The 144,179-nt window shown below is 30.7% G+C and overlaps 1 protein-coding gene across 3 annotated transcripts; it reads right to left on the reverse strand.

Moving 5' to 3' along the window:
- Nucleotides 1-27,427: 27,427 nt before the first annotated feature.
- Nucleotides 27,428-93,983, reverse strand: LOC143257339 (fibroblast growth factor receptor-like 1). Of its 3 annotated transcripts, none has more exons than XM_076515859.1 (8): nucleotides 93,826-93,983; nucleotides 86,109-86,222; nucleotides 67,400-67,684; nucleotides 36,347-36,418; nucleotides 35,560-35,847; nucleotides 33,730-33,848; nucleotides 32,738-33,026; nucleotides 27,428-30,265 (listed from the first exon to the last, which is right to left on the reverse strand). In XM_076515859.1, exons 2-8 carry the CDS (start codon nucleotides 86,185-86,187, stop codon nucleotides 29,961-29,963), a joined length of 1,437 nt encoding a protein of 478 aa, XP_076371974.1. In that variant the 5' UTR covers nucleotides 86,188-86,222; nucleotides 93,826-93,983; the 3' UTR covers nucleotides 27,428-29,960. The 3 variants fall into 3 exon arrangements, with proteins under 3 accessions (XP_076371974.1, XP_076371975.1, XP_076371973.1); XM_076515860.1 differs by lacking the exon at nucleotides 93,826-93,983 and adding an exon at nucleotides 90,038-90,856; XM_076515858.1 differs by lacking the exon at nucleotides 93,826-93,983 and adding an exon at nucleotides 89,843-90,854.
- Nucleotides 93,984-144,179: the final 50,196 nt, after the last annotated feature.

Genomic DNA, 144,179 nt, shown 5'->3' on the forward strand with positions numbered 1-144,179 from the left:
TTTTGTATTAGTTAATATTCCAGTTTTTATTGTAGGTTTTGTTCCCACTGTATCAACAGTGTATATTTTGTATTAGTTAATATTCCAGTTTTTTTTGTAGGTTTTGTTCCCACTGTATCAACAGTGTATATTTTGTATTAGTTAATATTCCAGTTTTTATTGTAGGTTTTGTTCCCACTGTATCAACAGTGTATATTTTGTATTAGTTAATATTCCAGTTTTTATTGTAGGTTTTGTTCCCACTGTATCAACAGTGTATATTTTGTATTAGTTAATATTCCAGTTTTTATTGTAGGTTTTGTTCCCACTGTATCAACAGTGTATATTTTGTATTAGTTAATATTCCAGTTTTTTATTGTAGGTTTTGTTCCCACTGTATCAACAGTGTATATTTTGTATTAGTTAATATTCCAGTTTTTTATTGTAGGTTTTGTTCCCACTGTATCAACAGTGTATATTTTGTATTAGTTAATATTCCAGTTTTTTTTTGTTGTAGGTTTTGTTCCCACTGTATCAACAACAGTGTATATTTTGTATTAGTTAATATTCCAGTTTTTTTTGTATTTAGTTTTTGTTCCCACTGTATCAACAGTGTATATTTTGTATTAGTTAATATTCCAGTTTTTTATTGTAGGTTTTGTTCCCACTGTATCAACAGTGTATATTTTGTATTAGTTAATATTCCAGTTTTTATTGTAGGTTTTGTTCCCACTGTATCAACAGTGTATATTTTGTATTAGTTAATATTCCAGTTTTTTATTGTAGGTTTTGTTCCCACTGTATCAACAGTGTATATTTTGTATTAGTTAATATTCCAGTTTTTTATTGTAGGTTTTGTTCCCACTGTATCAACAGTGTATATTTTGTATTAGTTAATATTCCAGTTTTTTATTGTAGGTTTTGTTCCCACTGTATCAACAGTGTATATTTTGTATTAGTTAATATTCCAGTTTTTTATTGTAGGTTTTGTTCCCACTGTATCAACAGTGTATATTTTGTATTAGTTAATATTCCAGTTTTTTATTGTAGGTTTTGTTCCCACTGTATCAACAGTGTATATTTTGTATTAGTTAATATTCCAGTTTTTTGTTTTTTGTAGGTTTTGTTCCCACTGTATCAACAGTGTATATTTTGTATTAGTTAATATTCCAGTTTTTTATTGTAGGTTTTGTTCCCACTGTATCAACAGTGTATATTTTGTATTAGTTAATATTCCAGTTTTTATTGTAGGTTTTGTTCCCACTGTATCAACAGTGTATATTTTGTATTAGTTAATATTCCAGTTTTTTATTGTAGGTTTTGTTCCCACTGTATCAACAGTGTATATTTTGTATTAGTTAATATTCCAGTTTTTTATTGTAGGTTTTGTTCCCACTGTATCAACAGTGTATATTTTGTATTAGTTAATATTCCAGTTTTTTATTGTAGGTTTTGTTCCCACTGTATCAACAGTGTATATTTTGTATTAGTTAATATTCCAGTTTTTTATTGTAGGTTTTGTTCCCACTGTATCAACAGTGTATATTTTGTATTAGTTAATATTCCAGTTTTTATTGTAGGTTTTGTTCCCACTGTATCAACAGTGTATATTTTGTATTAGTTAATATTCCAGTTTTTATTGTAGGTTTTGTTCCCACTGTATCAACAGTGTATATTTTGTATTAGTTAATATTCCAGTTTTTATTGTAGGTTTTGTTCCCACTGTATCAACAGTGTATATTTTGTATTAGTTAATATTCCAGTTTTTATTGTAGGTTTTGTTCCCACTGTATCAACAGTGTATATTTTGTATTAGTTAATATTCCAGTTTTTATTGTAGGTTTTGTTCCCACTGTATCAACAGTGTATATTTTGTATTAGTTAATATTCCAGTTTTTATTGTAGGTTTTGTTCCCACTGTATCAACAGTGTATATTTTGTATTAGTTAATATTCCAGTTTTTATTGTAGGTTTTGTTCCCACTGTATCAACAGTGTATATTTTGTATTAGTTAATATTCCAGTTTTTATTGTAGGTTTTGTTCCCACTGTATCAACAGTGTATATTTTGTATTAGTTAATATTCCAGTTTTTTATTGTAGGTTTTGTTCCCACTGTATCAACAGTGTATATTTTGTATTAGTTTTTTATTGTAGGTTTTGTTCCCACTGTATCAACAGTGTATATTTTGTATTAGTTAATATTCCAGTTTTTTATTGTAGGTTTTGTTCCCACTGTATCAACAGTGTATATTTTGTATTAGTTAATATTCCAGTTTTTATTGTAGGTTTTGTTCCCACTGTATCAACAGTGTATATTTTGTATTAGTTAATATTCCAGTTTTTATTGTAGGTTTTGTTCCCACTGTATCAACAGTGTATATTTTGTATTAGTTAATATTCCAGTTTTTATTGTAGGTTTTGTTCCCACTGTATCAACAGTGTATATTTTGTATTAGTTAATATTCCAGTTTTTATTGTAGGTTTTGTTCCCACTGTATCAACAGTGTATATTTTGTATTAGTTAATATTCCAGTTTTTTATTGTAGGTTTTGTTCCCACTGTATCAACAGTGTATATTTTGTATTAGTTAATATTCCAGTTTTTTATTGTAGGTTTTGTTCCCACTGTATCAACAGTGTATATTTTGTATTAGTTAATATTCCAGTTTTTTATTGTAGGTTTTGTTCCCACTGTATCAACAGTGTATATTTTGTATTAGTTAATATTCCAGTTTTTTATTGTAGGTTTTGTTCCCACTGTATCAACAGTGTATATTTTGTATTAGTTAATATTCCAGTTTTTATTGTAGGTTTTGTTCCCACTGTATCAACAGTGTATATTTTGTATTAGTTAATATTCCAGTTTTTATTGTAGGTTTTGTTCCCACTGTATCAACAGTGTATATTTTGTATTAGTTAATATTCCAGTTTTTTATTGTAGGTTTTGTTCCCACTGTATCAACAGTGTATATTTTGTATTAGTTAATATTCCAGTTTTTATTGTAGGTTTTGTTCCCACTGTATCAACAGTGTATATTTTGTATTAGTTAATATTCCAGTTTTTTTTGTATTGTAGGTTTTGTTCCCACTGTATCAACAGTGTATATTTTGTATTAGTTAATATTCCAGTTTTTTATTGTAGGTTTTGTTCCCACTGTATCAACAGTGTATATTTTGTATTAGTTAATATTCCAGTTTTTTATTGTAGGTTTTGTTCCCACTGTATCAACAGTGTATATTTTGTATTAGTTAATATTCCAGTTTTTTATTGTAGGTTTTGTTCCCACTGTATCAACAGTGTATATTTTGTATTAGTTAATATTCCAGTTTTTATTGTAGGTTTTGTTCCCACTGTATCAACAGTGTATATTTTGTATTAGTTAATATTCCAGTTTTTATTGTAGGTTTTGTTCCCACTGTATCAACAGTGTATATTTTGTATTAGTTAATATTCCAGTTTTTTATTGTAGGTTTTGTTCCCACTGTATCAACAGTGTATATTTTGTATTAGTTAATATTCCAGTTTTTATCAACAGTGTATTTTGTATTAGTTAATATTCCAGTTTTTATTGTTTTGTTCCCACTGTATCAACAGTGTATATTTTGTATTAGTTAATATTCCAGTTTTTATTGTAGGTTTTGTTCCCACTGTATCAACAGTGTATATTTTGTATTAGTTAATATTCCAGTTTTTATTGTAGGTTTTGTTCCCACTGTATCAACAGTGTATATTTTGTATTAGTTAATATTCCAGTTTTTATTGTAGGTTTTGTTCCCACTGTATCAACAGTGTATATTTTGTATTAGTTAATATTCCAGTTTTTTATTGTAGGTTTTGTTCCCACTGTATCAACAGTGTATATTTTGTATTAGTTAATATTCCAGTTTTTATTGTAGGTTTTGTTCCCACTGTATCAACAGTGTATATTTTGTATTAGTTAATATTCCAGTTTTTTATTGTAGGTTTTGTTCCCACTGTATCAACAGTGTATATTTTGTATTAGTTAATATTCCAGTTTTTATTGTAGGTTTTGTTCCCACTGTATCAACAGTGTATATTTTGTATTAGTTAATATTCCAGTTTTTTATTGTAGGTTTTGTTCCCACTGTATCAACAGTGTATATTTTGTATTAGTTAATATTCCAGTTTTTTATTGTAGGTTTTGTTCCCACTGTATCAACAGTGTATATTTTGTATTAGTTAATATTCCAGTTTTTTATTGTAGGTTTTGTTCCCACTGTATCAACAGTGTATATTTTGTATTAGTTAATATTCCAGTTTTTTATTGTAGGTTTTGTTCCCACTGTATCAACAGTGTATATTTTGTATTAGTTAATATTCCAGTTTTTTATTGTAGGTTTTGTTCCCACTGTATCAACAGTGTATATTTTGTATTAGTTAATATTCCAGTTTTTTATTGTAGGTTTTGTTCCCACTGTATCAACAGTGTATATTTTGTATTAGTTAATATTCCAGTTTTTTATTGTAGGTTTTGTTCCCACTGTATCAACAGTGTATATTTTGTATTAGTTAATATTCCAGTTTTTTTGTATTGTAGGTTTTGTTCCCACTGTATCAACAGTGTATATTTTGTATTAGTTAATATTCCAGTTTTTATTGTAGGTTTTGTTCCCACTGTATCAACAGTGTATATTTTGTATTAGTTAATATTCCAGTTTTTATTGTAGGTTTTGTTCCCACTGTATCAACAGTGTATATTTTGTATTAGTTAATATTCCAGTTTTTTATTGTAGGTTTTGTTCCCACTGTATCAACAGTGTATATTTTGTATTAGTTAATATTCCAGTTTTTATTGTAGGTTTTGTTCCCACTGTATCAACAGTGTATATTTTGTATTAGTTAATATTCCAGTTTTTATTGTAGGTTTTGTTCCCACTGTATCAACAGTGTATATTTTGTATTAGTTAATATTCCAGTTTTTTTATTGTAGGTTTTGTTCCCACTGTATCAACAGTGTATATTTTGTATTAGTTAATATTCCAGTTTTTATTGTAGGTTTTGTTCCCACTGTATCAACAGTGTATATTTTGTATTAGTTAATATTCCAGTTTTTATTGTAGGTTTTGTTCCCACTGTATCAACAGTGTATATTTTGTATTAGTTAATATTCCAGTTTTTATTGTAGGTTTTGTTCCCACTGTATCAACAGTGTATATTTTGTATTAGTTAATATTCCAGTTTTTTATTGTAGGTTTTGTTCCCACTGTATCAACAGTGTATATTTTGTATTAGTTAATATTCCAGTTTTTTATTGTAGGTTTTGTTCCCACTGTATCAACAGTGTATATTTTGTATTAGTTAATATTCCAGTTTTTATTGTAGGTTTTGTTCCCACTGTATCAAGAGTGTATATTTTGTATTAGTTAATATTCCAGTTTTTATTGTACGTTTTGTTACCACCGTATCAACAGTGTGTATTTTGTATTAGTTAATATTCAAGTTTTTTTGTAGGTTTTGTTCCCACTGTATTAACAGTGTATATTTTGTATTAGTTAATATTCCAGTTTTTATTGTAGGTTTTGTTCCCACTGTATCAACAGTGTATATTTTGTATTAGTTAATATTCCAGTTTTTTATTGTAGGTTTTGTTCCCACTGTATCAACAGTGTATATTTTGTATTAGTTAATATTCCAGTTTTTTATTGTAGGTTTTGTTCCCACTGTATCAACAGTGTATATTTTGTATTAGTTAATATTCCAGTTTTTTTGTATTGTAGGTTTTGTTCCCACTGTATCAACAGTGTATATTTTGTATTAGTTAATATTCCAGTTTTTTATTGTAGGTTTTGTTCCCACTGTATCAACAGTGTATATTTTGTATTAGTTAATATTCCAGTTTTTATTGTAGGTTTTGTTCCCACTGTATCAACAGTGTATATTTTGTATTAGTTAATATTCCAGTTTTTATTGTAGGTTTTGTTCCCACTGTATCAACAGTGTATATTTTGTATTAGTTAATATTCCAGTTTTTATTGTAGGTTTTGTTCCCACTGTATCAACAGTGTATATTTTGTATTAGTTAATATTCCAGTTTTTTTTATTGTAGGTTTTGTTCCCACTGTATCAACAGTGTATATTTTGTATTAGTTAATATTCCAGTTTTTATTGTAGGTTTTGTTCCCACTGTATCAACAGTGTATATTTTGTATTAGTTAATATTCCAGTTTTTATTGTAGGTTTTGTTCCCACTGTATCAACAGTGTATATTTTGTATTAGTTAATATTCCAGTTTTTATTGTAGGTTTTGTTCCCACTGTATCAACAGTGTATATTTTGTATTAGTTAATATTCCAGTTTTTTTGTATTGTAGGTTTTGTTCCCACTGTATCAACAGTGTATATTTTGTATTAGTTAATATTCCAGTTTTTATTGTAGGTTTTGTTCCCACTGTATCAACAGTGTATATTTTGTATTAGTTAATATTCCAGTTTTTTTGTATTGTAGGTTTTGTTCCCACTGTATCAACAGTGTATATTTTGTATTAGTTAATATTCCAGTTTTTTTGTATTGTAGGTTTTGTTCCCACTGTATCAACAGTGTATATTTTGTATTAGTTAATATTCCAGTTTTTTATTGTAGGTTTTGTTCCCACTGTATCAACAGTGTATATTTTGTATTAGTTAATATTCCAGTTTTTATTGTAGGTTTTGTTCCCACTGTATCAACAGTGTATATTTTGTATTAGTTAATATTCCAGTTTTTATTGTAGGTTTTGTTCCCACTGTATCAACAGTGTATATTTTGTATTAGTTAATATTCCAGTTTTTATTGTAGGTTTTGTTCCCACTGTATCAACAGTGTATATTTTGTATTAGTTAATATTCCAGTTTTTATTGTAGGTTTTGTTCCCACTGTATCAACAGTGTATATTTTGTATTAGTTAATATTCCAGTTTTTATTGTAGGTTTTGTTCCCACTGTATCAACAGTGTATATTTTGTATTAGTTAATATTCCAGTTTTATATTTTGTATTAGTTAATATTCCAGTTTTGTTTTTGTTCCCTGTATCAACAGTGTATATTTTGTATTAGTTAATATTCCAGTTTTTTATTGTAGGTTTTGTTCCCACTGTATCAACAGTGTATATTTTGTATTAGTTAATATTCCAGTTTTTATTGTAGGTTTTGTTCCCACTGTATCAACAGTGTATATTTTGTATTAGTTAATATTCCAGTTTTTATTGTAGGTTTTGTTCCCACTGTATCAACAGTGTATATTTTGTATTAGTTAATATTCCAGTTTTTATTGTAGGTTTTGTTCCCACTGTATCAACAGTGTATATTTTGTATTAGTTAATATTCCAGTTTTTTTGTATTTTGTAGTATCAACAGTTTTTTTGTATTAGTTAATATTCCAGTTTTTTATTGTAGGTTTTGTTCTGTATCAACAGTGTATATTTTGTATTAGTTAATATTCCAGTTTTTTATTGTAGGTTTTGTTCCCACTGTATCAACAGTGTATATTTTGTATTAGTTAATATTCCAGTTTTTTATTGTAGGTTTTGTTCCCACTGTATCAACAGTGTATATTTTGTATTAGTTAATATTCCAGTTTTTTATTGTAGGTTTTGTTCCCACTGTATCAACAGTGTATATTTTGTATTAGTTAATATTCCAGTTTTTATTGTAGGTTTTGTTCCCACTGTATCAACAGTGTATATTTTGTATTAGTTAATATTCCAGTTTTTTATTGTAGGTTTTGTTCCCACTGTATCAACAGTGTATATTTTGTATTAGTTAATATTCCAGTTTTTTATTGTAGGTTTTGTTCCCACTGTATCAACAGTGTATATTTTGTATTAGTTAATATTCCAGTTTTTTTTGTTCCCATTGTAGGTTTTGTTCCCACTGTATCAACAGTGTATATTTTGTATTAGTTAATATTCCAGTTTTTATTGTAGGTTTTGTTCCCACTGTATCAACAGTGTATATTTTGTATTAGTTAATATTCCAGTTTTTATTGTAGGTTTTGTTCCCACTGTATCAACAGTGTATATTTTGTATTAGTTAATATTCCAGTTTTTATTGTAGGTTTTGTTCCCACTGTATCAACAGTGTATATTTTGTATTAGTTAATATTCCAGTTTTTATTGTAGGTTTTGTTCCCACTCCACTGTATTTTGTTCCCACATCACAGTGTATATTTTGTATTAGTTAATATTCCAGTTTTTTTTATTGTAGGTTTTGTTCCCACTGTATCAACAGTGTATATTTTGTATTAGTTAATATTCCAGTTTTTATTGTAGGTTTTGTTCCCACTGTATCAACAGTGTATATTTTGTATTAGTTAATATTCCAGTTTTTTATTGTAGGTTTTGTTCCCACTGTATCAACAGTGTATATTTTGTATTAGTTAATATTCCAGTTTTTTATTGTAGGTTTTGTTCCCACTGTATCAACAGTGTATATTTTGTATTAGTTAATATTCCAGTTTTTTATTGTAGGTTTTGTTCCCACTGTATCAACAGTGTATATTTTGTATTAGTTAATATTCCAGTTTTTATTGTAGGTTTTGTTCCCACTGTATCAACAGTGTATATTTTGTATTAGTTAATATTCCAGTTTTTATTGTAGGTTTTGTTCCCACTGTATCAACAGTGTATATTTTGTATTAGTTAATATTCCAGTTTTTTATTGTATTTTGTAGGTTTTGTTCCCACTGTATCAACAGTGTATATTTTGTATTAGTTAATATTCCAGTTTTTTATTGTAGGTTTTGTTCCCACTGTATCAACAGTGTATATTTTGTATTAGTTAATATTCCAGTTTTTATTGTAGGTTTTGTTCCCACTGTATCAACAGTGTATATTTTGTATTAGTTAATATTCCAGTTTTTATTGTAGGTTTTGTTCCCACTGTATCAACAGTGTATATTTTGTATTAGTTAATATTCCAGTTTTTTTTTGTATTGTAGGTTTTGTTCCCACTGTATCAACAGTGTATATTTTGTATTAGTTAATATTCCAGTTTTTTATTGTAGGTTTTGTTCCCACTGTATCAACAGTGTATATTTTGTATTAGTTAATATTCCAGTTTTTATTGTAGGTTTTGTTCCCACTGTATCAACAGTGTATATTTTGTATTAGTTAATATTCCAGTTTTTATTGTAGGTTTTGTTCCCACTGTATCAACAGTGTATATTTTGTATTAGTTAATATTCCAGTTTTTATTGTAGGTTTTGTTCCCACTGTATCAACAGTGTATATTTTGTATTAGTTAATATTCCAGTTTTTTATTGTAGGTTTTGTTCCCACTGTATCAACAGTGTATATTTTGTATTAGTTAATATTCCAGTTTTTTTGTATTTTGTACTGGTTTTGTTCCCACTGTATCAACAGTGTATATTTTGTATTAGTTAATATTCCAGTTTTTTATTGTAGGTTTTGTTCCCACTGTATCAACAGTGTATATTTTGTATTAGTTAATATTCCAGTTTTTTATTGTAGGTTTTGTTCCCACTGTATCAACAGTGTATATTTTGTATTAGTTAATATTCCAGTTTTTATTGTAGGTTTTGTTCCCACTGTATCAACAGTGTATATTTTGTATTAGTTAATATTCCAGTTTTTATTGTAGGTTTTGTTCCCACTGTATCAACAGTGTATATTTTGTATTAGTTAATATTCCAGTTTTTTATTGTAGGTTTTGTTCCCACTGTATCAACAGTGTATATTTTGTATTAGTTAATATTCCAGTTTTTATTGTAGGTTTTGTTCCCACTGTATCAACAGTTATATTTTGTATTAGTTAATATTCCAGTTTTTATTGTAGGTTTTGTTCCAGTTTTTATTGTAGGTTTTGTTCCCACTGTATCAACAGTGTATATTTTGTATTAGTTAATATTCCAGTTTTTATTGTAGGTTTTGTTCCCACTGTATCAACAGTGTATATTTTGTATTAGTTAATATTCCAGTTTTTATTGTAGGTTTTGTTCCCACTGTATCAACAGTGTATATTTTGTATTAGTTAATATTCCAGTTTTTATTGTAGGTTTTGTTCCCACTGTATCAACAGTGTATATTTTGTATTAGTTAATATTCCAGTTTTTTATTGTAGGTTTTGTTCCCACTGTATCAACAGTGTATATTTTGTATTAGTTAATATTCCAGTTTTTATTGTAGGTTTTGTTCCCACTGTATCAACAGTGTATATTTTGTATTAGTTAATATTCCAGTTTTTTATTGTAGGTTTTGTTCCCACTGTATCAACAGTGTATATTTTGTATTAGTTAATATTCCAGTTTTTTATTGTAGGTTTTGTTCCCACTGTATCAACAGTGTATATTTTGTATTAGTTAATATTCCAGTTTTTTTGTAGGTTTTGTTCCCACTGTATCAACAGTGTATATTTTGTATTAGTTTTGTTCCCACTGTATCAACAGTGTATATTTTGTATTAGTTAATATTCCAGTTTTTATTGTAGGTTTTGTTCCCACTGTATCAACAGTGTATATTTTGTATTAGTTAATATTCCAGTTTTTTATTGTAGGTTTTGTTCCCACTGTATCAACAGTGTATATTTTGTATTAGTTAATATTCCAGTTTTTTATTGTAGGTTTTGTTCCCACTGTATCAACAGTGTATATTTTGTATTAGTTAATATTCCAGTTTTTATTGTAGGTTTTGTTCCCACTGTATCAACAGTGTATATTTTGTATTAGTTAATATTCCAGTTTTTATTGTAGGTTTTGTTCCCACTGTATCAACAGTGTATATTTTGTATTAGTTAATATTCCAGTTTTTATTGTAGGTTTTGTTCCCACTGTATCAACAGTGTATATTTTGTATTAGTTAATATTCCAGTTTTTATTGTAGGTTTTGTTCCCACTGTATCAACAGTGTATATTTTGTATTAGTTAATATTCCAGTTTTTTATTGTAGGTTTTGTTCCCACTGTATCAACAGTGTATATTTTGTATTAGTTAATATTCCAGTTTTTTATTGTAGGTTTTGTTCCCACTGTATCAACAGTGTATATTTTGTATTAGTTAATATTCCAGTTTTTTATTGTAGGTTTTGTTCCCACTGTATCAACAGTGTATATTTTGTATTAGTTAATATTCCAGTTTTTTATTGTAGGTTTTGTTCCCACTGTATCAACAGTGTATATTTTGTATTAGTTAATATTCCAGTTTTTATTGTAGGTTTTGTTCCCACTGTATCAACAGTGTATATTTTGTATTAGTTAATATTCCAGTTTTTTATTGTAGGTTTTGTTCCCACTGTATCAACAGTGTATATTTTGTATTAGTTAATATTCCAGTTTTTTATTGTATTGTAGTTTTTTGTTCCCACTGTATCAACAGTGTATATTTTGTATTAGTTAATATTCCAGTTTTTTATTGTAGGTTTTGTTCCCACTGTATCAACAGTGTATATTTTGTATTAGTTAATATTCCAGTTTTTATTGTAGGTTTTGTTCCCACTGTATCAACAGTGTATATTTTGTATTAGTTAATATTCCAGTTTTTTATTGTAGGTTTTGTTCCCACTGTATCAACAGTGTATATTTTGTATTAGTTAATATTCCAGTTTTTTATTGTAGGTTTTGTTCCCACTGTATCAACAGTGTATATTTTGTATTAGTTAATATTCCAGTTTTTTATTGTAGGTATAGTAGTTTTGTTCCCACTGTATCAACAGTGTATATTTTGTATTAGTTAATATTCCAGTTTTTTATTGTAGGTTTTGTTCCCACTGTATCAACAGTGTATATTTTGTATTAGTTAATATTCCAGTTTTTATTGTAGGTTTTGTTCCCACTGTATCAACAGTGTATATTTTGTATTAGTTAATATTCCAGTTTTTATTGTAGGTTTTGTTCCCACTGTATCAACAGTGTATATTTTGTATTAGTTAATATTCCAGTTTTTATTGTAGGTTTTGTTCCCACTGTATCAACAGTGTATATTTTGTATTAGTTAATATTCCAGTTTTTATTGTAGGTTTTGTTCCCACTGTATCAACAGTGTATATTTTGTATTAGTTAATATTCCAGTTTTTATTGTAGGTTTTGTTCCCACTGTATCAACAGTGTATATTTTGTATTAGTTAATATTCCAGTTTTTTTTTGTAGGTTTTGTTCCCACTGTATCAACAGTGTATATTTTGTATTAGTTAATATTCCAGTTTTTATTGTAGGTTTTGTTCCCACTGTATCAACAGTGTATATTTTGTATTAGTTAATATTCCAGTTTTTTTGTATTAGTTATTGTAGGTTTTGTTCCCACTGTATCAACAGTGTATATTTTGTATTAGTTAATATTCCAGTTTTTTATTGTAGGTTTTGTTCCCACTGTATCAACAGTGTATATTTTGTATTAGTTAATATTCCAGTTTTTTATTGTAGGTTTTGTTCCCACTGTATCAACAGTGTATATTTTGTATTAGTTAATATTCCAGTTTTTTATTGTAGGTTTTGTTCCCACTGTATCAACAGTGTATATTTTGTATTAGTTAATATTCCAGTTTTTATTGTAGGTTTTGTTCCCACTGTATCAACAGTGTATATTTTGTATTAGTTAATATTCCAGTTTTTTATTGTAGGTTTTGTTCCCACTGTATCAACAGTGTATATTTTGTATTAGTTAATATTCCAGTTTTTTATTGTAGGTTTTGTTCCCACTGTATCAACAGTGTATATTTTGTATTAGTTAATATTCCAGTTTTTTATTGTAGGTTTTGTTCCCACTGTATCAACAGTGTATATTTTGTATTAGTTAATATTCCAGTTTTTATTGTAGGTTTTGTTCCCACTGTATCAACAGTGTATATTTTGTATTAGTTAATATTCCAGTTTTTATTGTAGGTTTTGTTCCCACTGTATCAACAGTGTATATTTTGTATTAGTTAATATTCCAGTTTTTATTGTAGGTTTTGTTCCCACTGTATCAACAGTGTATATTTTGTATTAGTTAATATTCCAGTTTTTATTGTAGGTTTTGTTCCCACTGTATCAACAGTGTATATTTTGTATTAGTTAATATTCCAGTTTTTTATTGTAGGTTTTGTTCCCACTGTATCAACAGTGTATATTTTGTATTAGTTAATATTCCAGTTTTTTATTAGGTTTTGTTCCCACTGTATCAACAGTGTATATTTTGTATTAGTTAATATTCCAGTTTTTTATTGTAGGTTTTGTTCCCACTGTATCAACAGTGTATATTTTGTATTAGTTAATATTCCAGTTTTTTATTGTAGGTTTTGTTCCCACTGTATCAACAGTGTATATTTTGTATTAGTTAATATTCCAGTTTTTATTGTAGGTTTTGTTCCCACTGTATCAACAGTGTATATTTTGTATTAGTTAATATTCCAGTTTTTTATTGTAGGTTTTGTTCCCACTGTATCAACAGTGTATATTTTGTATTAGTTAATATTCCAGTTTTTTATTGTAGGTTTTGTTCCCACTGTATCAACAGTGTATATTTTAATATTCCAGTATTAGTTAATATTCCAGTTTTTTTTGTATTGTAGGTTTTGTTCCCACTGTATCAACAGTGTATATTTTGTATTAGTTAATATTCCAGTTTTTTATTGTAGGTTTTGTTCCCACTGTATCAACAGTGTATATTTTGTATTAGTTAATATTCCAGTTTTTATTGTAGGTTTTGTTCCCACTGTATCAACAGTGTATATTTTGTATTAGTTAATATTCCAGTTTTTATTGTAGGTTTTGTTCCCACTGTATCAACAGTGTATATTTTGTATTAGTTAATATTCCAGTTTTTATTGTAGGTTTTGTTCCCACTGTATCAACAGTGTATATTTTGTATTAGTTAATATTCCAGTTTTTATTGTAGGTTTTGTTCCCACTGTATCAACAGTGTATATTTTGTATTAGTTAATATTCCAGTTTTTATTGTAGGTTTTGTTCCCACTGTATCAACAGTGTATATTTTGTATTAGTTAATATTCCAGTTTTTTATTGTAGGTTTTGTTCCCACTGTATCAACAGTGTATATTTTGTATTAGTTAATATTCCAGTTTTTTATTGTAGGTTTTGTTCCCACTGTATCAACAGTGTATATTTTGTATTAGTTAATATTCCAGTTTTTTATTGTAGGTTTTGTTCCCACTGTATCAACAGTGTATATTTTGTATTAGTTAATATTCCAGTTTTTTATTGTAGGTTTTGTTCCCACTGTATCAACAGTGTATATTTTGTATTAGTTAATATTCCAGTTTTTTATTGTAGGTTTTGTTCCCACTGTATCAACAGTGTATATTTTGTATTAGTTAATATTCCAGTTTTTTATTGTAGGTTTTGTTCCCACTGTATCAACAGTGTATATTTTGTATTAGTTAATATTCCAGTTTTTATTGTAGGTTTTGTTCCCACTGTATCAACAGTGTATATTTTGTATTAGTTAATATTCCAGTTTTTATTGTAGGTTTTGTTCCCACTGTATCAACAGTGTATATTTTGTATTAGTTAATATTCCAGTTTTTTATTGTAGGTTTTGTTCCCACTGTATCAACAGTGTATATTTTGTATTAGTTAATATTCCAGTTTTTTATTGTAGGTTTTGTTCCCACTGTATCAACAGTGTATATTTTGTATTAGTTAATATTCCAGTTTTTTATTGTAGGTTTTGTTCCCACTGTATCAACAGTGTATATTTTGTATTAGTTAATATTCCAGTTTTTATTGTAGGTTTTGTTCCCACTGTATCAACAGTGTATATTTTGTATTAGTTAATATTCCAGTTTTTTATTGTAGGTTTTGTTCCCACTGTATCAACAGTGTATATTTTGTATTAGTTAATATTCCAGTTTTTATTGTAGGTTTTGTTCCCACTGTATCAACAGTGTATATTTTGTATTAGTTAATATTCCAGTTTTTATTGTAGGTTTTGTTCCCACTGTATCAACAGTGTATATTTTGTATTAGTTAATATTCCAGTTTTTATTGTAGGTTTTGTTCCCACTGTATCAACAGTGTATATTTTGTATTAGTTAATATTCCAGTTTTTTATTGTAGGTTTTGTTCCCACTGTATCAACAGTGTATATTTTGTATTAGTTAATATTCCAGTTTTTTATTGTAGGTTTTGTTCCCACTGTATCAACAGTGTATATTTTGTATTAGTTAATATTCCAGTTTTTTATTGTAGGTTTTGTTCCCACTGTATCAACAGTGTATATTTTGTATTAGTTAATATTCCAGTTTTTTTGTAGGTTTTGTTCCCACTGTATCAACAGTGTATATTTTGTATTAGTTAATATTCCAGTTTTTTATTGTAGGTTTTGTTCCCACTGTATCAACAGTGTATATTTTGTATTAGTTAATATTCCAGTTTTTTTGTATTGTAGGTTTTGTTCCCACTGTATCAACAGTGTATATTTTGTATTAGTTAATATTCCAGTTTTTATTTTGTAGGTTTTGTTTTTATTGTAGGTTTTGTTCCCACTGTATCAACAGTGTATATTTTGTATTAGTTAATATTCCAGTTTTTATTGTAGGTTTTGTTCCCACTGTATCAACAGTGTATATTTTGTATTAGTTAATATTCCAGTTTTTATTGTAGGTTTTGTTCCCACTGTATCAACAGTGTATATTTTGTATTAGTTAATATTCCAGTTTTTATTGTAGGTTTTGTTCCACTGTATCAACAGTGTATATTTTGTATTAGTTAATATTCCAGTTTTTTTGTATTGTAGGTTTTGTTCCCACTGTATCAACAGTGTATATTTTGTATTAGTTAATATTCCAGTTTTTTATTGTAGGTTTTGTTCCCACTGTATCAACAGTGTATATTTTGTATTAGTTAATATTCCAGTTTTTATTGTAGGTTTTGTTCCCACTGTATCAACAGTGTATATTTTGTATTAGTTAATATTCCAGTTTTTATTGTAGGTTTTGTTCCCACTGTATCAACAGTGTATATTTTGTATTAGTTAATATTCCAGTTTTTATTGTAGGTTTTGTTCCCACTGTATCAACAGTGTATATTTTGTATTAGTTAATATTCCAGTTTTTTTGTATTGTAGGTTTTGTTCCCACTGTATCAACAGTGTATATTTTGTATTAGTTAATATTCCAGTTTTTATTGTAGGTTTTGTTCCCACTGTATCAACAGTGTATATTTTGTATTAGTTAATATTCCAGTTTTTATTGTAGGTTTTGTTCCCACTGTATCAACAGTGTATATTTTGTATTAGTTAATATTCCAGTTTTTATTGTAGGTTTTGTTCCCACTGTATCAACAGTGTATATTTTGTATTAGTTAATATTCCAGTTTTTTATTGTAGGTTTTGTTCCCACTGTATCAACAGTGTATATTTTGTATTAGTTAATATTCCAGTTTTTATTGTAGGTTTTGTTCCCACTGTATCAACAGTGTATATTTTGTATTAGTTAATATTCCAGTTTTTTATTGTAGGTTTTGTTCCCACTGTATCAACAGTGTATATTTTGTATTAGTTAATATTCCAGTTTTTTATTGTAGGTTTTGTTCCCACTGTATCAACAGTGTATATTTTGTATTAGTTAATATTCCAGTTTTTATTGTAGGTTTTGTTCCCACTGTATCAACAGTGTATATTTTGTATTAGTTAATATTCCAGTTTTTATTGTAGGTTTTGTTCCCACTGTATCAACAGTGTATATTTTGTATTAGTTAATATTCCAGTTTTTTATTGTAGGTTTTGTTCCCACTGTATCAACAGTGTATATTTTGTATTAGTTAATATTCCAGTTTTTTATTGTAGGTTTTGTTCCCACTGTATCAACAGTGTATATTTTGTATTAGTTAATATTCCAGTTTTTTATTGTAGGTTTTGTTCCCACTGTATCAACAGTGTATATTTTGTATTAGTTAATATTCCAGTTTTTTATTGTAGGTTTTGTTCCCACTGTATCAACAGTGTATATTTTGTATTAGTTAATATTCCAGTTTTTATTGTAGGTTTTGTTCCCACTGTATCAACAGTGTATATTTTGTATTAGTTAATATTCCAGTTTTTATTGTAGGTTTTGTTCCCACTGTATCAACAGTGTATATTTTGTATTAGTTAATATTCCAGTTTTTATTGTAGGTTTTGTTCCCACTGTATCAACAGTGTATATTTTGTATTAGTTAATATTCCAGTTTTTTATTGTAGGTTTTGTTCCCACTGTATCAACAGTGTATATTTTGTATTAGTTAATATTCCAGTTTTTTTTGTAGGTTTTGTTCCCACTGTATCAACAGTGTTATTTTGTATTAGTTAATATTCCAGTTTTTTATTGTAGGTTTTGTTCCCACTGTATCAACAGTGTATATTTTGTATTAGTTAATATTCCAGTTTTTTATTGTAGGTTTTGTTCCCACTGTATCAACAGTGTATATTTTGTATTAGTTAATATTCCAGTTTTTATTGTAGGTTTTGTTCCCACTGTATCAACAGTGTATATTTTGTATTAGTTAATATTCCAGTTTTTATTGTAGGTTTTGTTCCCACTGTATCAACAGTGTATATTTTGTATTAGTTAATATTCCAGTTTTTTATTGTAGGTTTTGTTCCCACTGTATCAACAGTGTATATTTTGTATTAGTTAATATTCCAGTTTTTATTGTAGGTTTTGTTCCCACTGTATCAACAGTGTATATTTTGTATTAGTTAATATTCCAGTTTTTTTTTGTAGGTTTTGTTCCCACTGTATCAACAGTGTATATTTTGTATTAGTTAATATTCCAGTTTTTTTTTTATTGTAGGTTTTGTTCCCACTGTATCAACAGTGTATATTTTGTATTAGTTAATATTCCAGTTTTTTATTGTAGGTTTTGTTCCCACTGTATCAACAGTGTATATTTTGTATTAGTTAATATTCCAGTTTTTTTGTAGGTTTTTGTAGGTTTTGTTCCCACTGTATCAACAGTGTATATTTTGTATTAGTTAATATTCCAGTTTTTATTGTAGGTTTTGTTCCCACTGTATCAACAGTGTATATTTTGTATTAGTTAATATTCCAGTTTTTATTGTAGGTTTTGTTCCCACTGTATCAACAGTGTATATTTTGTATTAGTTAATATTCCAGTTTTTTATTGTAGGTTTTGTTCCCACTGTATCAACAGTGTATATTTTGTATTAGTTAATATTCCAGTTTTTTATTGTAGGTTTTGTTCCCACTGTATCAACAGTGTATATTTTGTATTAGTTAATATTCCAGTTTTTTATTGTAGGTTTTGTTCCCACTGTATCAACAGTGTATATTTTGTATTAGTTAATATTCCAGTTTTTTATTGTAGGTTTTGTTCCCACTGTATCAACAGTGTATATTTTGTATTAGTTAATATTCCAGTTTTTTATTGTAGGTTTTGTTCCCACTGTATCAACAGTGTATATTTTGTATTAGTTAATATTCCAGTTTTTATTGTAGGTTTTGTTCCCACTGTATCAACAGTGTATATTTTGTATTAGTTAATATTCCAGTTTTTTATTGTAGGTTTTGTTCCCACTGTATCAACAGTGTATATTTTGTATTAGTTAATATTCCAGTTTTTTATTGTAGGTTTTGTTCCCACTGTATCAACAGTGTATATTTTGTATTAGTTAATATTCCAGTTTTTTATTGTAGGTTTTGTTCCCACTGTATCAACAGTGTATATTTTGTATTAGTTAATATTCCAGTTTTTTATTGTAGGTTTTGTTCCCACTGTATCAACAGTGTATATTTTGTATTAGTTAATATTCCAGTTTTTTTTTGTAGGTTTTGTTCCCACTGTATCAACAGTGTATATTTTATTAGTTAATATTCCAGTGTATCAACAGTGTATATTTTGTATTAGTTAATATTCCAGTTTTTATTGTAGGTTTTGTTCCCACTGTATCAACAGTGTATATTTTGTATTAGTTAATATTCCAGTTTTTATTGTAGGTTTTGTTCCCACTGTATCAACAGTGTATATTTTGTATTAGTTAATATTCCAGTTTTTATTGTAGGTTTTGTTCCCACTGTATCAACAGTGTATATTTTGTATTAGTTAATATTCCAGTTTTTTATTGTAGGTTTTGTTCCCACTGTATCAACAGTGTATATTTTGTATTAGTTAATATTCCAGTTTTTTATTGTAGGTTTTGTTCCCACTGTATCAACAGTGTATATTTTGTATTAGTTAATATTCCAGTTTTTTATTGTAGGTTTTGTTCCCACTGTATCAACAGTGTATATTTTGTATTAGTTAATATTCCAGTTTTTTATTGTAGGTTTTGTTCCCACTGTATCAACAGTGTATATTTTGTATTAGTTAATATTCCAGTTTTTATTGTAGGTTTTGTTCCCACTGTATCAACAGTGTATATTTTGTATTAGTTAATATTCCAGTTTTTTATTGTAGGTTTTGTTCCCACTGTATCAACAGTGTATATTTTGTATTAGTTAATATTCCAGTTTTTTATTGTAGGTTTTGTTCCCACTGTATCAACAGTGTATATTTTGTATTAGTTAATATTCCAGTTTTTTATTGTAGGTTTTGTTCCCACTGTATCAACAGTGTATATTTTGTATTAGTTAATATTCCAGTTTTTATTGTAGGTTTTGTTCCCACTGTATCAACAGTGTATATTTTGTATTAGTTAATATTCCAGTTTTTTTTGTATTGTAGGTTTTGTTCCCACTGTATCAACAGTGTATATTTTGTATTAGTTAATATTCCAGTTTTTATTGTAGGTTTTGTTCCCACTGTATCAACAGTGTATATTTTGTATTAGTTAATATTCCAGTTTTTATTGTAGGTTTTGTTCCCACTGTATCAACAGTGTATATTTTGTATTAGTTAATATTCCAGTTTTTTATTGTAGGTTTTGTTCCCACTGTATCAACAGTGTATATTTTGTATTAGTTAATATTCCAGTTTTTATTGTAGGTTTTGTTCCCACTGTATCAACAGTGTATATTTTGTATTAGTTAATATTCCAGTTTTTTATTGTAGGTTTTGTTCCCACTGTATCAACAGTGTATATTTTGTATTAGTTAATATTCCAGTTTTTATTGTAGGTTTTGTTCCCACTGTATCAACAGTGTATATTTTGTATTAGTTAATATTCCAGTTTTTTATTGTAGGTTTTGTTCCCACTGTATCAACAGTGTATATTTTGTATTAGTTAATATTCCAGTTTTTTTTGTATTGTAGGTTTTGTTCCCACTGTATCAACAGTGTATATTTTGTATTAGTTAATATTCCAGTTTTTTATTGTAGGTTTTGTTCCCACTGTATCAACAGTGTATATTTTGTATTAGTTAATATTCCAGTTTTTTATTGTAGGTTTTGTTCCCTGTATCAACAGTGTATATTTTGTAACAGTGTATTGTAGGTTTTGTTCCCATTATCAACAGTGTATATTTTGTATTAGTTAATATTCCAGTTTTTATTGTAGGTTTTGTTCCCACTGTATCAACAGTGTATATTTTGTATTAGTTAATATTCCAGTTTTTTATTGTAGGTTTTGTTCCCACTGTATCAACAGTGTATATTTTGTATTAGTTAATATTCCAGTTTTTTATTGTAGGTTTTGTTCCCACTGTATCAACAGTGTATATTTTGTATTAGTTAATATTCCAGTTTTTATTGTAGGTTTTGTTCCCACTGTATCAACAGTGTATATTTTGTATTAGTTAATATTCCAGTTTTTATTGTAGGTTTTGTTCCCACTGTATCAACAGTGTATATTTTGTATTAGTTAATATTCCAGTTTTTATTGTAGGTTTTGTTCCCACTGTATCAACAGTGTATATTTTGTATTAGTTAATATTCCAGTTTTTTTGTATTGTAGGTTTTGTTCCCACTGTATCAACAGTGTATATTTTGTATTAGTTAATATTCCAGTTTTTTTGTAGGTTTTGTTTTTGTTCCACATCAACAGTGTATATTTTGTATTAGTTAATATTCCAGTTTTTTTGTATTGTAGGTTTTGTTCCACTGTATCAACAGTGTATATTTTGTATTAGTTAATATTCCAGTTTTTTATTGTAGGTTTTGTTCCCACTGTATCAACAGTGTATATTTTGTATTAGTTAATATTCCAGTTTTTTATTGTAGGTTTTGTTCCCACTGTATCAACAGTGTATATTTTGTATTAGTTAATATTCCAGTTTTTTATTGTAGGTTTTGTTCCCACTGTATCAACAGTGTATATTTTGTATTAGTTAATATTCCAGTTTTTTTTGTAGGTTTTGTTCCCACTGTATCAACAGTGTATATTTTGTATTAGTTAATATTCCAGTTTTTATTGTAGGTTTTGTTCCCACTGTATCAACAGTGTATATTTTGTATTAGTTAATATTCCAGTTTTTATTGTAGGTTTTGTTCCCACTGTATCAACAGTGTATATTTTGTATTAGTTGTATTAGTTTTTATTGTATTTTGTTCCCACTGTATCAACAGTGTATATTTTGTATTAGTTAATATTCCAGTTTTTTTATTGTAGGTTTTGTTCCCACTGTATCAACAGTGTATATTTTGTATTAGTTAATATTCCAGTTTTTATTGTAGGTTTTGTTCCCACTGTATCAACAGTGTATATTTTGTATTAGTTAATATTCCAGTTTTTTATTGTAGGTTTTGTTCCCACTGTATCAACAGTGTATATTTTGTATTAGTTAATATTCCAGTTTTTTATTGTAGGTTTTGTTCCCACTGTATCAACAGTGTATATTTTGTATTAGTTAATATTCCAGTTTTTTTGTATTGTAGGTTTTGTTCCCACTGTATCAACAGTGTATATTTTGTATTAGTTAATATTCCAGTTTTTTTTGTAGGTTTTGTTCCCAGTATCAACAGTTTTTTTGTATTAGTTAATATTCCAGTTTTTTTGTATTGTAGGTTTTGTTCCCACTGTATCAACAGTGTATATTTTGTATTAGTTAATATTCCAGTTTTTTATTGTAGGTTTTGTTCCCACTGTATCAACAGTGTATATTTTGTATTAGTTAATATTCCAGTTTTTATTGTAGGTTTTGTTCCCACTGTATCAACAGTGTATATTTTGTATTAGTTAATATTCCAGTTTTTATTGTAGGTTTTGTTCCCACTGTATCAACAGTGTATATTTTGTATTAGTTAATATTCCAGTTTTTTATTGTAGGTTTTGTTCCCACTGTATCAACAGTGTATATTTTGTATTAGTTAATATTCCAGTTTTTTATTGTAGGTTTTGTTCCCACTGTATCAACAGTGTATTTTTTGTATTAGTTAATATTCCAGTTTTTTATTGTAGGTTTTGTTCCCACTGTATCAACAGTGTATATTTTGTATTAGTTAATATTCCAGTTTTTTATTGTAGGTTTTGTTCCCACTGTATCAACAGTGTATATTTTGTATTAGTTAATATTCCAGTTTTTTATTGTAGGTTTTGTTCCCACTGTATCAACAGTGTATATTTTGTATTAGTTAATATTCCAGTTTTTATTGTAGGTTTTGTTCCCACTGTATCAACAGTGTATATTTTGTATTAGTTAATATTCCAGTTTTTTTGTATTGTAGGTTTTGTTCCCACTGTATCAACAGTGTATATTTTGTATTAGTTAATATTCCAGTTTTTTATTGTAGGTTTTGTTCCCACTGTATCAACAGTGTATATTTTGTATTAGTTAATATTCCAGTTTTTTATTGTAGGTTTTGTTCCCACTGTATCAACAGTGTATATTTTGTATTAGTTAATATTCCAGTTTTTTATTGTAGGTTTTGTTCCCACTGTATCAACAGTGTATATTTTGTATTAGTTAATATTCCAGTTTTTTTGTATTGTAGGTTTTGTTCCCACTGTATCAACAGTGTATTTTTAATATTCCAGTATTAGTTAATATTCCAGTTTTTTATTGTAGGTTTTGTTCCCACTGTATCAACAGTGTATATTTTGTATTAGTTAATATTCCAGTTTTTTTATTGTAGGTTTTGTTCCCACTGTATCAACAGTGTATATTTTGTATTAGTTAATATTCCAGTTTTTATTGTAGGTTTTGTTCCCACTGTATCAACAGTGTATATTTTGTATTAGTTAATATTCCAGTTTTTTATTGTAGGTTTTGTTCCCACTGTATCAACAGTGTATATTTTGTATTAGTTAATATTCCAGTTTTTATTGTAGGTTTTGTTCCCACTGTATCAACAGTGTATATTTTGTATTAGTTAATATTCCAGTTTTTTATTGTAGGTTTTGTTCCCACTGTATCAACAGTGTATATTTTGTATTAGTTAATATTCCAGTTTTTATTGTAGGTTTTGTTCCCACTGTATCAACAGTGTATATTTTGTATTAGTTAATATTCCAGTTTTTATTGTAGGTTTTGTTCCCACTGTATCAACAGTGTATATTTTGTATTAGTTAATATTCCAGTTTTTTTTGTAGGTTTTGTTCCCACTGTATCAACAGTGTATATTTTGTATTAGTTAATATTCCAGTTTTTTATTGTAGGTTTTGTTCCCACTGTATCAACAGTGTATATTTTGTATTAGTTAATATTCCAGTTTTTTATTGTAGGTTTTGTTCCCACTGTATCAACAGTGTATATTTTGTATTAGTTAATATTCCAGTTTTTTATTGTAGGTTTTGTTCCCACTGTATCAACAGTGTATATTTTGTATTAGTTAATATTCCAGTTTTTTTTGTAGGTTTTGTTCCCACTGTATCAACAGTGTATATTTTGTATTAGTTAATATTCCAGTTTTTTATTGTAGGTTTTGTTCCCACTGTATCAACAGTGTATATTTTGTATTAGTTAATATTCCAGTTTTTTATTGTAGGTTTTGTTCCCACTGTATCAACAGTGTATATTTTGTATTAGTTAATATTCCAGTTTTTTTGTATTGTAGGTTTTGTTCCCACTGTATCAACAGTGTATATTTTGTATTAGTTAATATTCCAGTTTTTTATTGTAGGTTTTGTTCCCACTGTATCAACAGTGTATATTTTGTATTAGTTAATATTCCAGTTTTTTATTGTAGGTTTTGTTCCCACTGTATCAACAGTGTATATTTTGTATTAGTTAATATTCCAGTTTTTTATTGTAGGTTTTGTTCCCACTGTATCAACAGTGTATATTTTGTATTAGTTAATATTCCAGTTTTTTTTTGTATTGTAGGTTTTGTTCCCACTGTATCAACAGTGTATATTTTGTATTAGTTAATATTCCAGTTTTTTATTGTAGGTTTTGTTCCCACTGTATCAACAGTGTATATTTTGTATTAGTTAATATTCCAGTTTTTTATTGTAGGTTTTGTTCCCACTGTATCAACAGTGTATATTTTGTATTAGTTAATATTCCAGTTTTTTTTGTATTGTAGGTTTTGTTCCCACTGTATCAACAGTGTATATTTTGTATTAGTTAATATTCCAGTTTTTATTGTAGGTTTTGTTCCCACTGTATCAACAGTGTATATTTTGTATTAGTTAATATTCCAGTTTTTATTGTAGGTTTTGTATCCAGTGTATATTTTGTATTAGTTAATATTCACTGTATCAACAGTGTATATTTTGTATTAGTTAATATTCCAGTTTTTATTGTAGGTTTTGTAGGTTTTGTATTAGTTAATATTCCAGTTTTTTTATTGTAGGTTTTGTTCCCACTGTATCAACAGTGTATATTTTGTATTAGTTAATATTCCAGTTTTTATTGTAGGTTTTGTTCCCACTGTATCAACAGTGTATATTTTGTATTAGTTAATATTCCAGTTTTTTATTGTAGGTTTTGTTCCCACTGTATCAACAGTGTATATTTTGTATTAGTTAATATTCCAGTTTTTTATTGTAGGTTTTGTTCCCACTGTATCAACAGTGTATATTTTGTATTAGTTAATATTCCAGTTTTTTTTTTTTGGTTTTGTTCCCACTGTATCAACAGTGTATATTTTGTATTAGTTAATATTCCAGTTTTTATTGTAGGTTTTGTTCCCACTGTATCAACAGTGTATATTTTGTATTAGTTAATATTCCAGTTTTTTATTGTAGGTTTTGTTCCCACTGTATCAACAGTGTATATTTTGTATTAGTTAATATTCCAGTTTTTATTGTAGGTTTTGTTCCCACTGTATCAACAGTGTATATTTTGTATTAGTTAATATTCAAGTTTTTTTGTATTGTAGGTTTTGTTCCCACTGTATCAACAGTGTATATTTTGTATTAGTTAATATTCCAGTTTTTTATTGTAGGTTTTGTTCCCACTGTATCAACAGTGTATATTTTGTATTAGTTAATATTCCAGTTTTTTATTGTAGGTTTTGTTCCCACTGTATCAACAGTGTATATTTTGTATTAGTTAATATTCCAGTTTTTTATTGTAGGTTTTGTTCCCACTGTATCAACAGTGTATATTTTGTATTAGTTAATATTCCAGTTTTTTATTGTAGGTTTTGTTCCCACTGTATCAACAGTGTATATTTTGTATTAGTTAATATTCCAGTTTTTTATTGTAGGTTTTGTTCCCACTGTATCAACAGTGTATATTTTGTTTTTTTATTGTAGGTTTTGTTCCCACTGTATCAACAGTGTATATTTTGTATTAGTTAATATTCCAGTTTTTTATTGTAGGTTTTGTTCCCACTGTATCAACAGTGTATATTTTGTATTAGTTAATATTCCAGTTTTTATTGTAGGTTTTGTTCCCACTGTATCAACAGTGTATATTTTGTATTAGTTAATATTCCAGTTTTTATTGTAGGTTTTGTTCCCACTGTATCAACAGTGTATATTTTGTATTAGTTAATATTCCAGTTTTTATTGTAGGTTTTGTTCCCACTGTATCAACAGTGTATATTTTGTATTAGTTAATATTCCAGTTTTTATTGTAGGTTTTGTTCCCACTGTATCAACAGTGTATATTTTGTATTAGTTAATATTCCAGTTTTTTTATTGTAGGTTTTGTTCCCACTGTATCAACAGTGTATATTTTGTATTAGTTAATATTCCAGTTTTTTTGTATTGTAGGTTTTGTTCCCACTGTATCAACAGTGTATATTTTGTATTAGTTAATATTCCAGTTTTTATTGTAGGTTTTGTTCCCACTGTATCAACAGTGTATATTTTGTATTAGTTAATATTCCAGTTTTTTATTGTAGGTTTTGTTCCCACTGTATCAACAGTGTATATTTTGTATTAGTTAATATTCCAGTTTTTTATTGTAGGTTTTGTTCCACTGTATCAACAGTGTATATTTTGTATTAGTTAATATTCCAGTTTTTTATTGTAGGTTTTGTTCCCACTGTATCAACAGTGTATATTTTGTATTAGTTAATATTCCAGTTTTTTATTGTTTTTGTTCCCACCAGTTTTTTATTGTAGTTTTGTTCCCACTGTATCAACAGTGTATATTTTGTATTAGTTAATATTCCAGTTTTTTATTGTAGGTTTTGTTCCCACTGTATCAACAGTGTATATTTTGTATTAGTTAATATTCCAGTTTTTATTGTAGGTTTTGTTCCCACTGTATCAACAGTTTTTTTGTATTAGTTAATATTCCACTGTATCAACAGTGTATATTTTGTATTAGTTAATATTCCAGTTTTTATTGTAGGTTTTGTTCCCACTGTATCAACAGTGTATATTTTGTATTAGTTAATATTCCAGTTTTTATTGTAGGTTTTGTTCCCACTGTATCAACAGTGTATATTTTGTATTAGTTAATATTCCAGTTTTTATTGTAGGTTTTGTTCCCACTGTATCAACAGTGTATATTTTGTATTAGTTAATATTCCAGTTTTTATTGTAGGTTTTGTTCCCACTGTATCAACAGTGTATATTTTGTATTAGTTAATATTCCAGTTTTTTATTGTAGGTTTTGTTCCCACTGTATCAACAGTGTATATTTTGTATTAGTTAATATTCCAGTTTTTTATTGTAGGTTTTGTTCCCACTGTATCAACAGTGTATATTTTGTATTAGTTAATATTCCAGTTTTTATTGTAGGTTTTGTTCCCACTGGTTTTTTTGTTTAGTTAATATTCCCCCACTGTATCAACAGTGTATATTTTGTATTAGTTAATATTCCAGTTTTTTATTGTAGGTTTTGTTCCCACTGTATCAACAGTGTATATTTTGTATTAGTTAATATTCCAGTTTTTTATTGTAGGTTTTGTTCCCACTGTATCAACAGTGTATATTTTGTATTAGTTAATATTCCAGTTTTTTATTGTAGGTTTTGTTCCCACTGTATCAACAGTGTATATTTTGTATTAGTTAATATTCCAGTTTTTATTGTAGGTTTTGTTCCCACTGTATCAACAGTGTATATTTTGTATTAGTTAATATTCCAGTTTTTATTGTAGGTTTTGTTCCCACTGTATCAACAGTGTATATTTTGTATTAGTTAATATTCCAGTTTTTATTGTAGGTTTTGTTCCCACTGTATCAACAGTGTATATTTTGTATTAGTTAATATTCCAGTTTTTATTGTAGGTTTTGTTCCCACTGTATCAACAGTGTATATTTTGTATTAGTTAATATTCCAGTTTTTGATCAAATCCTCCCGTTTCAAGAAAGATTCAGTGTTTGAGTAAATATATACTCTAATTACTTGAGTCATTAGACTAAATAATAGGATGGATATTTGGCTTTCTTACGTTAAAACAAACCTCGTTAATTGTGAATTTTAATACAATAAAACCTGTCTAAGGCGGAGTCGCACTGAACCGAGTAAAATTTCCGACTTAGACATAGTAAACATTATATATAATTTTTGAGCGGAACGTTATACTTGCTTGACTCAAGAGAAGTAAGATGTTTGTGAATAAAGTTATTATACTGTTTATATTATATTTATTAGAATAAGAACAAAAATACACATTCAAAATATACATAAATACACAAAATATTAATCAAATTTATTTGAAGAAAGTGTCCAATTTCAACTGTTTCGTTTTTATAAAGGGTTTTCTCATGCAGTTTAAAGAGAACACCAGTTCTACGGCCTTTTCATGAAGTTCATTTTCTCCCTTCATTTTTGCATACAATTTGAAAGTGTTAATATAACTTAACACTTGTGATGAAGTAGGAATTTATATTTCCTCACTATCTTTACTATTTTGTTCATCTTCTGAATCTCTCAAACTGTTATCATCTTGCGATTCTATTATAGATTTTAAATCAATTTCATCAGTTTCTGTTAAAACATTCTTGTCAACGTTCACAGAATCATCTGCATCTATCTTCTCAATCAGAGTTTGGATTTCACTAGAATCGTCAAAACAAACAACTTCTCCACAGTCTCCGCCATTATCAAGAATAAATCCACAGTTTTAAAAACATTTTATTACACATTCATCATTTACACATTTGATTGAATGACTTAAAAATGCAATTTCATCTAACACGTCAATTTTCATAGTCATTTCAGATGCTCTCTTACAGTCGTCCATGTTTGTAACAATATGTTGAAGCATCAGTTTTCGGTATTTCAATTTTATATAATGTATAATTCCATTATCTAGTGGCTGTAAAACTGATGTTGTACATGAAGGTAGAAAGACTAAACGAAAAATTGAAAGTTAAGTTTTTGGTTGACAAGTTGCATTATCTAGAAAAAGTAGAATATTCCTATTTTCTTGTTCCATTCTTTTGTTTAATTTGTTCAAAAATTCCTCGAATATAGCACTTGTCATCCACACTTTATTATTCGCTTTCCATTCCACAGGAAGTTGATTCATCCTTAAATTTTTGAAACAACACGGATTTTCACTTTAGCCTGTCACCCATTGCTTCTTCAGTTTTCATCAGCAAATGCGACCAAAAGTACAGTTAATCGTTCGTTAGAATAGCGACCTCTGGAATAATAACGACTTGGTTTTGTTTGTTTTGAATTTCGCGCGAAGCTAGACGAGGCCTACCTACGCTAACCATCCCTAACTTAATAATGTAAGACTAGCGGGAAGGCACCCCCCGGCTGAAAGGGCGAGCACGTTTGGTGTGACTGGGATACGAACCCGCGATCCTCGGACTACGAGTCGAGTAACTTAACCACCTGGCCATGCCGGGCCAATAGTAACAGCAGAAAAAAAACAGAATATATTTAACCAATACTTACTGTAAGAAAATGTCCAAGAATTTATTAATATTTAAACAAATTAATTAAACAAAAATGTATTAATATTTAAACAAATTAACTAATTAAATAAGAAATTAATATTTAATCAAAAACATTTTTTCCGCTTTACCCAGGTTCTAATGCTACATGTTGATAGACGAGGTAGGTGAAAGACGCAAGTTCCACCATAAAGAGGGCCTTTTATAAGAAAAATCTTAAGATAATGCTGCAAAGTTTTTATATTTCCGGCTTGTACAGGTTTCCGCCCTACGCAGTTTCCGTCTTAGACAGGTTTTACTGTATAATCAAGTAATAAGATTTTGTTCACTTTTTAAGTAAACAAGTTTCAAAACATTTACTTACTAGACGTTGGGTTTAACCTAAGTTAGGCTTATGTTTCTAACGGCCCGTGTTCGTCAGAATAATGTCCGTATTTATCAAACCCAATACCTAGTGAAAATCTTTCCTCTAATCGACAAGCATTTGTGTAATAAAGACAAGTCACATTTAGTACCCATAAGCGTTTAACGGTTCGGCGAATACTTCAAATACCTATACTATATTGTACATAGCTACGTTTAAGTCTTATAAATAACATAAAACGTCTTGTTTTGAATATCTTACATCATGTCTTGCTGACAGTTTCTATACAAACATTTCTATAATTATGTACAAAACATAAAGTAGGCCTACGCAAATTAGGCCTGTATTAACACCAACATACCGAGCTATTAATATAAACATGGGTTAATTAAGCTTGTGCTAATACCTACTTAAAAGTAAGACCAAGCAATTAATACGCAAAAAGGACAAAAACAAAAATCAAATATCCCACGCGTTATTTCAATTTAGTGTTAGCTTTTACTGTATTGTAGATATTAGTTTTGTGCTCAAATGGTTTTAAGTCTTATTTCAGCATTTTAAATGAGTGACTTACACACACAGACACGTAAATATAATAACATTTTATAAATGTACTGGCTGTGAAAAACGAGGTATAGGCCTGGGATTAGCTGGACAATAAATTATTTCTGTTGACCTGGCACTGGATGTAGGCCTACCAACCCGAACCTTTGAAACACTGGTCTGTGAGACTGAACTGCTATTGGTGCAAGGGCTCTTTACGGTGGTGTCCTCTGGTATTTGAGGTGTCCTTTGTTTTCGACAGTTAAACGCCAACACTATCAAAACCACTAATACGACACAAGCCACAATGGTTACAGCAATAATTATTGGAAAAGGTAGTGACAGGAATGGATAACTATGTGGGCCTGAAAACAAAAGTAGTGGAATTGTTAATGAGGTAACTTAAGTGTCAGTAAAACATTTTCACTTCATACAGAAAAATTAAATATAGATAAAATCAAGTTATTGGCTATATAGATTTAGTATTTCTACTTCTGGCCAATTAAAAAAAAAAAAACTTTCTGAACTTCTGTACATGAATATGTAGGTTATATATATTGAGAATTGATACTGTAAGGCAGTTTGTTTTTTTCTTCACTACAGAAAATTTGTAATATTGTTTAGCTGATGTTTAACCGGTTGACTGCCAAGTATTTCAGCTGCTACAATACAACTCTAATGCTTCTTCATTGTGCAGCTTTTTTTCGTGACGCCATTTTGAATCGAAAGTGAAAAAATTTGTAAGTAGGTCAGATGCATGTATGGTGCTGACATCTAGCGTTGAAGTTAGGTATTATTGAGAACGAATTAACACGTCCGTGGCATTGTGTTACCGATCGGCTTGGACGAGTTATCTCGTCTACGGCACTGAACAGGTTAACCTAACGTGATGTTATGGGTGTGGCATTAATATACGAAACCTTCTTCATTGTCCAGGAAACAATTTGAATTATCAGTGATGTCGAGAAACCCACTTGTTGAGAAATTTATATGCAAAAACAGCTCGTTTGGGTTGAGGAAATATTTTACATAGAAGAGCGAACAACGTTTCGACCTTCTTCGGTCATCGTCAGGTTCACAAAGAAAGAGGTAACTGACCGGAAGCTGACCACATGTTTGAAAGGGGTTGTGTAACTGAGTGTCGGAATGTAGAGGGCAGTGTTAGATGTTTGAATATATAATTTTATTTATTTTATAATATTAATATAGGTATAATGGCGTTCCTTTATATTGGTTTATTTTGGGTTTAAGTTGTTGTATAAGTAAGGCTTCTTTAATTTTGCGTTTGTTTATGTTTGTTTTTTTATTTTGTATTTGGGTGTTTTCTATGGTTATGTTGTGCTTATTTGACTTGCAGTGTTCGAAAACGTGTGAAGGTGACTTTTTATGTTCTTTGAATCTGGTTTCCATTTTTCTACTTGTTTCTCCGATATACAATGTGATAACTGCCACGACTTCTATATCAAACATCTAACACCGCCCTCTACATTCCGACACTCAGTTACACAACCCCTTTCAAACATGTGGTCAGCTTCCGGTCAGTTACCTCTTTCTTTATGAACCTGACGATGACCGAAGAAGGTCGAAACGTTGTTCGCTCTTCTATGTAAAATATTTTCTCAACCCAAACGAGCCGTTTTTGCATATATAAATTTGAATTATATATAAAAATCGACTAGAGTTGACTAGTGTTGTTTGAGACTCATACACGACATTAATATTTTTATTGCAAGTTTTGGGGCAACAATGTGGTGAGTCATCAAAACTGTTTGACTGTGGAACACTGCTTGAAAATAGGTATCTAGGCAACAGTGGTAACAATAACTGACATCTGGTATCAAAGATAGTAAACATATAAAATTATTATAAATATAAAATACAAATCGAATGCTTCGATATTATACATACGAGGAAAATAAAATCATAGGTATTGATAGAGAAATACAAAATAAAGGGGTGTTCTCTGTATTTCGAGTTACTTTCAAAATCACATTTTGTACAAAATGTTGGGCTCTAAATCAAAGATATCTATAAAGTTTCGTAAATAATTATGTGAGAAACGATTTTCACCAAGAGGCAATAAGTACATACAATAGTTCTTAAATAATGACGTTAGATCACTTATCAACGTATAGAAATATGGGAAGTATTGTTTTGTCAGACTAACTTATCAGGAATATTGATCACGAAACGTCACTGAAGGGGGGGACAGTCCTGCTCATACTAATTTGACATTTTTCAGGAGACAGTAAACTTAAGATAGTTTTGTTTCTTTGAAGCACAAAGATACACAATGAGCTGTTTGTGCCCACCTCGGGTATGGAAACTCGGTTTCTAGTGTCGTAACTCCGAAGATGTAACGCTGTGCTAATGGACGGACAGACATGTAGTAACAACTTCTGTGTACCGTAAGTAAAACGGTCCCCTTCCTTTACTATTACTTTAATTAACAATAGCGGTTAGGATACCGAATTACTTTTATACCTTTTATTGTTATATTTTCATTACAGAGATATCTAAATAATCGATTTAGGCCTAATCCAACTTAAAGTGAATGTAATAATAAGCTAACACGTATTCTAAAGATGGCTGGTATGTGTATTCAAACTTTAATTCAAATAAAGTACAGAACAATGTTGTGAATGAATATGAATACACATACCAGCCGTTTTTAGAATACATTTTTAATTAAAGTGGGTTTCTCGTCACCAGGAATAAACTAATATATATTTAGAACGTAACTTTGACAGATGTAAACATTATTCTGCAAAGCTCTTCTGTTGTCACGTGTGTTATACGTTGTCAGATGATTGAAAGTTGCTAAATGCTAAACATACCAGGAGACTGGTGTGGATACAAGAACCGGCTGTCCGGTGATACTTGTGGTCTGACCGTAAGATAAGCTGACCGAAAGGTGAATCCCATGGCGTTAGTCCCAAGACAAAAGTATTTCCCACTGTCAGACTCTCGAGCTTCGTGGATTCGGAATTTGGTATAGAACGACGTGTCTGAACGTTTCACTATGACAGACGTATTCAAGAGCCTAAAATATTCTCCTTGGAGTGGGATGACGTCTTCCCGCTCTTTTATGGAGTCAAGTTCGCTACCTTCCAGTAGACGGAGCCACTAACAATTTAAAACAAACGAAAATTAATTAGTCTCAATTCAAGTATTTCAAACTGTAATATGAACAGCTCAGTCGTATTGAAACATTTATGTCTCGTAATTCCAGAATAATACGACATCTGATGAACCCAACTATAGCAGTAGTTTATTATAACGACTGGTATCATCGTCAGAGATAAATTATCAGTAAAGAAGAACTCGTCTTCCAAATTTATCTCCCAAAAATCATCTTTGTTCAATACCAAAACTTATCCAGTTGGGCTGGTCTATGAAAGACAAAAGTTTCTATGAAACGCTATTTATATATACAACTTTAAAAGTAACCCCTTAAACCCCAAAGCAGGTGAAATATTTGAAAATAATTAGGTCTAAGAGTTCACAAAACAAGTTATTCGCAGATTCTATTTTTTATTTTCCTGCTAAAGAATTGACATTAACATGTTGTTTTAACAATTCTTAAGCTAATTAGTTTTCCAGGATTTCGCTGGGTTAAACTCGTAACTGCTAATGAAAACTGACATTAATATTCTGTTACCAATTATTCTTAGAGATTTAAAGCTACGTATAAAGCAAGACTTCATGACAACCTTGTTTTGAAACTGGACCTCACTGATTAATATTTTCACATTAATCATTTCGCTTCATGTATATTTAGTTGTCTTGAACCATAAGCTTTTTCCTTGGAGCTTAATTTATAGCTTACTTTAATATGAGGAGGAACCTTGCTCTCCACGTGACACTGAAACGTCGCCGTTTCACCCCAGTTTACTGTCGTATTCTTCGGATGATCTCCTAAAAGTTTAGGCTTGTTACTGTTCCGGTCTGTGGATAAAAATAAGTTGTTTGTGATTCAAGAACTGTACAAATACACAGGCTTTAATGTCGGTTAAAATATTATTCAAACAACAACTTCAAAACTATCGCAGTTGTTTTACGTAGATGGTATCACATCCTATTTATTAAGTTACTTATTGAGTGACATAACTCTAATAACACAACATCTTGTAAAACATAAACTGGAATTATAATTCATGTCATAATAATATCGATTTATTGTAATATACAGGAATTATAATTCACATAATAATAATATAGATTTACTGTAATCTACAGGAATTATAATTCACATAATAATATAGATTTACTGTAATATACAGAAATTATAATTCACATAATAATATAGATTTACTGTAATCTACAGGAATTATAAAATTCACATAATAATAATATCGATTTACTGTAATCTTCTAACCACTGGCGTAGTGTGCGTAACAATTCCTGCATTTAGGGCCCTTTAACCCTTCTGCAATTTGTCTTCAAGTGTCTGTACACTTCCGAACTGACCATTCTTACTCCAAACCCACTCAAAATTTGGTTCCTAGTTGGATATTAACAATATTACAATTTGTGTTTCGACTCCTATCGGAGGACAGAGCGCAAACAGCTCATTGTACGGGTTTTCCTTAAACAAATAAAACCTTGAAAGATATCTCTAGGTTATTTTATTCAACACAATGTTAATTAAAATGCCAATAGATGTCGCTAAAATGCCTTTGTATATTTTTTAAATAGCCGCTCATAGTTTTGAAGTGATAGATAAAAAGGAAAGCAGCTAGCTAACACCGAAACCCTACTTTTGGGTTATTGTTGTTATTGTTGTCTGACCAGATAATGTGATTTTACCATCATTCTTATATAGCACTCATGACTCTGAAATGCGGACAGATTTTACGGCAGCGTACCGCGAATCATAAATAAACCTTTGAATTAGCAGTCCGAGTACGTTTACGAAGAGTCTGCACATGGCCTAAAGATAAAAATAGACTGTTCGAGTTTCGGGCAGTTTCTTGGCCTTTTATTCTAATACAGTGGAGTTCCACGGTACTCTTTTTAATGAGAAAAAAAAAAGGCTTTGAATCGCACATAAAGGAAATCTCTTTAATTAACACACGCTTATCAGATGTTAAATCTTTACATTAAAGCTTTCCGTTTTAAGTCCAAAGTTGTACCTCATTTTGCATAATATTTATTGTACTGTTTAATCAACAAGTTCATTTACAGCGTGAATCACATTGGATTAGAACCATCTATAGAGGGCACTCTCTATTCGGTTGTTTGTTTCTTTCAACTTCAACACAGAATAGGCATAAGCAGCACATTTTAACACTTGGTGACAAAACTGAGATTCTTTTTTCCACAAAACTCATGCCTCTTAGGAAAAATTTTCTTACAAAACGTTTTCTCTTTTTGTTCCTTTGTTACTAATTAAAATAGAAAAATAAAGCGTAATCAAATACTTTTCTGGAACAAGTTTCGGGCGCCCCCAGTGGCATATCTGCGGACTTACAACGCTAGAATCGAATTTTGGTACACGTGATGGGCAGAGCACAAACATTCCATTGTGTTGTTTTGCGCGTAACTTCAAACAAACAAATTTGCTTCAGAATTCCATACTTCCTAAAATCTGAGGTCGTACAACTGTAGACAACATTTTAAATTCAAATGTTGTGTAATTTTTAAGTTCAATACTTGCCTCCAACCTCCAGTATGAAAGAATTGTGTACCGATCCCAAATCGTTACTTAGAACACATGTATAATTCCCGCTGTCACCACGTCGCAAATTTTTCAGGTGCAAATACCAGCGCCCTCTTCTGGAATCGTCTGATAACGGGTTATCTAATAGTATGTGTCCATCTTTAAGCCAAGAAACTCGCGGATTTCCTGTTCCAACACACTTTAAGTAAACGGAACTACCTGCTTTCCGGTGGATCTTTCCGCCTGGAAAGGTACTGGTTTGAATCAATTTTGGTTTTCCTGGAACTGGAGATATTTTATGTAAAATGTATATTAAAAAAGACAGTAAAACCTGGAGAAATAAATCAAATATAAACTATGAGAACTGAGGAACCAATGTTATACAACAAAACCTTTTTTAAGAGCATTGATTAAACATTTTTACGCAAATATTTTACTTATATTTTTATAATATTTATAAAAAACAAAATAATACAATATTTATGGTGTACAGGGTTGATTACATATACATATAAACTAAATAATATATTTTTAGATATATATCTACTGTACACATATCTCTTGATGTGATTCTTTATTTGTAAGTAATTACAAAGTTTAGCCCTAAAAAGTTCATGGACCCCATTTATTTTTGAAAACTTTCTTTTCTCTCTCAATTACATATTCGTTGCATCTTATGGGCCTATTACTTTGTTGATAACAGAGTTCCTAATGCGACACGAGTCATGTAAAAATTTAAAGAAAAATATCATCCCTTTTGCAATTTTCAAAATAAAAGACTCACCTTCATAATTGGGATAGTGATTACCGATAGATGGCGACTCTACCGAATAATCTTGATCTTCTCTCAGACCATCTGTAATACAATGTATAATGATTAACACTTTTATACAATTTTCTGTTTTTCTGTAAATTTTACACTTTTCTTGACTGTCCATTTCTTTCTCCTCTTGACTACAATTTTACACAAAATTGAGATTAACGTAAATTATTTATTCCCGTTAGAGACAGTTAATAGGGAAGTTTGTGTTTTTCTTATAGCAAAACTATCTCGGGCTATTTGCTGAACCCACCGAGGGGAATCGAACCCATGATTTTAGCTTTGTAAATCAGTAGACTTACCGCTGTTCTAGCGGGGGGCTAATAATATCGCAGTATCGAACATATTGGATTACAATTACCAATCAGCAGAGAACTATAGCTTCTAGTTACATCAGTACCCACTAAATACCACACCAGGGTCATTAGAAAACTGTAGTTTTCAGCGATATACGTTCCCACCAAATACCACACCAGGATCACTCTTAGTCAGCTTTATAAGGTGTGTGTAAACAAATTCTACAGAACGCAGTTTGTAAAAGGTTTGAATGGGTAACGAAAGACGAGAAGAGTCAATTTTTGAATTTTGTAAGGTGAGTAAAAATATCAGTTTATTAAACAGTCACCAGATGGCAGCAGTAAATTATAGTAAGAGCATAATTCGTATTTTACGTCGTAACAAATTTTTGTGTGACAGCTGATAATATCAAATTAAAGATAATTTTATACGGTGTTACAAACAGCAATGGAAACAAGCAGTTGAAAATACCAATCATTGTTAGACTATTTATTACCAAATTAAAGATTTTCATACATCGCTGAAAAAACCAAAAACATTATTGTAACGTACATGTACCGTGTCTTAACAAACCATGATTCAAAATAGTTGAGGTGTGCACGTGTCACGTTTCAACACTTACGAAGATATATTTAGATATAAATAAATAACTCTTACCACCGTGGTTATCATCACGGTGACGAAAAGATTTGCTCTAGAGGTGACCATCCTCTAGTTGTCTTTTTTTTATTTTTCTTATTCTTCGCTGCTTCTCTAAAATAAATAAATCTCTTGTTAGTTTAAGTTGATGTTAGAATTATCTTATCTAAACACAACTTAAACTGCACATATTACAGCTGGAAAAGGAAAGAATAAAAGCATGCGTATCCAACAGATTCGGTACCGTCTAGATTCGGGTTTGCTTACATATTAGGACTGAGCATAGCCTAGTGGTTAACGTGCCGGGTTGCTAAACGCATGGTCCAATATTTGCACCGAGACACAGTCGATCACGATCTGGAATTCCAACTCTGTGGGTAAGACCTCACGGCTTCTTTCAATATTTTATGACAATCTTCCTTTAAAGCAAAATCTCACAGATTCGAAGCCTGTCAAGGTGCTTGAGGCGGCCAGTGCTGCTGATTGGCTGTCTTCTTCCCTGTGATAAGGTGTCCAAAATTAAACAACTTTCTGACCTGCCCCTCTATCCCACTTGTCTTAAAACCTCTTTGTATTGAAAAGAAGTTGTTTAAAAATTATCGGAAGTTACTTTTGCCAACGACATAAGAATTAACCCTCATCAAGTGTCGATTTGACAGAGAAGCGAATTCAAAATCCTACTCGGTTTCCATTCTCAGTTCCAAGATATTCCAACGTAACGATGCTTATATTGAAACTTCATTAGAAACTGTTTTACAGAACCTAAAATAAGACAAACAAGACGACATTTCTTACTTCTTGCCTTCTCATTAAAGTTTTCCAGGAGACGGTTTCTCGTATAGACAACAGATTTTTTAAAAAGTCCAACTCATTATGAATGGCTTAGTAACACAGTAAAGTACATTACTTCCTTAGCTTTAGGGGGGATCGTAAGAGAAATTCGTATGTTTCAACGGATTGGTGCAAACAAGGCTTGAATACAGTTAGTACTAATTAGTCTGTCCGTTACGATAACCGTTCAGTTCGCCGAATGTGATATTACTTCTCTTAACCATAAATCTTAAAGATTAGCCAGATCAAACTGGAATTAGTAATTTTACTTTAGGCAAAGTCTATTTCCTCGAGTTTGTTTGTTTGTTTTGAATATCGCGCAAAGCTACTCGAGGGCTATATGCGCTAGCCGTCCCTAATTTAGCAGTGTAAGACTAGAGGGAAGGCAGCTAGTCATCACCACCCACCGCCAACTCTTGGGCTACTCTTTTACCAACGAATAGTGGGATTGACCATAACATTACAATGCCCCCACGGCTGAAAGGGCGAGCATGTTTGGTGCGACGGGGATTCAAACCCGCGACCCTCGGATTACAAGTCGAAAGCCTTAACACGCTAGGCCATGCCGGGCCACATTTCCTCGAGAAGCTATCGTATTCGATTTCCTTTTTTTCCTTGTTGAAGCCTGGCATGGCCTAGTGGTTAGGGAACTCGCAATCTGCAGGTTCGAATCTCATCGTTATACATACCCATACTTTTAGATGTGGAAGTGTTATAATGTGACGGTCAATCCCATTTTTTGTTAGTTAAGAGTGGTCCAACAGTTGGCAGCGAGCGGTGTTGACTAGCTATCTACTCTTCAGTATATTACTTAAAAATTAGGGGCGGTTGGGAAATATTCAGAAGCTTTATACAAATATCCGAAAAAAACAAACAACTGAAAATTACAAAAACATTCCGTTATACAGACTAACGTACTGGTATTTATACGTTTATTTATTTTATATACAACGGGAGAGACGTCGTAAGTTAAAGTGATTATAAACTGAAATATGTGGTTCAACTGACACGGTGGATAGAACGTAATAATGTGTTGTGTGGCGGTACGTTACAACAATCACAAGTATAGGTGATGACGTCCAGTAACCTGAACAACAAGATACATTTATAGGTCTTATCCAATACTATTATACAAATATAAAGAAATAAATATTCTATCATCCTTAATACTGGTGAACTCGTAAAAGGGGAGAACTTGTTACGAGTCTGCGTACGCGTTTTGCAATATAGCTAACACATTACAATGGTCCTGAATAAAATGTAACTTTAGGTTGACTACTCAGTACAACGACCCTCCAGAGTCAAATGGTTAAAAGCGCGAGACTCTAATCTGAAGGTTGTGGGTTTTTAAGTTAGCGCCACCTGCTGTCACACGGGTAAAACACAACTCATCTTCTACAAAGTGTTGACTAGTTACTCAGGACATTTGTTCTTAGTCTGGGTAGTCCCCATGATGGACAACGGAAAGTCTTCGAATTCACGACACTAATAATAAGGAATTTAATACATTAATCAACTAGAAGTCGTACAGGACCTTCTACAGACATGAAGTGATTGACTTACTGTAGTATGAAGCTACATTAGGTTGTAACAAAAAACTCAACATGACGTTGTGTAAGAACTTCTACAAACATATAATGATTGACTTCCTGCAACATGTAGTAACACAAGGATGTTACAAGAAACTCAACATGAAGTTGTACAGGAACTTCTAGAGACATATAACGATTGACTTCCTGCAGTATGTAGCAACATTATTTTGTCACAAGAAACTCAACTTGAAGTTGTGTAAGAACTTCTACAGACATATAGAAATTGAGTTCATTCAGAATGTAGCAACATAAAATTGTTACAAGAAATTAAACATCAAGTTGCACAGGAACTTATACAGACATATAGTGATTAACTTCCTGCAACATGTAGCAAGAGTAAAGTGTTACAAGAAACTTAACAAGGATTTGTGTAGTAATTTCTACAGACATATAGTGGTTGTTTTTCTGCAGTACGTAGCAACATTAGTTTGTCATAGAAACTCAACATTAAATTGTGTAAAAACCTCTACAGACATATAGTGATTGACTTCATGCAGTATGTAGCAACATAAGATTGTTAACAGAAACTTAACCTGAAATTCTGTAGCAACTTCTACAAACATATAGTGATTGCCTTCCTGCACTATGTAGCAACATAAGGTTGTTACAAGAAACTCAACATGAAGTTGTATAAGAACTTATACAAACTTCTTGATTGACTTCGTGCAGTATGAAGCAACATAAAATTGTTATAAGAAACTGCAGATAAAATTGTTTAAGAACTTCTACAGATATATAATGATTGACTTCATGCAGTATATATAAACATTAGGTTCTAAGAAGAAACTCAACATGAAGTCGTACAGTAACATCTACTGACATAGCGTGATTGGCATCCTGCAATTTGTAGGAACATTAGGTACTAACACGAAACTCAACATCAAGTTGTGTAGGAATATCTACAGACATATAGTGATTGACTTCATGCAGAATGTAGGCAAATAAGGTTGTTAGAAGACACTCAACATGAGGTTGCACAGAAACTTCTACTGACATATAGTGATCGACTTCTAGGAGTTCCTAGCAACAACAGATTGTTACAAGAAACTAAACATGAAGTTGTGCAAGAACTTCTACAGACATATAATGATTGACTGCTTGAAGTATGTAGCAAAATTAGGTTTTTATAAGAAACTCAACATGAAGTTGTGAAAAACTTCTATAGACATATAGTGATTGACTTCATGCAGTATGTAGCAACATAAGGTTGTTACAAGAAACTCAACATGAAGTCGTACAGTAACTTCTACTGACATAGCGTGATTGGCATCCTGCAATTTGTAGGAACATTAGGTGCTAACACGAAACTCAACATCAAGTTGTGTAGGAACTTCTACAGACATATAATGATTAACTTCATGCACTATGTAGCAACATTAGGTTTTCACAAGAAACTCACCAAGAAGTTGTACAGGAAGTTCTGCAGACATATAATGATTCACTTCCTGCAACATGTAGCAAGAGTAAAGTGTTACAAGAAACTTAACAAGGATTTGTGTAGTAATTTCTACAGAGATATAGTGGTTGTTTTTCTGTAGTACGTAGCAGCATTAGTTTGTCATAGAAACTCAACATGAAATTGTGTAAAAATCTCTACAGACATATAGTGATTGACTTCATGCAGTATGAAACAACATAAGGTTGTTACAAAAAACTCAACATGAAGTTCTACACGAATTTATACAGACATATAGTGATTGATTCCTTCTGTTTGTAAGCAACATTAGGTAATTATATGAATCTCAACATGAAGTTGTGTAGGACCTTCTACAGAAATAGAGTAATTGAATTCCTGTAGTATATAGGAATATTAGGTTGTTAGAAGAAACTCAAAATGAAATTGTGTAGGAACTTGAACAGACTTATAGTGATTGACTTCGTGCAGTATGTAGCAAAATGAGATAGTGACAAGAAACTGAACATGAAGTTGTGGAAGAACTTCTACAGATATAGAGTGATTGACGTCATGCAGTATGTAGCAACATAAGGTTGTTACAAGAAACTCAACATGGAGTTGGATAAAAACTTCTACAGACTTATAGTCATTAAGTTCATTCAGTATGTAGCAACATAAAATTGTTACAAGAAACTCAACATGAAGTTGTGTAGGAATTTCTACAGACATATAGTGATTGTCTTTCTGCAGTATGTAGCAACATTAGTTAGTTATACAAACTCAACATGAAATTGTGTAAAACCTCTACAGACATATAGTGATTGACTACCTGCAGTATGAAGCAACATAAGGTTCTTATGAGAAAATGAACATGAAGGTGTGCAAAACTTATAAAGACATATAGAGTTGAATTCGTGTAGTTTGTAGCAACATTAGGTTGTTACAAGAAACTCAACATTAAGTTGTGTAAGAACTTTTACAGACATGTAGTGATTGACTTTATGCAATATGTAGCAAAAAAAGGTTGTTTCAAAAAATTCAACATGAAGTTGTGTAAAAACTTCTTCAGGCATATAGTGATTGACTTCATGCAGGATGTAGAAACATTAGGTTGTAACAAAAAACTGAACATGAAGTTGTGTAGGAACTTCCACAGACATGTAGTGATTGACTTCTTGTAGTATGTGGCAACATTAGGTTGTTACAAGAAACTCAGAATGAAGTTGTGTAAGAACTTCTACAGACATATAGTGATTGACTTTCTGAAGTATGCAGCAACATTACGTTGTTACAAGAAACTTAAGATGTAGTTGTGTAAGAACTTCTACAGACATATAGTGTTGACTTTATGAAGTATGTAGCAACATTAGGTTGTTAGAAGAAACTCAAAACGTAGTTGTATAGGAATTCTACAGATATATAGTGATTGACTTCTTGCAGTATGTCGCAACATAAGGTTGTTACAAGAAACTCAACATGAAGTTGTGTAAGAACTTCAACAGACATATAGTGTTGACTTTATGCAGTATGTAGCAACATTAGGTTGTTACAAGAAACTCAAAACAACGTTGTACAGGAACTTCTGCACTCATATAATGATTGATTTCCTGCAGTTTGTAGCAACATAAGATTGTTATGAGAAACTGAACCTGAAGTTGTACAGAAACTTCTACACGGGTGTAGTGATTGACTTCCTGAAGTTTGAGCAAAATTAGGTTGTTACAAGACACTCAGCAAATAAGTTGTGTAGAAACTTATACAGACATATAGAGTTGACTTTATGCAGTATGTGGCAACATAAGGTTGTTACAAGAAACTCAAGACGAAGTTGTACAGGAACGTCTACACTCATAAAATGATTGACTTCCTGCAGTATCTAGCAATATTAGGTTGTTACAAAAACTCAATGTGAAGTTGTGTAGGAATTTCTGGAGACATAGAGCGATTAACTTCATGCAGAATGTAGCAATATAAGGTTGTGAAAAGAAACTCAACATAAAGTTGTACAGGAACTTCTTCAGAGATATAGTGATTGACTTCCTGTAGTTTGTAGCACCATCAGGTTTTCACAAGAAACTAAACATGAAGTTGTGTAAGAACTTCTACAGTCATATAGTGATTGACTTCATACAGTATGAAGCAACATAATGTTATTCAAGAAACTAAACATGAAGTTGTACAGAAATTTATACACACATACAGGGATTTAATTTCTGCAGTATGTAGGGACATTAGATTGTTACAAGAAGCTCAACATGAAGTTCTATAGGAACTTCAACAAACATGTAGTGATTGACTACCTGCAATATGCAACAACATAATGTTCTTATGAGAAAATGAACATGAAGTTGTGTAAGAAGTTATACAGACACATAGTGTTGATTTCATGCAGTATGTAGCAACATTAGGTTGTTACAAGAAACTCAACATAAAGTTGTACAGGAACTTCTACAGAGGTGTAGTGGTTGACTTCTTGCAGTATGTGGCAACATTAGGTTGTAAGAAGAAACCCAGAATGAAGTTGTGTAAGAACTTCTACAGACATATAGTGTTGACTTTATGCAGTATGTAGTAACATCAGGTTGTTACAAGAAACTCAAGACGAAGTTGTACAGGAACGTCTACACTCATAAAATGATTGACTTCCTGCAGTATGTAGCAATATTAGGTTGTTACAAAACTCAATTTGAAGTTGTGTAGGAATTTCTGGAGACATAGAGCGATTGACTTCATGCAGAATGTAGCAATATAAGGTTGTGAAAAGAAACTCAACATGAAATTGTACAGGAACTTCTACAAACATGTAGTCATTGACATTCCTGTAGTTTGTAATAATATTAGGTTGTTACAACAACCTCAACATGAAGTTGTGTAGGACCTTCGATAGACATATAGTGATTGACTTCGTACAGTAGCAACATAAGGATGTTACAAGATACTCAACATGAAGTTCTGCAGGAACTACTACACACATTGTGTGATTGACTTCCTGGAATATGTAGCAACATTAGGTTCTTACAAGAAACTCAACATGAAGATGTACAGAAACTTCTACAGACATATAGTGTTTGACATTCTTCAGTATGTAGCAACATTAGGTTGTTACAAGAAACTCAACATGAAGTTGTTTACGACCTTCTATAGACATATAATGATTGAATTCCTGTAATATGTAGCAATATTAGGTTGTTAGAAGAAACTCAACAGGAAATTGTGCAGGAACTTCTACAAACATATAGTGATTGACTTCCTGCAATTTGTAGCAACAATAGGATGTTTCAAGAAACTCAGAATGAAGTTGTGTAAAAACTTCTTCACACATATAGTGATCGACTTAAAGCAGTTCCTAGCAAAATTAGTTTGTCACAAGAAACTCAACATAAAGTTGTGCAAGAACTTATACAGACATATAGAGTTGACTTCCTGTAGTTTGTAGCAACATTAGGTTGTTACAAGAAACTCAACATGAAGTTGTGTAAGAACTTCTATAGACATGTAGTGATTGACTTTATGCAATATGTAGTAAAAAAGGTTGTTTCAAAAAATTCAACATGAAGTTGTGTAAGAACTTTTACAGGCATATAGTTATTGACTTCCTGCAGTATGTAGCAACATAAGGTAGTGACAAGAAACTCAATATGAAGTTGTGTAGGAACGTCAACAGACATATATTGATTCACTTCATGCAGTATGTGGAAACATTAGGTATTGACAAAAAACTCAACATGAAGTTGTGTTATAATTTCTACAGACATGTAGTGATTGACTTTATGCAATATGTAGCAAAAAAAGGTTGTTTCAAAAAATTCAACATGAAGTTGTGTAAGAACTTCTACAGGCATATAGTGATTGACTTCATGCAGGATGTAGAAACATTAGGTTGTAAGAAAAAACTGAACATGAAGATGGTAGAAACTTCCATAGACTTGTAGTGATTGACTTCTTGTAGTATGTGGCAACATTAGGTTGTTACAAGAAACTCAGAATGAAGTTGTGTAAGAACTTCTACAGACATATAGTGATTGACTTTCTGAAGTATGCAGCAACATTAGGTTGTTACAAGAAACTCAAGAAGAAGTTGTGTAAGAACTTCTACAGACCTATAGTGTTGACTTTATGAAGTATGTAGCAACATTAGTTTGTTAAAAGAAACTGAATACGAAGTTGTACAGGAATATCTACACTCATATAATGATTGACTTCCTGCAGTAGGTAGCAAAATTAGGTTGTTACAAGAATCTCAACAAATAAGTTGTGTAGAAACTTATACAGACATATAGTGATTAACTTCCTTCAATGTGTAGCAACATCAGGTTGTTACAGGAAACTCAATATGAAGTTGTATAGGAATTCCACACACATATAGTGATTGACTTCCTGCCGTATGTAGCAACATTAGGTTGTTTCAAGAAACTCAGAATGAAGTTGTGTAAAACTTCTACAGACATACAGTGATTAAATTCGTGCAGGGCGTAGCAAAATGAGATAGTAACAAGAAACTCAACTTGTAGTTGTGTAAGAACTTCTACAGATATATAGAGATTGACTTCCTGCAGTATGAAGCAACATAAGTTTGTTATAAGAAACTGAAGATGAAGTTGTGTAGGAACTTCTACAAACATATAGTGATTGACTTTTTCAAGTATGTAGCAAAATTAGTTTGTTTCAAGAAACTAAGAAAGAAGTTGTGTAAAAACTTATAGAGACATATAGTGATTGACTTCATGCAGTATGTAGCAACATAAGGTTCTTACACAAAACGCAACATGAAGTTCTGTAAGAACTTCTACAGACATATTGTGATTAACTTCCTGTAGTATGTAGCAACATTAGGTTGTTACAAGGAAGTCAACATGAAGTTGTATAGGAACATCTACAGACATATAGTGATTGACTTCATGCAGTATGAAGCAAAATTAGGTTGTTAGAAGAAACTTAACATGAAATTGTGTAGAAATTTCTACAAACATATAGTGTTTGACTTTTTCCAGTATAAAGCAACATTAGGTTGTTACAAGAAACTCAAGATGAAGATGTATAGGAACTTCTAATGACATATAGTGATAGGCATCCTGCCATGTGCAGCAACATTAGGTTCTTACACGAAACGCGACATGAAGTTGTGTAGGAACTTCTACAGACATACAGTAATTCACTTCCTTCAATATGTAGCAACATCAGGTTGTTACAAAAAACTCAATATGATGCTCCAGAAGAAGTTCTGCAGACATATAGTGATTGTCTTCCTGCAACATGTAGCAAGATTAGGTTGTTTCAAGAAACTAATGAAGAAGTTGTGTAGTAATTTCTACAGACATATTGTGATTGTCTTTCTGCAGTATGTAGCAACATTAGTTGGTGATACAAACTCAACATGAAATTGTGTAAAACCTCTACAGACATACAGTGATTGACTTCGTGCAGTATGTAGGAAAATAAGATAGTGACAAGAAGCTCAACTTGTAATTGTGTAAGAACTTCTACAGGTATATAATGATTGACTTCCTGCACTATGTAGCAACATTAGGTTTTTACAAGAAACTCAACATGAAGTTGCGTAACAACTTCTACAGACATATAGTGATTGACCTCCTAAAGTATGTAGCAACATTAGGTTGTTACTAGAAACTCAACGTGAAGTTGTACAGGATCATCTAAAGACATATAGTGATTGACTTCATGCAGTATGAAGCAAAATTAGGTTGTTACAAGAAACTCAACATGAAGTTGTGTAGAACCTCCTACAGACATATAGTGATTGAATTCCTGTAGTATGTACCAATATTAGGTTGTTAGAAGAAACTCAACATGAAATTGTGTAGGAACTTCTACAAACATATAGTGATTGACTTTTTCCAGTATATAGCAACATTAGGTAGTTTCAAGAAACTCAGAATAAAGTTGTGTAAAAACTTCTACAGACATACAGTGATTGACTTCGTGCAGTATGTAGCAACATAAGGTTGTCACAAGAAACTCAACATGAAGTTGCGTAAAACCTTCTACAGATATATAGTGATTGAGTTCATTCTGTATGTAGCAACATAAAATTGTTACAAGAAACTCAACATCAAGTTGTGAAAGAACTTATACAGACAAAGAGTGATTGACTTCGTGTTGTATGAAGCAGCATAAAATTGTTATAAGAAACTGAACATGAAATTGTTTAAGAACTTCTATAAACATATAATGATTGACTTCATGCAGTATATATAGATATTAGGTTGAAAGAAGAAACTCAACATGAAGTCGTATAGGAACTTCTAATGACATATAGTGATAGGCATCCTGCCATGTGCAGCAACATTAGGTTCTTACACGAAACGCGACATGAAGTTGTGTAGGAACTTCTACAGACATACAGTTATTCACTTCCTTCAATATGTAGCAACATCAGGTTGTTACAAAAAACTCAATATGATGCTCCAAAAGAAGTTCTGCAGACATATAGTGATTGTCTTCCTGCAACATGTAGCAAGATTAGGTTGTTTCAAGAAACTAATGAAGAAGTTGTGTAGTAATTTCTACAGACATATTGTGATTGTCTTTCTGCAGTATGTAGCAACATTAGTTGGTGATACAAACTCAACATGAAATTGTGTAAAAACCTCTACAGACATACAGTGATTGACTTTCTGCAGTATGTAGTAACATTAGGTAGTGAAAAGAAACTCAACATAAAGTTGTGTAGAAATTTCTACAGACATACAGTGATTGACTTCGTGCAGTATGTAGGAAAATAAGATAGTGACAAGAAACTCAACTTGTAATTGTGTAAGAACTTCTACAGATATATAGTGATTGACTTCCTGCACTATGTAGCAACATTAGGTTTTACAAGAAACTCAACATGAAGTTGTGTAACAAATTCTACAGACATATAGTGATTGACTTCCTAAAGTATGTAGCAACATTAGGTTGTTACTAGAAACTCAACGTGAAGTTGTACAGGAACATCTACAGACATATAGTGATTGACTTCCTTCTATTTGTAGCAACAGTAGGTTGTTACAAGAAACTCAACATGAAGTTGTGTAGGACCTCCTACAGACATATAGTGATTGAATTCCTGTAGTATGTACCAATATTAGGTTGTTAGAAGAAACTCAACATGAAATTGTGTAGGAACTTCTACAAACATATAGTGATTGACTTTTTCCAGTATATAGCAACATTAGGTAGTGTCAAGAAACTCAGAATAAAGTTGTGTAAAAACTTCTACAGACATACAGTGATTGACTTCGTGCAGTATGTAGGAAAATAAGATAGTGACAAGAAACTCAACTTGTAGTTGTGTAAGAACTTCTACAGATATATAGTGATTGACTTCCTGCACTATGTAGCAACATTAGGTTTTTACAAGAAACTCAACATGAAGTTGCGTAACAACTTCTACAGACATATAGTGATTGACTTTCTGTAATATGTTGCAACATTAGGTCGTTACAAGACTCTCAACATGAAGTTGTATAGAAACATCTACTGACATATAGTGATCGATTTCCAGCAGTTCCAAGCAACATTAGGTTGTTACAAGAAACTCAATATGATGTTGTACAAGAAGTTCGGCAGACATATAGTGATTGACTTCCTGCAACGTGTAGCAAGATTAGGTTGTCACAAAAACTAATCAAAAGTTGTGTAGTAATTTCTACAGAGATATTTTGATTGTCTTTCTGCAGTATGTAGGAACATTAGTTTGTTATACAAACTCAACATGAAACTGTGTAAAAACCTCTACAGACATATAGTGATTGACTATCTGCAGTATGAAGCAACATAAGGTTGTGAAAACAAACTGAACATCAAGTTCTGTAAGAACTTCTACAGACATATAGTGATTGACTTCATGCAGTATGTAGAAAGATTAGGGTGTTGGAAGAAACTCAACATGAAGTTGTACAGGAATTTATACACACATATAGTGGTTGAGTTCCTGCAGTATGTAGCAACATAAGGTTCTTATAAAAAAATGAACATGAAGTTGTGTAAGAATGTATACAGACATATAGTGTTGACTTCATGCAGTAAGTAGTAACATTAGGTTGTTACAAGGAACTCAAGATAAAGTTGTACAGTAACTTCTTCAGACACATAGTGATTGACTTCTTGTAGTTTGTAGCAACATAAGGTTTTTACAAGAAACTAAACATAAAGTTGTGAAAAACTTCTACAGTCATATAGTGATTGACTTCCTGCAGTATGTAGCAACATTATGTTGTTACAAGAAATTCAAGATGAAGTTGTCCAGGAACTTCTGCAGTCATATAGTAATTGACATCCTGCAGTATGCAGAAATATTTGTTTGTTACAAAATCTCAACGTGAAGTTGGATAGGAACATCTACATACATATAGTGATTGACTTCCTGCAATTTGAAGCAACATTAGGTTGTTACAACAAACTCAACATGAAGTTGTGTAGGAACTTCTACAGATATATAGTGATTGACTTCCTGCAGTGTGTAGCAACATTATTTTGTTAGAAAAAAGTCACCATGAAGTTGTACAGGAACTTCTACAGACATATAGTGGTTTACTTCCTGCAGTATGTAGCAACATTATGTTGTTACAAAAAATTCAACATGAAGTTATGTTAGAACGTCTAGAGACATATAGTAATCGACTTCATGCAGGTTGTAGCAACATTAGGTTGTTACAAGAATCTCAACATGAAGTTGTGTAATAACTTCTACAGACATATAATGTTGACTTCATGCAGTATGTAGCAACATTAGTTTGATACAACAAACTCAACATGAAGTTGTGTAGGAACTTCTACAGACATATAATGATTGACTTTCTGTAGTATGTAGCAACATAAGGGTGTTTAGAAAAACTCAAAATGAAGTTGTACAGAAAGTTGTAGAGACCTATTGTGATTGATTTCCAGCAGTAAGTAGCAATATTAGGTTTTTACAAGAAACTCAACATGAAGTTGTGTAAGAAAATCTATAGACATATAATGTTAACTTTATGCAGTATGTAGCAACATTAGGTTGTTACAAGAAAATCAACATGAAGTTCTTTAGAAACTTCTAACTTTAGAGACATATAGTGGTTGACTTCCTGCAGTATGCACCAACATTTGGTTGTTACAAGAAAGTAAAATGAAGTTGTACAGGAATTTCTAGAGATATAGTGATTGACTTCCTGCAGTATGTAGCATCATCAGGTTGTTACAAGAAACTCAACATGAAGTTCTTTAGGAACTTCTAACTTTTACAGACATATAGTGGTTGACTTCCTGCAGTATGTAGCAACATTAGGTTGTTACAAGAAATTCAACATCAAGTTGTGTGAGAACGTCTAGAGACATATAGTGATTGACTTCCTGCAGGTTGTAGCAACATTAGGTTGTTACAAGAATCTCAACATGAAGTTGTGTAATTACTTCTACAGACAAATAGTGTGGACTTCATGCAGTATGTAGCAACATTAGGTTGTTACAAGAAACTCAAAATGAAGTTGTACAGGAACTTCTGCAGTCATATAGTGATTGACGTCCTGCAGTATGTAGCATCATCAGGTTGTGATAAGAAACTGACCATCAAGTTTTGTAAGAACTTCTACAGATATATAATGATTGACTTCATGCAGTATGAGGAAACATTAGGTTGTTAGAAGAAACTCAACATGAACTTGTACAGGAATTTATACACACATATAGTGGTTGAATTCCTGCAATATGTAGCAACATAAGGTTCTTATGAAAAATGAACATGAAGTTGTGTAAGAACATATACAGTGTTGACTTCCAGCAGTTCCTAGCAACATTAGGTTTTCACAAGAAACTCAACATAAAGTTGTGTAAGACCTTCTACTGACATTGAGTAATTGAATTTAAGCTGTATGTAGCAATATTAGGTGTTACAAAACTCAACATGAAGTTGTATAGCAACTTCTGCAGACATATAGTGATTGACTTTATGTAGTATGTAGAAACATTACGTTGTTAAAAAAAATTCAACATGAAGTTGTACACGAACTTCTACAGACATATAGTGATTTATTTCCTGAAGTATGTAGAAACATTAGGTTGTTACAAGAAACTCAACATGAAGTTGTGTAAGAACTTCTACAGAGATATAGTGATTGATTTCCTGAAGTATGTAGAAACTTTAGGTTGTTACAAGAAACTCAACATAAAGTTGTATAGGAACATCTACAGACATATAGTGATTGATTATCTGCAGTATGAAGCAACATCAGGTTATGAAAACAAACTGAACATCAAGTTCTGAAAGAACTTCTACATACATATAGTGATTGACTTCATGCAGTATGTAGCAACATTAGGTCTGAAGAATCACTATATGTCTGAAGAAATAACTGTACAACTTTATCTTGTACAGTTACTTCTTCAGACATATAGTGATTGACTTCCTGTAGTTTGTAGCAACATAAGGTTTTACAAGAAACTAAACATAAAGTTGTGAAAAACTTCTACAGTCATATAGTGATTGACTTCCTGCAGTATGTAGCAACATAAGATTGTTATGAGAAACTGAACCTGAAGTTATACAGGAACTTCTACACAGGTGTAGTGATTGACTTCCTGCAGTTTCAGCAAAATAAGGTTGTTACAAGGAACTGAAGATAAAGTTGTACAGTAACTTCTTCAGACATATAGTGATTGACTTCCTGCAGTTTGAGCAACATTAGGTTGTTACAAGAAACTCAACAAATAAGTTTTGTAGAATCTCATACAGACATATAGTGATTGACTTCCTTCAATATGTAGCAACATCAGGTTGATAAAAGAAACTCAACATGAAGTTGTACAGGTACTTCTACAAACATGTAGTGATTGCCTACCTGCAGTATGCAGCAACATAAGGTTCTTATGAGAAAATGAACATGAAGTTGTGTAAGAACTTATACAGACATATAGAGTTGACTTCCAGCAGTTCCTAGCAACATTAGGTTTTCACAAAACACTCAACATAAAGTTGAGTAAGACCTTCTACTGACATTGAGCGATTGAATTCCTGCTGTATGTAGCAATATTAGGTTGTTACAAAAACTCAACATGAAGTTGTGTAGCAAATTCTACAGACATATAGTGATTGTCTTTCTGCAGTATGTAGCAACATTAGTTTATTATACAAACTCAACGTGAAGTGGGTAGGAACTTCTACAGAAATATAGTGATTGACTGCATGCAGTATGAAGCAACATAAGGTTCTTACAAGAAACTCAACATAATGTTGTACAGGAACATCTTCAGACATATAGTGATTGACGTTCTGTAGTATGTAGAAACATTAGGGTGTTTAGAAAAACTCAAAATGAAGTTGTACAGAAAGTTGTAGAGACCTATTGTGATTGATTTCCAGCAGTAGTAGCAATATTAGGTTGTTACAAGAAACTCAAAATGAAGTTGTGTAAGAAATTCTACAGACATATAATGTTGACTTCAAGCAGTTCCTAGCAACATAAGGTTTTCACAAGAAACTCAACATAAAGTTGTGTAAGACCCTCTACTGACATTGAGTGATTGAATTCCTGCTGTATGTAGCAATATTAGGGTGTTACAAAAACTCAACATGAAGTTGTGTAGCAACTTCTACAGACATATAGTGATTCACTTCCTGCAGTATGTAGGATCATGAGGTTGTTACAAGAAACTCAACATAAAGTTGTGCAAGAACTTCTACAGACATATAGTGATTCACTTTATGCAGTATGTAGAAACATTACGTTGTTAGAAAAAAATTCAACATGAAGTTGTACACGAACTTCTACAGTCATATAGTGATTGATTTCCTGAAGTATGTAGAAACATTAGGTTTTTACAAGAAACTCAACATGAATTTATGCAGGAACTACTAAACACATAGTGTGAGTGACTTCATGCAGTATGAAGCAACATAAGGTTGTGATAAGAAACTGAACATCAAGTTTTCTAAGAACTTCTACAGACATATTGTGATTGACTTCCTGTAGTATGTAGCAACATAAGGTTTTGATAAGAAACTGAACATCAAGTTTTCTAAGAACTTCTACAAACATATTGTGATTGACTTCCTGTAGTATGTAGCAACATTAGGGTGTTACAAGAAAGTCAACATGAAGTTGTATAGGAACATCTACAGACATATAGTGATTGACTTGCTGCGGTATGTAGCAACATTAGGTTGTTACAAGAAATTGAACATGAAGTTGTACAGGAACTTCTACAGACATATTGGCTTCCTGCAGTTTGTAGCAACATTATGTTGTAACAAGAAACTCAACATGAAGTTGTGAAAGAACTTCTTCTGACATATGGTGATTAACTTCCTCCAGTATGTACCAAGATGAGGTTGTTACAAGAATGTCAACGTGAAGTTGTATAGGAACTTCTACAGCCATATAGTGATTGACTTCCTGCAGTATGTAGCAACATTATTTTGTTTGAAGAAAGTCAACATGAAGTTGTACAGGAATTTCTAGAGACATATAATGATTGACGTCCTGCAGTATGTAGCATCATTAGGTTTTACAAGAAACTCAACATGAAGTTCTGTAGGAACTTCTACAGACATATAGTGGTTTACTTCCTGCAGTATGTAGCAACATTATGTTGTTACAAGAAATTCAACATGAAGTTATGTTAGAATGTCTAGAGACATATAGTGATCGACTTCCTGCAAGTTGTAGCAACATTAGGTTGTTACAAGAATCTCAACATGAGTTTGTGAAAGAACTTCTACAAACATACAGTGATTGACTTCCTGCAGTGTGTAGAAATATTAGGTTGTTACAAGAATCTCAACATGAAGTTGTGTAATAACTTCTACACACAAATAGTGTGGACTTCATGCAGTATGTATCAACATTAGGTTCTTACAAGAAACTCAAGATGAAGTTGTACAGGAACTTCTGCAGTCATATAGTGATTGACTTCCTGCAGTATGTAGAAATATTAGGTTGTTACGAGAAACTCAACATGAAGTTGTGTAAGAACTTCTTCTGACATATGGTGATTAACTTCCTCCAGTATTTACCAAGATGAGGTTGTTACAAGAATGTCACCGTGAAGTTGTATAGGAACATCTACATACATATAGTGATTGACTTCCTGCAGTTTGTAGCAACATTAGCTTGTTACAACAAACTCAACATGAAGTTGTGTAGGAACTTCTACAGACTTATAGTGATTGACTTCCTGCAGTATGTAGCAACATTATTTTGTTACAAGAAAGTCAACATGAAGTTGTACAGGAATTTCTAGAGATATAGTGATTGACGTCCTGCAGTATGTAGCATCATTAGGTTGTTACAGAAACTCAACATGAAGTTGTGTAATAACTTCTACAGACAAATAGTGTGGACTTCATGGGTATGTAGCAACATTAGGTTGTTACAAGAAACTCAAGATGAAGTTGTACAGGAACTTCTGCAGTCATATAGGAATTGACTTCCTGCAGTATGTAGAAACATTTGTTTGTTAGAAAAAACTCAACATGAGGTTGTACACGAACTTCTACAGACATATAGTGATTGACCTCCTGCAGTGTGTAGAAATATTAGGTTGTTACGAGAAACTCAACATGAAGTTGTGTAAGAACTTCTACAGACATACAGTGATTGACTTCCTGCAGTGTGTAGAACTATTAGGTTTTACAAGAAACTCAACATGAATTTGTGCAGAAACTACTACACACATAGTGTGAGTTACTTCATACAGTATGGAGAAACATTAGGTTGTTGGAAGATACTCAACATCAAGTTGTAGAGGAAGTTCCACAGACATATAATAATTGACTTTCTGCAATTGTAGTAACATTAGATGTTAGACGAAAATCAACTTGAAGTTGTGTAGCAGCATCTAAAGACTTATACTGATTGACTTCCTGAAGTATGTATAAACATTAGGTTGTTACAAGAAACTCAACATGAAGTTGTGAAGAACTTCTACAGACATACAGTGATTGACTTTCTGCAGTATGTAGCAACATCAGGTTGTTACAAGAAACTCAACATCAAGTTGTGTAAGAACTTCTACAGACATATAGTGATTGACTTCATGCAGAATGTAGCAATATAAGATTGTTACCAGAAACTCAACATGAAGTTGTGTGAGAACTTCTGTAAACATATAGTGATTGACTTCATACAGTATGGAGAAACATTAAGTTGTTGGAAGAAACTCAACATAAAGTTTTACAGGAACTTTACAGCCATATATTGGTTGACTTCCTGTAATTTGTAGCAGCTCTAGGTTTTACGAGAAACTCAACATGAAGTAGTGTAATAATTTCTACAGACATATAGTGTGGACTTCATGCAGTATGTAGCAACATTAGGTTGTTACAAAAAACTCAAGATGAAGTTGTACAGATACTTCTGCAGTTATATAGTGATTGACTTTCTGCAATATGTAGAAAGATTAGATTGTTACAAAAAACTCAATATGAGGTTGTGTTAGAACTTCTGCAGACATATCCTGATTGACTTGATGCAGTATGTAGCAACATTAGTTTGTTACAAGAATCTCACCATGAAGTTGTACAGTAACATCTACATACATATAGTGATTTACTTTCTGAAGTGTGCAGCAACATTAGGTTGTTACAAAAATCTAAACATGAAGTTGTACAGAAACTTGTAGAGACATATTGTGATTGACTTCCTGTAGTATGTTGCAACATTAGGTTGTTAAAAGAAAGTCAACATGAAGTTGTACAGTAACATCTACAGACATATAGTGATTGACTTCCTGCAGTATGTAGCAACATTAGTTTGTTAGAAGAATCTCACCGTGAAGTTGTACAGTAACATCTACATACATATAGTGATTTACTTCCTGAAGTGTGTAGCAACATTATGTTGTTACAAGAAACTCAACATGAAGTTGTGTAAGAACTTCTTCTGACATATGGTGATTAACTTCCTCCAGTATTTACCAAGATGAGGTTGTTACAAGAATGTCACCGTGAAGTTGTATAGGAACATCTACATACATATAGTGATTGACTTCCTGCAGTTTCTAGCAACATTAGGTTGTTACAACAAACTCAACATGAAGTTGTGTAGGAACTTCTACAGACTTATAGTGATTGACTTCCTGCAGTATGTAGCAACATTATTTTGTTACAAGAAAGTCAACATGAAGTTGTACAGGAATTTCTAGAGAGATATAGTGATTGACGTCCTGCAGTATGTAACATCATTAGGTTGTTACGAGAAACTCAACATGAAGTTCTGTAGGAACTTCTAACTTTTACAGATATATAGTGGTTGACTTCCTGCAGTATGTACCAACATTAGGTTGTTACAAGAATCTCAACATAAAGTTGTGTAATAACTTCTACAGACATGTAGTGGTTGACTTCCTGCAGTATGTAGCAACATTAGGTTGTTACAAGAAACTCAAGATGAAGTTGTACAGGAACTTCTGCAGTCATATAGGAATTGACTTCCTGCAGTATGTAGAAACATTTGTTTGTTAGAAAAAACTCAACATGAGATTGTGTAAGAATTTTACAGATATATAGTGATTGACTTCCTGTAGTATGTAGCTACATTAGTTTGTTAGAAGAAAATCAACATGAAGTTGTGTAGGAACATCTACAGACATTGTGATTGACTTCCTTCAGTATGTAGCATTATTAGGTTGTTACAAGAAACTCAACATGAAGTTATACAGGAACATCTACATACATATAGTGATTGACTTCGTGCAGTATGTAGCAGCATTAGGTTGTTACAGAAAACTCAACATGAAGTTGTGTAGAAATTTCTACAGACATACAGTGATTGACTTCGTGCAGTATGTAGGAAAATAAGATAGTGACAAGAAACTCAACTTGTAATTGTGTAAGAACTTCTACAGATATATAGTGATTGACTTCCTGCACTATGTAGCAACATTAGGTTTTTACAAGAAACTCAACATGAAGTTGCGTAACAAATTCTACAGACATATAGTGATTGACTTCCTAAAGTATGTAGCAACATTAGGTTGTTACTAGAAACTCAACGTGAAGTTGTACAGGAACATCTACAGACATATAGTGATTGACTTCCTTCTATTTGTAGCAACAGTAGGTTGTTACAAGAAACTCAACATGAAGTTGTGTAGGACCTCCTACAGACATATAGTGATTGAATTCCTGTAGTATGTACCAATATTAGGTTGTTAGAAGAAACTCAACATGAAATTGTGTAGGAACTTCTACAAACATATAGTGATTGACTTTTTCCAGTATATAGCAACATTAGGTAGTGTCAAGAAACTCAGAATAAAGTTGTGTAAAACTTCTACAGACATACAGTGATTGACTTCGTGCAGTATGTAGGAAAATAAGATTGTGACAAGAAACTCAACTTGTAGTTGTGTAAGAACTTCTACAGATATATAGTGATTGACTTCCTGCACTATGTAGCAACATTAGGTTTTTACAAGAAACTCAACATGAAGTTGCGTAACAACTTCTACAGACATATAGTGATTGACTTTCTGTAATATGTTGCAACATTAGGTCGTTACAAGACTCTCAACATGAAGTTGTATAGAAACATCTACTGACATATAGTGATCGATTTCCAGCAGTTCCAAGCAACATTAGGTTGTTACAAGAAACTCAATATGATGTTGTACAAGAAGTTCGGCAGACATATAGTGATTGACTTCCTGCAACGTGTAGCAAGATTAGGTTGTCACAAAAACTAATCAAAAAGTTGTGTAGTAATTTCTACAGAGATATTTTGATTGTCTTTCTGCAGTATGTAGGAACATTAGTTTGTTATACAAACTCAACATGAAACTGTGTAAAAACCTCTACAGACATATAGTGATTGACTATCTGCAGTATGAAGCAACATAAGGTTGTGAAAACAAACTGAACATCAAGTTCTGTAAGAACTTCTACAGACATATAGTGATTGACTTCATGCAGTATGTAGAAAGATTAGGGTGTTGGAAGAAACTCAACATGAAGTTGTACAGGAATTTATACACACATATAGTGGTTGAGTTCCTGCAGTATGTAGCAACATAAGGTTCTTATAAAAAATGAACATGAAGTTGTGTAAGAATGTATACAGACATATAGTGTTGACTTCATGCAGTAAGTAGTAACATTAGGTTGTTACAAGGAACTCAAGATAAAGTTGTACAGTAACTTCTTCAGACACATAGTGATTGACTTCTTGTAGTTTGTAGCAACATAAGGTTTTACAAGAAACTAAACATAAAGTTGTGAAAACTTCTACAGTCATATAGTGATTGACTTCCTGCAGTATGTAGCAACATTATGTTGTTACAAGAAATTCAAGATGAAGTTGTCCAGGAACTTCTGCAGTCATATAGTAATTGACATCCTGCAGTATGTAGAAATATTTGTTTGTTACAAAAATCTCACCGTGAAGTTGGATAGGAACATCTACATACATATAGTGATTGACTTCCTGCAATTTGAAGCAACATTAGGCTGTTACAACAAACTCAACATGAAGTTGTACAGGAACTTCTACAGACATATAGTGGTTTACTTCCTGCAGTATGTAGCAACATTATGTTGTTACAAAAAATTCAACATGAAGTTATGTTAGAACGTCTAGAGACATATAGTAATCGACTTCATGCAGGTTGTAGCAACATTAGGTTGTTACAAGAATCTCAACATGAAGTTGTGTAATAACTTCTACAGACATATAATGTTGACTTCATGCAGTATGTAGCAACATTAGTTTGATACAACAAACTCAACATGAAGTTGTGTAGGAACTTCTACAGACATATAATGATTGACTTTCTGTAGTATGTAGCAACATTAGGGTGTTTAGAAAAACTCAAAATGAAGTTGTACAGAAAGTTGTAGAGACCTATTGTGATTGATTTCCAGCAGTAAGTAGCAATATTAGGTTTTACAAGAAACTCAACATGAAGTTGTGTAAGAAAATCTATAGACATATAATGTTAACTTTATGCAGTATGTAGCAACATTAGGTTGTTACAAGAAAATCAACATGAAGTTCTTTAGAAACTTCTAACTTTTAGAGACATATAGTGGTTGACTTCCTGCAGTATGCACCAACATTAGGTTGTTACAAGAAAGTAAAATGAAGTTGTACAGGAATTTCTAGAGAGATATAGTGATTGACGTCCTGCAGTATGTAGCATCATCAGGTTGTTACAAGAAACTCAACATGAAGTTCTTTAGGAACTTCTAACTTTTACAGACATATAGTGGTTGACTTCCTGCAGTATGTACCAACATTAGGTTGTTACAAGAAATTCAACATCAAGTTGTGTGAGAACGTCTAGAGACATATAGTGATCGACTTCCTGCAGGTTGTAGCAACATTAGGTTGTTACAAGAAACTCAAAATGAAGTTGTACAGGAACTTCTGCAGTCATATAGTGATTGACGTCCTGCAGTATGTAGCATCATCAGGTTGTTACAAAAAACTCAACATAAAGTTGAGCAAGAACTTCTACAGACATATAGTGATTGACGTCATGCAGTATGAAGCAACATAAGGTTGTGATAAGAAACTGACCATCAAGTTTTGTAAGAACTTCTACAGATATATAATGATTGACTTCATGCAGTATGAGGAAACATTAGGTTGTTAGAAGAAACTCAACATGAACTTGTACAGGAATTTATACACACATATAGTGGTTGAATTCCTGCAATATGTAGCAACATAAGGTTCTTATGAAAAAATGAACATGAAGTTGTGTAAGAACATATACAGTGTTGACTTCCAGCAGTTCCTAGCAACATTAGGTTTTCACAAGAAACTCAACATAAAGTTGTGTAAGACCTTCTACTGACATTGAGTAATTGAATTTAAGCTGTATGTAGCAATATTAGGGTGTTACAAAAACTCAACATGAAGTTGTATAGCAACTTCTGCAGACATATAGTGATTGACTTTATGTAGTATGTAGAAACATTACGTTGTTAAAAAAAAATTCAACATGAAGTTGTACACGAACTTCTACAGACATATAGTGATTTATTTCCTGAAGTATGTAGAAACATTAGGTTGTTACGAGAAACTCAACATGAAGTTGTGTAAGAACTTCTACAGAGATATAGTGATTGATTTCCTGAAGTATGTAGAAACTTTAGGTTGTTACAAGAAACTCAACATAAAGTTGTATAGGAACATCTACAGACATATAGTGATTGATTATCTGCAGTATGAAGCAACATCAGGTTATGAAAACAAACTGAACATCAAGTTCTGAAAGAACTTCTACATACATATAGTGATTGACTTCATGCAGTATGTAGCAACATTAGGTCTGAAGAATCACTATATGTCTGAAGAAGTAACTGTACAACTTTATCTTGTACAGTTACTTCTTCAGACATATAGTGATTGACTTCCTGTAGTTTGTAGCAACATAAGGTTTTTACAAGAAACTAAACATAAAGTTGTGAAAAACTTCTACAGTCATATAGTGATTGACTTCCTGCAGTATGTAGCAACATAAGATTGTTATGAGAAACTGAACCTGAAGTTATACAGGAACTTCTACACAGGTGTAGTGATTGACTTCCTGCAGTTTCAGCAAAATAAGGTTGTTACAAGGAACTGAAGATAAAGTTGTACAGTAACTTCTTCAGACATATAGTGATTGACTTCCTGCAGTTTGAGCAACATTAGGTTGTTACAAGAAACTCAACAAATAAGTTTTGTAGAATCTCATACAGACATATAGTGATTGACTTCCTTCAATATGTAGCAACATCAGGTTGATAAAAGAAACTCAACATGAAGTTGTACGGGTACTTCTACAAACATGTAGTGATTGCCTAACTGCAGTACGCAGCAACATAAGGTTCTTATGAGAAAATGAACATGAAGTTGTGTAAGAACTTATACAGACATATAGAGTTGACTTCCAGCAGTTCCTAGCAACATTAGGTTTTCACAAAACACTCAACATAAAGTTGAGTAAGACCTTCTACTGACATTGAGCGATTGAATTCCTGCTGTATGTAGCAATATTAGGTTGTTACAAAAACTCAACATGAAGTTGTGTAGCAAATTCTACAGACATATAGTGATTGTCTTTCTGCAGTATGTAGCAACATTAGTTTATTATACAAACTCAACGTGAAGTGGGTAGGAACTTCTACAGAAATATAGTGATTGACTGCATGCAGTATGAAGCAACATAAGGTTGTTACAAGAAACTCAACATAATGTTGTACAGGAACATCTTCAGACATATAGTGATTGACGTTCTGTAGTATGTAGAAACATTACGGTGTTTAGAAAAACTCAAAAGGAATTTGTACAGAAAGTTGTAGAGACCTATTGTGATTGATTTCCAGCAGTAAGTAGCAATATTAGGTTGTTACAAGAAACTCAAAATGAAGTTGTGTAAGAAATTCTACAGACATATAATGTTGACTTCAAACAGTTCCTAGCAACATTAGGTTTTACAAAACACTCAACATAAAGTTGAGTAAGACCTTCTACTGACATTGAGTGATTGAATTCCTGCTGTATGTAGCAATATTAGGTTGTTACAAAAACTCAACATGAAGTTGTGTAGCAAATTCTACAGACATATAGTGATTGTTTTTCTGCAGTATGTAGCAACATTAGTTTATTATACAAACTCAACGTGAAGTGGAGTAGGAACTTCTACAGAAATATAGTGATTGACTGCATGCAGTATGAAGCAACATAAGGTTGTGATAAGAAACTGAACATCAAGTTTTCTAAGAACTTCTACAAACATATTGTGATTGACTTCCTGTAGTATGTAGCAACATTAGGGTGTTACAAGAAACTCAACATGAAGTTGTATAGGAACATCTACAGACATATAGTGATTGACTTGCTGCGGTATGTAGCAACATTAGGTTGTTACAAGAAATTGAACATGAAGTTGTACAGGAACTTCTACAGACATATAGTAATTGGCTTCCTGCAGTTTGTAGCAACATTATGTTGTAACAAGAAACTCAACATGAAGTTGTGAAAGAACTTCTTCTGACATATGGTGATTAACTTCCTCCAGTATGTACCAAGATGAGGTTGTTACAAGAATGTCACCATGAAGTTGTATAGGAACTTCTACAGACATATAGTGATTGACTTCCTGCAGTATGTAGCAACATTATTTTGTTTGAAGAAAGTCAACATGAAGTTGTACAGGAATTTCTAGAGACATATAATGATTGACGTCCTGCAGTATGTAGCATCATTAGGTTTTACAAGAAACTCAACATGAAGTTCTGTAGGAACTTCTACAGACATATAGTGGTTTACTTCCTGCAGTATGTAGCAACATTATGTTGTTACAAGAAATTCAACATGAAGTTATGTTAGAATGTCTAGAGACATATAGTGATCGACTTCCTGCAAGTTGTAGCAACATTAGGTTGTTACAAGAATCTCAACATGAAGTTGTGAAAGAACTTCTACAAACATACAGTGATTGACTTCTTGCAGTGTGTAGAAATATTAGGTTGTTACAAGAATCTCAACATGAAGTTGTGTAAGAACTTCTACAGACATATAATGTTGACTTCATGCAGTATGTAGCAACATTAGTTTGTTACAAGAATCTCACCGTGAAGTTGTACAGTAACATCTACATACATATAGTGATTGACTTCATGTAGTATGTAGCAACATAAGGTTGTTATGAGAAACTGAACATGAAGTTGTGTAAGAACTTCTTTTGACATATAGTGATTGACTTCCTCCAGTATGTACTAAGATGAGGTTGTTACAAAAATCTCACCATGAAGTTGTATAGGAACATCTACATACATACAGTGATTGACTTCCTGCAGTTTGTAGCAAGATTAAGTTTTCACAAGAAACTCAACATAAAGTTGTGTAATAACTTCTACAGACAAATAGTGTGGACTTCATGCAGTATGTATCAACATTAGGTTCTTACAAGAAACTCAAGATGAAGTTGTACAGGAACTTCTGCAGTCATATAGTCATTGACTTCCTGCAGTATGTAGAAATATTAGGTTGTTACGAGAAACTCAACATGAAGTTGTGTAAGAACTTCTTCTGACATATGGTGATTAACTTCCTCCAGTATTTACCAAGATGAGGTTGTTACAAGAATGTCACCGTGATGTTGTATAGAACATCTACATACATATAGTGATTGACTTCCTGCAGTTTGTAGCAACATTAGCTTGTTACAACAAACTCAACATGAAGTTGTGTAGGAACTTCTACAGACTTATAGTGATTGACTTCCTGCAGTATGTAGCAACATTATTTTGTTACAAGAAAGTCAACATGAAGTTGTACAGGAATTTCTAGAGAGATATAGTGATTGACGTCCTGCAGTATGTAGCATCATTAGGTTGTTACGAGAAACTCAACATGAAGTTGTGTAATAACTTCTACAGACAAATAGTGTGGACTTCATGGAGTATGTAGCAACATTAGGTTGTTACAAGAAACTCAAGATGAAGTTGTACAGGAACTTCTGCAGTCATATAGGAATTGACTTCCTGCAGTATGTAGAAACATTTGTTTGTTAGAAAAAACTCAACAAGAGGTTGTACACGAACTTCTACAGACATATAGTGACTGACCTCCTGCAGTGTGTAGAAATATTAGGTTGTTACGAGAAACTCAACATGAAGTTGTGTAAGAACTTCTACAGACATACAGTGATTGACTTCCTGCAGTGTGTAGAACTATTAGGTTTTTACAAGAAACTCAACATGAATTTGTGCAGAAACTACTACACACATAGTGTGAGTTACTTCATACAGTATGGAGAAACATTAGGTTGTTGGAAGATACTCAACATCAAGTTGTAGAGGAAGTTCCACAGACATATAATAATTGACTTTCTGCAATTGTAGTAACATTAGATGTTAGACGAAAATCAACTTGAAGTTGTGTAGCAGCATCAAAAGACTTATACTGATTGACTTCCTGAAGTATGTAGCAACATTATTTTGTTACAAGAAAGTCAACATGAAGTTGTACAGGAATTTCTAGAGAGATATAGTGATTGACTTCCTGCAGTATGTAGCATCATTAGGTTGTTACGAGAAACTCAACATGAAGTTGTGTAATAACTTCTACAGACAAATAGTGTGGACTTCATGGAGTATGTAGCAACATTAGGTTGTTACAAGAAACTCAAGATGAAGTTGTACAGGAACTTCTGCAGTCATATAGGAATTGACTTCCTGCAGTATGTAGAAACATTTGTTTGTTAGAAAAACTCAACATGAGGTTGTACACGAACTTCTACAGACATATAGTGACTGACCTCCTGCAGTGTGTAGAAATATTAGGTTGTTACAAGAAACTCAACATGAAGTTGTGAAGAACTTCTACAGACATACAGTGATTGACTTTCTGCAGTATGTAGCAACATCAGGTTGTTACAAGAAACTCAACATCAAGTTGTGTAAGAACTTCTACAGACATATAGCGATTGACTTCATGCAGAATGTCGCAATATAAGATTGTTACCAGAAACTCAACATGAAGTTGTGTGAGAACTTCTGTAAACATATAGTGATTGACTTCATACAGTATGGAGAAACATTAAGTTGTTGGAAGAAACTCAACATAAAGTTTTACAGGAACTTTTACAGCCATATATTGGTTGACTTCCTGTAATTTGTAGCAGCTTTAGGTTTTTACGAGAAACTCAACATGAAGTAGTGTAATAATTTCTACAGACATATAGTGTGGACTTCATGCAGTATGTAGCAACATTAGGTTGTTACAAAAAACTCAAGATGAAGTTGTACAGATACTTCTGCAGTTATATAGTGATTGACTTTCTGCAATATGTAGAAAGATTAGATTGTTACAAAAAACTCAATATGAGGTTGTGTTAGAACTTCTGCAGACATATCCTGATTGACTTGATGCAGTATGTAGCAACATTAGTTTGTTACAAGAATCTCACCGTGAAGTTGTACAGTAACATCTACATACATATAGTGATTTACTTTCTGAAGTGTGCAGCAACATTAGGTTGTTACAAAAATCTAAACATGAAGTTGTACAGAAACTTGTAGAGACATATTGTGATTGACTTCCTGTAGTATGTTGCAACATTAGGTTGTTAAAAGAAAGTCAACATGAAGTTGTACAGTAACATCTACAGACATATAGTGATTGACTTCCTGCAGTATGTAGCAACATTAGTTTGTTAGAAGAATCTCAACATGAAGTTGTACAGTAACATCTACATACATATAGTGATTTACTTCCTGAAGTGTGTAGCAACATTATGTAGTTACAAGAAACTCAACAGGAAGTTGTGTAAGAACTTCTTCTGACATATGGTGATTAACTTCCTCCAGTATTTACCAAGATGAGGTTGTTACAAGAATGTCACCATGAAGTTGTATAGGAACATCTACATACATATAGTGATTGACTTCCTGCAGTTTCTAGCAACATTAGGTTGTTACAACAAACTCAACATGAAGTTGTGTAGGAACTTCTACAGACTTATAGTGATTGACTTCCTGCAGTATGTAGCAACATTATTTTGTTACAAGAAAGTCAACATGAAGTTGTACAGGAATTTCTAGAGATATAGTGATTGACGTCCTGCAGTATGTAACACCATTAGGTTGTTACGAGAAACTCAACATGAAGTTCTGTAGGAACTTCTAACTTTTACAGATATATAGTGGTTGACTTCCTGCAGTATGTACCAACATTAGGTTGTTACAAGAATCTCAACATAAAGTTGTGTGATAACTTCTACAGACATATAGTGGTTGACTTCCTGCAGTATGTAGCAACATTAGGTTGTTACAAAAACTCAAGATGAAGTTGTACAGAACTTCTGCAGTCATATAGTGATTGACTTCCTGCAGTATGTAGAAACATTTGTTTGTTAGAAAAAACTCAACATGAGGTTGTGTAAGAACTTCTACAGACATATAGTGATTGACTTCCTGTAGTATGTAGCAACATTAGGTTGTTACAAGAAACTCAACATGAAGTTGTGTTAGAACTTCTACAGACATATAGTGATTAACTTCAGGCAGTGTGTAGCAACATTAGGTTGTTACAAGAAACTCAACATGAAGTTGTACAAAACTTCTACAGACAAATAGTGTGGACTTCCTGGGTATGTAGCAACATTAGGTTGTTACAAGAAACTCAAGATGAAGTTGTACAGGAACTTCTGCAGACATATAGTGATTGACTTCCTGCAGTATGTAGCAACATTAATTTGTTAGAAAAAACTCAACATGAAGTTGTGTAAGAACTTCTACAGACATATAGTGATTGACTTCCTGTAGTATGTAGCAACATTATGTTGTTACAAGAAAGTCAACATGAAGTTGTGTAGAAACATCTACAGACATATTGTGATTGACTTCCTGCACTATGTAGCAACATTAGGTTGTTACAAGAAACTCAACATGAAGTTCTGTAGGAACTTCTACACACATATAGTGGTTGACTTCCTGCAGTATGTAGCAACATTAAGTTGTTACAAAAAACTCAAGATGAAGATGTATAGGAACTTCTGCAGTCATATAGTAATTGACTTCCTGCAGTATTTGAAAACATTTGTTTGTTACAAAAAACTCAACATGAGATTGTGTAAGAATTTTACAGATATATAGTGATTGACTTCCTGTAGTATGTAGCTACATTAGTTTGTTAGAAGAAAATCAACATGAAGTTGTGTAGGAACATCTACAGACATTGTGATTGACTTCCTTCAGTATGTAGCATTATTAGGTTGTTACAAGAAACTCAACATGAAGTTATACAGGAACATCTACATACATATAGTGATTGACTTCGTGCAGTATGTAGCAGCATTAGGTTGTTACAGAAAACTCAACATGAAGTTGTGTAAGAACTTCTACAGACATATAGTGATTGACTTTCTGCAATATGTAGCAACATTAGGTTGTTACAAGAAACTGAACATGAAGTTGTATAAGAACTTCTACAGACATATAGTGTTTGACTTCCTGCAGTATCTAGCAACATAAGGTTGTTGCATGAAACTCAATTTAATAAACAGTGTAAGAAGTTAAACGATTTATTAATGATCACTTATGATATCCGAGTTCTTTGGTTGTACATTTCCGATAATTGAATAAGTGAAATATAAAAAAATTTGAAAATTAAATACCAACGAATTTACGAATTGCTAAATGAAACATAACACATACATTGACAGAAATATGGGGAATAAAAGATGGGGTGAAAGGTGAAAAATAAGCATAGAAAAGCACCAAGGTAGATGAAACACATGCATTATGACAGAGAGATAGAAACGGATATAAAATAACATGAGAATTCTTACCTAGAACTATAAGTGACACGTTCGTTGAAACTTTACCAAAACCATTTACTGCTTCACAGATGTATAGACCTGTGTCCTCTCCAACTGTCCCAGTGATTTTAAGGGTACCACGGTTAGTAACCCGAAAGTGGTTACTACCAAGGGTCGTGAGCTGTTGGCCATCCTTATACCACTCAAAAAACAAGGTGCTGTGGTCATCTTGAACTGGACACGATAATTTGACATTTGAACCAGCTGGAACAATCTGAGGTGGGTTGTTGAGTTTCGGTAGTGGACGAGGCGGGCCTAAACAAAGACAAGTTTTAAAACATTTAAATCATTCACTTTTCACGAAGGTTGGCGGCGTGTGCTTCCTCTTTCTAATTTTTCATAAAACGTTCAAAAATAAGACTTTTCGTGGTTCCTGCCAAGTCCTGTTCACTTCTATCATTTCCTACCATCAATCTATTACGAACTAGAAATACGTTATGGCTCCTACGTTTTGTCAAACAATGTGTCTGTCTGTTTCCGTGCGGGTATCTTCAAAACAAAGGAACCAATGTACAATAGAATTTTAAACAAGATGGAATGACCGTATGGGAAAATCGACAGATAGGCACTTTTCCATTTTGGATTTATAACTCCGTAAAGTGTGATCAGATCTATAACATGTTTCACGGTCACATTACGGATGAGACTTATCACATTACAAAAACTGTTCCGGTTCGTTGCCCACTCTGGAACTGAGAAGAATTTTCTGAGTTTTCGAAGGTGAAATTTCACGTTATCCAATATAAAGTCATACAATCTCGAAAGGTGGTGGAGGTGGAGAAAGGGAGGGTATTTAGAAGAAAGTAACATTGTGTCACTCGCGGGGAAACGAACCTCGGATTTTAGCTTTGTAAGTCCTTAAACTTACCACTGTCCCACGGGAAGTCATAAAGTATATAAATAAGTTAAAGAGTGTTCCTCACGTCTTCGATAAACTGATTCTTTCCTCAGACTACTTGTCATCACTGCCAAACGAGATCATAGCGGTTCAATTGATTCAGCTTATCTTGCTTCGTTCTTTTATAAAACGTTGAAAATATTAACAACAACAACAATAGAATCGTCAACTGTCTCTGTAAATAATAAAGATAGGGTGACGTTACGAACTGATTTCGTGCTCATAAACGTAACCGACAATACCTTCCATAGTGGGGATAAATATCACCCCTTCTTTCAGACACGTTTCCCTTCCCCATCTTCAAGAAAAATACCGCACATTCTATAACGAACAGAAATGCGAAGAACAAATGAAGCGGATTGGAGAACGGTCCGCACGAGTTCCGTCCAAAGATAGGGTGTATGCACGCATGTTATTTGCTATAAAATCTATGAAAGACGCGCAAGGACAAAAAAACAACAACAACTGGTTTAATTAAATATTTTCTGAGAATAGGTGGTTAATAACTGAACGTATTGAACACGTGGAGACGAAATATAAAAGAAAAGAGTGGATTGTACAGCCCGTATTGTACACGTATACTATATTAGTTTTAATATAGTATATATCAGTTTAATGGGTGATTGTCATGGTTAAAAAACACGTCTTAATGAAACGTGAGATATTATTAAACCCAAACCAAACACAACAACATGCATATAACCACTATTAAACCCAAACCAAACACAATATGTATATAACCACTATTAAACCAAAACCAAACACAACATGTATATATCCACTATTAAACCCAAACCAAACACAACAACATGTACTTAACTGGTATTAAACCCAAACCAAACACAACAACATGTAGTTAACTGGTATTAAACCCAAACCAAACACAGCAACATGTATATAACCACTATTAAACCCAAACCAAACACAGCAACATGTATATAACCACAATTAAACCCAAACCAAACACAACATGTATATAACCACTATTAAACCCAAACCAAACAAAACATGTATACAACCACTATTAAACCCAAACCAAACACAACATGTATGTAACCAGTATTAAACCCAAACCAAACACAACATGTAGTTAACCACTATTAAACCCAAACTAAAGACAACATGTAGTTAACCACTATTAAGCCCAAACTAAAGACAACATGTAGTTAACCACTATTAAACCCAAACTAAAGACAACATGTAGTTAACCACTATTAAACCCAAACTAAAGACAACAACATGTAGTTAACCACTATTAAGCCCAAACTAAAGACAACAACATGTAGTTAACCACTATTAAACCCAAACTAAAGACAACAACATGTAGTTAACCACTATTAAACCCAAACTAAAGACAACAACATGTAGTTAACCACTATTAAACCCAAACTAAAGACAACAACATGTAGTTAACCACTATTAAACCCAAACTAAAGACAACAACATGTAGTTAACCACTATTAAACCCAAACTAAAGACAACAACACGTAGTTAACCACTATTAAACCCAAACTAAAGACAACAACACGTAGTTAACCACTATTAAACCCAAACTAAAGACAACAACATGTAGTTAACCACTATTAAACCCAAACTAAAGACAACAACATGTAGTTAACCTGGCTATTTTTTTTTATGGAAGTGAAAAAAGTAATCGGTAAAACGTAAAGACAAAGATGTATAGACAGATGTAAAGACAGACACAGGATAGTAAGAACGAAAGGGTTAGATATCCCGTTGCGAAATCTGTCTCTAATTTCGACCACAGACGGCAGCTTGTGAACCCTTCCTACTACCGTGTTTCTCCGATAATAAGACCTACCCATAAAATAAGACCTAGTGTGATTTTTGGGGATAGTTTTAATATAAGCCATACCCTTAAAATAAGCCCTTGTCAAGAGTGGCAGGAAGAGGAAAGAAATAAAAAAAATAATTTATTAATTAGTTTAATAGTTAGTTAATTAGTTTGTTTAAGTATTAATCAGTTAGTTTAATAGTTTAATAATAGTTTATTTTAAATGGTTAGTTTAATAGTTTTACTTTGTAACTTCATTTTTTTAATATATCAAAATAAGACATCCCCGAAAATAAGCCATAGTGTCATATTTTGGAGTGAAAATTAATATAAGCCCTGTCTTATTTTCGGAGAAACACGGTGTTAGCTTTAACCGTGATTAACAGTTTTGCATGACGGAACCGAATTACAGACACGAGGATTCACAAATTGGGCACACTAGCGATCGGCTCACGTCCGAACTGAACGGTAATATACGAGAAGATCACGCCAGTGATTAATTCTAACCGTTTTTTGTTTTGAACCAGAAACTATTTAATTCAGACACTGATATGTAACTGACATAGTCAGCTTCAATATTTACCTCATCCCAGACTGTAGAATGTTATCAACACATAACCAACCCTAACGTATAAAACGTGTTATCAACATATAACTAACTCTAACGTATAAAAAGTATTAACACATAGCTATGTATTTTTTTTCTAAAAGCAAAACCACATCGGGCTATCTGCTAATCACCTAACTAACCCTAAAGTATAAAAAGTATTATCAACACATATCTTACCCTAACGTATAAAAAGTGTTATCAACACATAACTAAACCTAAAGTATAAAAAGTATTATCAACACATAACTAACCCTAACGTATAAAAAGTGTTATCAACACATAGCTATGATTTTTTTCTTATAGCGAAACCACATCGGGCTATGTGCTAAACATATAACTAACCCTAAAATATAAAAAGTGTTATCAACATATAACTAACCTTTACATATAAATTGTTATCAACACATAACTATCCTTTACGTATAAACTGTTATCAACACATAACCTTAACGCATAAACCATGTTCCAACACATGTCATCCATTCTCGTTAACATTAAAGATCGGGTACTTGTTTTTGTATAAACTAAGCACTAGAGAAAACAGTACATAAACAGACTTTCAAATAGATAAAAACAACATAAAGATAATATAAACAATATGTTAACAGACAAGCAGATGGGTTAACCGTAAAATAAAAATATAAAAATACAGGTAGATAAACAGCAACAAAAAGAGAAGATAAAAGGGTTCATAAACAGACACGTAAATAGATAAACAGCATTAAAACATGAAACAACACAAAAATACAACGAACAAAGATAAACAGTGGAGTCAGTAACGAAGGAAGATAGATTTTCTAAAACGAATTACGAAATTTCGAATTATTTATCGACATGTGCAAGTTTCAAAAACAAAGTATTTCAGAATGAGATAGAACTATTTAGATCACGCAGAGAAGGTTACTTTCTCAACTCGGGTTTATAATCTGCAGGCACAATGAGTGAGAAATTTCTGGTGCAACCACACAAAACAGATATTATTTATGTACCCCAATAAAATTCGAACTTTTCAGCGGGGAGCTGTCGCAGGTCAGAAAACACGCAGAAGCGACACCTGCTGTTCAGATTCTCGACAAGTAGCGTGGTATGGTTAGCATTCGGAGACGGACTGGACTATTAAGAAGGTACAGTGATGTGGGTTGAGCATGATACTCGTATCGCGTCATAAATCATAGCCGGTAGGGGGCGTCAGAGAAGTGGTCCTTCTGACTTGAACAAACATGGATGTACATGTGATCGAGTACAGCAGAGGAACAATGTCAAAGGTCTTGCATTAAATTTCATCTCCCGTATAATAGTCGAGTTCGGTTTATATATAGCACTCAAGTTTTATATTATATAACAAACTTAGTGTACAACTCACATTTACATAGTAATTCTACACCATACATAAACCACGACACCCAGTTCATACATACCACAGTAATTCTACACCATACATAAACCAGAACATCCAGTTTATACATACCACAGTAATTCTACACCATACATAAACCAGAACACCCAGTTCATACATACCACAGTAATTCTACACCATACATGAACCACGACACCCAGTTCATACATACCACAGTAATTCTACACCATACATAAACCAGGACACCCAGTTTATACATACCACAGTAATTCTACACTGTACATAAACCAGAACATCCAGTTTATACATACCACAGTAATTCTACACTATACATAAACCAGAACATCCAGTTTATACATACCACAGTAATTGTACACCACACATAAACCACGACATCCAGTTTATACATACCACAGTAATTCTACACCATACGTAAACCAGGACATCCAGTTTATACATACCACAGTAATTCTACACCATACATAAACCAGAACATCCAGTTTATACATACCACAGTAATTCTACACCACACATAAACCAGGACACCCAGTTTATATATACCACAGTAATTCTACACTGTACATAAACCAGAACATCCAGTTTATACATACCACAGTAATTCTACACCATACATAAACCAGAACATCCAGTTTATACATACCACAGTAATTCTACACCATACATAAACCAGAACATCCAGTTTATACATACCACAATAATTCTTCACCATACATAAACCAGAACATCCAGTTTATACATACCACAGTAATTCTACACCATACATAAACCAGAACATCCAGTTTATACATACCACAGTAATTCTACACCATACATAAACCAGAACATCCAGTTTATACATACCACAGTAATTCTACACCATACATAAACCAGGACATCCAGTTTATACATACCATAGTAATTCTACACCATACATAAACCAGAACATCCAGTTTATACATACCACAGTAATTCTACACCATACATAAACCAGGACATCCAGTTTATACATACCACAGTAATTCTACACCATACATAAACCAGAACATCCAGTTTATACATACCACAGTAATTCTACACCATACATAAACCAGGACATCCAGTTTATACATACCACAGTAATTCTACACCATACATAAACCAGGACATCCAGTTTATACATACCACAGTAATTCTACACCATACATAAACCAGGACATCCAGTTTATACATACCATAGTAATTCTACACTGTACATAAACCAGAACATCCAGTTTATACATACCACAGTAATTCTACACTATACATAAACCAGAACATCCAGTTTATACATACCATAGTAATTGTACACCACACATAAACCACGACATCCAGTTTATACATACCACAGTAATTCTACACCATACGTACACCAGGACATCCAGTTTATACATACCACAGTAATTCTACACCATACATAAACCAGAACATCCAGTTTATACATACCACAGTAATTCTACACCACACATAAACCAGGACACCCAGTTTATACATACCACAGTAATTCTACACCATACATAAACCAGGACATCCAGTTTATACATACTTATTTCTTTATTATTTTAGTTTTAATGGACTTTACTCTCGCTCACAAGAACTTTCGAACCAACATGTTTATCTTGTTATTCCTGCGGTAGGTAAATCGACCAGTCAGCAGGAACAAACGACCTCAGTATTTCCAAGAGTCACTCATTTAAAGTAATAGAACTATTATGTAATAGTTATGCTGCGTCCACTGCCGACCAGGCCTTTCGTCAAACACCAGGGCCATCAATCCAGCTGGGATATAACACAGTACTGATCTAAATGTTATATATAAAAACATTTTGTAAATAAACAATCATGTATGGATGGTTGTGTTATCTGCATTCATGAACAAATGTCACTGTGTGGACCAAATTAAATGTCACGTTACTATATTCGTGGTTCCAGAACAGTTATCTTAGTAGTTCAGTGGTTCCAAAAGACTTATGTTAGTAGTTTAGTGATTAAAGAAGAGTCATGTTAGTAATTTGGTGGTAACAAAAGAAGTATGTCAGTAATTTGGTAGTAACAAAAGAAGTATGTCAGTAATTTGGTAGTAACAAAACAAGTATGTCAGTAATTTGGTAGTAACAAAAGAAGTATGTTAGTAATTTGGTGGTTACAGAAGAATAATATTAGTAATTTGGTGGTTATAAAAGAGGTATGTCAGTAATTTGGTTGTTACAGAAGAGTTATGTTAGTAATTTGGTGGTTGCATAAGAGTCATGTCAGTAATTTAGTGGTTACAGAAGAGTTATGTTAGTAATTTGGTGGTTACAGAAGAGTCATGTCAGTAGTTTGGTGGTTACAGAAGAGTTATGTTGGTAATTGAATAGTTTGGTTTGAATTTCGCGTAAAGATACACGAGGGCTATATGCGCTAGCCGTCCTTAATTTAGCATAAAAAGAGTAGAGGAAAGGCAGTTAGTCACCATCACCCAACGCCAATTCTTGGGCTACTCTTTCACCAATGAACAGTGGAATTGATCGTCACATTATAATGCCCTCATTGAAAGGGCGAGCATGTTTGATGTGACATGGATTCGAACCCACGACTCTCAGATTACGAATCGAGTGCCTTAACCACCTGACCATGATGGTCCAATTGGGTAGTTACAGAAGATTTATGTTGGCAATTTGGTAGTTACAGCATAGTCACGTTAGTAATTTGATGGGCACAGAAGAGTTATATTAGTAGTTTGGTGGTTACGAAAGAGTCGTGTCAGTAATTTGGTGGGTACATAATAGTTATATTAATAATTTGGTAGTCTCAGAAGAGTTATATTCGTAATTTGTTGGATAAAGATGCTAGTAGTTCGGTGGTTACAGATGAGTTATATTAGCTGCTTGGTGGTTACAGAAGAGTCACGTTGATTGTTTTGTGGTTACAGAAGAGAAGTCATGAGGTTCATTGTCTGATTCACTGTATGGTTTAATAAAATATGAAGTATCTGAGGTTGACATTACGACACTGATAGTGGGTTTCGAATCCTGAATAATCTCTGATCATAACTATTTATATATCTCCTGATAAAGTTATTTTTTTTTTATTGGAAGAAAGCCAAACAGTGCATTGTAGATGTTCTGCCCACTACGAATTCCTAAACCTAATTTGTAGCGTTACAAGTTCTCATACTTGTAGGTGAGCCATGGGTATTGGGGGGTGCACAAGACATAAAGAATAAGCGTTTCAGTTGTGCTAAATTATTATTTTGTTCTCTATAATGCCTTGCAAAAGTATTCACCACTACCAGTAATGCAATACTTTGATGAAAAATAATGTAAATAATTTGTTAATGATTGGTTTTATCCAAAACTCAGATGATCAAACTTAACACTTGTGTGTGTAAGAGGCTGAATGTCAGCAAAACCTACAAAGAAAATATACAAACTGAAATATGCTGATGGTACACAAGTCAGTGGAAGCACTTTCGGTTATTATTACTTTTTGGATGGATTGGTCTCCACCATCTTTGTACAATAGGATGGTATGATGTCTGTCCATTCTTCCTGGCAAAATTGGACCAATTCAGACAAGTTGATGGACTGCAATTATCAAGTCTCGCCAAATATTTTCTGTTGGATTCAAGTCAGATCTTTGACTGTACCAGTCCAGAACATTCACTTTCTTTTATTGAAACCACTCCGGTGTTTCCTTGAGCTTTAGGTCGTTGTCCTGCTGAAATGTTAATTTTTGACCCAGTTTTAGGTTCTTGATCGACCCAAGCAGGTTTTCCTCTAGGTTTACCTGTACCATCATAACATGATGCTGCCACCACCATGCTTGACAGATGGGATAGAGTTGATTGGGTGAAGACCTGTGTTGAGCATGCAACAGTTTGAATTTGGACGAAAAAACTCAACTTTTGTCTCGTCTGACTACAAATCATTCTGCCACGTGTCTGCAGTATAATTTGAATGATTTGTTGTAAACTTCATACGAAATTTAATACGATTTGTTCTTTCAGTGATGGTTAGTTTCTTGCCATTCGCCCACATATGCCAGCTTTGTGTAGGTACTCGAATATTGTCGACGTATAAACACTGACTTCCATCTCAAACATGGAATTTTACAAATATTTTACGGTAACTGTTGGCTTCACAGTTGCATCCATCACCAGTTTCCTGCTTGTCCAGCTGCTTAGTTTGAAATGGTGGACTGATCTGTGTGGTAAGAAACAGAAAAACTCGTAAGTTCAAGATATCTTAATATAAAGTGATAAGAACCTTATAACTCGAGGGTTCGAACGGTGGAGGTTATAAGTTTCTATCACTGGATGGTATGAAACACATTCCATTTCTCAATGTTGGACTTCACTCTACGCAAAGTGATAATTAATAAATTTAAAATTTTCTTTTAACCTTCTCTACCACTTTATCATTGGTCTTCATGATTGGTTTGTCGTCTCACTATATGAGTTGTGGTTTGAACAGACGCATTTATTCTGAAATCAATTTAAACCACCTTAATTACACACAGACAGAGAAAATTACACTAATGTTGTGACGTTTCCAACTAATATTTTGCATCTGAACTGATTTAGGCTTGCTGTAGCAAAGGGGTTGAATATATATACAACTGAAAATAATGGCAGCACTTTTTAGATTGTGTAGATTCTACGTATAAAGTCCCATTTGAAAGGTTCATGATTGCAAGCTTAGACAAAAATAGAATGTGGAAACTTTTCAAGGGATGAAAACTCCTGCAAGGCACTATACTACATATAGTTTTGTTTATAGTTACTCACAAAACTACAAACAAGCTACCTGTGCTGTGTCCACTACGAGTACTGAAACCCGGTTGTTATCGTTCTATGTCCACAGATATACCGTTTAGCCACTTCATATAGACCAAAGTCAAGACGTGTTAATGGTATGGTTCAAGCAATTAAAGTAAAAGTTTGAATTTCATGTTTGGTGAAGGCTGGGGTCACAGTGTTACTTTATTGGTTAGTGGTAGCTATGGTCACAATGTGGATTTCATGTTTGGTGAAGGCTGGGGTCACAGTGTTACTTTCTTGGTTAGTGGTAGCTATGGTCACCATGTGGATTTCATGTTTGGTGAAGAGAAAAATGCAGTGTGGACTTCATGGATGGTTAAGGTTGATGGCATCTACATGTCACAAACTGAAAAAAGATTTGGAAAAAAATCTACTTACTTTGTCACCAGAAAATACAATATAAACGAGAAAGGTACAGTTGGTAAATGGAAAAACAAAACAAAAAAAGAGAGATCACGTAGGTCGATAAAGAAGAACGTTCAAGTAAGTTATTGGTTAGTTTCTGCCGCCGGAGAGAAACAAAACAACCTTATGGGTCCTGAAGAGAAATGTTTCCAGATTATCTTGAAACCTGAGCCTCGGAAGAAACATGAGTCACGAAACACAAAAGTTAATTCATCAAAGTCTATTGACTTGCAATCAAAGAAACAGCCCCCTGGTGGTCTCGTCGTGATGCGTGTGACGAGTCGCTCCCGATCCGAAATACCTGTCAAGTCAAGTTGTCGAGAAACTCCATCAAATGTGGACGTCAAGGTAACCTGTCTGCTACCAGAACTCTGTCCATTATTCTGGATAGCTAGAAGGACTATCAACTTTCATCCCTACGTGACTTTTTGTTTCCTACTGCTAGTTAGTTCAGATGTCAAATAAAGACGTCACGTGCTCTCCTGCAAACGTGATTCCCATAGAAACTCTTCTGGAGATAAGACTAGGGCTGCAACATTATTCTCACACGCAGGGACATTCAACAAATTATTACGACTTCTAAAATTGACTGAGAGGCGAGGTGTGAAACTACTTCGATTAGAATTACTTGAAAAGGTAACAAACGAGACTTATAAACCAGATGTCGACTTTATTTGTTTTGCCAGTTGTGTTGAAACCGTTCCAGTTCTTATAAACTGTTGGGCGCTTTGTACTGTAGTGTTTACGATGTAGAGTACCTTTGTAAAAAGTCCACAAAATTACAACAGTATCAGACGATCCCTCTATTTTAACCCGTTTATTTACATTGACCTTATATTCAAAGTGTTCCTAATCAAGATTTTTATTATTTAACAGGTAACCTTACGAATTTACAATGCTAAAAACTGGGGTTCGATTCCCCATGGTGGAATAACAGATAGCACAGTGCTGCTTTATTTAAAAAAACAAACCAAGCTGTTTCGTGTTACCCTATTTATAGCCTATATGTTTTGTGCTTTTTTATTTTCTGTATTTAGTTCTTTGCATCATGGCTTCCAATAAACTTTGTACTTTTACACTTCTGACTATTTCTTTCAATACTTGGAGACTTAAAGAACAAACTTAACATTCGACAATACTATGAGATCTAACGAGAAGAACCTAACAGTCAAATCCAACAACAATACGAAACTTAAACATCGAATTTGACGCATTAATCCGACAATACTACGAAACCTAAACATCGAACTTAACGCACTAATCCGGCAATACTACGAAACCTAAACACCGAACTTAACGCATTAATTCGACAATACTACGAAACCTAAATACCGAACTTAACGCACTAATCCGGCAATACTACGAAACCTAAACATCGAACTTAACGCACTAATCCGGTAATACTACGAAACCTAAACACCGAACACCGAACTTAACGCATTAATTCGAAAATACTACGAAATCTAAATACCGAACTTAACGCATTAATCCGGCAATACTACGAAACCTAAACATCGAACTTAACGCATTAATCCGGCAATACTACGAAACCTAAACACCGAACTTAACGCATTAATTCGACAATACTACAAAACCTAAATACCGAACTTAACGCACTATTCCGGCAATGCTACGAAACCTAAACACCGAACTTAACGCACTAATCCGGCAATACTACGAAACCTAAATAATGAACTTAACGAATTAATCCAGACAGGACTACGTGATTTAATAAAAACAAGCCTTGTAGCGATAAGGACATTGGTTTATATGCAAAAACGGCTCGTTTGGGTTGAGAAAATATTTTACATAGAAGGTCGAAACGTTGTTCGCTCTTCTATGTAAAATATTTTCTCAACCCAAACGAGCCGTTTTTGCATATAAATTTCTCAACAAGTGGGTTTCTCGACATCACTGAGGACATTGGTTTGACGCAGCGCCTGTGGTCGTCATGGGTCAGGTTATATTCTCACAAAGTCTTGACCCTTGTACAACGACTTCGACTTACGACCTTTCTCACGTACAAGTTTTTACTTTCATTTTGAAGGAACATAAATCATACCAGACACTGGTTGTCTGTATATATCTTTTTAGCCAGTTACCCGCACGTGTGGCTTAACTCGCCAGAACAGCATCAATTTCATATGCCAACTCTTAGAATTTGCGGATATATTTTATTCTGTGAACGAGGAAAGAGCCACCAAGTCACGCCTCGTAAGAAACTGTTCTTGCGGGATGAAGAACACGCCTGCCGTCAAAACGGACGCCAATTTCCAGATTGTAACCACATGTGCTTAGGAAGTCGAGAACACGGCTGAAAGAATAGTTACCATTCGTCTTGCCCCACTGACAGCCATTTACCGCCAGCTGTCGCTCAGCTCATTACGAAAGCTTACATTAAGGTGTTAAGCCCCTTTCGGAATCCACCCCGACGATTACACAAGAAAGAAAAAAAAACAAAAAAAAAACGATAGAAATATCCATATCCATGTTCTTAAAAGTGTTAACTGAGTGAGGTTAAACATAATATACACACGTATAAATATAGATACATGTAGCTTATATGTATATACGGACACAATTGTCTAACTAAATTATTTTAAAGCTTCGAAGGGCTTTCTTACTTTAATTTTATCCATTGCCTAGTATCTACCAGATCTGAGATCCGGAACCTGTTTTGGACCTTTACTTATCTAACAGTTGAAACACTGTACTTTTATTCCTTACCTGGCTGCCTTCCAGCCACATCACCAAATCAAACTTCAGTAATATTTAAATTGTTTTCTTCCAAAAATCAAAATCTCCCACACTACCCGCCAACGGAGAATTTCTTCTCTCCGCCCAGTACTTTAAGTATGATAAATCGAAACAGTGAGAGGGGTGAGAGATTCGTTTTTACTAGCTAAAACAGTGATTGTAATAATCCCATTTTTCCATTTCCTCATCCGAGCTTCGAACCCGAGACCTCTCGCACCCTAGGTGAGTGTTCTACTAAACTGAACCCAGTGGTAACTCATCTTCACCTTCTGACAAACAAGCTCCATCCTTGAGGGTGTGGTGTGGGGTAACCACAGTTTCTCGTTTAGTAATTCACCTTCTTAATTTCGGACTGACCCCTGGATTACCACAAAGGGTTAACTGACCAGTTCTTCTTGGCTATTAAAAGTAGGATACGATCCCATATTACATTTGTTTCATATAAAACATCAAGATGTGTATTTATATATACTATCCTCATAAGACTTGTTTAATACAAGAAATAAACTACTAAATAGTTGGTTTTATATCGTGAAATCAACGGTTGGAAAGGCATTCCCTCACGCCCTAACGTGATGAATGGCATAGACTTCCTTAATGATCTTAGGCCTAACATCCATTTCCTGTGAGGCCTTTACAATGTGGACTTAAATTATGTGTCCTGTAACCAGCCAGCATACAGTGTGTCTCTGTGTGTGTATCAGTGAAACTGGCGTTAATGAACTGACGAAGCTGAAATGTACATCTCGTGTGTCTTTCAGCGTGGCTTCTCAAGACGAGAGAGAAAAAACCAAAGTGTCCAGAGTTTACTGTATCAATCTTCAAATAGAGAGCGGTGTGTCACGTGCTTGTCACTTACTAAAACAACATTAGAAACACAGAGACAGTTCTCGTCTATAACCTCGGTTAACGTCAGCTTTTAGAGAGACTATCGGAAAATGAGTCATTTATTCAAAACAGGTCGTTTAAACTCTAGACAACTGTTTCTTTAAATGGGCGATCTAGTATAGGTTTACTAGTCCCGAAAAGATAACCTAATTAAACAGAGTATGTGGTGTAGGTTCGTCTAATCCTGAGTTAATCTAAACCTAGTTAAACAGAACATGTGGTATAGACAGGTACGTCTAGTCCTCATATAACCTAGTTAAACAGAACATGTGGTATAGCTTCGTCTAGTCCTCAAATAACCTAGTTAAACAAAACATGTGGTATATGTTCGTTTAGTCTTCAAACGATAACCTAATTAAACAAAACATGTGGTGTAGGTTCGTCTAGTCTTGAAACGATAAGCTACTTAAACAAAACATGTGGTATAGCTTCGTCTAGTCCTGAAATAACCTAGTTAAACAAAACATGTGGTATATGTTCGTTTAGTCTTCAAATGATAACCTAATTAAACAGAACATGTGGTATAGATTCAAACGATAACTTAATTAAACAGAGCATGTGGTATAGGTTTGTCTAGTCCTCAAACGATAGCTTAGTTAACAAAACATGTGGTAGAGGTTCGTCTAGTCTTGAAACGATGACCTAGTTAAACAAAACGTGTGGTATAGCTTCGTCTAGTCCTGAAATAACCAAGCCTCAAAACAATGCTTCATTTTTCGTCCACTATATTTAGAATCATGTATTTACAAAACCACTGACTCACATAATAGAGCATATTATAAAACCTTCTAGTGTCGAAACAAGTGGCCAAAGGCAAAACCAGGTACACTGTTTTAAAATAACTTAGTACCAGGTGTTACCTGGTAAAAGCACGAAGGACAAAACCAGATACACTGTTTTAAAACACCTTAGTACCAGGAAGTTCCTGGTAAAACTACGAAGGAGAAGGCCAGGAACACTGCTTTAAAACACTTTAGTACCAGGAGGTACCTGGTAAAACTGCGAAGGACAAGACCAGGAACACTGTTTTAAAATACTGACCAGACTAAACGTTATAAGTTAAATGATACGAGTCATTTGTTTCGAAATGCTCGTGCTTGTCTCTTGTAGCTTAGAACTGGTTTTCAAAGCTGCTCTGGTGAAAAAAAGTACTTTAACACGTTAACCCAGTGTGGTATGTAAGGGTACTGTACAAGTGAAGTCGGGTGTCACCATTTTAAAATAGGGAGTTCCTCCTTACTTATCTAAACTTTATTTCCTCTCAAACTAATCTACTGCAAGTTTTAGGACCTACAGAGCTTCCAAATTCGGTTAATTCTGCAAGAACAGGTTTTCAGCAGTTTAATCTAATATAGGAAACGTTATCTTGCTGACATAAAAGCTCTCAACTGAATTCTTTATCCTAGACAACATGCCTTAACAAAAATACCCTTAAAATACATTATCTTAATATCCAATGGTTATTTTTATGATATGACGCAATTTCAAACACACGAAATACATGTGTGATTTAAACGCCACCCACACTTTCAAAGTTTTTCCTTCTATGATGTAAACAATTAAAACATTATTAGTTTTAAAATAGTAAATTACAAGCTACACATTTCTACAGATATTCAATAGTATGAAGGGAGTACAGGAATCGTTTTGTCGAATTTCTACTTCTATGTCAGTTATATACACATTAAGGTTGCATTTTACCTCAAATCTGCTTGACCTCTAACTCAGTGAACTGTATCTTCTCTTGACCACCTATCTTTACCTCATATGTCAACTATATTTTTATGTTGAACTGTGATCTAGTACATTATATTTTACCTGTTGAAGTATTATCTAGTAAACTATATTTTACATATTGAACTACGATCTCGTAAACTATATTTTACATGTTGAACTCTGATCTAGTAAACTATATTTCACATATTGAACTACGATCTAGTAAACTATATTTTACATATTGAACTACGATCTCGTAAACTATATTTTACCTGTTGAGGTATTATCTAGTAAACTATATTTTACATGTTGAACTACGATTTAGTAAACTATATTTTACATGTTGAGCTACGATCTAGTAAACTATATTTTACATGTTGAACTGATCTAGTAAACTATATTTTACATTTTGAACTACGATCTCGTAAACTATATTTTACATATTGAACTGATTTAGTAAACTATATTTTACATATTGAACTGATCTAGTAAACTATATTTTACATATTGAACTACGATCTCGTAAACTATATTTTACATGTTGAGCTACGATCTAGTAAACTATATTTTACATGTTGAACTGATCTAGTAAACTATATTTTACATGTTGAACTACGATCTAGTAAACTATATTTTACATGTTGAACTAATCTAGTAAACTATATTTGATATTTTGAACTCTGATTTAGTAAACTATATTTTACATGTTGAATTGATCTAGTAAACTATATTTTACATTTTGAACTCTGATCTAGTAAACTATATTTTACATGTTGAACTGATCTAGTAAACTATATTTTACATGTTGAACTATGATCTAGTAAACTATATTTTACATTTTGAGCTCTGATCTAGTAAACTATATTTTACATGTTGAACTGATCTAGTAAATTATATTTCACATGTTGAACTATAATCTAGTAAACTATATTTTACATTTTGAACTCTGATTTAGTAAACTATATTTTACATGTTGAACTGATCTAGTAAACTATATTTTACATTTTGAACTACGATCTCGTAAACTATATTTTACATATTAAACTGATCTAGTAAACTATATTTTACATGTTGAACTAATCTAGTAAACTATATTTGATATTTTGAACTCTGATTTAGTAAACTATATTTTACATGTTGAACTGATCTAGTAAACTATATTTTACATTTTGAACTCTGATTTAGTAAACTATATTTTACATGTTGAACTGATCTAGTAAACTATATTTTACATTTTGAACTTTGATCTGGTAAACTGTATTTTGCATATTGAACTGATCTAGTAAACTATATTTTTACATATTGAACTCTGATCTAGTAAACTATATTTTACCTCTTGAACTGTGATCTATTAAACTGTATTTTTACCTTTCACATTTTGAACTCTATCTAGTAAATTGTATTTTTACATCTTGAAGTCTGATCTAATAAAATATATATTTACTCATTGAACTCTGGTTTATTAAATTGTATTTTTACATCTTGAAGTCTGATCTAATAAAATATATATTTACTCATTGAACTCTGGTTTATTAAATTGTATTTTTACATCTTGAATTCTGATCTAATAAAATATATATTTACTCATTGAACTCTGGTTTATTAAATTGTATTTTACACCTCGATCACCTCTCATGATCTTTAACTTGCTAATCTAAACCGTATATCTGAACCACTTATCCTGATCGACAATCTATGATGACCTTCAATGTACTGAAATGCATTCTATCTGTTGACCATCTGTTCTGGAACTGGATTTTGTTGACTATGTATCACAATTATCCTAATATAACAGTTTCCTATACTATTTAGTATCATCCTTTAGAATCTTATAGTATAGTTGGCAATAAAATAAAACTTTCTCATATTGTCCAAAAAAAAATTCTTCGTACTGGCTTACGATTTCATTAAGTAAAAACCCGTAAAACGAGCAACTTGCAGAAAAAGCCATAAAGAACACAATGTATTGTTCACTTTGTTTGTTTTAAAGCCTCGTAAATCAGAGAGGAGTCGAGGTACCACCTAGACTAGAACTTGACTGTGATGTGTCAGCCTTATCTACGAGACTCGCTGAGACTGTCGTAAATCAAACAGCATATCTTCGAGGTCGAGTCAACTTGTTCGACCAGGTGTGCTTGCGAGAGAGAAAAGTTCTATCTTAGTTGAAGACGATACAAAATGGAAAATTGTGAATAACATCAAAAACAACGTAATGTTTTGGTTGAGATTCTAGAATCCGATTGAAAGGTTTTTAATTATTCTACTGCAGAAGTAAAAAAAAAAGAAAAACGAATTAATTACAGACACTGGTGTATTATAATAATTCCTCTTTTTTACACTGCTACTTCATGTACACTTACAAACCCATGACCGTATATTTCTAGTTGATTAGCACTCGCTATCTCCTCGTTTCACTAACGGAGATAGCCCTCATGTAGCTTTGCGCGAAATTCAAAACAAACCAATTCTCTGTTAAAAAAGTGAAAAAAAACAACAAAAATCTATATGAACAAACAGTCAGACAGACAGATAGATAGGTAAGAATCGTGAGCTATCTCAGTTACGTTCACAACCTATTTGTAATGTATGGTGTTGTCTCGCTAACGTCGTGATAAACCTGGTGGGTGAGGTGCTCGACTCGCCATCTGAGGGTTGCGGGTTCGAGTCCCTGTTATCGCAGATACTAACCTTTTCAGGGGTGGAATTTTTATAATGTGACAGCCAGTCTCATTATTTTTAAAGGAGTAACCCAGGAGTTGGCGGTGGGTGGTACTGAGTAGCTGCCTTCCCTCTAATTCATCACTGCTAAATTAAGGATAGCTAGCACAAATAGTTCTCGTGAACGAAGTTGGAAACAAATAAACAAAGCCATCATGATCCGACAGCAAGAAATTCCAATTGACCTGACCCTCCCAGGTCGTCTAATACGACTTAAGTATCTGTCCGGAAACCAACATCATGATCGGAACAAATTTCTTGTAAAGCGCCGCCTTGCTTTCTGATTGTATATACTCAAATAAAGTTCGTAGCTTTTACGTATTGTAAGTTTGTAACTCCTAGAAGAAAGAATTAATTATTTTATTTTCACGAAATAGGTTTGTCTTTATACATATACACTCACAGCTTTGGCCTATTTGCGCCCTCTAGTAATTACAAATCTGGTTTTAATACCCTTGGTGGACATAGCGTCAATAGCATACTGTGTAGTTTTATATTTAATTACATGCAATATAAAAACAATGCATATTTAGATCTATTTGTTTGTTTTTAACCACAAAGCTACAGAACGAATTATCTATGCTGTGCCCAACACGGGTATCTAAACCAGACTTTTAAAGCAATAAGCCTATCAAAGCCAATGGATTTTTTAAACTTAGAAATATATTTTTGTAGGGAACAATGTAGTTAGGTTTAAACTGGTAAACAATACTTACTTTGAGTGAATGCCGAGGAGGTAAGTATTAAAAAACTGGCCAATAGGTGTGAAAGTCTTCCACCGATAGATGGCATCATAATATCCGACCGTCAATGTCTGAACACTTTTGCTTCTGAAACAGAATAAAACGGACTTTGAAAACCAATCTCAATTGGAATAAAAGTAAAATCTATATTAGACTATAAAGTAAAATTGAACAAATTCTGATCAAACAAAACATCTGAACAGAAAAACTAAGCCTAACCAAAAAGTTTGCTTGACAAGTAATCTTATAAATACCAGTAGTGAAGCGACATTATTTAGTTAATAGATTTTAAAGTAAAACTGTTCAACAAAGTAAACACACCATGTAATAACTTAAACTACATATTGTTTGTGTTATTTCCTCTTAATTTATCAATTTCGGATTTTTAATCACAAACAACACTTTACATAAGAAGTCACTGCCCAGTAGGAATTTTGATATATACTGGAACTGACCAGTCAGACTAAAAGTTAGCAGATCAAAGTTTAACTGGACAAAATACAATCTCTCACTAAGTTAACTCCTGGTTAATATTAGCTGACTAAGACCTCACCATTAAGCTACTGTGATAGATAAACAGATAAAGTGTGAACTCATATAAAATTAGTATCATGTTTTCCTAGTACACTGTAAGCTTAACAGCTACCGTCTGGGTTATCAGGTTTCGCATAACACAAGCAGCCTGGCTTCATATAGCTACTTAACACGTATCAATCACTCTTGTCTAAATAAAGGCTATCTTTGTTTCAAGGAAGATAACACGTTATCTCACATCTGTTGGATCCTTGTAATATCTAGAAATCTGAGTTGATTCTTCAGTCCATGTACCTTAAAGGTACTCACAATCCCACGTGTATAATTCACACACACACACACACAAAACATAAAAAGAGTGAAGGACATCTTTCTTTGTTATCGCATACTGGCATAAAAACTATTCCGGAATTATTTACACTTTTCTTATAGACTAGCATAAAGTTTAGATTGTACGCACCATCTAATGTCAACTTATAGACTAGCATAAAGTTTAGATTGTACGCACTATCTAATGTCAACTTATAGACCAACATAAAGTTTAGACTGTACGCACCATCTAACGTCAACTTATAGACTAGCATAAAGTTTAGACTGTACGCACCATCTAACGTCAACTTATAGACTAGCATAAAGTTTACATTGTACGCACCATCTAATGTCAACTTATAGACTAACATAAAGTTTACATTGTACGCACCATCTAATGTCAACTTATAGACTAACATAAAGTTTACATTGTACGCACCATCTAATGTCAACTTATAGACTAGCATAAAGTTTAGATTGCTAGTCTACCATCTAATGTCAACTTATAGACTAACATAAAGTTTAGATTGTACGCACCATCTAATGTCAACTTATAGACTAACATAAAGTTTAGATTGTACGCACCATCTAATGTCAACTTATAGACTAGCATAAAGTTTAGATTGTACGCACCATCTAATGTCAACTTATAGACTAACATAAAGTTTAGACTGTACGCACCATCTAATGTCAACTTATAGACTAACATAAACTTTAGATTGTACGCACCATCTAATGTCAACTTATAGACTAACATAAAGTTTAGATTGTACGCACTATCTAACGTCAACTTATAGACTAACATAAAGTTTAGACTGTACGCACCATCTAATGTCAACTTATAGACTAACATAAAGTTTAGATTGTACGCACCATCTAATGTCAACTTATAGACTAACATAAAGTTTAGATTGTACGTACCATCTAATGTCAACTTATAGATTAGCATAAAGTTTAGACTGTACGCACCATCTGTCAACTCTTCGACTGCTCTTACAGTCACTTTTAAAACTCCGAGCAACGTCTAAACTGTATACACACTGACATGTGTAGTTAGCAACGTCTAAACTACATACACACTGACATGTGTAGTTAGCAACGTCTAAACTGTATACACACTGACATGTGTAGTTAGCAACGTCTAAACTACATATACACTGACATGTGTAGTTAGCAACGTCTAAACTACATACACACTGACATGTGTAGTTAGCAATGTCTAAACTGTATACACACTGACATGTGTAGTTAGCAACGTCTAAACTACATACACACTGACATGTGTAGTTAGCAACGTCTAAACTGTATACACACTGACATGTGTAGTTAGCAACGTCTAAACTACATATACACTGACACGTGTAGTTAACAACGTCTAAACTACATACACACTGACATGTGTAGTTAGCAACGTCTAAACTGTATACACACTGACATGTGTAGTTAGCAACGTCTAAACTGTATACACACTGACATGTGTAGTTAGCAACGTCTAAACTACATACATACTGACATGTGTAGTTAGCAACGTCTAAACTATATCATACACTGACATGAGATATTTAGAACTACATATAAACTACCATAGATAATTAACAAAATATAAAATATTTAGAACTACATATAAACTCCCACACATAATTAACAACCACATATAAGTTATTTAGAACTACATATAAGCTCCCACACATAACTGACAACAAGATGCAAGATATTTAGAACCATATATAAACTATCACAGATAATTAACAACATGTAAGATATTTAGAACCACATATAAACTTCCACACATAATTAACAGCAATATGCAAGCTTTCTGGAACTACATATAAACTACCATAGATAATTAATAACATATAAAATATTTAGAACTACATATAAACTACCATAGATAATTAACAACAACATGCAAGATAATTATAACTGCATATAAACTCCCACACATAATTAACAACCACATATAAGTTATTTAGAACTCCATATAAGCTCCCACACATAACTGACAACAAGATGCAAGCTATTTAGAACCATATGTAAACTATCACAGATAATTAACAACATGTAAGATATTTAGAACCACATATAAACTCCCACACATAATTAACAGCAATATGCAAGCTTTTTGGAACTACATATAAACTACCATAGATAATTAACAACAACATGAAAGATAATTAGAACTACATATAAACTACCATAGATAATTAAAACTACATATGAACTACCACAGATAATTAACAACAACATGCAAGATAATTAGAACTACATATAAACTCCAACACATAATTAACAACAATATGCAAGATAATTAGAAGTACATATAAACTACCATAGATAATTAAAACTACATATGAACTACCACAGATAATTAACAACAACATGCAAGATAATTAGAACTACATATAAACTCCAACACATAATTAACAACAATATGCAAGATAATTAGAACTACATATAAACTACCATAGGTAATTAACAACAATTTGCAAGATAATTAGAACTACATATAAACTACCATAGATAATTAAAACTACATATGAACTACCATAGATAATTAACAACAACATGCAAGATAATTAGAACTACATATAAACTCCCACACATAATTAACAACAATACGCAAGGTATTTAGAACTACATATAAACTGCCAAAGATAATTCACAACAACATGCAAGATAATTATAACTGCATATAAACTCCCACACATAATTAACAACCACATATACATTATTTAGAACTATATATAAACTACCACAGATAATTAAAACTACATATAAACTACAACACATAATTAACTACAACATGTAAGATATTTAAACCCACACATAATTAACAACATATAAATACTATGTTGTCTACAAACCTCATTCCATGATTGATGTTATTAACATTACACGCATCACAGAGACACTATTCGCCAGTCTTCTGAATCACTATTTATTGTTTTTATCTAGTATAACTTCCAGTCAATTCATTCCACTAACAGATACCTACGACCGTCTTAATTTCTTTTTCAAAATCTTAAAGTTTATTTTTCTATCTTTCTGAAGATACCTACACATCGCCTTGTTTTCAAGTCCCGTGATAACGTATTTACTGGCCACACTTAAAAACCACCTGGAAAGAAACGCAGCGCTTGTAAGCGAACGAAGCTGTCTCCTCCGGTGACCACGTGCTTGTGACGACGAGACCTGTCCTCCATGTGAGGGCTGGCAGCCTCTTCTACTGACTGTTGCAGTGTTCGAGAGTACAGGGGCCTGAGTAGAACTGCTCAATCCCTCAGGGGTTGGGGGTACCTCACCGTTTTCCTGGGTCTATGACGCCTCTTCGTTAAATAGATGATTAAGATGTAGGCTTACGTTTTACCGAGAGTACAGATTAGAGCTAAGTGGTTAAGAGCTAGGGCTAGCTACTAGCGTGACGCCAGGGTACGTAGCAGGGCGTGACGCAGCTGATGCTCTTTAATCAGCGGTGACTTGTCTACCTGTGTGCGGCAAGCCATTTTGTTATACTCTCGTTAGTAAGATGTCCATTAGCAACCGAATAGACGTCATCACTCGGTAAAGTAGGCCTAAGCCAGGGTTACTCCAGTTCCAAGTTACCAGTCGGTCAAGGTATTAAAATTGGAGGTTCTCACCCCGCCGCGTATGACGAAAAAATATTAAACTCAACGTCGACTTGAATATCCTCAACTTTAGAAGTTTATGTCGTCTGATTCACGGCAAGAGATAAGAATCATGTCACCTTTCCGGGTGATTACTCAGAGTTGTAATAAACATTTAAATACATTGCCACAATAAAGCAACAACAAACAACTGTTTGGATTTATTTTTCCCTACATAATCCTGACGTTCTCCACGAGGCTGGTTTTCTCCGCGTGGACGACACATAAAAATAACACTAAACATTGTTGTAGGTCCAACTGAAATAAACGATCATGGACAGTTTCTATGAATTACAAACTACACGGTGAGAGAGAAGGAAGTGTAAACAGAAACATAGAAGGAAAATTGTGAAGAGATTAGAACATAGATACAGATCAGACAATCTGACATCAGTACAGATCAACAATAAGTAACTAGTACGTAAAGACACTGACATCAGTATAAATTAGTAAGTAAAAACATCAGTATAAATTAGTAAGTAAAAACATCAGTATAAATTAATAAGTAAAAACATCAGTATAAACTTGTTACTAAAGACACTGAAATCAGTATAAACTAGTTAGTAAAGACACTGACATCAGTATAAATTAGTAAGTAAAAACATCAGTATAAACTAGTTAGTGAAGACACTGACATCAGTATAATCTATTCAAGTCAGACGTTGCTATATTAATCAAGGAAAAGTCTAGAAGCTAAGACAACACTAAATCGATTAGTCTTCGGAATTTGTTTCTGTTTCACTAATGTGACAGTCGAGCTGTATTTGATTAAAGACTTGATTTCCCTCTCCTGCTGCAAGGAAAAACGTCACCTCTGTTTTCATTATATTTGTCATTTGAAAGAAGTTACAAGTGCACTATTAATGACATACGTAAAGACACTGACATCAGTATAAACTAGTTAGTAAAGACACTCACATCAGTATAAACTAGTTAGTAAAGACACTGACATCAGTATAATCTAGTTAGTAAAGACACTGACATCAGTATAAACTAGTTACTAAAGACACTGACATCAGTATAAACTAGTTAGTAAAGACATTGACATCAGTATAAACTAGTTAGTAAAGACATTGACGTCAGTATAAACCGGTTAGTAAAGACACTGACATCAGAATAAACTAGTAAGTAAAGACACTGACAACAGTATAATCTATTTAGTAAAGACACTGACATCAGTATAATCTATTCAAGTCAGACGTTGCTATATTAATCAAGGAAGAGTCTAGAAGCTAAGACAACACTAAATCGATTAGTCTTCGGAATTTGTTTCTGTTTCACTAATGTGACAGTCGAGCTGTATTTGATTAAAGACTTGATTTCCCTCTCCTGCTGCAAGGAAAAACGTCACCTCTGTTTTCATTATATTTGTCATTTGAAAGAAGTGACAAGTGCACTATTAATGACATACGTAAAGACACTGACATCAGTATAAACCGGTTAGTAAAGACACTGACATCAGTATAAACTAGTAAGTAAAGACACTGATATCAGTATAATCTAGTTACTAAAGGCTCACATCAATATAAACTAGTTACTAAAGACACTCACATCAGTATAAACTAGTTAGTAAAGACACTGACATCAGTATAAACTTGTTAGTGAAGACACTGACATCAGTATAAACTAGTTAGTAAAGACACTCACATCAGTATAAACTTGTTAATAAAGACACTGAAATCAGTATAAACTAGTTAGTAAAGACACTGACATCAGTATAAGTTAGTAAGTAAAAACATCAGTATAAACTAGTTAGTAAAGACACTGACATCAGTATAAACCGGTTAGTAAAGACACTGACATCAGTATAAACTAGTAAGTAAAGACACTGATATCAGTATAATCTAGTTACTAAAGACTCACATCAGTATAAACTAGTTACTAAAGACACTCACATCAGTATAAACTAGTTAGTAAAGACACTGACATCAGTATAAACTTGTTAGTGAAGACACTGACATCAGTATAAACTAGTTAGTAAAGACACTCACATCAGTATAAACTTGTTACTAAAGACACTGAAATCAGTATAAACTAGTTAGTAAAGACACTGACATCAGTATAAGTTAGTAAGTAAAACATCAGTATAAACTAGTTAGTGAAGACACTGACATCAGTATAATCTATTCAAGTCAGACGTTGCTATATTAATCAAGGAAAAGTCTAGAAGCTAAGACAACACTAAATCGATTAGTCTTCGGAATTTGTTTCTGTTTCACTAATGTGACAGTCGAGCTGTATTTGATTAAAGACTTGATTTCCCTCTCCTGCTGCAAGGAAAAACGTCACCTCTGTTTTCATTATATTTGTCATTTGAAAGAAGTTACAAGTGCACTATTAATGATATACGTAATGTAGATGGGCTGCCATATTGTTCTGTTAGTGAATGTATCACTGAAAGATTTACTTATTATATGTTACATAAAACAAGCTGATCCTGGTAAATATAAAAGACAGACATCGTATGTACGATGTCTATGTCAGTATGTTTAATAAAAAGTGGCAAATAAAAGTTATGTAACTAAAAGTAATTTATATATGAAGTTCCCTTATCTAGTCTCAGGCCTAAGTTTGTGTATAAGCAAGGCCTTTTTTTGTACGAAGGTTTTATTCGTTATCGGTTCTTGCTAAGATCTTAAGACGTTTTAAATGTACGACTATGTTACACTCATCTAGAAAATGTTTAAGTGCGGTTGGTATTTTCCTGTATTCCAAAGTGGTGTGTTTTATTAGACGAGTTAAAGGTTTTCTTTTAGTGGACCAAACACAGCTTTGCTGACAGAAGATACAAGGAAATTTATAAACTACATTTGATATTTTTATTCCGACAATACGGTTGATGTATCTGTGATATACTAATGTATATATATTTATAGTCGACAATTAGGTTTAACAATAAGTTTCAGCTGTGTTTGAGGATAGAAGCTACAATCAACGTTTCTTAGCTGATTTTTAAAAATATTTACCCACACATGACTACGTAATAACATCAGAATATTTAACAACTACGAATATGGATGGTTTATCAAAAGTTCGCTTAAATAATAAAATCTAATGGTTACGATGTATTCTGTCAATAACTTTAATAAAGAATAAACCGTTTACATATAAGAATTCTTATTGCTGGTAAAAATTCAACAATACGTTACAATCAAATCAAAACTAGAATTACTAGGCCTTACCATTTCGTGCGGGAGTAAGAATCTCTGTTTATGTGAGAATATATTATGGTATTTTCGTATATCTTCCCCTCTTTTACAATATATTTCCTCGCCTCCGATTTGAGCCCTAGACTTCTCGCACTCCTAGAGGGTGCTCAACCACATGGGATAAAGGAGATTCTTCCTTTCTCTTCCCAGAAGGCAATTTTTTAACACTTTATACCACTTGAATACTAATTCTCAGTGTACTTTTTCGCAACAGAAAAACGAGTTGAGCGACACCTATGTAGCAAATATCTGATTTATAAATGATTCCACTAAAATTGATAACAGCTACAAATTATTCGTTGATTACAAATAAAAATAATAATAAATCTAAATAAATAGCTGATGGTAAAATGAAAAAAATACAAGATAACGTTATGTTAGGAATTATTATCATTTTTTAAAATCTGATTTGTGAGTATTCAAGTAAAATTTATGAAAATTATAATTCACTTGTTTAATTTATCCATACCATAATAGTTGTTGCCTACGAAAACTGATGATAAACATAGGGTATAAAGTAGTAATATCTCTGTAATATCTCAGCTGGGTTGATCAGCTCTAGTATCTGGCGAAAGTCCTCATTGGCACTGGATACGACACATGTACTGAAGTAACAAATTATAACATAGTCTCCTTTGCTTTCATCCATGGGGTCTAACAGGTAGGAGTATTATAATATGACGGTTAATCCCATTATTCGTTGGTAAAAGAGTAGCCCAAGAGTTGGCGGTGGGTGGTGATGACTAGTTGCTTTCCCTCTAGTCTTACACTGCTATATTTGGGACGCTAGCACAATAGCCCTCGTCTAGCTTTGCGTGAAATTCATAAACAAACATTCACGCATGAGTTCTTAGAACAGTGTATGCTGATAACATGTTAGGCTTAGACAGCATCTAATGTATAACAAAAAAAGAACAAATTAGACTCAGACAGCATCTAATGTATAAAAAAAAGAACAAATTAGAGTTAGATAGTATCTAATGTATAAAAAAAGAACAAATTAGAGTTAAATAGTATCTAATGTATACTACAAACAAATTAGACTTACTTCAAATACGAATTACATCAAATTATGATTAGTTTTAACATAATATAGAAAATAAGATTAGATTTAATTGTAACACATTTTTTGAGAAAGTAATCGAATTAAACTTTATTTTATATGTTTTATAATTATTTGCTAAAACTGAGATAAAATAAAAAATTTGTATCATCATAAAATAGAAATTCGAAACTGGTTGTTATATTTTAGGAAACCATGAATATTGAAAGGTTGGGTCATCTAAATCAATTTTAAAATGTTCTGATCATTCTAGAATTTGCTCAAAAGAGCCGCTGAAAGTAGTTTGCTGCTAATTGGTCCATTCTAGTCATAATCAACCAATCAGTAAAAGAGCTTAATTAATCTTGAACGAAGCTCTTTAGGTTGCTGCTTATCGCCTCTGTTAACGAGGGTATACAGGATGAAGAAAGTCCATGCTAAGAGTAAGACAGTAGCAGTATACAAAGGTGGCTGACAATAATGAAACTGTTATCTTTATCGTTATGATGAAAATAAATAGTGAAATACGTCATGTCACTGGACTTGGCAACGTGAATAGCAAAATGTATTGTTTCGTTATTATTATTTTCAAATATATTGTTTATGATTTAATTAAACAATATTTAGACGTGTTAAGCGCACAAGTACACGATGGACTGTATGTGCTCTGCCCTCCACGAGTATCGAAACCCAAATGTTAGTGTCATAAGTCGAGTTATTTTTCAGACTCTAATCTCATTCATTGTTGAAAATTTAAAACCTAATTTCCTTCTAAATAAAGCCCAGCATGGCTAGGTGAGTTAAGGCGTTCGACTCCCCATCGCACCAAACATTCTCGCCCTTTCAGCCGTGGGGCGTTATAATGTGACGGTCAATTCGTAGTAGGTAAAAGAGTAGCCAAAGAGTTGGCGGTGGCTGGTGATGACTAGCTGCCTTCCCTCTAGTCTTACACTGTTAAATTAGGGACGGCTAGCGCAGTTAGCCCTTGTGTAACTTTGCGTGAAATTAAAAAAAACAAACAAACCTTCTAAATATTTTGATATTTATATATATATATATAGAGAGATACACACATACATAATGTAATCTAAATGTTTTCCATATAATATAACCTCATGGTTCTATTCAACGTCACTGCGTCCACACGAGTGGAAATCTCTAAAACTAATAAAAACTTTGACTTCGTCACAAACATTACGAAGAAATAAAAGGTCGACGCATGGCATGTCACGAAACGGATTTGTCATTATTTCAAAATGTCTTACCCGTTTGTGACCAAGTGATTCACGCAAATCACAAGTGTAAACAGAAGTGAACTTCAATAGACACAACTGTTCTTTTGAAAATGGAACACCAGAACCAGCTAGCAAATATTACTCGGTCAGTTTCTCACTTGAGGTAAATATTGACCTTTAGCTTGGAATTGTTTGTCTATTTATTCACTTGAAATTAACTTACACGTTTTATCTTATCTCAGCTAATCTTTAAAATGTTTCTTTTTTTTTTCTCAGTACCTAAAAACACTTTCACACATTACAGAGACGTCTAGGTTTTTAAATGTAACCTACGTTTCCCTTGTTTTATCTCCTTTGGGTCATTTACCTTATGTTACAAACTTTATTTGTCTGAATTTATACGCCCCACAGGTCATTTACCTTGCGTTACAGGCGTTATATGTTTTACTTTATCTCCGCTTCGATTTATACATACATATATAATTTTTTTCAGTGCTCTGTTAACCCAATAATATGAAAATTATTAAGTAAACACGTTTTTCTAAACTGTTTCTGCCCTGACTTCCTTTAGCTTCCTTTGTTGGTCAGTTCTTTGCTGGGAGTGTTGAAACAAGTGAAAACGTAATATATTTTGAAAAACCATGTCGATAATTTCCGAGTTAAACGTACATGTCTGTTTTCACGTTAAAATACGCCCCCTACAATCTCGTACCCATTTATACTCTCTTTCCCTAAGACATATGTCTTCCAACGGTCAGTTGCAAACTCTCTCTGTTAACCTAAGGTGACCTAAGAAGGTTGAAACTTTGTTCTGCGTTTTATTTTAATTACAGTTTCACTACCCATACCAGCCGTCTTATGAGTATATAGATACATGAATATGTTATACACAAGTTGTTATTTTTTCTTTCTACGGTGTTATAATATGTGTTAGAGACTCTGAACGCCTTTGAGTTTCGCATAGCATGCGGTCACATATCTTGATCTTGCTTCAAGACGCTTTCGTTTTTTTGCCATTCTCAAACTTATCTATTATCTAATATGCCCACAGAGAATATTGTTAGCATAAGAGCTTGCTAAGAAATACACAAGTACAGGTGGTATTTAAAGGTTTCGACCAAACTTTTAAACCGTAAATATGTCCCTAGATGGCTCAATGGTAAGTCTCACGTCTTACAACGCTAAAATTCGAGTTTTCATACTCGCGTTGGGCATATTCACATAGGCCTTTTGTGCAGCTATATGCTTAATAACAAACAAACAAATCACATGGTAAAACAAAAACTAATATAAACATATACGCAGGCTACACGAAAATGGATACAAACATATAAAAAAGGTTAAACAAAAACTATTAACACGAAACACATAAAAGAAGTTAAGCCTAGTTTTCAACGTTAAATAACGTAGTTTTTCATTTTGTGCTGAAAAGATATAACAAGTTGATTACGTTAGGGTTAATGAGGAATACACATAAATCTGTAAGGTTGGCTACATCCACAGAATGACCTTATTTATATATGTGACGTATGTTTTAAACTGCGTTACCTTGGATGACAAGTCTATTTAAGTAACTTAAATCTTTGTATGTGTATGATTGCTGTAATCTTCCATTATAATAATAGAGTTCATCTTTGGGAAACCACTTATAACATGATTTTTTTTATTTTTTAGAAAACGAAGACAAGTTCGTTCGGCACGACTGAGTGAAAACTAAAGCAACTTGCTGTGAAAAGCATAGGTTTCACATTTGTCAACAGGTAACGCCACTAGAGCTAATAAAATGGTTAAGTCCTACGTTTGTGTCTGCGTGAGTCTAAAGTACATAGGTGCAACATTGGAAACTGGAAACGTTGAAACGTGTCTATTGCACCAATTATTACCGACCGAATACATTTTAATTAAAGAAACGCTAACAGTTGTGTTCGCCACACCAGTTCACAAAGTCACACAGTACTTCATTTTAATTAAAGAAACGCTAACAGTTGTGTTCGCCACACCAGTTCACAAAGTCACACAGTACTTCATTTTAATTAAAGAAACGCTAACAGTTGTGTTCGCCACACCAGTTCACAAAGTCACACAGTACTTCATTTTAATTAAAGAAACGCTAACAGTTGTGTTCGCCACACCAGTTCACAAAGTCATACAGTACTTCATTTTAATTAAAGAAACGCTAACAGTTGTGTTCGCCACACCAGTTCACAAAGTCACACAGTACTTCATTTTAATTAAAGAAACGCTAACAGTTGTGTTCGCCACACCAGTTCACAAAGTCACACAGTACTTCATTTTAATTAAAGAAACGCTAACAGTTGTGTTCGCCACACCAGTTCACAAAGTCACACAGTACTTCATTTTAATTAAAGAAACGCTAACAGTTGTGTTCACCACACCAGTTCACAAAGTCACACAGTACTTCGATTTCTACTCACGACCTTTATGGTTATCTATATAAAACAAACTGTTTCATGAAGCTGAAACGAACCAAGTTTAAATCAAATGGAAATCATCTGAGTTTCTGAGGGACGTTTCGCACAGAGTCTGTGAATTAAAGTCCAGACGTTCATGGGTTGACCTTGTGGTAAAGAGAGCTCTGAATTTAAGAGCTGGCAAACCGGATTCGAACCCGTTCTAATAATCAAAATCTTTTCCGCACTTTAAGCTGAGGGTGCGTTATAAGAGTGACGCCCTCAGTGTCGATTGTGGATGATAAGTTAAAAGTTTTGGACGACAGTAGATAGTCTTAACAGAATTTCTATAAATACAGAATACAAATATAATATTAGGCCAGACCGTGGCCGTGTGTACATTTTTTCCAACATGAAATGAAAGCCGGATATAGCAAAGCAGGAGTGGTCGTGGTCTGTGAGATTGTATTTGTAAACGAGCACGCGAGGTCGTGCTCCTGCGACACGTCCAACGGCTAAAGTGACGTCTGCAGTTTTCATTATAATCTGACATATCTGCCATTGGAATCTAGTGGACGACATCTCGCGCCTTGCCTTGAACCGCTTAATGGTTTTTGATGTCAGTTCTTATCGTGAAATAGATGAACACTGGTGATGGAGGCAAACTGACTGTTCGCACATTACAGTGGTCGCGCCCCTGGGTTCGTATTCATTGCTCAACACTTCTAAAAATAATTTTATCTGCAAACTTAGAACTAGAAAAGAAACTTTAAGATAAAACTCGTGTTTATAATTCACCTTCTATAAATAAAGCTGAAAAATGATTACTTAAAATAAATTAACACAATACATGACTCAAAAAATCATTTATTGTAAAAACCAAATGATTTTCTTTGAAGTGCACGACACAAAAGTTTTGTTGTTATATCTCATCAAAACAAATCATACGAAACATACGACAGAAATATTTTTATTGTGTCACAACAAAACTGTATTTCATAAGACACACGACACAAACATTTTTTAATATATCCCAACAAAACTGTATTCTATAAGACATAGGGCATAAAATGTTTTTGTTATATTTTAACAAAACTGTATTTTATAAGTCCCGTTACTAAAATTTTTTGTGTTAATTCAATAAAACTGTGTTTAATAAGAATAGGAAAAAAACATTTTTATTATATTTCAATAAAACTATATCTTTTAAGACATAGGATACAAACGTTTTTTTGTTATATTTGAACAAAACTGTATTTTATAAGACATACGACACAAACGTTTTGTTGTTATAACTCATCAAAACTGTTTTACTATAAAACACACAACTCAACAAAGTTTATTTACTTTAGTATGAAGCTATACAAAACTGCCCTGTTTTTGCCGTGAGTATCTAACTACAGAATTTTATTTCTATTTGTTTACCTCTGGACCACCAGAAAGAGCTGTGTCAAGAAGGATTGATCTAGATAATACCGAGACGAGCAATATCTGTCAAAATGTGTTTGTGAACATAAGTACTCCTGGACCTTTATCTGGAAAAATAAATCGTTTGTGAGGCTCTTTTCACGCTAAGATACTTCAGTATTAGTGGTATTTTTTCACACTACAATGCTTAATATAGTGTTATTTTTTCACGCAAAATAAATGAATTTTAGTGGTATTTTTCACACTACAATACTTTAATTTTAGTGGTATTTTTCACGCATAACAATTGAATTTTAGTCGTTTTTTCAATCTAGCATATTTTATTATTAATGGTATTTTTCACACTACTTGAACTTTAATTTTAGTGGTATTTTTCTTTCTAGCATACTTTAATTTTAATGGTAATTTTCACGCTAGCACACTTTAATTTTAGTGGTATTTTTTGACGCTAGCACACTTTAATTTTAGTGGTATTTTTCACACTACAATACTTTAATTTTAGCGATATTTTTAACGCTAGCACACTTTAATTTTAATGGTATTTTTTCACCATACAATGCTTTAATTTTAGTGGTATTTTTCACCATATTATACTTTAATTTTAGTGGTATTTGTTCACCCTACAATACTTTAATTTTAGTGGTATTTTTTCACCCTACAATACTTTAGTTTTAGTGGTATTTTTCACGCTAGCACACTTTAATTTTAGTGGTACTTTTCACGCTACAATACTTTAATTTTATAGCTTCATTAAACAAGGAATGAAGGATAATATTTTGGTAAAATTGCACAAACTATGGGAAGATATAATATAATATAATATAATATAATATAATATAATATAATATAATATAATATAATATAATATAATATAATATAATATAATATAATATAATATAATATAATATAATATAACATAATACTAAATTAATAATCCAGGACTTTTTTATGAATGAGAAGTTATATTCTGTTGTAGTTATGTGTTCATTACCTTTTTCAACCCTAAAATTACAGATATTATCAATATCCATCAGTTTTCTCTAAACACATTTATGTAAACTATTTGTACACGGTGGACCAGCTGTAAATTTACCGAGTTACAATACAAAATTACGGGATCGATTCCCCTAGGTAGACAAAATACCCCAATCATAAACCATGTGCATGAAATTCTTTGTGGGGTTTTGGTTTATAATAACCAGTAAATCGTTCTCCAGTGACTCTGTAGTCAGTCTGATAAAAATTGAGTTTAAGTACTCGTGGTGGGCAGACTACAGTAAACCAAATGAGTAGCTTTGTGCTTCTTAAAGAAACAGTTTAAGTCCAATTAAATTAATATCAACATTATAATTAATCTGGTGTCTGCTCCTGGGCTTACATTTGTATTTTAAGTATTAAAATAATAATTTCACGCAATATTCTGATAATTTCGTTTTTTTACACTGAGTGACGCAGAAAAGGCAAAAACGTAGCATTAACCAATATATAGACTTCAGCTTCACTAAATGGTATACAAAGAAGTCAGTAATTTGACAGTTAACTTGTGGGATTTTATCTGAAAAACTACTTTCAAGTACTGTTTGTACGCTATCAGTCAATCAGTCAAAGAGGAGCATAAAACACAGAACATATTTAAAATAAAAACATGAAACACAGAACATAAAATAGAAACATGAGACACAAAACATAAAATAGAAACATGAGACACAGAACATAAAATAGAAACATGAGACACAGAACATATAATACAAGAACATGAAACATGGAATATATATTAAAAAAAGAACATGAACCATAGAATACACATAAGGAAACCATGAACCATAAAACACATACTAAAAGAATATGGGACATGGAATATATATTAAAAGAACATGAAACATAGAACATATATTAAAATAACATCAAACACAAAAGATATTTTAAAAGAACGTGAAATATAGAAAATATGTTAAAAGAACATGACACATGAATATATGTTAAAAGAACATGAAACATAGAATATGTATTAAAATAGCATGAAACTATATTATATATTAAAAGAAAAACGTAAAACACAGACCATATATCAAAAGAAGAACATCAAACATAGAACATATATCTGAAGTTCATAAACCATAGAATATATATTAAAAGAACATGAAACACAGAACGTATATTTAAAGACCATGGAACATCGAAAATAAATTAAAAGAAGGAGGTCAAACATGGAACATATATTAAAAGAGCATGAAACATAAAACATATAGTAGAAGAACATGAAACTAAAATATATATTAAAAGAAAAACATGAAACATAGACATATTAAAATAACATGAAACGCAGAAGAGATTTTAAAAGAACGTGAAACATAGAACATATATTAAAAGAAAACATGAAACATATAACATATATCAAAATAACGTAAACCAAAGAAGATATATTAAAAGAACGAGAAATATGAAAATATATAAAAGAAGCACATGAAACATGGAACATTTATTAAAATAACATGAAACACAGAACATTTATTAAAAGAATGTAAAACATAGAAAATATCTATATTAAAATAATTACATGAATCATAGAACACATAAGAAGAACATGAAACATAGAACATATATTAAAAGAACATGAAACATAGATTATATATTAGAAGAAGAACGTGAAACATAGAACATATATCAAAAAACATAAAAATAGAAAATATATTAAAAGAAGAACGTGAATCATAGAACATGTATTAAAAGAAGAAGATAAAACACAGAATATATATTAAAAGAACATGAAATATAAAACATATATCAGGAGAACATTAGACATGGAACATACATTAAAAGAAGGACACCAAACATAGAAAATATATTAAAAGAATATAAAACGTGGAATACATAATAAAAGAAAATCGTGAAACATAGAACATTTATTAAAATAACATGAAACACAGAAGCGATTTTAATTGAACGTGAAGCATAGAAAGTATATCAAATGAAGAACGTGAAACAGAATATATATTTAAAGAAAAACGTTAGACACATACCATATATTAAATGAAGAACATGAAGCATCAAACATATATTAAAAGTACATGAAACCTAAAACATACGTTAGAAGAACATGAGATATAAAAAAATATATTAAAAGAAAAACGTTAAACATAGAACATATATTAAACAGCATGAAACATAGAACGTATATTAGAAGGTCATGAAACATAGAATATATATTAAAATAACATGAAACATAAAACATATATTAGAAGAACGTTAAACATGGAATATATATTAAAAGAAGAACGCGAAACAGAATATATATTAAAAGAACATGAAATATATATTAAAAGAAGAACGTGATACATAGAACATATATTAAAAGAACATGAACATAAATCATATATTTAGAGAACATGAAACCCAGAACATTAAAAGAAGTGAGACATGTAATATATGTTAAAAGAACGTGAAACATAGAACATATATTACATGAACATAAAACATATATATTAAAAGGAGAACGTGAATCATACAACATATATTAGAAGAGCATATATTAAAAGAACATGAAACCTAGAACATATATTAGAAGATCATGAAACATAGAATATATAAATATTAAAAGAACATAGAACATATATTGGAAGAAGATGAAACATAGAATATACAAATATTAAAAGAACATAAAACATATATTGGGAGAAGATGAAACATAGAAAATATATTAAAAGAAAAACGTGAATCATAGGACATATATTAAAAGAACATAAAACATAGAACATATATGAGAAGAACATGATACATAGAAGATGTATTAAAAGAAATGAGAATATATGTTACAAGGAGAACGTGAACCATACAACATATATTAGAAGAACATGAAATATAGAACATATATTAAAAGAACATGAAACCTGGATCATATATTAGAAGATCATGAAATATTGAATTTATGTTAAAGGAACATGGAACATAGAACATATACATCAAAGAACGTGAAATATTGAATTTATGTTAAAGGAACATGGAACATAGAACATATACATCAAAGAACGTGAAATATGAAATGTATATTAAAAGAAGAACATGAAACGTAAAACATATATTAGAAGAATACGAAATATAAAATATATGTTAAAAGGAGAATATGAAACATGGAACATATGTTAAAAGAACGTGAAACATAGAACATATATCAGAAGAACATGAAACGTAAAACATATATTAAAAGAGTATGAAACATAAAATGTATATTAAAAGAAGAGCATAAAACATGATACATTGAACAGTTCTTATCCTTCACGTTATGTTACATTGGACAATAATACAGTTCTTCTTACGGTTCACGTTGTATCACATTCAAACATAACCCATTTCTTCTTGTGTTTCACATTGTGTTACATTCAACAACATCCCAGTTCTTCTTATGGTTCACGTTGTGTTACATTCAAACATAACCCATTTCTTCTTGTGCTTCACATTGTGTTACATTCAACAATATTCCAGTTCTTCTTATTGTTCACGTTGTGTTACATTCAAACATAACTCATTTCTTTTTTATGCTTCACATTGTGTTACATTCAACAATAAGCCTAGTTCTCTTTATGGACCAGGATATATTTCTTCATAAAAAGAAATACTACTATTTTATGTTCCATTGATTAATAAACTCAGTTTCTCATTGAGATATGTATTATATTATGTTGATCAATGACTATAGTTCTCTTCATGGTCCAGAGTATGCTGTGTCCTTCAGTGAACACAGTTCACCTTGAAGATGAGCTACTGATGTTATTTTAGTTAACACAAGAATTAAAAGATAGGCGTATGCATTTCATCTTTCTCAACATTGTTTCAGAAATAGTATTCTCAAGCTCTTTGTGTTTCGTATCGTAGATCGAGCAAAATAATTTGAAATACGTCGTAAAAAATAAAGACATAATCATCACATTTTATTAAACAACAACAAAACATGACGCCACATTAATTTCTTCTCAGACACGTAATAACCTTCCAAGTGAAATGTATAAGTATACTCTTTAAATCTTGATACATCACACCAAAATAATTTCTTATAATTTCTCATAACATTTTGAGACTGCGGAAAAATGTATTTTAATAAACAACAAACAAGTTCACTCCTTGTGGGTAGGCCTGGCATGGCCTAGCGCGTTAAGGCGTGCGCTTCGTAATCTGAAGGTCGCGGGTTCGCGCCCGAGTCGCGCCAAACATGCTCGCCCTCCCAGCCGTGGGGGCGTTATAATATGACGGTCAATTCCACTATTCGTTGGTAAAAGAGTAGCCCAGGAGTTGGCGGTGGGTGGTGATGACTAGCTGTCTTCCCTCTAGTCTTACACTGCTAAATTAGGGATGGCTAGCACAGATAGCCCTCCTCGAGTAGCTTTGTGCGAAATTCAGAAAACAAACAAACCTTGTGGGTATGTTGGATAATGTAATCTGTCACAAATATGAGCAGTGAATATACATACACACATGGGCTGGGCTAAGTAAAGTAGTCCGTACTTCAGGAGATAAAATTTTGTAATAAACCCCAATCTATTATGTTCGAATCAACACACGGGGAAAGGCTGCTAATAGATAAGTAATAATATGCTACTGTTTGTTCAACCATCAGCTAGTTTAATCATGAACCGAGTGTAGTGAATGATAATAAAAATGGACTAATTACTACTTTCTGATAAATGGTGTGTGTTGATTTGTTTGCAAGAATATAGAGTTTAATCCGCGTTCCGACCTCACGTCTACACAACAGTAGCTTATGTGATCGTGTCGGATCATCTGACGTCACTAAAAGCTGGTGAAAACCGCTCCATTTTACTTATTTTGAAATGCGAGTGCATATGAGAACGTATTTCTACAAATGTAATGAAAGTAAAGAGGTTCCGGGAACAATATCGCAGCCAAGCACACTCTCTGAAGAAACTAGACCTGTCACGCCACCTATTGAATAACACTCGGAACTAACAAAAGTGGCTCACCACACGGCACGTGATGCGACGTTCCAAGGCGAATGTGATATTTCGATAGTTGCGTGCTCGTGTTTCCAGAAATAAGAGAAAGAAACTTCCCTGCATGGATGAGTGTAACGCGATACACGGTTTAGATCACATACACTTAGTTTATCATTTAATAAATTTTAACATACACAGTTAATCATGTTGTGTAATAAGGATCAAAGATTTTTAACATACACAGTTAATCATGTTGTGTAATAAGGATCAAAGATTTTTAACATACACAGTTAATCATGTTGTGTAATAAGGATCAAAGATTTTAACATACACAGTTAATCATGTTGTGTAATAAGGATCAAAGATTTTAACATACACAGTTAATCATGTTGTGTAATAAGGATCAAAGATTTTTAACATACACAGTTAATCATGTTGTGTAATAAGGATCAAAGATTTTAACATACACAGTTAATCATGTTGTGTAATAAGGATCAAAGATTTTTAACATACACAGTTAATCATGTTGTGTAATAAGGATCAAAGATTTTTAACATACACAGTTAATCATGTTGTGTAATAAGGATCAAAGATTTTAACATACACAGTTAATCATGTTGTGTAATAAGGATCAAAGATTTTAACATACACAGTTAATCATGTTGTGTAATAAGGATCAAAGATCATTTAACATACACAGTTAATCATGTTGTGTAATAAGGATCAAAGATTTTTAACATACACAGTTAATCATGTTGTGTAATAAGGATCAAAGATTTTTAACATACACAGTTAATCATGTTGTGTAATAAGTATCAAAGATCTTTAACATACACAGTTAATCATGTTGTGTAATAAGGTTAATCATGTTGTGTAATAAGGATCAAAGATTTTAACATACACAGTTAATCATGTTGTGTAATAAGGATCAAAGATTTTAACATACACAGTTAATCATGTTGTGTAATAAGTTATCAAAGATTTTTAACATACACAGTTAATCATGTTGTGTAATAAGATCAAAGATTTTAACATACACAGTTAATCATGTTGTGTAATAAGGATCAAAGATTTTAACATACACAGTTAATCATGTTGTGTAATAAGGATCAAAGATTTTTAACATACACAGTTAATCATGTTGTGTAATAAGGATCAAAGATTTTTAACATACACAGTTAATCATGTTGTGTAATAAGGATCAAAGATTTTAACATACACAGTTAATCATGTTGTGTAATAAGGATCAAAGATTTTAACATACACAGTTAATCATGTTGTGTAATAAGGATCAAAGATTTTAACATACACAGTTAATCATGTTGTGTAATAAGTTATCAAAGATTTTAACATACACAGTTAATCATGTTGTGTAATAAGGATCAAAGATTTTAACATACACAGTTAATCATGTTGTGTAATAAGTTGTGTATCAAAGATTTTAACATACACAGTTAATCATGTTGTGTAATAAGGATCAAAGATTTTAACATACACAGTTAATCATGTTGTGTAATAAGGATCAAAGATTTTTAACATACACAGTTAATCATGTTGTGTAATAAGGATCAAAGATTTTTAACATACACAGTTAATCATGTTGTGTAATAAGGATCAAATAAGGATCAAAGATTTTTAACATACACAGTTAATCATGTTGTGTAATAAGGATCAAAGATCTTTAACATACACAGTTAATCATGTTGTGTAATAAGTATCAAATGATTTTAACATACACAGTTAATTATGTTGTGTAATAAAAATCAAAGATTTTTAACATACACAGTTAATCATGTTGTGTAATAAGGATCAAAGATTTTTAACATACACAGTTAATCATGTTGTGTAATAAGGATCAAAGATTTTTAACATACACAGTTAATCATGTTGTGTAATAAGGATCAAAGATTTTTAACATACACAGTTAATCATGTTGTGTAATAAGGATCAAAGATTTTTAACATACACAGTTAATCATGTTGTGTAATAAGGATCAAAGATTTTTAACATACACAGTTAATCATGTTGTGTAATAAGGATCAAAGATTTTTAACATACACAGTTAATCATGTTGTGTAATAAGGATCAAAGATTTTAACATACACAGTTAATCATGTTGTGTAATAAGGATCAAAGACAACAGTTAATCATGTTGTGTAATAAGGATCAAAGATTTTTAACATACACAGTTAATCATGTTGTGTAATAAGGATCAAAGATTTTAACATACACAGTTAATCATGTTGTGTAATAAGGATCAAAGATTTTTAACATACACAGTTAATCATGTTGTGTAATAAGGATCAAAGATTTTTAACATACACAGTTAATCATGTTGTGTAATAAGGATCAAAGATTTTTAACATACACAGTTAATCATGTTGTGTAATAAGGATCAAAGATTTTAACATACACAGTTAATCATGTTGTGTAATAAGGATCAAAGATTTTTAACATACACAGTTAATCATGTTGTGTAATAAGGATCAAAGATTTTAACATACACAGTTAATCATGTTGTGTAATAAGTATCAACGATCTTTAACATACACAGTTAATCATGTTGTGTAATAAGTATCAAAGATCTTTAACATACACAGTTAATCATGTTGTGTAATAAGGATCAACACAGTTAATCATGTTGTGTAATAAGTATCAAAGATAACATACACAGTTAATCATGTTGTGTAATAAGTATCAAAGATTTTTAACATACACAGTTAATCATGTTGTGTAATAAGGATCAAAGATTTTTAACATACACAGTTAATCATGTTGTGTAATAAGGATCAAAGATTTTTAACATACACAGTTAATCATGTTGTGTAATAAGGATCAAAGATTTTTAACATACACAGTTAATCATGTTGTGTAATAAGTTAATCAAAAAGATTTTTAACATACACAGTTAATCATGTTGTGTAATAAGGATCAAAGATTTTTAACATACACAGTTAATCATGTTGTGTAATAAGGATCAAAGATTTTTAACATACACAGTTAATCATGTTGTGTAATAAGGATCAAAGATTTTTAACATACACAGTTAATCATGTTGTGTAATAAGGATCAAATATTTTAACATACACAGTTAATTATGTTGTGTAATAAGGATAAAAGATTATTAACATACACAGTTAATCATGTTGTGTAATAAGGATCAAAGATTTTAACATACACAGTTAATCATGTTGTGTAATAAGGATCAAAGATTTTTAACATACACAGTTAATCATGTTGTGTAATAAGGATCAAAGATTTTAACATACACAGTTAATCATGTTGTGTAATAAGGATCAAAGATTTTAACATACACAGTTAATCATGTTGTGTAATAAGGATCAAAGATTTTTAACATACACAGTTAATCATGTTGTGTAATAAGGATCAAAGATTTTAACATACACAGTTAATCATGTTGTGTAATAAGTATCAAAGATCAAACATACACAGTTAATCATGTTGTGTAATAAGGATCAAAGATTTTAACATACACAGTTAATCATGTTGTGTAATAAGTATCAAAGATTTTTTAACATACACAGTTAATCATGTTGTGTAATAAGGATCAAAGATTTTTAACATACACAGTTAATCATGTTGTGTAATAAGGATCAAAGATTTTAACATACACAGTTAATCATGTTGTGTAATAAGGTTATCAAATAATTCAAAGATTTTTAACATACACAGTTAATCATGTTGTGTAATAAGGATCAAAGATTTTTAACATACACAGTTAATCATGTTGTGTAATAAGGATCAAAGATTTTTAACATACACAGTTAATCATGTTGTGTAATAAGGATCAAAGATTTTTAACATACACAGTTAATCATGTTGTGTAATAAGGATCAAAGATTTTTAACATACACAGTTAATCATGTTGTGTAATAAGGATCAAAGATTTTTAACATACACAGTTAATCATGTTGTGTAATAAGGATCAAAGATTTTTAACATACACAGTTAATCATGTTGTGTAATAAGGATCAAAGATTTTTAACATACACAGTTAATCATGTTGTGTAATAAGGATCAAAGATTTTAACATACACAGTTAATCATGTTGTGTAATAAGGATCAAAGATTTTAACATACACAGTTAATCATGTTGTGTAATAAGGATCAAAGATTTTAACATACACAGTTAATCATGTTGTGTAATAAGGATCAAAGATTTTTAACATACACAGTTAATCATGTTGTGTAATAAGTATCAAAGATTTTTAACATACACAGTTAATCATGTTGTGTAATAAGGATCAAAGATTTTTAACATACACAGTTAATCATGTTGTGTAATAAGGATCAAAGATTTTAACATACACAGTTAATCATGTTGTGTAATAAGGATCAAAGATTTTTAACATACACAGTTAATCATGTTGTGTAATAAGGATCAAAGATTTTTAACATACACAGTTAATCATGTTGTGTAATAAGGATCAAAGATTTTAACATACACAGTTAATCATGTTGTGTAATAAGGATCAAAGATTTTAACATACACAGTTAATCATGTTGTGTAATAAGGATCAAAGATTTTAACATACACAGTTAATCATGTTGTGTAATAAGGATCAAAGATTTTTAACATACACAGTTAATCATGTTGTGTAATAAGGATCAAAGATTTTAACATACACAGTTAATCATGTTGTGTAATAAGGATCAAAGATTTTTAACATACACAGTTAATCATGTTGTGTAATAAGGATCAAAGATTTTTAACATACACAGTTAATCATGTTGTGTAATAAGGATCAAAGATTTTTAACATACACAGTTAATCATGTTGTGTAATAAGGATCAAAGATTTTTAACATACACAGTTAATCATGTTGTGTAATAAGGATCAAAGATTTTAACATACACAGTTAATCATGTTGTGTAATAAATATCAATGATTTTAACATACACAGTTAATTATGTTGTGTAATAAGGATCAAAGATTTTTAACATACACAGTTAATCATGTTGTGTAATAAGGATCAAAGATTTTAACATACACAGTTAATCATGTTGTGTAATAAGGATCAAAGATTTTTAACATACACAGTTAATCATGTTGTGTAATAAGGATCAAAGATTTTAACATACACAGTTAATCATGTTGTGTAATAAGGATCAAAGATTTTAACATACACAGTTAATCATGTTGTGTAATAAGGATCAAAGATTTTTAACATACACAGTTAATCATGTTGTGTAATAAGTATCAACGATCTTTAACATACACAGTTAATCATGTTGTGTAATAAGTATCAAAGATTTTTAACATACACAGTTAATCATGTTGTGTAATAAATATCAATGATTTTAACATACACAGTTAATCATGTTGTGTAATAAGTATCAAAGATTTTAACATACACACACAGTTAATCATGTTGTGTAATAAGGATCAAAGATTTTAACATACACAGTTAATCATGTTGTGTAATAAGGATCAAAGATTTTAACATACACAGTTAATCATGTTGTGTAATAAGGATCAAAGATTTTAACATACACAGTTAATCATGTTGTGTAATAAGGATCAAAGATTTTAACATACACAGTTAATCATGTTGTGTAATAAGGATCAAAGATTTTAACATACACAGTTAATCATGTTGTGTAATAAGGATCAAAGATTTTTAACATACACAGTTAATCATGTTGTGTAATAAGGATCAAAGATTTTTAACATACACAGTTAATCATGTTGTGTAATAAGGATCAAAGATTTTTAACATACACAGTTAATCATGTTGTGTAATAAGGATCAAAGATTTTAACATACACAGTTAATCATGTTGTGTAATAAGGATCAAAGATTTTAACATACACAGTTAATCATGTTGTGTAATAAGGATCAAAGATTTTTAACATACACAGTTAATCATGTTGTGTAATAAGGATCAAAGATTTTTAACATACACAGTTAATCATGTTGTGTAATAAGGATCAAAGATTTTTAACATACACAGTTAATCATGTTGTGTAATAAGGATCAAAGATTTTTAACATACACAGTTAATCATGTTGTGTAATAAGGATCAAAGATTTTTAACATACACAGTTAATCATGTTGTGTAATAAGGATCAAAGATTTTTAACATACACAGTTAATCATGTTGTGTAATAAGGATCAAAGATTTTTAACATACACAGTTAATCATGTTGTGTAATAAGTATCAACGATCTTTAACATACACAGTTAATCATGTTGTGTAATAAGTATCAATGATCTTTAACATACACAGTTAATCATGTTGTGTAATAAGGATCAAAGATTTTAACATACACAGTTAATCATGTTGTGTAATAAGGATCAAAGATTTTTAACATACACAGTTAATCATGTTGTGTAATAAGGATCAAAGATTTTAACATACACAGTTAATCATGTTGTGTAATAAGGATCAAAGATTTTTAACATACACAGTTAATCATGTTGTGTAATAAGGATTAAAGATTATTAACATACACAGTTAATCATGTTGTGTAATAAGGATCAAAGATTTTTAACATACACAGTTAATCATGTTGTGTAATAAGTATCAAAGATTTTTAACATACACATGTTAAAGGATCAAAGATTTTTAACATACACAGTTAATCATGTTGTGTAATAAGGATCAAAGATTTTAACATACACAGTTAATCATGTTGTGTAATAAGGATCAAAGATTTTTAACATACACAGTTAATCATGTTGTGTAATAAGGATCAAAGATTGTTAATCATGTTGTGTAATAAGGATCAAAGATTTTTAACATACACAGTTAATCATGTTGTGTAATAAGGATCAAAGATTTTTAACATACACAGTTAATCATGTTGTGTAATAAGGATCAAAGATTTTTAACATACACAGTTAATCATGTTGTGTAATAAGTATCAAAGATTTTAACATACACAGTTAATCATGTTGTGTAATAAGGATCAAAGATTTTAACATACACAGTTAATCATGTTGTGTAATAAGGATCAAAGATTTTAACATACACAGTTAATCATGTTGTGTAATAAGGATCAAAGATTTTTAACATACACAGTTAATCATGTTGTGTAATAAGGATCAAAGATTTTTGTAACATACACAGTTAATCATGTTGTGTAATAAGGATCAAAGATTTTAACATACACAGTTAATCATGTTGTGTAATAAGGATCAAAGATTTTTAACATACACAGTTAATCATGTTGTGTAATAAGGATCAAAGATTTTTAACATACACAGTTAATCATGTTGTGTAATAAGGATCAAAGATTTTTAACATACACAGTTAATCATGTTGTGTAATAAGGATCAAAGATCAACATACACAGTTAATCATGTTGTGTAATAAGGATCAAAGATAACATACACAGTTAATCATGTTGTGTAATAAGGATCAAAGATCATACACAGTTTATGATGTTGTGTAATAAGGATCAAAGATTTTTAACATACACAGTTAATCATGTTGTGTAATAAGGATCAAAGATTTTTAACATACACAGTTAATCATGTTGTGTAATAAGGATCAAAGATTTTAACATACACAGTTAATCATGTTGTGTAATAAGGATCAAAGATTTTAACATACACAGTTAATCATGTTGTGTAATAAGGATCAAAGATTTTAACATACACAGTTAATCATGTTGTGTAATAAGGATCAAAGATTTTTAACATACACAGTTAATCATGTTGTGTAATAAGGATCAAAGATTTTTAACATACACAGTTAATCATGTTGTGTAATAAGGATCAAAGATTTTTAACATACACAGTTAATCATGTTGTGTAATAAGGATCAAAGATTTTAACATACACAGTTAATCATGTTGTGTAATAAGGATCAAAGATTTTTAACATACACAGTTAATCATGTTGTGTAATAAGGATCAAAGATTTTTAACATACACAGTTAATCATGTTGTGTAATAAGGATCAAAGATTTTAACATACACAGTTAATCATGTTGTGTAATAAGGATCAAAGATTTTTAACATACACAGTTAATCATGTTGTGTAATAAGGATCAAAGATTTTTAACATACACAGTTAATCATGTTGTGTAATAAGGATCAAAGATCAATAAGGATCAAAGATTTTAACATACACAGTTAATCATGTTGTGTAATAAGTCAATAACATACACAGTTAATCATGTTGTGTAATAAGGATCAAAGATTTTAACATACACAGTTAATCATGTTGTGTAATAAGGATCAAAGATTTTTAACATACACAGTTAATCATGTTGTGTAATAAGGATCAAAGATTTTAACATACACAGTTAATCATGTTGTGTAATAAGGATCAAAGATTTTTAACATACACAGTTAATCATGTTGTGTAATAAGGATCAAAGATTTTTAACATACACAGTTAATCATGTTGTGTAATAAGGATCAAAGATTTTAACATACACAGTTAATCATGTTGTGTAATAAGGATCAAAGATTTTAACATACACAGTTAATCATGTTGTGTAATAAGGATCAAAGATTTTTAACATACACAGTTAATCATGTTGTGTAATAAGGATCAAATTTTTATTACACAGTTAACATACACAGTTAATCATGTTGTGTAATAAGGATCAAAGATTTTTAACATACACAGTTAATCATGTTGTGTAATAAGTATCAAAGATCTTTAACATACACAGTTAATCATGTTGTGTAATAAGTATCAAAGATCTTTAACATACACAGTTAATCATGTTGTGTAATAAGTATCAAAGATCTTTTAACATACACAGTTAATCATGTTGTGTAATAAGTGTATCAAAGATTTTTAACATACACAGTTAATCATGTTGTGTAATAAGGATCAAAGATTTTTAACATACACAGTTAATCATGTTGTGTAATAAGGATCAAAGATTTTAACATACACAGTTAATCATGTTGTGTAATAAGGATCAAAGATTTTAACATACACAGTTAATCATGTTGTGTAATAAGGATCAAAGATTTTTAACATACACAGTTAATCATGTTGTGTAATAAGGATCAAAGATTTTAACATACACAGTTAATCATGTTGTGTAATAAGGATCAAAGATTTTTAACATACACAGTTAATCATGTTGTGTAATAAGGATCAAAGATTTTAACATACACAGTTAATCATGTTGTGTAATAAGGATCAAAGATTTTAACATACACAGTTAATCATGTTGTGTAATAAGTTATCAAAGATTAATAAGGATCAAAGATAACATACACAGTTAATCATGTTGTGTAATAAGGATCAAAGATTTTTAACATACACAGTTAATCATGTTGTGTAATAAGGATCAAAGATTTTTAACATACACAGTTAATCATGTTGTGTAATAAGGATCAAAGATTTTTAACATACACAGTTAATCATGTTGTGTAATAAGGATCAAAGATTTTAACATACACAGTTAATCATGTTGTGTAATAAGGATCAAAGATTTTAACATACACAGTTAATCATGTTGTGTAATAAGGATCAAAGTTAATCATGTTGTGTAATAAGGATCAACATAACATACACAGTTAATCATGTTGTGTAATAAGGATCAAAGATTTTAACATACACAGTTAATCATGTTGTGTAATAAGTATCAAAGATTTTTAACATACACAGTTAATCATGTTGTGTAATAAGTATCAAAGATCTTTAACATACACAGTTAATCATGTTGTGTAATAAGGAAAAGATAACATACAAATCATGTTGTGTAATAAGTATCAAAGATTTTAACATACACAGTTAATCATGTTGTGTAATAAGGATCAAAGATTTTTAACATACACAGTTAATCATGTTGTGTAATAAGGATCAAAGATTTTAACATACACAGTTAATCATGTTGTGTAATAAGGATCAAAGATTTTAACATACACAGTTAATCATGTTGTGTAATAAGGATCAAAGATTTTAACATACACAGTTAATCATGTTGTGTAATAAGGATCAAAGATTTTTAACATACACAGTTAATCATGTTGTGTAATAAGGATCAAAGATTTTTAACATACACAGTTAATCATGTTGTGTAATAAGGATCAAAGATTTTAACATACACAGTTAATCATGTTGTGTAATAAGGATCAAAGATTTTAACATACACAGTTAATCATGTTGTGTAATAAGGATCAAAGATTTTAACATACACAGTTAATCATGTTGTGTAATAAGGATCAAAGATTTTAACATACACAGTTAATCATGTTGTGTAATAAGGATCAAAGATTTTAACATACACAGTTAATCATGTTGTGTAATAAGGATCAAAGATTTTAACATACACAGTTAATCATGTTGTGTAATAAGGATCAAAGATTTTAACATACACAGTTAATCATGTTGTGTAATAAGGATCAAAGATTTTTAACATACACAGTTAATCATGTTGTGTAATAAGGATCAAAGATTTTTAACATACACAGTTAATCATGTTGTGTAATAAGGATCAAAGATTTTTAACATACACAGTTAATCATGTTGTGTAATAAGGATCAAAGATTTTTAACATACACAGTTAATCATGTTGTGTAATAAGTATCAACGATCTTTAACATACACAGTTAATCATGTTGTGTAATAAGGATCAAAGATTTTAACATACACAGTTAATCATGTTGTGTAATAAGGATCAAAGATTTTTAACATACACAGTTAATCATGTTGTGTAATAAGGATCAAAGATTTTTAACATACACAGTTAATCATGTTGTGTAATAAGGATCAAAGATTTTTAACATACACAGTTAATCATGTTGTGTAATAAGGATCAAAGATTTTAACATACACAGTTAATCATGTTGTGTAATAAGGATCAAAGATTTTTAACATACACAGTTAATCATGTTGTGTAATAAGGATCAAAGATTTTTAACATACACAGTTAATCATGTTGTGTAATAAGGATCAAAGATTTTTAACATACACAGTTAATCATGTTGTGTAATAAGGATCAAAGATTTTTAACATACACAGTTAATCATGTTGTGTAATAAGGATCAAAGATTTTTAACATACACAGTTAATCATGTTGTGTAATAAGGATCAAAGATTTTTAACATACACAGTTAATCATGTTGTGTAATAAGGATCAAAGATTTTTAACATACACAGTTAATCATGTTGTGTAATAAGGATCAAAGATTTTTAACATACACAGTTAATCATGTTGTGTAATAAGGATCAAAGATTTTTAACATACACAGTTAATCATGTTGTGTAATAAGGATCAAAGATTTTTAACATACACAGTTAATCATGTTGTGTAATAAGTATCAAAGATCAAAGATTTAACATACACAGTTAATCATGTTGTGTAATAAGTATCAATGATCTTTAACATACACAGTTAATCATGTTGTGTAATAAGGATCAAAGATTTTTAACATACACAGTTAATCATGTTGTGTAATAAGGATCAAAGATTTTAACATACACAGTTAATCATGTTGTGTAATAAGGATCAAAGATTTTAACATACACAGTTAATCATGTTGTGTAATAAGGATCAAAGATTTTTAACATACACAGTTAATCATGTTGTGTAATAAGGATCAAAGATTTTAACATACACAGTTAATCATGTTGTGTAATAAGGATCAAAGATTTTAACATACACAGTTAATCATGTTGTGTAATAAGGATCAAAGATTTTTAACATACACAGTTAATCATGTTGTGTAATAAGTATCAAAGATCAAAGATTTTAACATACACAGTTAATCATGTTGTGTAATAAGTATCAAAGATTTTAACATACACAGTTAATCATGTTGTGTAATAAGGATCAAAGATTTTTAACATACACAGTTAATCATGTTGTGTAATAAGGATCAAAGATTTTTAACATACACAGTTAATCATGTTGTGTAATAAGGATCAAAGATTTTAACATACACAGTTAATCATGTTGTGTAATAAGGATCAAAGATTTTAACATACACAGTTAATCATGTTGTGTAATAAGGATCAAAGATTTTAACATACACAGTTAATCATGTTGTGTAATAAGGATCAAAGATTTTAACATACACAGTTAATCATGTTGTGTAATAAGGATCAAAGATTTTTAACATACACAGTTAATCATGTTGTGTAATAAGTATCAATGATCTTTAACATACACAGTTAATCATGTTGTGTAATAAGTATCAATGATCTTTAACATACACAGTTAATCATGTTGTGTAATAAGGATCAATGATCTTTAACATACACAGTTAATCATGTTGTGTAATAAGGATCAAAGATTTTTAACATACACAGTTAATCATGTTGTGTAATAAGGATCAAAGATTTTAACATACACAGTTAATCATGTTGTGTAATAAGGATCAAAGATTTTTAACATACACAGTTAATCATGTTGTGTAATAAGGATCAAAGATTTTAACATACACAGTTAATCATGTTGTGTAATAAGGATCAAAGATTTTAACATACACAGTTAATCATGTTGTGTAATAAGGATCAAAGATTTTAACATACACAGTTAATCATGTTGTGTAATAAGGATCAAAGATTTTTAACATACACAGTTAATCATGTTGTGTAATAAGGATCAAAGATTTTTAACATACACAGTTAATCATGTTGTGTAATAAGGATCAAAGATTTTTAACATACACAGTTAATCATGTTGTGTAATAAGGATCAAAGATTTTAACATACACAGTTAATCATGTTGTGTAATAAGGATCAAAGATTTTAACATACACAGTTAATCATGTTGTGTAATAAGGATCAAAGATTTTAACATACACAGTTAATCATGTTGTGTAATAAGGATCAAAGATTTTTAACATACACAGTTAATCATGTTGTGTAATAAGGATCAAAGATTTTTAACATACACAGTTAATCATGTTGTGTAATAAGGATCAAAGATTTTAACATACACAGTTAATCATGTTGTGTAATAAGGATCAAAGATTTTAACATACACAGTTAATCATGTTGTGTAATAAGGATCAAAGATTAATACACAGTTAATCATGTTGTGTAATAAGTATCAAAGATTTTAACATACACAGTTAATCATGTTGTGTAATAAGGATCAAAGATCAAAGATTTAACATACACAGTTAATCATGTTGTGTAATAAGGATCAAAGATTTTAACATACACAGTTAATCATGTTGTGTAATAAGGATCAAAGATTTTTAACATACACAGTTAATCATGTTGTGTAATAAGGATCAAAGATTTTTAACATACACAGTTAATCATGTTGTGTAATAAGGATCAAAGATTTTAACATACACAGTTAATCATGTTGTGTAATAAGGATCAAAGATTTTTAACATACACAGTTAATCATGTTGTGTAATAAGGATCAAAGATTTTTAACATACACAGTTAATCATGTTGTGTAATAAGGATCAAAGATTTTAACATACACAGTTAATCATGTTGTGTAATAAGGATCAAAGATTTTAACATACACAGTTAATCATGTTGTGTAATAAGGATCAAAGATTTTAACATACACAGTTAATCATGTTGTGTAATAAGGATCAAAGATTTTTAACATACACAGTTAATCATGTTGTGTAATAAGGATCAAAGATTTTTAACATACACAGTTAATCATGTTGTGTAATAAGGATCAAAGATTTTAACATACACAGTTAATCATGTTGTGTAATAAGGATCAAAGATTTTTAACATACACAGTTAATCATGTTGTGTAATAAGGATCAAAGATTTTTAACATACACAGTTAATCATGTTGTGTAATAAGGATCAAAGATTTTAACATACACAGTTAATCATGTTGTGTAATAAGGATCAAAGATTTTTAACATACACAGTTAATCATGTTGTGTAATAAGGATCAAAGATTTTAACATACACAGTTAATCATGTTGTGTAATAAGGATCAAAGATTTTAACATACACAGTTAATCATGTTGTGTAATAAGGATCAAAGATTTTAACATACACAGTTAATCATGTTGTGTAATAAGGATCAAAGATTTTAATACACAGTTAATCATGTTGTGTAATAAGGATCAAAGATTTTAACATACACAGTTAATCATGTTGTGTAATAAGTATCAATACACAGATCATTTGTGTAACATACACAGTTAATCATGTTGTGTAATAAGTATCAAAGATTTTAACATACACAGTTAATCATGTTGTGTAATAAGTATCAAAGATTTTTAACATACACAGTTAATCATGTTGTGTAATAAGTATCAAAGATTTTTAACATACACAGTTAATCATGTTGTGTAATAAGGATCAAAGATTTTAACATACACAGTTAATCATGTTGTGTAATAAGGATCAAAGATTTTAACATACACAGTTAATCATGTTGTGTAATAAGGATCAAAGATTTTAACATACACAGTTAATCATGTTGTGTAATAAGGATCAAAGATTTTTAACATACACAGTTAATCATGTTGTGTAATAAGGATCAAAGATTTTAACATACACAGTTAATCATGTTGTGTAATAAGGATCAAAGATTTTTAACATACACAGTTAATCATGTTGTGTAATAAGGATCAAAGATTTTTAACATACACAGTTAATCATGTTGTGTAATAAGGATCAAAGATTTTTAACATACACAGTTAATCATGTTGTGTAATAAGGATCAAAGATTTTAACATACACAGTTAATCATGTTGTGTAATAAGGATCAAAGATTTTTAACATACACAGTTAATCATGTTGTGTAATAAGTATCAAAGATTTTTAACATACACAGTTAATCATGTTGTGTAATAAGGATCAAAGATTTTAACATACACAGTTAATCATGTTGTGTAATAAGGATCAAAGATTTTAACATACACAGTTAATCATGTTGTGTAATAAGGATCAAAGATTTTTAACATACACAGTTAATCATGTTGTGTAATAAGTATCAAAGATTTTTAACATACACAGTTAATCATGTTGTGTAATAAGGATCAAAGATTTTTAACATACACAGTTAATCATGTTGTGTAATAAGGATCAAAGATTTTTAACATACACAGTTAATCATGTTGTGTAATAAGGATCAAAGATTTTAACATACACAGTTAATCATGTTGTGTAATAAGGATCAAAGATTTTAACATACACAGTTAATCATGTTGTGTAATAAGGATCAAAGATTTTTAACATACACAGTTAATCATGTTGTGTAATAAGGATCAAAGATTTTAACATACACAGTTAATAAGGATCAAAGATTTTAACATACACAGTTAATCATGTTGTGTATCAAAAGATTTTAACATACACAGTTAATCATGTTGTGTAATAAGGATCAAAGATTTTAACATACACAGTTAATCATGTTGTGTAATAAGGATCAAAGATTTTTAACATACACAGTTAATCATGTTGTGTAATAAGGATCAAAGATTTTAACATACACAGTTAATCATGTTGTGTAATAAGGATCAAAGATTTTAACATACACAGTTAATCATGTTGTGTAATAAGGATCAAAGATTTTAACATACACAGTTAATCATGTTGTGTAATAAGTATCAATGATCTTTAACATACACAGTTAATCATGTTGTGTAATAAGTATCAACGATCTTTAACATACACAGTTAATCATGTTGTGTAATAAGTATCAAAGATTTTTAACATACACAGTTAATCATGTTGTGTAATAAGTATCAAAGATTTTTAACATACACAGTTAATCATGTTGTGTAATAAGGATCAAAGATTTTTAACATACACAGTTAATCATGTTGTGTAATAAGGATCAAAGATTATTAACATACACAGTTAATCATGTTGTGTAATAAGGATCAAAGATTTTAACATACACAGTTAATCATGTTGTGTAATAAGGATCAAAGATTTTAACATACACAGTTAATCATGTTGTGTAATAAGGATCAAAGATTTTAACATACACAGTTAATCATGTTGTGTAATAAGGATCAAAGATCAACATACACAGTTAATCATGTTGTGTAATAAGGATCAAAGATTTTAACATACACAGTTAATCATGTTGTGTAATAAGGATCAAAGATTTTAACATACACAGTTAATCATGTTGTGTAATAAGGATCAAAGATTTTAACATACACAGTTAATCATGTTGTGTAATAAGGATCAAAGATTATTAACATACACAGTTAATCATGTTGTGTAATAAGGATCAAAGATTTTTAACATACACAGTTAATCATGTTGTGTAATAAGGATCAAAGATTTTAACATACACAGTTAATCATGTTGTGTAATAAGGATCAAAGATTTTAACATACACAGTTAATCATGTTGTGTAATAAGGATCAAAGATTTTTAACATACACAGTTAATCATGTTGTGTAATAAGGATCAAAGATTTTAACATACACAGTTAATCATGTTGTGTAATAAGGATCAAAGATTTTAACATACACAGTTAATCATGTTGTGTAATAAGGATCAAAGATTTTAACATACACAGTTAATCATGTTGTGTAATAAGGATCAAAGATTTTAACATACACAGTTAATCATGTTGTGTAATAAGGATCAAAGATTTTTAACATACACAGTTAATCATGTTGTGTAATAAGGATCAAAGATTTTTAACATACATCATGTTGTGTAATAAGGATCAAAGATTTTAACATACACAGTTAATCATGTTGTGTAATAAGGATCAAAGATTTTAACATACACAGTTAATCATGTTGTGTAATAAGGATCAAAGATTTTTAACATACACAGTTAATCATGTTGTGTAATAAGGATCAAAGATTTTAACATACACAGTTAATCATGTTGTGTAATAAGGATCAAAGATTTTAACATACACAGTTAATCATGTTGTGTAATAAGGATCAAAGATTTTTAACATACACAGTTAATCATGTTGTGTAATAAGGATCAAAGATTTTAACATACACAGTTAATCATGTTGTGTAATAAGGATCAAAGATTTTTAACATACACAGTTAATCATGTTGTGTAATAAGGATCAAAGATTTTAACATACACAGTTAATCATGTTGTGTAATAAGGATCAAAGATTTTAACATACACAGTTAATCATGTTGTGTAATAAGGATCAAAGATTTTAACATACACAGTTAATCATGTTGTGTAATAAGGATCAAAGATTTTAACATACACAGTTAATCATGTTGTGTAATAAGGATCAAAGATTTTAACATACACAGTTAATCATGTTGTGTAATAAGGATCAAAGATTTTTAACATACACAGTTAATCATGTTGTGTAATAAGTATCAAAGATTTTTAACATACACAGTTAATCATGTTGTGTAATAAGTATCAACGATCTTTAACATACACAGTTAATCATGTTGTGTAATAAGTATCAAAGATTTTTAACATACACAGTTAATCATGTTGTGTAATAAGGATCAAAGATTTTTAACATACACAGTTAATCATGTTGTGTAATAAGGATCAAAGATTATTAACATACACAGTTAATCATGTTGTGTAATAAGGATCAAAGATTTTAACATACACAGTTAATCATGTTGTGTAATAAGGATCAAAGATTATTAACATACACAGTTAATCATGTTGTGTAATAAGGATCAAAGATTTTTAACATACACAGTTAATCATGTTGTGTAATAAGGATCAAAGATTTTAACATACACAGTTAATCATGTTGTGTAATAAGTATCAAAGATTTTAACATACACAGTTAATCATGTTGTGTAATAAGGATCAAAATTTTTAACATACACAGTTAATAATGTTATGTAATAAGGATAAAAGATTATTAACATACACAGTTTATCATGTTCACTAATAAGGATCAAAGATTTTTAACATACACAGTTAATCATGTTGTGTAATAAGGATCAAATTTTAACATACACAGATTGTTTAACATACACAGTTAATCATGTTGTGTAATAAGGATCAAAGATTTTTAACATACACAGTTAATCATGTTGTGTAATAAGGATCAAAGATTTTAACATACACAGTTAATCATGTTGTGTAATAAGGATCAAAGATTTTAACATACACAGTTAATCATGTTGTGTAATAAGGATCAAAGATTTTAACATACACAGTTAATCATGTTGTGTAATAAGGATCAAAGATTTTAACATACACAGTTAATCATGTTGTGTAATAAGGATCAAAGATTTTAACATACACAGTTAATCATGTTGTGTAATAAGGATCAAAGATTTTTAACATACACAGTTAATCATGTTGTGTAATAAGGATCAAAGATTTTTAACATACACAGTTAATCATGTTGTGTAATAAGGATCAAAGATTTTTAACATACACAGTTAATCATGTTGTGTAATAAGGATCAAAGATTTTTAACATACACAGTTAATCATGTTGTGTAATAAGGATCAAAGATTTTTAACATACACAGTTAATCATGTTGTGTAATAAGGATCAAAGATTTTAACATACACAGTTAATCATGTTGTGTAATAAGGATCAAAGATTTTTAACATACACAGTTAATCATGTTGTGTAATAAGGATCAAAGATTTTAACATACACAGTTAATCATGTTGTGTAATAAGGATCAAAGATTTTTAACATACACAGTTAATCATGTTGTGTAATAAGGATCAAAGATTTTTAACATACACAGTTAATCATGTTGTGTAATAAGGATCAAAGATTTTAACATACACAGTTAATCATGTTGTGTAATAAGTATCAATGATCTTTAACATACAAGGTTAATCATGTTGTGTAATAAGTATCAATGATAATTAACATACACAGTTAATCATGTTCTGTAATAAATATCAATGATTTTAACATACACAGTTAATCATGTTGTGTAATAAATATCAAAGATTTTAACATACACAGTTAATCATGTTGTGTAATAAGGATCAAAGATTTTTAACATACACAGTTAATCATGTTGTGTAATAAGGATCAAAGATTTTTAACATACACAGTTAATCATGTTGTGTAATAAGGATCAAAGATTTTTAACATACACAGTTAATCATGTTGTGTAATAAGGATCAAAGATTTTAACATACACAGTTAATCATGTTGTGTAATAAGGATCAAAGATTTTAACATACACAGTTAATCATGTTGTGTAATAAGGATCAAAGATTTTAACATACACAGTTAATCATGTTGTGTAATAAGGATCAAAGATTTTTAACATACACAGTTAATCATGTTGTGTAATAAGGATCAAAGATCATTTAACATACACAGTTAATCATGTTGTGTAATAAGGATCAAAGATTTTAACATACACAGTTAATCATGTTGTGTAATAAGGATCAAAGATTTTAACATACACAGTTAATCATGTTGTGTAATAAGGATCAAAGATTTTAACATACACAGTTAATCATGTTGTGTAATAAGGATCAAAGATTTTAACATACACAGTTAATCATGTTGTGTAATAAGGATCAAAGATTTTAACATACACAGTTAATCATGTTGTGTAATAAGGATCAAAGATTTTAACATACACAGTTAATCATGTTGTGTAATAAGGATCAAAGATTTTTAACATACACAGTTAATCATGTTGTGTAATAAGGATCAAAGATTTTTAACATACACAGTTAATCATGTTGTGTAATAAGTATCAACGATCTTTAACATACACAGTTAATCATGTTGTGTAATAAGTATCAATGATCTTTAACATACACAGTTAATCATGTTGTGTAATAAGGATCAAAGATTTTTAACATACACAGTTAATCATGTTGTGTAATAAGGATCAAAGATTTTTAACATACACAGTTAATCATGTTGTGTAATAAGGATCAAAGATTTTAACATACACAGTTAATCATGTTGTGTAATAAGGATCAAAGATTTTTAACATACACAGTTAATCATGTTGTGTAATAAGGATCAAAGATTTTAACATACACAGTTAATCATGTTGTGTAATAAGGATCAAAGATTTTAACATACACAGTTAATCATGTTGTGTAATAAGGATCAAAGATTTTAACATACACAGTTAATCATGTTGTGTAATAAGGATCAAAGATTTTTAACATACACAGTTAATCATGTTGTGTAATAAGGATCAAAGATTTTAACATACACAGTTAATCATGTTGTGTAATAAGGATCAAAGATTTTAACATACACAGTTAATCATGTTGTGTAATAAGGATCAAAGATTTTTAACATACACAGTTAATCATGTTGTGTAATAAGGATCAAAGATTTTTAACATACACAGTTAATCATGTTGTGTAATAAGGATCAAAGATTTTTAACATACACAGTTAATCATGTTGTGTAATAAGGATCAAAGATTTTAACATACACAGTTAATCATGTTGTGTAATAAGGATCAAAGATTTTAACATACACAGTTAATCATGTTGTGTAATAAGGATCAAAGATCATTTGTAACATACACAGTTAATCATGTTGTGTAATAAGTTGTGTAATAAGGATCAAAGATTTTTAACATACACAGTTAATCATGTTGTGTAATAAGGATCAAAGATTTTTAACATACACAGTTAATCATGTTGTGTAATAAGGATCAAAGATTTTAACATACACAGTTAATCATGTTGTGTAATAAGGATCAAAGATTTTAACATACACAGTTAATCATGTTGTGTAATAAGTATCAAAGATCTTTAACATACACAGTTAATCATGTTGTGTAATAAGGATCAAAGATTTTAACATACACAGTTAATCATGTTGTGTAATAAGGATCAAAGATTTTTAACATACACAGTTAATCATGTTGTGTAATAAGGATCAAAGATTTTAACATACACAGTTAATCATGTTGTGTAATAAGGATCAAAGATTTTTAACATACACAGTTAATCATGTTGTGTAATAAGGATCAAAGATTTTAACATACACAGTTAATCATGTTGTGTAATAAGGATCAAAGATTTTGTAACATACACAGTTAATCATGTTGTGTAATAAGGATCAAAGATTTTAACATACACAGTTAATCATGTTGTGTAATAAGGATCAAAGATCAAAGATTTTAACATACACAGTTAATCATGTTGTGTAATAAGGATCAAAGATTTTAACATACACAGTTAATCATGTTGTGTAATAAGGATCAAAGATTTTAACATACACAGTTAATCATGTTGTGTAATAAGGATCAAAGATTTTAACATACACAGTTAATCATGTTGTGTAATAAGGATCAAAGATTTTTAACATACACAGTTAATCATGTTGTGTAATAAGTATCAAAGATTTTTAACATACACAGTTAATCATGTTGTGTAATAAGTATCAACGATCTTTAACATACACAGTTAATCATGTTGTGTAATAAGGATCAAAGATTTTTAACATACACAGTTAATCATGTTGTGTAATAAGGATCAAAGATTTTAACATACACAGTTAATCATGTTGTGTAATAAGGATCAAAGATTTTAACATACACAGTTAATCATGTTGTGTAATAAGGATCAAAGATTTTAACATACACAGTTAATCATGTTGTGTAATAAGGATCAAAGATTTTTAACATACACAGTTAATCATGTTGTGTAATAAGGATCAAAGATTTTTAACATACACAGTTAATCATGTTGTGTAATAAGGATCAAAGATTTTAACATACACAGTTAATCATGTTGTGTAATAAGGATCAAAGATTTTAACATACACAGTTAATCATGTTGTGTAATAAGGATCAAAGATTTTAACATACACAGTTAATCATGTTGTGTAATAAGGATCAAAGATTTTTAACATACACAGTTAATCATGTTGTGTAATAAGGATCAAAGATTTTTAACATACACAGTTAATCATGTTGTGTAATAAGGATCAAAGATTTTTAACATACACAGTTAATCATGTTGTGTAATAAGGATCAAAGATTTTAACATACACAGTTAATCATGTTGTGTAATAAGGATCAAAGATTACACAGTTAACATACACAGTTAATCATGTTGTGTAATAAGGATCAAAGATTTTAACATACACAGTTAATCATGTTGTGTAATAAGTATCAAAGATCTTTAACATACACAGTTAATCATGTTGTGTAATAAGTATCAAAGATCTTTAACATACACAGTTAATCATGTTGTGTAACATAACACAGTTAATCATGTTGTGTAATAAGGATCAAAGATTTTTAACATACACAGTTAATCATGTTGTGTAATAAGGATCAAAGATTTTTAACATACACAGTTAATCATGTTGTGTAATAAGGATCAAAGATTTTTAACATACACAGTTAATCATGTTGTGTAATAAGGATCAAAGATTTTTAACATACACAGTTAATCATGTTGTGTAATAAGGATCAAAGATTTTTAACATACACAGTTAATCATGTTGTGTAATAAGGATCAAAGATTTTAACATACACAGTTAATCATGTTGTGTAATAAGGATCAAAGATTTTTAACATACACAGTTAATCATGTTGTGTAATAAGATTTTTATCAAAGATTTTAACATACACAGTTAATCATGTTGTGTAATAAGGATCAAAGATTTTAAACATACACAGTTAATCATGTTGTGTAATAAGGATCAAAGATTTTAACATACACAGTTAATCATGTTGTGTAATAAGGATCAAAGATTTTAACATACACAGTTAATCATGTTGTGTAATAAGTATCAAAGATTTTAACATACACAGTTAATCATGTTGTGTAATAAGGATCAAAGATTTTAACATACACAGTTAATCATGTTGTGTAATAAGGATCAAAGATTTTAACATACACAGTTAATCATGTTGTGTAATAAGGATCAAAGATTTTAACATACACAGTTAATCATGTTGTGTAATAAGGATCAAAGATTTTAACATACACAGTTAATCATGTTGTGTAATAAGGATCAAAGATTTTTAACATACACAGTTAATCATGATGTGTAATAAGGATCAAAGGATTGTAACATACACAGTTAATCATGTTGTGTAATAAGTATCAAAGATTTTTAACATACACAGTTAATCATGTTGTGTAATAAGGATCAAAGATCTTTAACATACACAGTTAATCATGTTGTGTAATAAGGATCAAAGATTTTTAACATACACAGTTAATCATGTTGTGTAATAAGGATCAAAGATTTTAACATACACAGTTAATCATGTTGTGTAATAAGGATCAAAGATTTTAACATACACAGTTAATCATGTTGTGTAATAAGGATCAAAGATTTTAACATACACAGTTAATCATGTTGTGTAATAAGGATCAAAGATTTTAACATACACAGTTAATCATGTTGTGTAATAAGGATCAAAGATTATTAACATACACAGTTAATCATGTTGTGTAATAAGGATCAAAGATTTTTAACATACACAGTTAATCATGTTGTGTAATAAGGATCAAAGATTTTAACATACACAGTTAATCATGTTGTGTAATAAGGATCAAAGATTTTAACATACACAGTTATCATGTTGTGTAATAAGGATCAAAGATTTTAACATACACAGTTAATCATGTTGTGTAATAAGGATCAAAGATCTTTAACATACACAGTTAATCATGTTGTGTAATAAGTATCAAAGATTTTAACATACACAGTTAATCATGTTGTGTAATAAGTATCAAAAAGATTTTTAACATACACAGTTAATCATGTTGTGTAATAAGGATCAAAGATTTTAACATACACAGTTAATCATGTTGTGTAATAAGGATCAAAGATTTTAACATACACAGTTAATCATGTTGTGTAATAAGGATCAAAGATTTTTAACATACACAGTTAATCATGTTGTGTAATAAGGATCAAAGATTTTAACATACACAGTTAATCATGTTGTGTAATAAGGATCAAAGATTTTTAACATACACAGTTAATCATGTTGTGTAATAAGGATCAAAGATTTTTAACATACACAGTTAATCATGTTGTGTAATAAGGATCAAAGATTTTTAACATACACAGTTAATCATGTTGTGTAATAAGGATCAAAGATTTTAACATACACAGTTAATCATGTTGTGTAATAAGGATCAAAGATTTTTAACATACACAGTTAATCATGTTGTGTAATAAGGATCAAAGATTTTAACATACACAGTTAATCATGTTGTGTAATAAGGATCAAAGATTTTAACATACACAGTTAATCATGTTGTGTAATAAGATCAAAGATTTTAACATACACAGTTAATCATGTTGTGTAATAAGTATCAAAGATTTTTAACATACACAGTTAATCATGTTGTGTAATAAGTATCAACGATCTTTAACATACACAGTTAATCATGTTGTGTAATAAGGATCAAAGATTTTTAACATACACAGTTAATCATGTTGTGTAATAAGGATCAAAGATTTTTAACATACACAGTTAATCATGTTGTGTAATAAGGATCAAAGATTTTTAACATACACAGTTAATCATGTTGTGTAATAAGGATCAAAGATTTTAACATACACAGTTAATCATGTTGTGTAATAAGGATCAAAGATTTTAACATACACAGTTAATCATGTTGTGTAATAAGGATCAAAGATTTTAACATACACAGTTAATCATGTTGTGTAATAAGGATCAAAGATTTTTAACATACACAGTTAATCATGTTGTGTAATAAGGATCAAAGATTATTAACATACACAGTTAATCATGTTGTGTAATAAGTATCAATGATCTTTAACATACACAGTTAATCATGTTGTGTAATAAATATCAATGATTTTAACATACACAGTTAATTATGTTGTGTAATAAGGATCAAAGATTTTAACATACACAGTTAATCATGTTGTGTAATAAGGATCAAAGATTTTTAACATACACAGTTAATCATGTTGTGTAATAAGGATCAAAGATTTTTAACATACACAGTTAATCATGTTGTGTAATAAGGATCAAAGATTTTAACATACACAGTTAATCATGTTGTGTAATAAGGATCAAAGATTTTAACATACACAGTTAATCATGTTGTGTAATAAGGATCAAAGATTTTAACATACACAGTTAATCATGTTGTGTAATAAGGATCAAAGATTTTTAACATACACAGTTAATCATGTTGTGTAATAAGTTCAAAGATCATTAACATACACAGTTAATCATGTTGTGTAATAAGGATCAAAGATTTTAACATACACAGTTAATCATGTTGTGTAATAAGGATCAAAGATTTTAACATACACAGTTAATCATGTTGTTGTGTAATAAGGATCAAAGATTTTAACATACACAGTTAATCATGTTGTGTAATAAGTATCAAAGATCTTTAACATACACAGTTAATCATGTTGTGTAATAAGGATCAAAGATTAAACATACACAGTTAATCATGTTGTGTAATAAGGATCAAAGATTTTTAACATACACAGTTAATCATGTTGTGTAATAAGGATCAAAGATTTTAACATACACAGTTAATCATGTTGTGTAATAAGGATCAAAGATTTTTAACATACACAGTTAATCATGTTGTGTAATAAGGATCAAAGATTTTTAACATACACAGTTAATCATGTTGTGTAATAAGTATCAAAGATTTTAACATACACAGTTAATCATGTTGTGTAATAAGGATCAAAGATCAACATACACAGTTAATCATGTTGTGTAATAAGTATCAACGATCTTTAACATACACAGTTAATCATGTTGTGTAATAAGTATCAAATAAGGATCAAAGATCTTTAACATACACAGTTAATCATGTTGTGTAATAAGGATCAAAGATTTTAACATACACAGTTAATCATGTTGTGTAATAAGGATCAAAGATTTTAACATACACAGTTAATCATGTTGTGTAATAAGGATCAAAGATTATTAACATACACAGTTAATCATGTTGTGTAATAAGGATCAAAGATTTTAAACATACACAGTTAATCATGTTGTGTAATAAGGATCAAAGATTTTAACATACACAGTTAATCATGTTGTGTAATAAGGATCAAAGATTTTAACATACACACACAGTTAATCATGTTGTGTAATAAGGATCAAAGATTTTTAACATACACAGTTAATCATGTTGTGTAATAAGGATCAAAGATTTTTAACATACACAGTTAATCATGTTGTGTAATAAGGATCAAAGATTTTTAACATACACAGTTAATCATGTTGTGTAATAAGGATCAAAGATTTTAACATACACAGTTAATCATGTTGTGTAATAAGGATCAAAGATTTTAACATACACAGTTAATCATGTTGTGTAATAAGGATCAAAGATTTTTAACATACACAGTTAATCATGTTGTGTAATAAGGATCAAAGATTTTAACATACACAGTTAATCATGTTGTGTAATAAGGATCAAAGATTTTTAACATACACAGTTAATCATGTTGTGTAATAAGGATCAAAGATTTTTAACATACACAGTTAATCATGTTGTGTAATAAGGATCAAAGATTTTTAACATACACAGTTAATCATGTTGTGTAATAAGGATCAAAGATTTTAACATACACAGTTAATCATGTTGTGTAATAAGTATCAAAGATTTTTAACATACACAGTTAATCATGTTGTGTAATAAGTATCAAAGATTATTAACATACACAGTTAATCATGTTGTGTAATAAGGATCAAAGATTTTTAACATACACAGTTAATCATGTTGTGTAATAAGGATCAAAGATTTTAACATACACAGTTAATCATGTTGTGTAATAAGGATCAAAGATTTTTAACATACACAGTTAATCATGTTGTGTAATAAGGATCAAAGATTTTAACATACACAGTTAATCATGTTGTGTAATAAGGATCAAAGATTTTAACATACACAGTTAATCATGTTGTGTAATAAGGATCAAAGATTTTTAACATACACAGTTAATCATGTTGTGTAATAAGGATCAAAGATTTTTAACATACACAGTTAATCATGTTGTGTAATAAGGATCAAAGATCATACACAGTTAATCATGTTGTGTAATAAGGATCAAAGATAAACATACACAGTTAATCATGTTGTGTAATAAGGATCAAAGATTTTAACATACACAGTTAATCATGTTGTGTAATAAGGATCAAAGATTTTAACATACACAGTTAATCATGTTGTGTAATAAGTATCAACGATCTTTAACATACACAGTTAATCATGTTGTGTAATAAGTATCAATGATCTTTAACATACACACTTAATCATGTTGTGTAATAAGTATCAATGATCTTTAACATACACAGTTAATCATGTTGTGTAATAAGGATCAAAGATTTTAACATACACAGTTAATCATGTTGTGTAATAAGGATCAAAGATTTTTAACATACACAGTTAATCATGTTGTGTAATAAGGATCAAAGATTATTAACATACACAGTTAATCATGTTGTGTAATAAGGATCAAAGATTTTTAACATACACAGTTAATCATGTTGTGTAATAAGGATCAAAGATTTTAACATACACAGTTAATCATGTTGTGTAATAAGGATCAAAGATTTTTAACATACACAGTTAATCATGTTGTGTAATAAGGATCAAAGATTTTAACATACACAGTTAATCATGTTGTGTAATAAGGATCAAAGATTTTAACATACACAGTTAATCATGTTGTGTAATAAGGATCAAAGATTTTAACATACACAGTTAATCATGTTGTGTAATAAGGATCAAAGATTTTTAACATACACAGTTAATCATGTTGTGTAATAAGTATCAAAGATAACATACACAGTTAATCATGTTGTGTAATAAGGATCAAAGATTTTAACATACACAGTTAATCATGTTGTGTAATAAGGATCAAAGATTTTAACATACACAGTTAATCATGTTGTGTAATAAGGATCAAAGATTAATCATGTTGTGTAATAAGGATCAAAGATTTTTAACATACACAGTTAATCATGTTGTGTAATAAGGATCAAAGATTATTAACATACACAGTTAATCATGTTGTGTAATAAGGATCAAAGATTTTTAACATACACAGTTAATCATGTTGTGTAATAAGGATCAAAGATTTTAACATACACAGTTAATCATGTTGTGTAATAAGGATCAAAGATTTTTAACATACACAGTTAATCATGTTGTGTAATAAGGATCAAAGATTTTTAACATACACAGTTAATCATGTTGTGTAATAAGTATCAATGATCTTTAACATACACAGTTAATCATGTTGTGTAATAAGTATCAATGATCTTTAACATACACAGTTAATCATGTTGTGTAATAAGTATCAAAGATTTTTAACATACACAGTTAATCATGTTGTGTAATAAGGATCAAAGATTTTAACATACACAGTTAATCATGTTGTGTAATAAGGATCAAAGATTTTAACATACACAGTTAATCATGTTGTGTAATAAGGATCAAAGATTTTAACATACACAGTTAATCATGTTGTGTAATAAGGATCAAAGATTTTAACATACACAGTTAATCATGTTGTGTAATAAGGATCAAAGATTTTAACATACACAGTTAATCATGTTGTGTAATAAGGATCAAAGATTTTAACATACACAGTTAATCATGTTGTGTAATAAGGATCAAAGATTTTAACATACACAGTTAATCATGTTGTGTAATAAGGATCAAAGATTTTAACAACATACACAGTTAATCATGTTGTGTAATAAGGATCAAAGATTTTTAACATACACAGTTAATCATGTTGTGTAATAAGGATCAAAGATTTTTAACATACACAGTTAATCATGTTGTGTAATAAGGATCAAAGATTTTAACATACACAGTTAATCATGTTGTGTAATAAGGATCAAAGATTTTTAACATACACAGTTAATCATGTTGTGTAATAAGGATCAAAGATTTTTAACATACACAGTTAATCATGTTGTGTAATAAGGATCAAAGATTTTTAACATACACAGTTAATCATGTTGTGTAATAAGGATCAAAGATTTTAACATACACAGTTAATCATGTTAATAAGGATCAAAGATTTTTAACATGTTAATCATGTTGTGTAATAAGGATCAAAGATTTTAACATACACAGTTAATCATGTTGTGTAATAAGGATCAAAGATTTTAACATACACAGTTAATCATGTTGTGTAATAAGTATCAAAGATCAACATACACAGTTAATCATGTTGTGTAATAAGTATCAAAGATACATACACAGTTAATCATGTTGTGTAATAAGGATCAAAGATTTTTAACATACACAGTTAATCATGTTGTGTAATAAGGATCAAAGATTTTTAACATACACAGTTAATCATGTTGTGTAATAAGTTGTCAAAAGATCAAAGATTTTAACATACACAGTTAATCATGTTGTGTAATAAGGATCAAAGATTTTAACATACACAGTTAATCATGTTGTGTAATAAGGATCAAAGATTTTAACATACACAGTTAATCATGTTGTGTAATAAGGATCAAAGATTTTTAACATACACAGTTAATCATGTTGTGTAATAAGGATCAAAGATTTTAACATACACAGTTAATCATGTTGTGTAATAAGGATCAAAGATTTTAACATACACAGTTAATCATGTTGTGTAATAAGGATCAAAGATTTTAACATACACAGTTAATCATGTTGTGTAATAAGGATCAAAGATTTTTAACATACACAGTTAATCATGTTGTGTAATAAGGATCAAAGATTTTAACATACACAGTTAATCATGTTGTGTAATAAGGATCAAAGATTTTAACATACACAGTTAATCATGTTGTGTAATAAGGATCAAAGATTTTAACATACACAGTTAATCATGTTGTGTAATAAGGATCAAAGATTTTTAACATACACAGTTAATCATGTTGTGTAATAAGGATCAAAGATTTTTAACATACACAGTTAATCATGTTGTGTAATAAGTATCAAAGATTTTTAACATACACAGTTAATCATGTTGTGTAATAAGTATCAACGATCTTTAACATACACAGTTAATCATGTTGTGTAATAAGTTGTCAAAGATTTTAACATACACAGTTAATCATGTTGTGTAATAAGGATCAAAGATTTTTAACATACACAGTTAATCATGTTGTGTAATAAGGATCAAAGATTTTAAATAAGGATACACAGTTAATCATGTTGTGTAATAAGGATCAAAGATTTTTAACATACACAGTTAATCATGTTGTGTAATAAGGATCAAAGATTTTTAACATACACAGTTAATCATGTTGTGTAATAAGGATCAAAGATTTTTAACATACACAGTTAATCATGTTGTGTAATAAGGATCAAAGATTTTTAACATACACAGTTAATCATGTTGTGTAATAAGGATCAAAGATTTTAACATACACAGTTAATCATGTTGTGTAATAAGGATCAAAGATTTTTAACATACACAGTTAATCATGTTGTGTAATAAGTATCAATGATCTTTAACATACACAGTTAATCATGTTGTGTAATAAGTATCAAAGATTTTTAACATACACAGTTAATCATGTTGTGTAATAAGGATCAAAGATTGTTTAACATACACAGTTAATCATGTTGTGTAATAAGATTTTAACATACACAGTTAATCATGTTGTGTAATAAGGATCAAAGATTTTAACATACACAGTTAATCATGTTGTGTAATAAGGATCAAAGATTTTTAACATACACAGTTAATCATGTTGTGTAATAAGGATCAAAGATTTTAACATACACAGTTAATCATGTTGTGTAATAAGTATCAATGATCTTTAACATACACAGTTAATCATGTTGTGTAATAAGTATCAATGATCTTTAACATACACAGTTAATCATGTTGTGTAATAAGGATCAAAGATTTTTAACATACACAGTTAATCATGTTGTGTAATAAGGATCAAAGATTTTTAACATACACAGTTAATCATGTTGTGTAATAAGGATCAAAGATTTTAACATACATACAATCAGTTAATAAGGATCAAAGATGTTAATCATGTTGTGTAATAAGGATCAAAGATTTTAACATACACAGTTAATCATGTTGTGTAATAAGGATCAAAGATTTTTAACATACACAGTTAATCATGTTGTGTAATAAGGATCAAAGATTTTTAACATACACAGTTAATCATGTTGTGTAATAAGGATCAAAGATTTTTAACATACACAGTTAATCATGTTGTGTAATAAGGATCAAAGATTTTAACATACACAGTTAATCATGTTGTGTAATAAGGATCAAAGATTTTAACATACACAGTTAATCATGTTGTGTAATAAGGATCAAAGATTTTAACATACACAGTTAATCATGTTGTGTAATAAGGATCAAAGATCATTTAACATACACAGTTAATCATGTTGTGTAATAAGGATCAAAGATTTTAACATACACAGTTAATCATGTTGTGTAATAAGGATCAAAGATTTTAACATACACAGTTAATCATGTTGTGTAATAAGGATCAAAGATTTTTAACATACACAGTTAATCATGTTGTGTAATAAGGATCAAAGATTTTTAACATACACAGTTAATCATGTTGTGTAATAAGGATCAAAGATCTTTAACATACACAGTTAATCATGTTGTGTAATAAGGATCAAAGATTTTAACATACACATAATCATGTTGTGTAGTTAATCAACATACACAGTTAATCATGTTGTGTAATAAGGATCAAAGATTTTTAACATACACAGTTAATCATGTTGTGTAATAAGGATCAAAGATTTTTAACATACACAGTTAATCATGTTGTGTAATAAGGATCAAAGATTTTTAACATACACAGTTAATCATGTTGTGTAATAAGGATCAAAGATTTTAACATACACAGTTAATCATGTTGTGTAATAAGGATCAAAGATTTTAACATACACAGTTAATCATGTTGTGTAATAAGGATCAAAGATTTTTAACATACACAGTTAATCATGTTGTGTAATAAGGATCAAAGATTTTTAACATACACAGTTAATCATGTTGTGTAATAAGGATCAAAGATTTTTAACATACACAGTTAATCATGTTGTGTAATAAGTATCAACGATCTTTAACATACACAGTTAATCATGTTGTGTAATAAGTATCAAAGATCTTTAACATACACAGTTAATCATGTTGTGTAATAAGTATCAAAACATACACAGATCATTTGTGTAACATACATACACAGTTAATCATGTTGTGTAATAAGGATCAAAGATTTTAACATACACAGTTAATCATGTTGTGTAATAAGGATCAAAGATTTTAACATACACAGTTAATCATGTTGTGTAATAAGGATCAAAGATTTTTAACATACACAGTTAATCATGTTGTGTAATAAGTTATCAAAGATTTTTAACATACACAGTTAATCATGTTGTGTAATAAGGATCAAAGATTTTTAACATACACAGTTAATCATGTTGTGTAATAAGGATCAAAGATTTTTAACATACACAGTTAATTTTGTGTAACATACACAGTTAATCATGTTGTGTAATAAGGATCAAAGATTTTTAACATACACAGTTAATCATGTTGTGTAATAAGGATCAAAGATTTTTAACATACACAGTTAATCATGTTGTGTAATAAGGATCAAAGATTTTTAACATACACAGTTAATCATGTTGTGTAATAAGGATCAAAGATTTTAACATACACAGTTAATCATGTTGTGTAATAAGGATCAAAGATTTTAACATACACAGTTAATCATGTTGTGTAATAAGGATCAAAGATTTTTAACATACACAGTTAATCATGTTGTGTAATAAGGATCAAAGATTTTTAACATACACAGTTAATCATGTTGTGTAATAAGGATCAAAGATTTTTAACATACACAGTTAATCATGTTGTGTAATAAGGATCAAAGATTTTTAACATACACAGTTAATCATGTTGTGTAATAAGGATCAAAGATTTTAACATACACAGTTAATCATGTTGTGTAATAAGGATCAAAGATTTTAACATACACAGTTAATCATGTTGTGTAATAAGGATCAAAGATTTTAACATACACAGTTAATCATGTTGTGTAATAAGGATCAAAGATTTTTAACATACACAGTTAATCATGTTGTGTAATAAGGATCAAAGATTTTTAACATACACAGTTAATCATGTTGTGTAATAAGTATCAAAGATTTTTAACATACACAGTTAATCATGTTGTGTAATAAGTATCAATGATTTTAACATACACAGTTAATTATGTTGTGTAATAAAAATCAAAGATTATTAACATACACAGTTAATCATGTTGTGTAATAAGGATCAAAGATTTTAACATACACAGTTAATCATGTTGTGTAATAAGGATCAAAGATTTTAACATACACAGTTAATCATGTTGTGTAATAAGTATCAATGATCTTTAAGATACACAATTAATCATGTTGTGTAATAAGGATCAAAGATTTTACATACACAGTTAATCATGTTGTGTAATAAGGATCAAAGATTTTTAACATACACAGTTAATCATGTTGTGTAATAAGGATCAAAGATTTTTAACATACACAGTTAATCATGTTGTGTAATAAGTATCAAAGATTTTTAACATACACAGTTAATCATGTTGTGTAATAAGGATCAAAAATTTTAACATACACAGTTAATCATGTTGTGTAATAAGGATCAAAGATTTTAACATACACAGTTAATCATGTTGTGTAATAAGGATCAAAGATTTTTAACATACACAGTTAATCATGTTGTGTAATAAGGATCAAAGATTTTAACATACACAGTTAATCATGTTGTGTAATAAGGATCAATACACAGTTAATCATGTTGTGTAATAAGGATCAAAGATTTTAACATACACAGTTAATCATGTTGTGTAATAAGGATCAAAGATTTTTAACATACACAGTTAATCATGTTGTGTAATAAGGATCAAAGATTTTAACATACACAGTTAATCATGTTGTGTAATAAGGATCAAAGATTTTAACATACACAGTTAATCATGTTGTGTAATAAGTATCAAAGATTTTTAACATACACAGTTAATCATGTTGTGTAATAAGTATCAAAGATTTTAACATACACAGTTAATCATGTTGTGTAATAAGGATCAAAGATTTTAACATACACAGTTAATCATGTTGTGTAATAAGGATCAAAGATTTTTAACATACACAGTTAATCATGTTGTGTAATAAGGATCAAAGATTTTTAACATACACAGTTAATCATGTTGTGTAATAAGGATCAAAGATTTTTAACATACACAGTTAATCATGTTGTGTAATAAGGATCAAAGATTTTTAACATACACAGTTAATCATGTTGTGTAATAAGGATCAAAGATTTTAACATACACATACACAGTTAATCATGTTGTGTAATAAGGATCAAAGATTTTAACATACACAGTTAATCATGTTGTGTAATAAGGATCAAAGATTTTTAACATACACAGTTAATCATGTTGTGTAATAAGGATCAAAGATTTTAACATACACAGTTAATCATGTTGTGTAATAAGGATCAAAGATTTTTAACATACACAGTTAATCATGTTGTGTAATAAGGATCAAAGATTTTTAACATACACAGTTAATCATGTTGTGTAATAAGGATCAAAGATTTTAACATACACAGTTAATCATGTTGTGTAATAAGGATCAAAGATTTTTAACATACACAGTTAATCATGTTGTGTAATAAGGATCAAAGATTTTAACATACACAGTTAATCATGTTGTGTAAAGGATCAAAGATTTTAACATCAAATCATGTTGTGTAATATACAAAGTTAATCATGTTGTGTAATAAGGATCAAAGATTTTTAACATACACAGTTAATCATGTTGTGTAATAAGGATCAAAGATTTTTAACATACACAGTTAATCATGTTGTGTAATAAGTTGTCAAAAAGATTTTTAACATACACAGTTAATCATGTTGTGTAATAAGGATCAAAGATTTTTAACATACACAGTTAATCATGTTGTGTAATAAGGATCAAAGATTTTTAACATACACAGTTAATCATGTTGTGTAATAAGTATCAAAGATTTTAACATACACAGATTTTAACATACACAGTTAATCATGTTGTGTAATAAGGATCAAAGATTTTTAACATACACAGTTAATCATGTTGTGTAATAAGGATCAAAGATTTTTAACATACACAGTTAATCATGTTGTGTAATAAGGATCAAAGATTTTTAACATACACAGTTAATCATGTTGTGTAATAAGGATCAAAGATTTTTAACATACACAGTTAATCATGTTGTGTAATAAGGATCAAAGATTTTAACATACACAGTTAATCATGTTGTGTAATAAGTATCAATGATAATTAACATACACAGTTAATCATGTTGTGTAATAAATATCAATGATTTTAACATACACAGTTAATTATGTTGTGTAATAAGGATCAAAGATTTTTAACATACACAGTTAATCATGTTGTGTAATAAGGATCAAAGATTTTTAACATACACAGTTAATCATGTTGTGTAATAAGGATCAAAGATTTTTAACATACACAGTTAATCATGTTGTGTAATAAGGATCAAAGATTTTAACATACACAGTTAATCATGTTGTGTAATAAGGATCAAAGATTTTAACATACACAGTTAATCATGTTGTGTAATAAGGATCAAAGATTTTAACATACACAGTTAATCATGTTGTGTAATAAGGATCAAAGATTTTAACATACACAGTTAATCATGTTGTGTAATAAGGATCAAAGATTTTTAACATACACAGTTAATCATGTTGTGTAATAAGGATCAAAGATTTTAACATACACAGTTAATCATGTTGTGTAATAAGTATCAATGATCTTTAACATACACAGTTAATCATGTTGTGTAATAAGGATCAAAGATTTTAACATACACAGTTAATCATGTTGTGTAATAAGGATCAAAGATTTTAACATACACAGTTAATCATGTTGTGTAATAAGGATCAAAGATTTTAACATACACAGTTAATCATGTTGTGTAATAAGGATCAAAGATTTTTAACATACACAGTTAATCATGTTGTGTAATAAGGATCAAAGATTTTTAACATACACAGTTAATCATGTTGTGTAATAAGGATCAAAGATTTTAACATACACAGTTAATCATGTTGTGTAATAAGGATCAAAGATTTTTAACATACACAGTTAATCATGTTGTGTAATAAGTATCAAAGATCTTTAACATACACAGTTAATCATGTTGTGTAATAAGTATCAAAGATGTTAATCATGTTGTGTAATAAGGATCAAAGATTTTTAACATACACAGTTAATCATGTTGTGTAATAAGGATCAAAGATTTTAACATACACAGTTAATCATGTTGTGTAATAAGGATCAAAGATTTTTAACATACACAGTTAATCATGTTGTGTAATAAGGATCAAAGATTTTAACATACACAGTTAATCATGTTGTGTAATAAGGATCAAAGATTTTAACATACACAGTTAATCATGTTGTGTAATAAGGATCAAAGATTTTTAACATACACAGTTAATCATGTTGTGTAATAAGGATCAAAGATTTTTAACATACACAGTTAATCATGTTGTGTAATAAGGATCAAAGATTTTAACATACACAGTTAATCATGTTGTGTAATAAGGATCAAAGATTTTAACATACACAGTTAATCATGTTGTGTAATAAGGATCAAAGATTTTTAACATACACAGTTAATCATGTTGTGTAATAAGGATCAAAGATTTTTAACATACACAGTTAATCATGTTGTGTAATAAGGATCAAAGATTTTAACATACACAGTTAATCATGTTGTGTAATAAGGATCAAAGATTTTTAACATACACAGTTAATCATGTTGTGTAATAAGGATCAAAGATTTTAACATACACAGTTAATCATGTTGTGTAATAAGGATCAAAGATTTTAACATACACAGTTAATCATGTTGTGTAATAAGGATCAAAATCATGATTTTAACATACACAGTTAATCATGTTGTGTAATAAGGATCAAAGATTTTTAACATACACAGTTAATCATGTTGTGTAATAAGATTTTAACATACACAGATCAAAGATTTTAACATACACAGTTAATCATGTTGTGTAATAAGGATCAAAGATTTTTAACATACACAGTTAATCATGTTGTGTAATAAGGATCAAAGATTTTTAACATACACAGTTAATCATGTTGTGTAATAAGGATCAAAGATTTTTAACATACACAGTTAATCATGTTGTGTAATAAGGATCAAAGATTTTAACATACACAGTTAATCATGTTGTGTAATAAGTATCAAAGATCTTTAACATACACAGTTAATCATGTTGTGTAATAAGGATCAAAGATTTTAACATACACAGTTAATCATGTTGTGTAATAAGGATCAAAGATTTTAACATACACAGTTAATCATGTTGTGTAATAAGGATCAAAGATTTTAACATACACAGTTAATCATGTTGTGTAATAAGGATCAAAGATTTTAACATACACAGTTAATCATGTTGTGTAATAAGGATCAAAGATTTTAAGGATCAACATACACACAGTTAATCATGTTGTGTAATAAGGATCAAAGATTTTAACATACACAGTTAATCATGTTGTGTAATAAGGATCAAAGATTTTTAACATACACAGTTAATCATGTTGTGTAATAAGGATCAAAGATTTTAACATACACAGTTAATCATGTTGTGTAATAAGGATCAAAGATTTTAACATACACAGTTAATCATGTTGTGTAATAAGGATCAAAGATCAACATACACAGTTAATCATGTTGTGTAATAAGGATCACACAGTTAATCATGTTGTGTAATAAGGATCAAACATACACAGTTAATCATGTTGTGTAATAAGGATCAAAGATTTTTAACATACACAGTTAATCATGTTGTGTAATAAGGATCAAAGATTTTTAACATACACAGTTAATCATGTTGTGTAATAAGGATCAAAGATTTTTAACATACACAGTTAATCATGTTGTGTAATAAGGATCAAAGATCAACATACACAGTTAATCATGTTGTGTAATAAGGATCAAAGATTTTTAACATACACAGTTAATCATGTTGTGTAATAAGGATCAAAGATTTTTAACATACACAGTTAATCATGTTGTGTAATAAGGATCAAAGATTTTTAACATACACAGTTAATCATGTTGTGTAATAAGTATCAAAGATTTTTAACATACACAGTTAATCATGTTGTGTAATAAGTATCAACGATCTTTAACATACACAGTTAATCATGTTGTGTAATAAGTATCAAAGATTTTTAACATACACAGTTAATCATGTTGTGTAATAAGTATCAACGATCTTTAACATACACAGTTAATCATGTTGTGTAATAAGGATCAAAGATTTTAACATACACAGTTAATCATGTTGTGTAATAAGGATCAAAGATTTTAACATACACAGTTAATCATGTTGTGTAATAAGGATCAAAGATTTTTAACATACACAGTTAA

This window comes from Tachypleus tridentatus, chromosome 7 (assembly GCF_004210375.1).
Source record: "Tachypleus tridentatus isolate NWPU-2018 chromosome 7, ASM421037v1, whole genome shotgun sequence".
Lineage (NCBI taxonomy): Eukaryota > Metazoa > Arthropoda > Merostomata > Xiphosura > Limulidae > Tachypleus > Tachypleus tridentatus.

Coding starts and splice junctions, on each gene's coding strand:
- LOC143257339 (XM_076515859.1), bottom strand. CDS start 86,187: ATGATGCCATCTATCGGTGGAAGACTTTCACACCTATTGGCCAGTTTT. Junction 33,027..33,729: donor AGGTTCCTCCTCATATTAAA/GTAAGCTATAAA, acceptor TTAAATTGTTAG/TGGCTCCGTCTACTGGAAGG. Junction 30,266..32,737: donor GTATCCACACCAGTCTCCTG/GTATGTTTAGCA, acceptor TTTTGTTTTCAG/GCCCACATAGTTATCCATTC.